This window comes from Mytilus edulis, chromosome 14, assembly GCF_963676685.1.
Source record: "Mytilus edulis chromosome 14, xbMytEdul2.2, whole genome shotgun sequence".
Taxonomy (NCBI): Eukaryota; Metazoa; Mollusca; class Bivalvia; order Mytilida; family Mytilidae; genus Mytilus; species Mytilus edulis.
Window position 1 is genome coordinate 1,610,487 of NC_092357.1, and position 144,179 is coordinate 1,754,665.

At 33.1% G+C, this 144,179-nt stretch overlaps 7 protein-coding genes across 13 annotated transcripts in view; 2 read left to right on the forward strand and 5 right to left on the reverse strand.

Annotated features, from left to right (window-relative positions):
* Nucleotides 1-2,220: 2,220 nt before the first annotated feature.
* On the reverse strand, nucleotides 2,221-64,177 carry LOC139504461 (flagellum-associated coiled-coil domain-containing protein 1-like). Of its 6 annotated transcripts, XM_071294556.1 has the most exons (17): nucleotides 64,081-64,177; nucleotides 54,609-54,760; nucleotides 37,965-38,066; nucleotides 31,267-31,375; nucleotides 30,302-30,417; nucleotides 28,140-28,151; nucleotides 25,445-25,465; nucleotides 24,526-24,619; nucleotides 23,122-23,183; nucleotides 21,548-21,645; nucleotides 19,866-20,018; nucleotides 19,073-19,176; nucleotides 18,243-18,314; nucleotides 16,695-16,784; nucleotides 7,332-7,441; nucleotides 5,719-5,818; nucleotides 2,221-3,546 (listed from the first exon to the last, which is right to left on the reverse strand). In XM_071294556.1, the coding sequence occupies exons 2-17, from the start codon at nucleotides 54,728-54,730 to the stop codon at nucleotides 3,238-3,240; spliced, it is 1,674 nt and encodes a 557-aa protein (XP_071150657.1). In that variant the 5' UTR covers nucleotides 54,731-54,760; nucleotides 64,081-64,177; the 3' UTR covers nucleotides 2,221-3,237. The 6 variants fall into 6 exon arrangements, with proteins under 6 accessions (XP_071150657.1, XP_071150659.1, XP_071150661.1 ...); XM_071294558.1 differs by lacking the exon at nucleotides 28,140-28,151; XM_071294560.1 differs by lacking the exons at nucleotides 54,609-54,760; nucleotides 64,081-64,177 and adding an exon at nucleotides 49,462-49,569.
* Nucleotides 64,178-64,183: 6 nt separating this feature from the next.
* Nucleotides 64,184-68,008, forward strand: LOC139504462 (N(6)-adenine-specific methyltransferase METTL4-like). Its single transcript, XM_071294562.1, has 2 exons — nucleotides 64,184-64,285; nucleotides 66,135-68,008. The coding sequence occupies exon 2, from the start codon at nucleotides 66,266-66,268 to the stop codon at nucleotides 67,841-67,843; it is 1,578 nt and encodes a 525-aa protein (XP_071150663.1). The 5' UTR covers nucleotides 64,184-64,285; nucleotides 66,135-66,265; the 3' UTR covers nucleotides 67,844-68,008.
* Nucleotides 68,009-71,563: 3,555 nt separating this feature from the next.
* Nucleotides 71,564-93,434, forward strand: LOC139504463 (uncharacterized). Of its 2 annotated transcripts, none has more exons than XM_071294564.1 (4): nucleotides 71,564-71,704; nucleotides 86,618-86,698; nucleotides 89,636-90,534; nucleotides 93,150-93,434. In XM_071294564.1, the coding sequence occupies exons 2-4, from the start codon at nucleotides 86,673-86,675 to the stop codon at nucleotides 93,329-93,331; spliced, it is 1,107 nt and encodes a 368-aa protein (XP_071150665.1). In that variant the 5' UTR covers nucleotides 71,564-71,704; nucleotides 86,618-86,672; the 3' UTR covers nucleotides 93,332-93,434. The 2 variants fall into 2 exon arrangements, with proteins under 2 accessions (XP_071150665.1, XP_071150664.1); XM_071294563.1 differs by lacking the exon at nucleotides 71,564-71,704 and adding an exon at nucleotides 81,612-81,703.
* LOC139503400 (uncharacterized) lies at nucleotides 74,671-79,090 on the reverse strand. The gene is made up of 2 exons (XM_071293179.1): nucleotides 78,782-79,090; nucleotides 74,671-76,032 (listed from the first exon to the last, which is right to left on the reverse strand). Exons 1-2 carry the CDS (start codon nucleotides 79,056-79,058, stop codon nucleotides 75,041-75,043), a joined length of 1,269 nt encoding a protein of 422 aa, XP_071149280.1. The 5' UTR covers nucleotides 79,059-79,090; the 3' UTR covers nucleotides 74,671-75,040.
* A 16,262-nt stretch (nucleotides 93,435-109,696) lies between the features above and the next one.
* On the reverse strand, nucleotides 109,697-126,249 carry LOC139503358 (uncharacterized). Its single transcript, XM_071293128.1, has 9 exons — nucleotides 126,234-126,249; nucleotides 124,470-124,727; nucleotides 122,815-123,762; nucleotides 115,592-115,698; nucleotides 113,608-114,852; nucleotides 112,876-112,906; nucleotides 111,321-111,589; nucleotides 110,619-110,646; nucleotides 109,697-110,007 (listed from the first exon to the last, which is right to left on the reverse strand). Exons 1-9 carry the CDS (start codon nucleotides 126,247-126,249, stop codon nucleotides 109,697-109,699), a joined length of 3,213 nt encoding a protein of 1,070 aa, XP_071149229.1.
* A 1,265-nt stretch (nucleotides 126,250-127,514) lies between these two features.
* On the reverse strand, nucleotides 127,515-131,335 carry LOC139503571 (acyl-CoA-binding domain-containing protein 6-like). The gene is made up of 4 exons (XM_071293371.1): nucleotides 131,278-131,335; nucleotides 129,961-130,059; nucleotides 127,898-127,951; nucleotides 127,515-127,622 (listed from the first exon to the last, which is right to left on the reverse strand). The coding sequence occupies exons 1-4, from the start codon at nucleotides 131,326-131,328 to the stop codon at nucleotides 127,590-127,592; spliced, it is 237 nt and encodes a 78-aa protein (XP_071149472.1). The 5' UTR covers nucleotides 131,329-131,335; the 3' UTR covers nucleotides 127,515-127,589.
* A 3,194-nt stretch (nucleotides 131,336-134,529) lies between these two features.
* Nucleotides 134,530-144,179, reverse strand: part of LOC139503360 (putative ankyrin repeat protein RF_0381) — a 23,219-nt gene continuing 13,569 nt past the window's right edge. Inside the window, exons 7-14 of the mRNA XM_071293130.1 lie at nucleotides 143,918-144,016; nucleotides 142,568-142,666; nucleotides 141,225-141,323; nucleotides 139,870-139,968; nucleotides 138,534-138,632; nucleotides 137,187-137,285; nucleotides 136,174-136,272; nucleotides 134,530-134,535 (exon numbers count right to left, since the gene is read on the reverse strand). Coding sequence (XP_071149231.1) covers nucleotides 134,530-134,535; nucleotides 136,174-136,272; nucleotides 137,187-137,285; nucleotides 138,534-138,632; nucleotides 139,870-139,968; nucleotides 141,225-141,323; nucleotides 142,568-142,666; nucleotides 143,918-144,016 — 699 coding nt within the window. The remainder of the gene's footprint in view (nucleotides 134,536-136,173; nucleotides 136,273-137,186; nucleotides 137,286-138,533; nucleotides 138,633-139,869; nucleotides 139,969-141,224; nucleotides 141,324-142,567; nucleotides 142,667-143,917; nucleotides 144,017-144,179) is intronic.

Below are 144,179 nucleotides of genomic sequence, written 5' to 3' on the forward strand. Positions count from 1 at the left end.
CTAGACATATACACCAAACTTAGATCCACCTTCCAAGACATATACACCAAACTTAGGTCGACATTTCTAGACATATATACCAAACTTAGATCCACATTTCTAGACATATACACCAAACTTAGGTCAACATTTCTAGACATACAGTCCAAACTTAGGTCGACATTTCTAGACATATACACCAAACTTAGACCGACATTTCTAGACATATAAACACCAAACTTAAGTCGCCACTTATAGACATATACACCAAACTTAGGTCGCCACTTCTAGACATATACACCAAACTTAGGTCAACATTTCTAGACATACAGTCCAAACTTAGGTCGACATTTCTAGACATATACACCAAACTCAGTTCGACATTTCTAGACATATAAACACCAAACTTAAGTCGCCATTTCTAGACATATACACCAAAGTTAGATCCACATTTATAGACATATAAACACCAAACTTAAGTCGCCACTTATAGACATATACACCAAACTGAGGTCGCCACTTCTAGACATATATACCAAACTTAGACCGACATTTCTAGACATATAAACACCAAACTTAAGTCGCCACTTATAGACATATACACCAAACTTAGGTCGCCACTTCTAGACATATACACCAAACTTAGGTCAACATTTCTAGACATACAGTCCAAACTTAGGTCGACATTTCTAGACATATACACCAAACTCAGTTCGACATTTCTAGACATAAACACCAAACTTAAGTCGCCATTTCTAGACATATACACCAAACTTAGGTCGACATTTCTAGACATACAGTCCAAACTTAGGTCGACATTTATAGACATATACACCAAAGTTAGATCCACACTCCTAGACATATACACCAAACTTAGATCCACATTTTTAGACATACACCAAACTAAGGTCAACATTTCTAGACATATATACACCAAACTTAGGTCAACATTTCTAGACATATATACACCAAACTTAGGTCAACATTTCTAGATATACAATCCAAACTTAGGTCGACATTTCTAGACATATTCACTAAACTCAGGTCGACATTTCTAGACATATACACCAAACTTAGGTCGCCACTTCTAGACATAAACACCAAACATATATCGACATTTTAGACATATACACCAAACTTATATCGACATTCCTAGACATATACACCAAACTTATATCGACATTCCTAGACATATACACTCAATTTAGATCCACATTCCTAGACACATACACTCAACTTAGATCCACATTCCTAGACATGTAAACCAAACTTGACAGTGGTCAACTCAGTCACAGAATTGATTACAGAAAAGACAATTTTGAAAAATAAAAAATAAATATTGTGTCTTCTTCTTAAACAATACAAGATGGGCTAACTATGTTGTACAGGCTTTGCTCATTGTTGAAGGCCATATGGTGACTTATAGATTTTAATTTCTGTGTCATTTTGTTGAGAGTTGTCTGATTGGTAATCATACCACATCTTCTTTTTAATATTAATTAAGTTATAGATTCTAAGTGCTGAACATTTGTATTTTTTTAGTTTTGCTTTTATTAGTGTTTGTGCTATGATGTTCCTTTTGATCGTACGACTCTTGACTCAGTATTTACACACATGTTTTTGGCTTTGGGTCTTCCTCAGGTACAAATTCAAACACATCAGGTTTTTACAGTATTGTTTTCATTTCCTTTACCCTTTTATTTATATGTATTTTACTTGTACTTTACAGAAAATATATACTGTACACTGTATCTACTATCAAATACAACAATTTTTTTTTGCATCTTTGTCGGATTTTTTTGTATGATGTTTTAATTTTGAAGTTTTATGTCTGTGATGTATATTACATGTATTTGGCTGCTGAATCTAAACAACTGTCGCAATAATTACTTATGTCTATTTAGGTTACTCACCCAATCTTGTCAATATAACAAAACTATAAACTACTGTCACAATAATTACTTATGTCTGTTTGGGTTACTCATCCAATCTTGTCAATATAACAAAACTATAAACTATTGTCATAAAAGTGGGAGGTTTTGTTTGATATAAAACCAGAATTTACCTGCTATTTTCTACCATAAAATCCCTGTACAAAGCCAGGAATAATTTGTTCTGACAGTTGATTATTTAAAGTCCAACATTTAATTTTGATAGTTTTTATGTACTTTCATTTTCTTTAATATACCTTGGAGTTCTATTCTTTTGTAAACATTTTTTATAATTAAAAAAGAACAAATATAAGTTTCATATTCTTTTATATTAAGACATAAAATGACATATAAAAATAAAATTGTCTAAAATTATTATCACAGTTGAATTACAATAAATCTATAATGCAAAAAAATCTATGTAAAACTGATTCCTTAAATAAAATCTATAAAAAAAATGGAATATTAATGTTAAATCAGAAGGGTTTCAAAGTTAATTGCCATGACAGTTTCTAAGGTAACCAGTACATGTATTACTGTTACTATCACAACTTTAATAACTGTTACTAAGGCAACTGCAATAACTGTTACTAAGGCAACAATGATAACTGTTACTAAGGCAACACTGATAACTGTTACTAAGGCAACACAGATCACTCTTATTGTAATATTTTTCTTAATAACAACATAAATTAGAACAGTAAGTGAATTAGAATGTCTAAATGATAAAACCATTAGGCACAAACAAATATTATTCAATACATTTATCATTATTTCAAATACTGTGGATTCATTAATATTCGTTGCCATTGGAAACCAATTTTCCATGGATTTCGTGGGTACAGGAGAACCAAATATTTAAATGTTCAACGAATTACAAATTTTCTAAAGGAACGAGTGTAGACTTTGCCAAAACCACAAAATTAAATATTCAATAAGTTTTCCTCAAACCACAAAAATTGGTATCCACGAAGATAAATGAATCCACAGTAAAGAAAACTACGCCAATTTGGAAAGACTAGTATATCATAGATACTCTTCAAACATTTCACCCAAATGCCATAAAACAGACAAATTTCTGTATCACTTTGTTCAAGATGTGGTATGATTGCAAATTCGACAACTCTCCACAAGTTACCAAATGACAAAGAAATTAACAACTATAGGTCACCTTACAGCCTTCAACAATGAGCAAAGCCCATACCGCATAGTCAGCTATAAGAGCCCCTTAAGAGACACTTATAAACATTACATCTAAACCACATTGTTTCAATTAACAAGACAGCTAAACCGCATTGTATTCAATAAACAAACATTAAAAACTTTACTAAAACAATTCGTCTTCGTCGTTTCCATCTAACACTGTCTGTTCTATTTCTCCTAACAGTTCTTTTCTCATTTCTTCTATTTCCTGTCTTGACTCTGGAATTATGGGATCAGCGAGAATAAAATCGTCCTCATCATCGACATGATAATCTAGTTTCCCCGACCCTTGATATGCCAGTTCTGCTTCTTCTTGAGTGATTGGTGCACTAGAACGTCTATATTTTAATGTCTTGATTGATTTTTCTTCAGGTGTCAGAATTTCTCCAGGTGTAAAACTGACGTCAGCTTTATGCTTAGATTTTAACATGCTCTGTAAAATGTTTAAAAGTAAGATATAGACATACTGTTATATTCTCTTAAATCAGAAGAGGTGGAACATAAGCCAAAGACAAACCAAACACACCATGGCAAAAAAAAAAATTGCATGGAATAAAACTAAATAATTTTTAGAAAACACTACATAGAAAACTGAAGACTGAGCAACACAAACCCCATTAATCAGTGATCTATGGTAAACAGATCTAGCTCCACATGTGACACCAATAAATTGGCTAATGGTAGGTTTAACATTGGGTTCAGTAATATTGTCAAGGTAGTGACATAACTAGACATTGACCTTCAGATGTCTTGTGGACTTGTTTTGTGTATTTAGTTTCCTGTTTTTGACCTTCAGTCATTGTTTGAAATTAATATTTAACCAAGGGAGAAAACTGCTTATTTTGTATAATCTAAAAGTCTCTTGCTTTTTATAAGATATTAATGCATTTATAATAAATAATTATACTCTCTTCAATCATTCCACATCTTCTTATTTTTATATAATAAAACATTTACTCATTTCATAATAATGTTTGTTGATTTCATGGGTAAATTTTAAAAGGCTTGTTTATGTTCCGGACCATATGAGTATTTGGACCATACGCGTATGGTCATGATATACTCATATGGTCCGACCATACGCGTATGGTCCGACCGTACGCGTATGGTCGGGGTAATTAATAACTTTAAATACGTCTCAGCTCTTCATATGGTATGACTGTTCATTAAAAAGACGCTATCATATATACGGGTAATTTTATATTGATTTATATAATCGTAACAAAAAGATTAGCTAAAAAATTTAGAAGTTTTAAATAGTTAATTTCATTTACTTGTCAAAACTATAATTAACACATTTTATACCAATGGTCATTGCCAATGGTCATTATCGATGGTAATTACCGATTTGTTATAACGAGTGAATGGCAATATGTCGACTTAAAAAAATATTTCAAAAAATTTCTTAATGAACTGTTACACATGAAGTCAATTGAAAGTAACACATTTTATGGTGTATTGCAGTCGTGTTACCATATTTGAGATCTAGACCTTCTTAAAACATCGTAGATATATCGGAATGGCACAAGACCTCAGTATCACTGTACGCAGCTGCAAAAAGGCTAACTTTTCATTTGCAAACAAAAGATGTAAATGCAAAGGATCGTGCACAACAAAGACTAGTAAATGCAAAAAAGCTATGATACCGTGTGGAAGTAACTATCACCTCAAGCCTAAATGCAAGAATGTAATTAGCGATGAAAACTAACTAGGGCATCAATATTTAAGTTTTACGTAGTCTTTGAATTATAAAAATTAATACATTTCATGTAACCATCATTGCTATTTTAGATAGTTTTTGTATTGATACGTTTATAATGTAATTTGAAAAAAAATACCTATATGGTCCAAATACTCATATGGTCCGGCCCGTTAATAATCAAACGAGTATTATACTCATATGGTCCGACCATACGCGTACGGTCGGACCATATGAGTATACGCATATGGTCATGACCATACGCGTATGGTCCAAATACTCATATGGTCCGGAACATTTACAAATCACTGTAAAACCACAAGATCAAATTTCAAGGAAAAATACAATTTTTCCTCTACACTTGAAATTTAGTACCCATAAAAATAAATGAATCCAATGTAATCCATAGACTTTACTTACATGCATGACTTCTTTAGCAGACGAGACCCTGACAACTCTCTAGACTTTACTTACATGCATGACTTCTTTAGCAGACGACACTCTGACAACTCTCTAGACTTTACTTACATGCATGACTTCTTTAGCAGACGACACTCTGACAACTCTCTAGACTTTACTTACATGCATGACTTCTTTAGCAAATGACACTCTGACAACTCTCTAGACTTTACTTACATGCATGACTTCTTTAGCAGACGACACTCTGACAACTCTCTAGACTTTACTTACATGCATGACTTCTTTAGCAGACGACACTCTGACAACTCTCTAGACTTTACTTACATGCATGACTTCTTTAGCAGATGACACTCTGACAACTCTCTACACTTTACTTACATGCATGACTTCTTTAGCAGATGACACCCTGACAACTCTCTAGACTTTACTTACATGCATGACTTCTTTAGCAGACATGACTCTGACAACTTTCTAGACTTTACTTACATGCATGACTTCTTTAGCAGATGACACTCTGACAACTCTCTCCTCATCAGCTGATACTTTCTCGTCGTATAATTCTCCACATTTCTTAACATATAATCTCCTGTAAAACATTGTAAATCAATTATACATATATGGCTAACGATACATTTTTATCTGCAAAAAAGAATGTGTCCATAGTACACGGATGCCCTACTCACACTATTATTTTCTATGTTCAGTGGACCGTGAAATTTAGGTCAAAAATAAATCTAATTTGACATTAAAATTAGAAATATCATATCATAGGGAACATTTGTATTAAGTTTCAAATTGATTGAATTTCAACTTCATAAAAAAATAACTTGACTATAAACTTTAACCTGAAGCGGGATAGACAGACAAATGGACAAACAAACAAACGAATAAACGCACGAATAATACAAGAAAAATACAATCCCCTCTACATCTATCAACCTAAAAAATGTTTTCTTCAAATGACAATACACTCATTTTATCTATGTAATCATCCAATCTATCTAATCCATGTATAAATAAACTTAAACTGACAACATGCTGCTGTTAGGACTCATCCAGGAAGTGATTACCAGGTGTCTTGATTGAATGTTTAACACTATTTTCAGGTCTATTGGCTATCTCGTGTGCTGTTAGGACTCGTCCAGAAAGGGATTACCAGGTGCCTGACAACATGCTGTTAGGACTGGTCCAGAAAGTGATTACCAGGTGTCTTGATTGAATGTTTAACACTATTTTCAGGTCTATTGGCTATCTCGTGTGCTGTTAGGACTCGTCCAGAAAGGGATTACCAGGTGCCTGACAACATGCTGTTAGGACTGGTCCAGAAAGTGATTACCAGGTGTCTTGATTGAATGTTTAACACTATTTTCAGGCCTATTGGCTATCTCGTGGCAGTCAGTTTTTATTAGTAGATGATACTGTAGTGCCAAACACCTTCTTCGAACAAACTGACAATCATATTCGATTAAGATCAGACTCAAACACACCTGCCATGTGTGGAGTTTGAACTCGCAACCTTACTGTAGACAGGCTACAAATATACTGTGAAAGTACTATTATTCGTGGGGTACCAATTTTCGTGGATTTCGTGGTTGATGAAAACCACGAATTTAAGTATCCAACGAAATGCTTTTTTCACTCTTGATTCATTATGTAAATTCTAAAACCACGAATTCAAAAATCCACGAACCAGTAAATTTCTCACAAACCACGAAAATTGGTACCCACGAAAATAAGTACCATCACAGTAGTAGGTCAACTACTTAGACCACTCTGCCAACAGGGCCCCAGGTGCCTTTAAATGCCATTCTATAAAAATGTCTAATAGTTATTGGTCTGTGTTATCTTTTAAGTTATTTGGTTATTATTCTGATTAACGTCAGTAGTTTCAACATTAATAGTTAAGATTAGTTATAAGATCACCTAATAGAATCTATAAATTGTAAGCCATTTTCAGTCATAAATATAATACAGACATGAATATGTGACATTGGTGCACTTATATGTGATTCCATTTCCTAATATTTTTTAACAGGGCCTGTCAATGATAAAAATTGCAGATTATTTTATTGATTGGTACAGCCTTAAATATAGCCTACCGTAATTCCACATTCTTAGTCATTAGACTGTTGATTTGATCTTTATATTTGTCGTCGACTTGTTGAACTTTTTCTTCAAATTGTTCTTCAAAAGACATTAGTTTAACTTTCTGAAATTAAACAAAACCAAAAGGTTACGTGAAAGTTATGTGCCCTTGATGTGCCAAGTCCAGGTTTTCAGAGCTCTGAGTAAAAAATTGAATTTCCATTAATTTACTCATCTTGTGGCAGATATTTGTGGATTATAATAATGGTAATGACTTTGTCTCTAGAATCCATAGATTTATTTGCTGGAACCTTATAACTTGAGAAGATATATTGTGTTTTTGTGAGTAACCCGTGAGTTGTTTACATGTTTTCATAATGGCGGTAGACGCTCATAAAGCTCAAATCAAACGACACTTATCTATTCACTTCGGTATTAGTTTCACCAAGGGTATTACACATACTGATGTATTAAATGAACTAAAAACTCTGGTAGACCAAAACGAAATACAAACCATACAAATTACGGAGAAAGAATGTATAGTTACAGTACACGATCAGAACACAAAACATACATTACTCACTCGAGGGATAAACTTGAAAAACCGTTACATCAGAATGGTAGACGTAGAACAGCAAGTTACTAATGTGACTATAAAAGATGCCCCGTGTGAAATGAGTGACGTAACAATATGTGGCCATCTTTCAAAATTTGGTGATGTTGTGCAGGGGTCCCTCCGCAGAGGTCTAATTAAAGATACAAATATCGAGACCGGCACACGCTATGTGCAATTAACAAACTGTATCCCAATTATTCCAACCGCAACCAAATTCGGGAGATTTAGTGTAAGGATGTTCGCAGACAATAACAGGACAGAGTGTCCGTACTGTACGAGAACAGATCATCCTTCTTATCGATGTACAAACAAACCCTCCCGTCAAAATCAAGCGGCACGCAAATGCTATAGATGTAATAGTACCACACACACAATAAAAGATTGTCCCCACTCCGAAAAACTATGTTATCGGTGCGGGAAAGAAGGCCATATACAAAGGGATTGTCAGACTGATGACCAAGAAATGTATGGCGACTATGTACATGACATTCAGGAAGGCAGAGACGCCAATAAAAACGACTCGTTTACCGAGGATAACAACTCAGAAGAATTAATTGTTGAATTAAACAAAACAACTGAAACTGTGTTTGAACAAACAAACGCTACCCTCCCAACCTCTGAAACAGTAATATTTGGTGCATCAAATTGCAGTCGCATTAGAATTGAGGACCCAAGTATTAATAATATAGCGGTATCAGGCACCACCCTTGATCAAATAGATAAACTTGTTTGTCAATCTGACAATATAGTAAATTCTGACTATTTTGCTAATGTGATTTTATCATTAGGGACAAATGACATCAGTAAGCACAGAAGTGACACCGAGCAAATAACAGCAAACCTTACGACATGCATAGATACACTAAAAACCAAATACCCAAATGCACGCATTGGTATCTGTAGCATTCTACCCAGACGAGGTAAGGGCAGCTCTATACAAGCATTAAATACAGCAGCGAGGTCTGTCAATAGCTTTACACAAAAACTTTGTGTAAAAAGTCAAGTGCTAAAATATATTGATCTATGGGACGAATTTGCTCCAAACAAAACATCGTTCTGTGCACTGTTTGATTTGAATGACCCAAGTGGGGTTCATATCAGCAAATCCGGTATAGAATTGATGGAAAATATTTTTGAGGACTTTATAAATTCAAAGTGTGAAGGTGAATATGAAACCCCGAGTAAAAAACGTAATCGAAGTTCAAGTTCCACTCCAGGCTCAAGCGAGAAGCAAGTTACCAAGATGCCAAAATCATGTTAACTAACTGTTCACAATATATATAGTACATGATTTTTTTATTGTAGCCAAAATCTAAATTGCTATAATGCATCTGTATAATTCACGTTTGTCAACAATTTTCAAATCAATGCTATTTTTAAACAGTTTGTAAAATTCCTATGTTTATCTTTATTTACATGGACACACGTGGGCTATGTCATGAACTACGACCCTATAATGTAAAATTGATTAATATTTCAATGAATTGTTGTAACTTGTGTATGTTCACTAACGTTACTTACACGATGAAACTGCAAATGTGTTGTCAAAAACATGAAAAAGTAAAGTATACAACATGTTTACTTTCAGTTTTGATCGAAGAAAACAAAATTTCAATGATTATTTTTAGTAACCCATGTGGGTTTCGGCCTAGTTCACAAGTTGGAAAAATGAATAAAGTGGTTTACTTAATTATAGTTGAAATAACGGTTACGGGTGTATGCTCGATCACCCCAGTCAACTGTGACGGTGTCATATCTAAGAAGAGAATTTTACGATTGTAAATTTGTTGAGACTTTCTATTCATATATTTGTGTATAAATATTTTTTATATATATATTATATAGCACGTAAAATGAATGAACAAAAGAAAGCATTATTTCACTATATAACTTTGTATTATGTCTATATCTATTGTTAGTTTAAATGTCAATGGTATGGTAGACAATAAAAAACGAAATGCCGTTTTTTATTGGTGTAAAAAGAAAAACATTGATGTAATATGCTTACAAGAAACACATAGCTCTAGCAATGTCGAAACGAAATGGAAAAATGAATGGAAGGGGGAGAGTTTTTGGAATCATGGATCAAGTAATTCAAAAGGGGTAGCTATTCTTTTTTCTTTAAAATTTAAATTTGAAATTACTGAAACCGGACGGGATAGTATTGGTAGAACAATTTCGGTGCAGGTTAAAACCCCAGGTAATAACGGGATTTTTATTTACAATATTTATGCTCCTAATCTGGCGGGTGACAGAAAATCATTTTTTGAAAAAGACATACTTATTGATAACAATAATAGAAATATCGTTCTTGGAGATTTTAATTGTGCTCTTATTAAAAATTTAGATCGAAAACCAGTGCCTTTACGAGACGACATAGGATCACATGAATTAAAAACTTTTGTTGAACATAATGAGTTAATAGACATGTGGAGAAAACGATACCCTAACGAAAAACAATATACTTTTTGCCGGGGTAATTCAAGGTCACGAATTGATTATATATTTATTAGTAGTGAGCTTCAATATAAATCACAACAGGTAAAATTAGTTTATTTTCCGTTCAGTGACCATGACGGTGTGTTCATGAAATTAAAAACGAATGAACCAGAACGCGGTCCCGGAACGTGGAAAATGAACTCATCAGTTATTCAATCGGATTTATTTAGAAATACGTTCGAAAGCTTTTGGGGGAACTGGAAATTAAAAAAAAATCATTTCGAAAATAATCTAGAATGGTGGGAGGAAACTAAGATAAAGATAAAAAGTATAACTATAGAAGTTGCAAAGCAATTAAACATAACAGAAAAACAAATAAGGGAGTGGGAAAAAAGGTTAGATAATAATACGGGAACCCATCCTATCAATAATGAAAACGAATTAAATAATTTGAAAGTAAAAATTAAAGATTATTATGCCCAAAAAGCCGAGGCAGTCAGAATTAGGTCTAAGGTTAACTGGTACGAGAAAGGCGAAAAATCAACAGGGTACTTCTTTAAACTCGAAAAAAAGAGGGGTGCTGAAAAATTATGGACTAGAATAAAAGGTTCAGACGGAAGGTATAAGGACGATATAGAATCTATTTTAGAAGAACAAGTGTCTTTTTACAAACAATTATTTACATCCGAGGGTTGGGATAGGGATGCTGCAGAAAATCTATTACAAAATATAGATCATAAACTAAGTGAGGAAAATAAAAAAAATATGTGAAATGGAAATATCTTTAGATGAAATATTAGTAAGGCCGTTAAAATTTTGAAACTTGATAAATCTCCTGGGGAAGACGGAATTGTGAATGAATTTTACAAAACGTATTGGTATTTGATAAGTGACGACTTCGGGGCGGTTATTAAGGAAATTTTTGACAACAATTTGCTCTGTGAATCTCAATACAGAGGTATGATAACGCTTATGTTTAAGTCTGGGTAGAGAGAAGACATAAAAAATTGGCGTCCTATAACGCTCTTGAACACGGACTATAAAATTATTTCCAAAGTACTCGCGGAAAGGTTAAAAAATGTATTACCGCAAATAATTGATTTCGATCAAAAAGGGTTTGTCAAAGGGCGCAACATTTTTCAAGGCAATAGATTATTACAAGATGTTATAGATTTTTGTGAATTAGAAGATGAGGAGGGTGCGATATTATTTTTAGATCAACAAAAAGCATTTGATAGGGCGGAATGGGAATGGATCGATTTTTGCTTATTAAAATTTGGGTTTGGGGAAAAATTCAGGAGTTGGGTAAAAATGCTTTTCATTAACGCTAAGACGTGCATTCATACGAATGGGTTTACTTCTAGATTCGTAGGCATAACCCGTTCAATTCGTCAAGGATGCCCAATAGCCCCGATGTTATATATCCTGCAAGCAGAACCACTTGCAGCATCAATTAGAAACAATCCTAATATAAAAGGAATAAAACTTCCTACTAGAACTGGGGACTTTATTGAAACAAAGCTAAATATGTTTGCTGACGATACTCAACTCTTTAATAAAAGCGAGGAGTCTATCGAAGAAACATTTAAAACTTTAAAACTGTACGAAAATGCTTCGGGGGCTAAAATGAATATGGATAAGACTGTTGGCATGTATTTAGGCAAGTGGCGAAATAAAAAACCAAAATTTAACAAAATTAAATGGTCTAAGCGTCCTGTGAAAGCATTAGGGGTACTACATGGATACGGGGTGGACTTAGATCAAATTTGGTTAGAAAAAATAAATAAAATAAAAAGCTGTATGGAAGTTTGGAAATCAAGAGATCTCACATTTACGGGAAAAGTCTTAATTATTAAATCCTTTGTACTGTCCGTCATTGGATACGAAATTGAAATGAGAGGTACCCCGGATATATACGAAAAACAAATAAATAATATTATATGGTCCTTTATATGGGATGGGAAAACAAACCAAGTCGCTAGAACAGTGTGCTGTTTACCGAAAGAAAAAGGGGGGATAGGAATGATAAACTTAAGGGACTTTATTAAATCAAAACAAGTGAAAAGTATGTACAGTATTGTCAACTCAAAAACACAAAAATGGAATGCAATAGGAAAATATTGGTTAACGTCACTAGACGAAAAATATGATACAGACTTTTTTATATGTTCTTGTTCGGACACTACATGTTTTAAGCAAATACAAATGTCCAAATATTATAAAGAACTTTTAATTTCCTGGACTGACTTACAGAAAATCCAAAAATCGGTCACGAAAGAGGACCTTTTAGAAGAAAATATTTTCGGCAATTGTAAATTGAAGTTCAAGGGACATGCATTATATTATGCAAATTTTGCCTCCAGTGGAATAAAAAAAATTAAAGATATATGGGACTTAAACAATAAATCCTTTAAAACATCCCTTGATATTTTTAACAGTCTTAAAGATAAAAGGAATTGGATTGCACAATATAGCCGCATTAAATCTTCGTTAACACCTCAACAAATTGACGTTTTAAAAACAGACTCTAGTATACATAGTCATTCTGATGGACCTATAAAAATAATAAATTCTTGTCAATTTATAAAAAATGGAGTTGTCGTTGATGCCAAAAAATTATGCCTTAAAGATATTAGATACTTTTATGAGAATAAAACAGCTCCAAATAGTCAGTTGAAGTGGAATTTACATTTTGGGAATGAACTACCATGCATGGGATTACATTTGGGAAACTTTGAATAAGAATTTAGCTAACAGGAAAATTAAACAATTTCAATGGAAGTTACTACATAATATAATTTACACTGAAGAAAAGTTACAAAAAATGAATCGCTCAAACGGGAAGTGTCACTTTTGCAATGAAAAAGAATCACTATTTCATCTTTTTATTTATTGTAAACTGGTGGAAGACGTTTGGCGGGAAATTTTTGAGAAAATAAGGGAATTTTGTTCAAAATTAAATATCCAAAAATTACAAAAATCGGAAACAAGTATAATTTTTGGGGTCATTAATGCAGATGCATCTTATACCCAAATTTTAGATACGGTTCTTTTAATCACGAAATGGGTTATCTGGAAAACTAGAAATATCGCAAAATATCAAAAGAAAGGGATAAGTAAATTGGTGATTTTAAATATGATAAAACATGAAATGCAATTTCTGCTCAAATATTTTAAACCGAATACGAAAATCGAAGCCTATTCTACTATGTGTGACATTTTTTGTATATAAATATATATTTTGCATGGTCAGGTCAGTTCAATGACCTCTTTGATACTGATTGAATAATAATATGTACACTGCTCGCAACTCCCTACATGTAATTTCTGTTGTGTATATATTCATGTATATCATCTAATTGTAACAAGACATGTTGTATCAACAGGTTCATATTATAAACAAATATTTACTCACCATATCTTTGATATTAATCCTTATTGGGAATCAAAATCATTAATCCATTTTTTTTATGAATGAACTACACATCCCTTTAACAAATCGCACGTGGTAAATGATCACTCGACCAGAAATTTAATGTAATCGAAATTAACATAACAAAAGACTTGATGTACGATAAAATTGAAACTGTTTAATAAATACAGGTAGCCTTTGTGAGAAATAAATGACGATAAAAAACAAACTTTATTCAAATAATTATATATGGTGAGATGTATAGATATATAGATCGATATTGATTGCAGGTACATGTACATTTGTACAAGGATAGATAATATTTATAAAGGTTGATGTTAATAATTTATAGTGGGAGTTTTTTTCTCATTTGCTTTTCCCCGACAAATGAGACTGTAAAAATTGGGGCCCCCTTAGTTGCTTCCCTGGGCAACTGAGGGTTGATGTAACAGGTGATTGTTAATAAAATATGTTTAATATTAAAAAAAAAAAAAAAAAAAAAAAAAAAAAAAAAAAAAAAAAAAAAAACCCAAAAGGTTATGTTTGCATTATTGTGAAGAAAAACAAATATATTAAATCTTTAAATGATACAAAACAACATTCTGGCCTTTGTTAGTCTTGTATTATTTTAATTTTAGTTTCTTGTGTACAATTTGGAAATTAGTTTGGCGTTCATTATCACTGAACTAGTGTATATTTGTTTAGGTGCCAGTTGAAGGACGCCTCCAGGTGCGGGAATTTCTCCCTACATTGAAGACTTGTTGGTGACCTTTTGCTGTTGTTTTTTTCTATGGTCGGGTTGTTGTCTCTTTGGCACATTCCCCATTTCCATTCTCAATTTTATTCTGATTCTTCTCTTATTTTCTAACTTTAACATTTGTGTAATTCCTTTGTTTAAAAATTTGTAAGGGTTCCGCGGAACCCAGTGTCTCGCCTATTTTTGCTGTAAATCGCAGACTCAACAACAATGAGGAAAAAAATCAATAAAATATTCCTCTTGTTACTATTTTATGATTGTAAGAAAATCTAAGTCCATTTAAAAGTAAATTACAGAAAAAACGGAGTAATCTTTTTACAAACTTTACTTCTGGATACAATCTTATGATCATAAATAAGCTTCTGTCCAAGTTTGGTACAAACCCAGGATAGTTTAAGAAAGTTATTAAAATTTTAAAAACTTTAAACACAGAGTGAATGTAATGGTTCCCCGCAGAAAATCTAAGTCCATTTAAAAGTAAAATATGGAAAAAATGGATTTATTTATTTACAAAATTTACTTCTGGATACTATCTTATGATCATAAACAAGCTTCTGTCCAAGTTTGGTACAAACCCAGGAGAGTTTAAGAAAGTTATTAAAATTCTAAAAACTTTAACCACAGAGTGAATGTAATGTTTCCCCGCAGAAAAAACTAAGTCCATTTATAGTAAAATACGGAAAAAATGGAATTTTATTTTTACAAAATTTACTTCTGGATACTATCTTATGATCATAAACAAGCTTCTGTCAAAGTTTGGTAGAAATCCAGTATAGTTTAAGAAAGTTATTAAAATTTCAAAAACTTTAACCACAGAGTGAATATTTGTTGACGCCGCCGACGACGCCGACGACGACGGAATGTAGGATCGCTTAGTCTCGCTTTTTCGACTAAAGTCGAAGGCTCGACAATAAGGAGATATTTGTTTATAAAGTAAAGCAACAAGATTTTATAGATTAAGAAGGTAAGATTTAAGATAACAAACAAAACTGAGGGAATTTAACAATCCCCTGAGGGAGCCAAATCTTCCATACCAAACTCTATATATATTTTTTCTGGTCACATGTACAACATAAAATGCTTAACCTTCCTCATCCTAATTGTTCTTTAGTTTTCTAATCAGCATTTTTTAGAATGTTTTTTTTAAATTATTTTTCTACCAAGTTATTGATAGCTTTCCTTTGACTTATGATTTTAATGCCCAATTCGTTGGGACCTTCCACCTTTTTGTTTATAATTATAATATCATTAATTATTTCGCTCATTTATTATTGTGAATTTTTAAAACTGTGCAAAATGTGAGATTAAAAATTTGTAAGGGTTCCACGGAACCCAGTGTCTCGCCTACTTTTGCTGTAAATCGCAGGCTCAACAAAAGTGAGGAAAAAAATCAATAAAAATATTCCTCTTTATACTATCTTTTGATTGTAAGAAGCTTCTGTCCAAGTTTGGTAAAAATCCAGGATATTTTTTGAATCTAATAAACGTTTTAAAAACTTTAACTGCAGACTGTAAGTAATGTTAACTGGAAGAAGTCCATTTATAAGTTAAATACGGAAAAAGTGGATTTATTTTTTTACAAAATTTACTTCTGGATACTATCTTATGATCATAAACAAGCTTCTGTCCAAGTTTGGTACAAACCAAGGATAGTTTAAGAAAGTTATTAAGATTTTAAAAACTTTAACCACAGAGTGAATGTAATGTTTCCCCGCAGAAAAACTAAGTCCATTTAAAAGTAAAATACGGAAAAAATGGAATTTAATTTTTACAAAATTTACTTCTGGATACTATCCTATGATCATAAACAAGCTTCTTTCCAAGCTTGGTAGAAATCCAGTATAGTTTAAGAAAATATTAAAATTTCAAAAACTTTACCACAGAGTGAATATTTGTGGACACCGCTGCCGCCGACGGAATGTAGGATCGCTTAGTCTCGCTTTTTCGACTAAAGTCGAAGGCTGGACAATAAATGCAATTTTAGGAGAATCTGCATACAAAAAAATGTATCAGATGTCAAATAAACTCATCATAGATACCAGGACTAAATTTAAATGTGAGTTCTCATTATTGCAACTTTCATCCAGTTGCATTATTGGTGTACATAAAAACCTGACAATAATTTTTGAATTTACAGTTACATAACAACTTACTGTATCTGCTAAATCTCTAGTTGTTGTTGCTAATAATTTACAGGTCTCATTATAACTGTTCTTAACTTCTTCCAATTCGCTTTTTACTTCCTGAATAAAATGAAAGGTGAATTATTGATTTTAGAGTCAACAGTTTTAAAATTGTGATTTTATGTATTTATACAAGGTTAAGGCTACATATACCATGTCATAAAATAAGATGAATGTGAATAAATAAAATGTTCTAAACATAATTGAGGTAAAATTGTAAAAAGAGATTGTGTCCCCAGTACACTGATGCTCCATCTGCACTATCATTTTCTATGTTCAGTGGACCATGAAAATGTGGTAATCTCTTTAATTTGGTATTAAAATTAGAAAGATCATCTAATAGAGAATATGTAGACTAAGTTTCAAGTTGATTGAACTTAAACTTCATCAAAAACTCAACCAAAAACTTTAACCTAAAGCAGGACAGACGGACGAACGGAAGAATGGACAGATGAACAGACGAACAGACGGATGCACAGACAAGAAAACATAATGCCCATAAATGGGGCATAAAAAAATGTATTGAACCATAAAATGTGTTTTTCTGTTTGAATTGTTTCAACTTCTTCATATATCATGGCCTTTTAAAGCTGACTGTTGGTATATTTTCCCACATTGTTGAAGGCTGTTAGGTTGCCTATAATTACCTACAAAGACTTCATTTAAACCTGTTTATTGCTTGACTTTTTATATTTATGAATTTGGTGTTGATAGTCTGACAACTGTTAACTTTTCTGGTCTTTTTATTGGATTGTTGTTTCACTGACCTTTATCCTTCATCTATTTTTATTTTTATAGCTAACTAGAACACACTCGTGATATCGCGGGTCCGTGACTAAATTAAGGTATATAACTATGCGTAAGCCTTATTTCAGTATTGGTATTGTCATCTGATAAAGTCATGCCGATTATAAAGCTGAATTATTTGATTCGCTGTTTAACGTCATGCCCGCTAACAAATTGAAAACTGTTCCTATACGCCTTATTTTAAGTCCAGATTTTTAGTCTTCGTATAGATGTTATCTTAGAAAGTCTTACTGATTAAAATACTACAATAGGGAACAATTTGACAATGATTGAATTTAGTAGTCTCAACCCTGTGATTATGAACCGTGTATATAGCAAAATCCTAAATACACCGTTTGGTGGTGCGCCTGTCAGATATGGAACGTACAGATAAGGTAATAGGTAACAGGTGAATATACTATTGGTATCGGTATCGGATTCGACCCGGAACTTGATAATTATTGGCAATATTAATTATGTGGAAAACAAATGGGTCTGGAGAGTTGTAATTTTTAATCTACACCATTGTCCTATATAAGCTATATATAAAGTTAAATTCTTTGATTTGTCGTTTTTACCCGATGACGGCTGACAAATTGGACATCGTTATTTTAGTATTATAGATATGGCTTCATTTTTCTGACCCATTTTTCTTAACCTCGACTGAAAAATTCTTTCAGTTAAGCCATTTTTCTTTAACCTATAATCTTCAAGATTAGAAGAAAAACTTACCTTTAACTCTGCTGTTGTCCTTTTTAACCTTTCTAGATCAGCAGCAACATTAGAAAATCTTCTGACTAGTGCCTGTAAAGATACCAATCTTACATCAATATTCTATACACATGTGTTTCTAAGTATAACATTCACAGAGCCCGTCTTATTCAAAAAGAGAGGGGAAAGATATCAAAAAGGGGAGGTGGGGGTGGGGGTTAAATTCATAAGTCAAAAACAAACTGATTTAATGGGACAATTCTAGTATATAATCTCAGTAAATTTCAGCAGTAAGTTCTGATATAAAAGTTAATAACAGAGTACTGTTCCCCCTTTTTCTTGATTATCAAAATTTATTCTGAGATTTGGTAGAGGACTGACAGCCTTGTTGGAGATTTGTAGGGGTCTAGGGACAAGTAAGCACAGTCCTTAAAGAAAACATGGAAATTGTAAATTACATGACAGATAAACCATACATCATTTGGGGGAATGAAGGAGGATGTTGAGGGTTTAGTGAAGAGGAGAAAAAAAGATTATGATAAGGATTTAATCATTGAACTTATAATCTGATTGGAGTCATCCTTTGGTGGTTATGTCTATTTGTTTGATACTTTTCATACTTTAATCTAAGTGAAAATGCTATATTTTATTATCTAATCATACTTCTGAGTTTTGTTGCATGCGTAAACACCTATTGATTTTGTGACAGATTGATAATTTTTGTATAAAAATAAGACAAAAATAAATTATGTAGATTCACAGCCTAGATTGTCTATATTCATTATTATAGTTATAATTATTGATTTTGTGACGACTGTTTTTATCTAATTATAATAAATTATGTTACATACATCAAGTTCTTTTTTATGATCTTTGCGTAGATTGTCTATATTTTTCTGATGGTCTTTCTGGACATTTATCCTCTCAGAATTTTTCTCTTGTATAAACTTAGTTCCTGAAAAAATACAATTACATAAATAGTTATTGAAAACAAATATGATAATATTTTGTAAGTTAGGTTTATGTATTTTACTAAAACATCAAAGAATCTTCAAAAATAAAGGGGAGAATGTGTCCATGGGACATAGATGATGCCCCTGCTTGCATGTTATAAAGGGAAATAATGTCAATATATATAAACAATTCACCAAAGTTTCAGGTAAATTGTTCAAAGGTATTTTGAGTTATCATATCATAGTCATAAAACTGGAAAATCACCTATTTGTTAGGAATAAAATCTCAATTTCTGGAAACATCAAATCCAAAATTTATAAAACTCAAAATAGCTTACGTCAACAGATTTGAACTTGTCATCAAAGATTCATGAAAATTTAAGAAGCTTTTTTTTCTCGAGATATTGTCCAAAGTATGGACAATGAATGGATGTACAATAGTATACAATAAAACGTCCTTCAAACTTTTCCTTTTTTTTGCAGGTAGAACAAAATCACCAAAATAAATTCTGCCAAATTAAAAGTTTACATGCAAAGGTATTGATAAAAGTTTTGAATTCTTCAAAATAATATCCCACCAACATATTTCGTATACATTAACCAATGAAAATCGCGAAATTTTACACCCGCGAAAATAACCATCTATACAATAGCCCACAGTTTTAGCGTTGAGGTATAAAAGTATTCTTACTCAGTTCGTGCATTGCTGTCTGTTTATTCTCCTCCATTAACATAGTCATGTCATGTTCCCGTTTTTTCCATTTCTCATCCTGGTCAAGATGGACGGTGGTTTTATATGAGGCAAATGAACCTTGCAAAAATTCTATTTCTTTTCTCATTTTTTCTGAAATAAAAACAAACTAAAAATAAAAAGTTTTATCTAGATAATAAAATAGTGCCGCCCGATTCAAGTAAAATAAAAATAAAAACGGCAATATATTATATATAGATATTAGAAGATTTATTAGTATGTTAAACTTTTTAAGATATAGGAAGATGTGGTATGAGTGCCAATGAGACAACTCTACATCAGAGTCACAATATGTAAAAATAAACCATTATAGATCAAAGTACAGCTTTCAACAAGAAGTTGTTTGCTCACACCAAACAACAGCAAGCTATAAAGGCCTTAAAATGACTAGTGTAAAACTATTCAAACAGGAAAATATGTAAATAGTTCTGTATTCATTGATTTCTTTTTAAACTCCACAATCACAGATTGGAATATGGAATGCCAAATATGGAGCAGTAAAAGTTTTTATTTGCATATATATGATTGTATTTTAATTTTGTCTTTCTTTTTGTCCTGAAATTGTCAGTTATTTTGACAACTGCATTAAAAATGACAAATTAATATCATCCTTTTCATGTTTTATAAACTTCAGGAGTAAAGGTGGCACTGAACCAAAAGGGATATATAGGGATCCACCTGGGAAAAATTGACAATTGACTGTTATTTGTTCAAAAAATAAAATCAGTCTACAAATTTCCTTGTCTTTCTATTTTCCATTTCTAAAAGTCATTCCCTTATTGCAATGACTTTCCCACTATTTTTGCATGTGTTTACCTACAGTTATCTCCCCTTTCACAATACAATTTATTTTCTTTAGGTAGCAGGTACCAGTTTTGGTGTACCAGAACATGTGTACCAGGCAGAAATTTTGTTATAGCTAAGCATTATGGTATATAATTGCATCAAGTGGACTCAAAAAATAAATGAATGTAAATTCTAGGCTATTGTACTACTCAAGTTAGCAATGTATGGGTCCAATCGGAAGTCAAAATTGTGGTCTCCTCACTTGAAGGCATCCAATCAAAGTGGCGGAAAAATTAAGTTTTATGTACACAAAAATATCTTGAGATTTTGATGGTAAGGATAGGTTCTGACAAGGCTCTAATTCAATGAATATCATTTATCTCTTAAATTTTGCCTAAAATTCTTGTCGGCTTATAGCAGGATTCTGCAGGTGAGGATAAAATTGGTATCAGAGCATCACATTTCTTGCCTTATTTGCAATGCATTAAAACAATTTTTTAATCTCCATGCTGGACAGACACCCAAATTTAAAGGTTTTCTATATATTTACTTAAGCACGCACACATTTTAGTTACTTGAAACCATACATTTTGAATGAATTTTGGAGAAAATAAATCATAAATCCATGAAATTCTAAAAATTTATTGTAAATAACAGGTTTCTGCCATCTTTAATACCTTTATGCAGATCACATTTTTTTATATCTCCCTTTTTACAAAATTTTTTATTTTCTTTATGATTATGCAGATCCCATTTTTTTCTGTTTTCCTACAACAACGGTTCAGTTTACTGGTTTTTAATTTAACAATTTTCTTCCCCTATTATTAAAACTTTACCTATATCTTTATCTTTAGCAGTTTGCATTTGAGTTTTGTCAGCTTCCAGCTGATTTCTTAGTTTGTCCATCTCGTCTTCATGATCTTCCTCTAAATCTCTGAAAGGAGAAAATAGTTTACAAATTATTTCAGGAAAAAAACCCAAATAATATACTGTATTTTTTTTTCTTTTCCATTGTTGAAGGTTTCTTTGGAAACCAAAAATCTATCTTGCTTCTGATTTTGGATGCTCATATTTCAGTGAAACTTTCATTACCGAACAAATAACAATCATTAGAAAAATAACTAATGAATTGTGTCAGCAGCTATGTATTAAGAGAGTGATGGAAGTAGTCTCCTTTTTTATTCTATAGACTTTGAGACCAGTTTAAGATTTGAAAGAACAGTATTGATCAAATTTGGAAATGTGTGTGTGTGTCTCTTGGATCATGTATACATGTACATATTTTCCTGAGAGGATGAATGGAGAACCTATAAATGGTATATATACTTTTATTGAAACAAGAAATTTCTTGGTTTTTCTTAAATGGAAGGTTTTACAGACAACATAAGAAGAAGTACCCTTACCAATAATAGCTAACTTCTACGTTATTTAGATGTATTATGATTATTAATATGAACGCTGCCAGACTGACATAAGTGTTGGATATTAAATGTGACATTCTGACACAAGGCCAACTATTGCTCTCTCTTTAATGATGTTCAGTGGGTGGCTCTTACAGGAACCTGATGTTCAGTGGGTGTCTCTTACAGGAACCTGATGTTCAGTGGGTGTCTCTTACAGGAACCTGATGTTCAGTGGGTGTCTCTTACAGGATCCTGATGTTCAGTGGGTGTCTCTTACAGGAACATGATGTTCAGTGGGTGTCTCTTACAGGAACCTGATGTTCAGTGGGTGTCTCTTACAGGAACCTGATGTTCAGTGGTTGTCTCTTACAGGAACCTGATGTTCAGTGGGTGTCTCTTACAGGAACCTGATGTTCAGTGGGTGTCTCTTACAGGAACCTGATGTTCAGTGGGTGTCTCTTACAGGAACCTGATGTTCAGTGGGTGTCTCTTAAAGGAACCTGATGTTCAGTGGGTGTCTCTTACAGGAACCTGTTGTTCAGTGGGTGTCTCCTACAGGAACCAGATGTTCAGTGGGTGTCTCTTACAGGAACTTGATGTTCAGTGGGTGTCTCTTACAGGAACCTGATGTTCAGTGGTTGTCGTCTGTTTATGTGGTTCATAAGTGTTTCTCGTTTCTTGTTTTTTATATAGATTAGATTGTTAGTTTTCACGTTTGAATGGTTTTACACAAGTAATTTTTGGGGCCTTTTACAGCTTGCTATTAGGCATGAGCCAAGGCTCCGTGTTGAAGGCTGTACCATGACATATAGTGGTTTACTTTTATATTTTGTTACTTGGATGGAGAGTTTTCTCATTGGCACTCAAACCACATCTTCCTATATCTACTAAAGAGTAAAGGCAACCATTAAAGCTACAACAAGACCACCATTTGTTTTAATGAACTTGCTTCATTTTGCTATTGACTCTATATTTTGTAGAACCTTGAGACGTAAGCTGGTTCCCACCTTGTTTGTTCTCTTTGTCTCTTGTGTAATTCATCAATCTGGTCCCTTAAAAATTCTTCTGCCTACAAAATCAGTTAGAATAATGGATAAAATAAAGTTACACCTTAAATATAAGAAATGAAAGCGCAATTTTATTGCATCTGCATTTACATATATTGCAATAGACTTGAGCTAACAAAGCCTAAGAAAATTAATGTCAAAGACTTTAAGTTACCGGTAAGTAAACAAATATATATAAATATAGTATGTTCAAGTCAAGGCTTACGTTAAAATAATAACTTCATTTTCAGTACTATGTAACTGTAAGGTTTAATATTTGTTGCTGAATCTGTGTTTCATTCAGGATGTGTTTGTACCTTTGGCAGCACAGTAGATAAAGGAAAAGATGACTTTTGTAGAGTAACTATATATCTTTTCCCTAATCCATTAAATAATTAAAGAACCTTAGAGAGCGTGCTCACATACCCCACTTCCCCACATTGTCATTGGAGAAATTAAATAAGTGTAAGAAAAGAAAATTGTATAAGAAAAAAAAATTGAATCATAATTTCCTGTCAATATGCACATCTACGTAGTATGTCCTTATTATCTACAAAGTTTCATGAAATTCTGTTGTATGTTTTCAGAGAAGTTGTGATGACGAACTGTTGCAGTAGTACATTAAAGCAAATAAGTTCAAAGGGGTGTAACTCCTGGAAAAAAATTGAATCGTAATTTCCTGTCGATATGCACATCTACGTAGTATGTCCTTATTATCTACAAAGTTTCATGAAATTCTGTTGTGTTGTTTCAGAGGAGTTGGGATGACAAGAAACAGGACTGACGGACGGACTGACGGACAGACTGGCAGACGGACGGACGGGTCAAAAACATTATACCTTAATCTCTTACTGTAGATACATTTCAATCACTATATTATACTGTAAACATGTATTTGTATTTTTTGTGTATTTCCCTATATCATAAAATGTGATAAAAAATCTACAAATAAAATTGAGAAAGGGAATGTGTCAAAGCGACAACAACCCGACCATAGAGCAGTCAACAGTCAAAGGCCACCAATGAATTGCTTTTAATACTTTTGAAGTGGAGTGCGAACAAACTTATACCACATAAAAAGTTAATTGTAAAATAAGAACTTCACAAACATATTTACTGATTTATTTTTTGTTCATTCTGAATGATTGATCCAAGATTTGTAATTGTAAAATAACTGCATGGGAATAACCCATTTTCCATCTAGGTGGCTTACCTGTCACAATATGAAAGATTTATATAAGCGCTTTGGAATATTTTAGCTAAATATCAAATGCCCAGTCAAAAATTAAGTAGTCTTGGCAACAGTGTGTTTATGCTTCCCTCCATTTTGAAATGATTTCCTAGGTGAAAGAGAGTTATCCATACCCTTTGTTTTGTCTGTTTATGGTTGAGTCTCTCCTCCTCTAAGTACAATGTCAGATCCGAAATCTGTTGCTGTAACTGTGATATCAAAGAATCTCTGAAAATAATTGAACAGTAAAATTAATAAAATTCATCTTGCAAACATTTCTCAATATGATGGTGAAATTGTATTGACCATATGTCATAACTGATTACTGTATTATTTGGCAGCCACTCTGTTCTAACAGGTCTCCGCAGTAAGTGAGGAACTCAAGAGTCTAGGTTATTTTGTAATGGTTGGATTGCTTTCTCATTGACACATACTGTGGATTCATTTATTTTTCGTGGGTACCAATTTTTGTGGATTCTGGAAAACTTGCATTTTTGATGGATATGAGATTTGGTGGTTTAGCCATATTCTGCATACACTCTGATGGTAAATTTGTACATCGTTGAAAAAATGAATTGTAGTTCACCTGTTTCCATGAAAACCACAAAAAGTGTTATTCAACGAATATTATTTAATCCACAGTACCCAACATTTCTTTTATTTCCAAAATTATGACCTTGGGATAGAAGTTTCTTCAGATTTGGAAGGAAATTGTTATATACAGCTCTGATAGCACCAACAGGTTAGCAAAGTATAGTGGTTTCATCTAACATAAAACATTTAGAGCTCTTTCAGATAAACTGGCCCTGGATTTAAGGCTGGGGAAACAGTTTATTTCATCTTTACAGTTTTTGTATAAACACGACTTTGTTAAGGTAATAATTTCTTTTAAATAACTGTATAACAAAAAGGTACAAAAAATGTATCATGGTATATTAGTTTCAGAATAATTGTTTGATAATTTTATAAGAAAACCTATGACAGACAGAGTTTAGTATGAGGTCCATTATCACTGAACTAGAAAACCTATAACAGACATTGTAATATAATTACCTTTCATTGTCAAGCTTCTTTCTGAAAAAAAGAGAAAGAGTCACGTTTAGTAACCAGTATAAATAATGTACTGCATTAAATAAAGTCCTGAAATTTTGCTTGTCAAATAAGTCATTTCTATAAAATGTATCAAAAATGTTTAAAAGTTGAGGTGGCTTGGATTACTTCTGTCATTAGATTGTAGTCTCATTGATATATACCCAATATTTCTACCCCCTCTTTATATTCATATTTAATTGAAGACAAAATCCCATCTAACTTCTTATGGCTTTGTGTGTGTAAGAAGGCACCAGGACTCCACTAACTAGTTCATTGATTAAATGATGTTTAACGTCCAGTGGCAAATATTTCATGCAAAAAAATTGTTCAGGATGTTTCAACATAAATTGAAGAATGAAATACATGTTTTATCAGATCTTAGGATTTTAAACATATATCATTTTAAAATCTTTTATGTTGTCAACATTTTTTTACAAAATGTGAAAATTGGGAAGCAGAAAAATAAATAGAGCTTTATTGGATTATACACATTAATTGGTCTAGTGTTGAGGATTATACGCTAACCTCTGGGTGACTTTTGAATGTTTTTGTTACAGGGCTGCTGTCTCATTGAATTATTTTTAAACATAACACTTATATCTTCATTTCTGTATAACAGTGTTCATGCAAATTTTTTTATGTGTATTAATATGATACCAAAGGCAATTCATGGTTCAATTTTTAGAAATGATGTTTGAGAACAATCTTAAAAAAAAAAGATTTCATAAAGATCGGCATGCAAAGAGAGAGAATATGAAAAAAAAAGCTCATGTGAATTAACTTGGTTAAAATTGTCTGTGAAAATAAAACAAAGCAAAGCAGTTTAAGATTTAGCTTTCATAAAAAGCTGACAAATTAAAAAACACAATTTTAATAAGAAACCTTATCAGTCCTTTCATAAAATAAAATTTGTTTGCTGTTTACTAAAAAGTTACAGTACAATATTTCCAATATATATGGACAATATAAGTCCATTTTCATTAATTTATGTGTTTATCAATTATGTGTCTGTACAATACAAGACCATGTGCTATTCATTGTTGGTTTTTTAGGAGTTGGGTGTTGATGAATGAAGTAGTCTCTTGTACTGTGCAATATTTATTTTTAGATTCTGTTTCTTACTCTTAATGCTATGTGCTTGTTTGTAATTGCAGAAAATAATTTCACTAGTTGGAACTAGGGAAGCTAAAACTTCTAACTCTTCCAAAGCTCTGAGTCTATACCGGTTTTGTAACCACTTAAACTTCACTTTTCTTTTACTTTTCTTGTGATGTGTTTTGAGCTGTGCATTCCTTATGATATGGTTACTTATTCAGACTGTACTTTTCTGTGATGTGTTTTAAGCGATGTGTTTTCCTTTTGATATGGTTACTATTCAGACTGTACTTTTCTGTGTCGTGTTTTGAGAGCTTCGTTTTCCTTTTGATATGGTTACTACTCAAACATTACTTTTCTGTGATGGGTTTTGTGAGCTGTTTTCCTATAAATATGGTTCTTTGATTTTTTCTTTTTCTAATCTTCTTAAAAATTTTGATGATTTAAAACCAAAATAAAATTTGTATAATCCAAGACATCTATACAATAATAAACAAAAATACAGCAAACAAAGAATATTTTACACTTGGCCTTAGATATTTCATATATTATATATTTATTATACACACTAACTAAATCACCTTTCAGATTAACAACAGCAGGCTATAAGCAAAATTGTTTTCTGATTAAATAAGACTCATAAAAAAGAAAGTTTCCATTTTAAAAGTATATATATAGATTTATAAATAGAAATATATTTAACAGCTCTACATTTTACTCAGTTGTTAAAGTCATAACCACACATCAGGGTTTGTCTTATTGTTGAAGGCTGGACGGCTGTCTATAATCGTTTACATCCACTTCGTTTGTACTTTGGTGGATAGATGTCTCATCGGCAATCATTATAATGATAATACTATATCTATTTTATATAATATGCCAGATTAAACTGGGACTGGTTGAGTATGTGTGGCAAAATTTTCCAAGAAAGATGCTAAGAAATGTAAAAATATACAATGATCACTTTAATTTAAATCAAGTACCAAGTAAGGAATATGACATTTGTTTACCATTTGTTTCGATTAGTTTGAGATTTTAATTTTGCCATTTAACATGTTTAATAAAGTACCTTCTGTTTTAAATTTTCCTTGGAGTTTTTTTGTTTGTTTTACTTTTCACTAATCTACTAAAATAGTTTACTAAAGAATGATGTTCTTTACCATATATGCTTTAGGCTTTAGGATTATTTTCATGTTTCTTTTCTTTGCTCTTTAATTGTATTTATTTGAAAATAAACTCATGATAGATACCAGGATAAAATTTTGTACGCTGATGCACATGTGGTAAAAAAAGACGCATCATTGACGCGAAAATCAAAAGAGTTGAAAAGACGAAACAAAGTATGTATTTGAAGAACATTAAGGACGAAACAGGCATACATCCTTGTAACTCATATAAATGTTTTCTTAAACAATATAATACATAATATAAAGTAATAGAGAATAGTATACTTTATATATCTATATGTCATATAGTATACACTGGTGCGAGGGCATGTGTTATCATCGTTTGTGAAGAATTTGTTAAAGTAAAAGAAAACATCAACATTTCTATAACTTACCTGGGCCCTGAACTGCATTAAAGGAAAATTATTCATTAAAAATAATTAAACATATCAAAGGGTAGATAACTCTTCCTCATAAATAATGTCTATGATGTTGTTAGTGTCTGCTTTTGACAAATATTATCTGGTAAGTATATGAGATCTAAAACAGGCAGGGTAATTCAGAGTTTGAAAAATCTTATGCATTCTGGGTAATATTATAAAAAGCATTCACAAAAAACCTTGTGAAAATTTTCAATGCCTAAATTTCATTTTAGGGTAAAAACCATAGGATTTTAACTAAAGTTGTATTGCCTTGTATTTTAAGCTTTGCACCACTAAATACATGTAAACTGTCACTAATTTAATAAATTTCCTAGCAGTGATTTTCTAAAGTAATAAAGATGATAAATAAGTTTGTAAGTTATTTAACATATAATATGCATAACAGACACTCAAAAAAATAGAATCGTTTCTTCGATGATTTACATAAGACAATTGAGAAAATTACTTAACAAACAACAACACCTATAAATCACTGTGTAGTTCATTTATGTTAACATGTTAGCAATCTTTGGTGGCATCTTAAGGAACATAATTTCTAAAGAAACTGGGCTCTCGGTTATAAAACTTTACTCAGTATTCCGAGTACAAAATAAGTGCTCGAAACACAAAATCCAGTATTTTGATTGGTTGATTCTTGAGTCCGAGTACAAAAATCGTGCTCGAAAGTTTTATGACCGCAAGGCCTGGAGTTAAATAGTATAGTAAAAATAACAAACTCTGAACTGGTACTGTATCATATATATAACACACGTATAGACAAATACAGCTGGAGCTTGTTAATACCCATGAAAAAGTCACACACCTTATCAGACTGGCCGTCAACATATTTTTCCACTGAAACATTATTGGAATTTTTGTTTGTTTGATTGTTTAGTAAAACTACAAAACTATAAAAACTAATAATTTATCAAATCATTTTTGTTAATTCTAAAGTAAATGTTTTTTTTTCTATTTTCTAAAGAATCTAATCTTTAATTTTAATAAACTAAAGAGCCTGTGTCACACACCCAGGTCTTAGCTAAATTTGGACCAGTAGTTTCAGAGTATAAGTTATTGGACAAGATAACTAAAGACAATGACAGACAACAGACGCCAAGTATTGAGAATTGCTCACACGGCCAGGTGAGCTAAGAAAGGAGAAACACTAAGAATCAAAGGTCAAATTCAAGGACAATACAATTACAATATGATAACTCACCGAACAAGTGTTTTACGCTTAGTACCAATATACGTGTATCTACTATGTAAAATAAAATACTGGTCTAGTAGGTAGGCTGAAGCTGATTATCTATTGATATATTCTTTATAGCTTAATAAAAATATTTTTTATTTTTCTGGGATGCAAAAATACACTTTGTAAAAATATGTTGTTTGTGGTCAAGAAGTAGTGGTAAGAATAGAGTGGTGGATCCAGAAAAGTGGTGGCCCACTGACTGCCTGCTCCAGACATGCTTCAGTGATTCCTCATATAATTAACCAAATTAATCCCAAGAAAAGGGAAGACCAGGCCCCTGGACCCCACTCTAAATCATCTCTTGTATATGCCAAAAATTACAACATCCACTTATTTTTTTTTATTATGAACTGATCAAAATTCTTTAGACATTAAACAAGGACAAATTGTCAGTGTTAAAGCTGAGTATATAAGTCTGGGTAAAGTATGTGTGCTATTTATCTACTGATAATGATAACTTCAATCATTATAATCCCCACACATACAGCTATAATCCCCACACATCCAACTATAATCCCCACACATACCACTGTAATCCCCACACATACCATTATAACCCCCACACATACCATTATAATCCCCACACATACCATTATAATCCCCACACATACCACTATAATCCCCACACATACCACTATAATCCCCACACATACCATTATAATCCCCACACATACCACTATAATCCCCACACATACCACTATAATCCCCACACATACCATTATAATCCCCACACATACAATGTGATCTGAAGTGCTCCTAATCTCATTGATGAAATTTATCAAAATACAAAATCTGATAAATTGAACAGTCAATATTTGATACTAAAGCTTAACAAAAGGTAAATAATACAAGATGGCATTAAACCTGTTGTTATGGTTACCTGGCATTTTCTTCTTCCGGAGGTTCAAAGAACTCATCTTTGATTGTCATGGCAAATTTAGATTTACTTCTGGACAAGATATAACCAGGTCCACAAACAAATGGTACCATGGGTGGCTACAAGTATAAAATAAGGAATATAATATGACATACTTCTAGACAAGATATATCCTGGACCACAAACAAATGGTTCCAAAATAAGGAATATAATCAGCCAATTTTAGAACTATAGGGTATTAAGATCATAAATAACCCTATGATAGTTTATAAGAGTTGGATGTTATTACGTCTGTCCCTTATACAGATTTCTGTGGTTTTCCTCCCCTGAATTCATGAATAATTAAGGAACCAATGAAAATAAATGAATCTACAGTATCTATACTTCTCTGTTTTTTCTGTCTGTCTGTTTGATGAAAAGGTATGATATACTAAATGCATTTGACATACAAAATTATAAGCCTTGGGTCTTGAATGAGTCTTATAAACAACTTGGTTATTTTACCGGTAGGTGTTTTTGCTTGAGCACACATTAAATACAATGTATCATTAAGGCTGGGTATTGATCCTTTTTTTTCTATGATGTTGTTATGTATTTTAATGTACATCAATATGTGACACTTTAATAAACTATTATTTATCTTATCTTATTAATACTGTATAATTCTCTGTTAATTCATAAAATGTTTAGAACTATCGAAATACATAAGTTTTTCTACCCAAAGACTTTGATGGCCTATAAGCCAGATGCAACACAACTTTTTTCTATCTCGCTGATAAGTCTTAATAATGTTAATATAAATGCATGTTTGTAGATTCAAGTTTTAAAGCTGGTTTTCTTTCTGAGATAATTGGTCATGTCTCGGATAATCATTTTATCAAATTTCAAAATTATTAATCTCAATACAAAGATATTTTTAGCTGGAAATGTTTGTGTTTTTTGGTTGTAGAGTGAAATATTATACCCACATCTAAGTTTTTCTGCCATGGGGGAGGTCTTGCTCTCTTGAGAGGCATGTGGTTCTCTAGGTTGTGTCTTCTGGTAGGTTCATGTTCTACCTGGGAAACTCTGTCACACCTGAAACACAATTAAATCTTTGTACAATGTTTGTTAATACTTATCATTTGTAAAAATAAATGTGAGAGAATGTGTCCATGAGACACAGATGATGCCCCTGTTTGCATATCATATAAAGTTATATAAAGGGACGTAACTGAAGAACAGTAAAACTGATGCTACCCAAATTTGTACTTGATCTGTTTTTGTGGTAATACGTATTGTGTATTAATTCTATAACATTTTGTTGAAGCAAACTTGATTTGGAGAACAGAAACGAAAAAGTTTAGCAATTTTTCCATTTATAAAAGAGCATAACTTTAGAACATTTAAAGTGACACCATAAAAATTCAAACTTCATCTGTGTTTTGTGGTAATAAGCATTTTGTATAAGTTTCATAACATTTGTTTGAGACAAACTAAATTTATAATTAGAGAACAGAAACAAAAATTTAGCAATTTTTTCCATTGTAAAGGGGCATATCTCTAAAATGGTTAAAGAGAGGCTAACAAAATTCAAATTTGATTTGTGTTTTGTGGTAATAAGCTTTGTGCATAAAGTTTTATAATACTGTAAATTAATAAACTATTGTGAAAAATGCGACAGGGTTATAATCGCAATAATTCAAACTCGCATTTTGAAATTTGTTATATGAATTAAAAAAGTTTTTTCTCAATATCGCAAAAATTTAAATCACATTTTAGTCGTAAATGACAAAATTGCAATAATGAATGCATTTTTTCTGTATTTTATTGAGGCAATTAGCTTAAAAGAATGGAAACAAAATTTCAGCATTTTTTCATTTATAAAACTATACAACAGTTTAAGTTACGCTACCAAAATTAAAACTTGTGGTTTAAAATACGCATTATGTATAAGTTTATAAAAGATGGTTAGAGCAAACTTAAGTCAGATAACACAAACCAACTATGTACAGAATGACAAAGGTTAAACTGAATGCCCCCTCCACTGTGGTGGGGGCATAAAAATTTAAGAGCAGTTGTTGGATAACAAATATACAGAACACAACTTTTGTAATGGTTCCATGAAAAACCAATGTCTCCCATGTAATTGATACTAGATTAGTGTAAAAGTATAATATCAACTGCCAAAACCTAGATGTCAAGTATTCAACTATAATTAAAATTTTACTCCAAATAATCATTTGTTGATCACAGTGAGGGAGTGAAACTTCTGTTCAAGTTTTAAATAAATCTTTGAAATTTTATTTTATGATTTCATCCATATCTTGTAAACATGTGGATTCTCAAATGAACTCAGGTACCTTTTTTTAATATCTTAAATTTATTTGCATTGAAACTTAAACATTTTCTTTCAGCTATGTTTTAATATCCTTAAGCTTTGTACATACATATCTACTTCTTAAATCAGATTTTTTAATAGCAATAAACAGTAATATTCTAGTCTGCTATGAATCAAAATATTTATTCATGAAAATACATCAAATAATGAAATCCAATCCGTTCAAATATGTAAAATTATAAAAGTTTTATATTAGCTTATAAATCTCTTCTTTTATACAAAATCAGTGTTCCAACTCATTGGGTAGTAAAATGAACTGCCATTTTTTGAATTTATATTGAAGATTAAACTTTAAAAGACTGTTTAACAGAGAGTTTAATGAGGAAGAGATATAATCATATCATGCATTGTCATGTGTGTAAATATAGAGATAAACTTGATTGAAAAATTACATACATTTGAGTGAACAATAAGTATGTTATTCCTTTTAACTGTCATTTGATATATTCATTGACTGATTCTAGTTAACCAGTATATAATCTAAAATGGGGCTTTCCTCCCCTTTCCTTTTTCTCTCAATTTAATGTTATATAATTAAAATGGGGCTTTCCTCCCCTTTCCTTTTTCTCTCAATTTAATGTTATATAATTAAAATGGGGCTTTCCTCCCCTTTCCTTTTTCTCTCAATTTAATGTTATATAATTAAAATGAGGCTTTCCTTCCATCTTCCTTTTTCTCTCTCTTTTTCCACCACTTATTAATAATATTATAAGTTATAACTTATTATGAATAAAATTAGAGGTGGGGTATACGTCAATGACAAAATAAAATTAGAGGTGGGTATATGTCAATGACAAAATAAAATTAGAGGTGGGTATATGTCAATGACAAAATAAAATTAGAGGTGGGTATATGTCAATGACAAAATAAAATTAGAGGTGGGTATATGTCAATGACAAAATAAAATTAGAGGTGGGTATATGTCAATGACAAAATAAAATTAGAGGTGGGTATATGTCAATGACAAAATAAAATTAGAGGTGGGTATATGTCAATGACAAAATAAAATTAGAGGTGGGTATACGTCAATGACAAAATAAAATTAGAGGTGGGGTATATGTCAATGACAAAATAAAATTAGAGGTGGGTATATGTCAATGAGAAAACAATCAACAAAACATCATATAGGGTGTTTATTCTTTTTGTAGTTTAATAAATTCTGACATCATCAAAATGATAATATGAATAAGAATACTCTATAGCTGTTCAGTGTGAGCAAAGGCTGTGTTGAAGGTGTACCTTCACCTATAATGGTTTACTTTCATAAATTTTAACTTTGATGGAGAGTTGTCTCATTCACACTCATGCCACATCTTCCTTTATCTGCATGTATATTGTTTGTGAGAAACAAAATCAATGACACAGCCTATACACTGTATCTGTTTATATTAGGGGCCAGGCTAATTTTCTCGTTATGTTGAAGTCAGGGTTTCCGCTGGCGGTCGCCATTTTCGCAATTTGCGAAAAAATAATAATTGTGGCGATAAAAATTCGTCATTGGCGAAAGAATTTGGCGACAGAAATATATATATAACGATTTATTTTCCTCCATCTTGTATATTTACTTTTTTTCGAGTTTCGCGGACTTTACCCGATCAGACAATACTCGGAATTCACCTTGACCTCATTAAGATTTGGACAGAAAATTAATAATCAGCTGATTGCATTTTATACCTATCGATAACAAAGGACTAATTAATAAAGGTGTTGATAGAATTGTTTGACAAAATGATATGGTTAAATAGCTTCCGCTAAATGTCACATACATAATATATTTACCACTTTGCGACGCACATGTTTGAAGCAAACTTTTGACGTCTCCTTCCTCTCCTTTTAAAGATAGTTTAGAAAAGAAAGCTGTTGTTGTTACGAAAAATTTTCAAAAGCAAGAAAAATCTCTGATCTAAAACTTAAATTATCCTTTGACTTTAATATAGGTTATTGATTAGGGAGACTACTTTAAAGTCGTTTTAGTGACACACGTGTTTCAAGCATAGTTTTTCGTCTCAACTTTTTCATTTACGATGGTCAAGAAAAGAAAACTGTCGTTATGAAGATACCTATCCAAAAGGTTAAGAACAACCCCTCGAAGGAGAGTAACCCTTCAATGTAATGACTACACATGAAATGAGGGATCAAGCTTTTGTTTTGTTGTAGAAAAAAAAGCTAAATTTTAAACGAAAAATATATTTATGTGACTTGGCGAAAAAAATAATAAATTGGCGAAAAATATATTGTTTTGGCGAAAGAGGTGGCGAAAAAAATAATTGACCCAGGGGAAACCCTGGTTGAAGTCCAATCAGCCTGGCCCCTAATAATTGGTTGCCTTGGGCAGTTTTCTACTCTATGGTAGGGTTGTTGCATTGTCTCTTTGCCACTTTCCCATTTCCATTCTGAATTTATCTTATATATTCAAGTATTGATACACATCTAAATGGCTTCATTTTTTTCTATTTTAAATTCATTTTACTACATCAGGCCTAACAACCTGACCGAAAAAGATATACAATAAAATATTGAGAAATTTTCAAATGCAATTTTCACTTTTTTTACTGGTAATGATTTACGGTCAAAGGAGTAGGTTCAGTAAGACCCCTTTTTGGCCCCAAAATATAGCAGTTTTAGAAAATTGTGAAAATGTAATCTTTAAGCTATATTTTGGAAAGCAAAATGCTTCTGCTACATAAATATGAGCTGTTTTTGACAATACAATGCGCAAATATCCCGTTCTAGCATCATTAAGTTGTGCTAAATTACTGAAATCTTCAAAATTTTAACATTTTGGTTAATTTTTAGACGGTTTCTGTCTAAAATGAAAGTGGCGCATTCGTGTTCATTTATAATATTGAAATGTAAGTTGTATTTGATGATAATACACAGCATATATAAAGGTTGAGGATGAACACGGATGCGGCCCCTTTCATTTTTGACAAAAACAATCTGAAAAGTGACGTATTTTGGCATATTTGATAGATTTTTCATATTTACGCTTGAATTAGAGTGTTTTCGGCCTAAATCAGTTAAAATCTTTCACATTAACTAATCGAATCGATTGAAATAGACACTTAAGTGTTTAAAAAGTGGCCGAAAACTTTCGTTAGATGAACCTGAAATTTGAGGCCAAAATTGGTCCTTACCGGACCTACTCCTTTACCCTATAGCAAAACATTTCATTATTAGTTTAAAAGAAATGTACTGGTACTGTACAAAGCCATGATACACAGAGCTGGTTTGGACAACATACGGACTGTGTCGAATCCAGAAATTTTCAAAACGGGGGTTGGGGGACACTGACTTCCCTTAGAAGGAAAACAAGGCCCTCCCTAGATCAGGTTATGAAGGACTGAACCATGAAAACATCTGACACAAAATAATTCAATATACTTAAGTACATGTACAAATGTACTAGATTTATATGAATAACTGTAAAGAATCAGATTTACACAATGCCATGAATACTAAAAGAAATGTAGGACAAGTGATTTAGATCATCTAGTTTAATCTGTTACCCTTGTCCTGTTAATTTTTTAATCGGATAAAACTGGTTACAATAACTCTCTCACAGATTTAACTCTGCTATAAAAATTAATAGGTATAACCGTATAATCCATATTAACTTTTAATCTTGTAGACATAATGTTACTGGTAAAAAAAATGGGTCAAAAGTCTCTCCAGATAATAATCATAATATAAAGCAGTAGTATTAAACTTTAGAATTTCAGGCAGTGAGTTTTTACTGATTAGTGTGAATTCTGCTGAGAACAAATTTTCATGTAGTAATATGCTACTGGCTATAATCATATTTTGATATCAAATACATAATCTGATATTCAGAAATTGTTGTTTGTTGATGTAGTTCAATCTCGTTTCTCAGTTCTTTATCATATTAAACCGTTGGTTTTCCTGTTTGAATGGTTTTACACTAGTAATTTTTGGGGCCCTTAATTTATATAGCTTGCTGTTCGGTGTGAGACAAGGCACTTCACATTGACCTATAATGATTTAGTTTATAAATTGTGATTTTGATGGAGAGTTGTCTCATTGGCAGTCATACCACATCTTCCTATATCTATATTTTATAACTCTATACAGAATTTCCTAAATTCACAATAAGCAATCTTGCACTAATGATTTAGGATTCATTCTGTTCATTTAATAAGAGTAAAGTTTAGTGACAAAAACATTTTTTTTCAGGGGAGCAGACTGATAAATGGATGGACATTGAGATTGTACAATATAGCCCTTACTTCAAGAGTTGGAGTATACTATTGTTTATCCCCGGGTTAGTATATATCTAGGATTTTGATTGGTTAACGCACGTCGTAACAAAACCCATAGCCCCTGGGTGTTGCTAACCCATATCCCCAGATGTTACTAACCATTATTCCGGGGAACTTCACGCAAGTTTTCCTTAGTTCCATGATTGCTAATTGTGAAATATTGAATTCTGTAGATTATCCATAATGTTTGTAATAAAATATGTAATTCATTAACGATTTTGTCATATAATGCTGATCATTTACAGTCATTTCATCACTTGACTGCCACATTTTCAAGGAATGGGACTACTGACCTAGCTATGCAAATTACCCATGTTGACATTTCACCATCTATGACGTAACTCTCACAACATTGAGCGCCAAATTTGACTCAATCCAGTTTCTCTGTCTCCGTATTGAAAACGTCTTATATTTGACTACCTGTAGGGTTCTACCAAAGGTAGTAAGTACCCTACACCCCGTAAAAAATATGTAAAATTTCCAAATTTCAATAAAACTTTTTTAGATAATGAAAAAAATGTTGTTTTCACATTACTCTTTGTACCCGAATTTCCATAAAACTCGCCTGATTCGGACTAAGACCGGGGATAAATTCGTTATCTACGTTCATATCCGTAGATATGGATATTTTAACACCCTTCAGTACCCTGTACACCCTTCGGCTACGCCTCACGGTGTACAGGGGTACTTCAGGGTGTTAAAATATCCATATCTACCCCTGAAGTATCCCTGTACACCGTGAGGCGTAGCCGAAAGATGTACAGGGTACTGAAGGGTGTTAAAATATCCATATCTACGGATATGAACGTAGATAACTTATAATATCACCCCTAGTTTTTGGTAGGCTTCAAGTTGCTCAATGTTCAGTTTTTATGTGGTATTGTGTGTACAGCTGCATGTTTTGTTTGCCTTTTTTAAGCTGTGGTGATGTCAGTTTATTTTCCACTTTGAATGACCCTATGGTATCCTATACCCCTCTTTTAGTAACATCTATTCTACAACATACTCATTATTAGTTAAAACTGCAGCTGCTGTTCTTGGTCTGTTAATTCTTGATGAGGCCCCTAAACTACTACGGGAAGATCTGTTGTAACTTGATGGCGTGGATCTGAAATAAAGAACAAAAAGTTATATCGGATCTGAAATGATAAAAGGGAGGTAATCTAGTGATTCTCATTTGACAAAAAAAGCTTTTACCATTCCTGTTGCAGTTGAATTAGATCTGAAATGATAAAAGGGGAGGTAATCTACTATACTGATTCTCATTTGTCATTTTACCATTTCTCTTGCACATGTTGCAGTTGAATTGGATTTGAAATGATAACCAGATGCTCCGCAGGGCGTAGCTTTATACGACCGCAGAGGTTGAACCCTGAACAGTTGGGGCAAGTATGGACACAACATTCAAGCTGGATTCAGCTCTAAATTTGGATTGTGATTAAATAGTTGACACAGCATAGGTTTCTGACACAGAATGAATGTGTTCTAATGAACTTAAAATTTTTGTTTTCTCTTAGAGCAATTCACTATGCTGTTGAATATTAATCCTCTCAAAAAAATGTTTGAAGAAATTTTCTTTTTTATTTATGAAATTTCAAATGAGAAAAATTGAACCCAATTTTTTTAATGACATTCCCCTTTCCCTTATTCCAAAACTAATCTCAATTAAAATTTTTAATGGAGTTTGCAACAATAACTACTCATTTAAATACATCATTATCACTGAATGGTAAAGATTATTTTAATTTATCAGTTGGTAGTAAAAAGTGAATATACATTGTATATTGTATATAACAAAGATTTAAGTTGATTCTGGACAAAGAAAGATAACTCCAATTAAAAAAAATCTTGCTATTGCACAATATTTTGCAATTAGATATTTCTTGCTTACTATTCTGGACAAAGAAAGATAACTCTAATTAAAAAAAATTTTGCTATTTCACAATATTGTGCAATTAGATATTTCTTGCCATTGCGCAATACTGTGCAATTGAAAAGACTTGCTATTGCACAATACTTAATATAATAATTTTGGATCCTGATTTGGACCAACTTGAAAACTGGGCCCATAATAAAAAATCTAAGTACATTTTTGGATTCAGCATATCAAAGAACCCCAAGATTTCATTTTTTGTTAAAATCAGACTAAGTTTAATTTTGGACCCTTTGGATTTTAGTGTAGACCAATTTGAAAACAGGACCAAAAATGAAGAATCTACATACACAGTTAGATTTGGTATATCAAAGAACCCCATTTATTCAATTTTTGATGAAATCAAACAAAGTTTAATTTTGGACCCCGATTTGGACCAACTTGAAAACTGGGCCAATAATCAAGAATCTAAGTACATTTTTAGATTCAGCATATCAAAGAACCTAACTGATTCATTTTTTGTCAAAATCAAACTAAGTTTAATTTTGGACCCTTTGGACCTTAATGTAGACCAATTTGAAAACGGGACCAAAGGTTAAGAATCTACATACACAGTCATGACAGTTAGATTCGGCATATCAAAGAACCCCAATTATTCAATTTTGATGAAATCAAACAAAGTTTAATTTTGGACCCTTTGGGCCCCTTATTCTGTTGGGACCAAAACTCCCAAAATCATTACCAACCTTCCTTTTATGGTCATAAACCTTGTGTTTAAATTTCATAGATTTCTATTTACTTATACTAACGTTATGGTGCGAAAACCAAGAAAAATACTTATTTGGGGCCCTTTTTGGCCCCTAATTCCTAAACTGTTGGGACCTAAACTCCCAAAATCAATACCAACCTTCCTTTTGTAGTCATTAACATTGTGTTTAAATTTCATTGATTTCTATTTACTTAAACTAAAGTTATTGTGCGAAAACCAAGAATAATGCTTATTTGGGCCCTTTTTTGGCCCCTAATTCCTAAACTGTTGAAACCAAAACTCCCAAAATCAATCCCAACCGTTCTTTTGTGATCATAAACCTTGTGTCAAAATTTCATAGATTTCTATTAACTTAAACTAAAGTTATAGTGCGAAAACCAAGAAAATGCTTATTTGGGCCCTTTTTGGCCCCTAATTCCTAAAATGTTGGGACCAAAACTCCCAAAATCAATACCAACCTTCCTTTTGTGGTCATAAACCTTGTGTTAAAATTTCATAGATTTCCATTCACTTTTACTAAAGTTAGAGTGCGAAAACTAAAAGTATTCGGACGCAGGACGACGACGACGCCAACGTGATAGCAATATACTACGAAAAATTTTTCAAATTTTGCGGTCGTATAAAAAGGGAGGTAATCTAGTGATTCTCATTGGTCCAAAATTGCTTCTACCATTTATCTTGTCACGATTGTAGTTGTCTCACATTGGTAATCAATTACCACCTCTCATTATTTTATACTGTTAAAAGTTATAAATACTCTACATATTTAACTTATACTTTAACAAGCATTCTGAGAGTGTTGCATGGCCATACAGCTACCAGTTCGAGAATAATTGTCCTCGAAACAATATACTGACTTGATCAGTATAACTTGTCATGGTGCAAACTATATAACAAATATCTCTTATAAGCATGGTGAAAAGTGTGGTAAACTGATTAGTTTAGTGAATTTTCTTAGTCCAATTAAGGAACATATTTCTGCACAAAATTATCAGACCGAAACAAAATTCAAATATCCTCTGTGACTTATCATAATAAAACTACATGTATATACCAATTATCAAATCAATATCTTCAATTATGACACAAATAAATGTGGAAAACTAATTATGTGAGTGAATTTTCGAAGACCAAGGACCATAACTTTGGACAAAATAGTCAGACCAGAACAAAATTTAGACTTGATCTATAACTTTTTGTGATAGAACAATATACCAATTATTAAATCAATCTCTTTAAGCACAAAGGAATAAGTATGGAAAACTGAATATGGAAAACTGAATATTTGAATGAATTTTCGAAGACCAAGGACCATAACTCTGCACAAAAAAGTCAGACTGGAACAAACTTTAAATTTGACCTGTAACTTGTTGTAATAGAACTATACACCAATTATCAAATCAATATATTAAGCGCAACGAAATAAGTGTGAAAAACTGAATGAATTTCAGTGATTTTTCTAGGTCCAATTAAGAACAATGTACTAAATATCAAATCAATATCTTCAAAAACAAAGAAAAAAGTGTGGATAACTGATAAGACAGACTGAACCTACGTAATACATAGTAATTGGCACATCCTTAAATTATGGAGGTGACTAGTAGGTGGGTGCACTCAGGGTCCGTCATGATACTTACATATGAACTCCAGTAACGTATTGTAATACTGTATGTCTGTTACTGCTCTCATACATAGTATGGGACCTCCCTAAATTATGGAGGTGAATAGATGGCAGCACTGCAGCTGAAGTCATTTTTACAATTAACAGGCTATTATTTGAACTTGGAATTATTTTTAATTATGGAATTTGCATAATTTCTTGTGTTTAAATTTTTTTGATAAATTCTATGTTTATTTGGTATTATAATCTTTTGAGTGGTTAATAACACTTTCCATACAATGTATTTTGGTTAGATAGTGTTGTGCGCGGCACAGGACATTCTATTGAAAATATACTATTTTCTTTGTAATAGAAAGTGTTGTGCGCAGCACAGAACATTTCAGTACAGAATAAACATGGAATTTATTAAAAAATTCAATAACAAGAAATCAAGCAAATTCCATAATTAAAAATAATTCCAAATTCAAATAATAGCCTGTTTATTGCACTTTAACTTAGAAATACTGCTATATTCCAGTTTATAAATGTTAAACTTTGTAACATCTGATGTCAGACTTCATTATAAAGTGGTACGTATTACAGAGTTTATTTGAGTTAACAACAGAACATATTGCAGGGGTAACACTGAGCTTTCTTTCCTTAAAGGACTAGCTCTATCAAAATCTCATTCAGAATAAGAACAGTCAAGAAATTCTATTATGATACAGAAAAAGTTATTTGCTTTTCAACATGAAAAAAATTATTTGCTTCCCAACATGAAAAAATTAATAAGTTATCTCATTTAAAATAGTTTCACATCCTATGAATTCCTTTTAACACACCATTATAAATTTTAACAACGATCAACTTAACATCCTTCAAATCCTTGAATAGAATTTTAAACTTATTTTTTTCCCTTCCTATAAATCATAACATATTTGACTTCTAATGGTTTAATCCTTGAACCAACTGTCAAAACATAAATATTTATGTCTATAAATCTACAAGTAGTATTTGAATTCAAAACTTATATCCATAAAAAACTTGTAGAGTATAACACTTCAACATGTTCAATGTACTAAATGCAGTTTTTTGTGTAAACATCATTCATGCATTTTATACATGATATAAACACTTTTTTTAAATATTTATGCCAATCAAATTACAAGTATCATTTGAATTCAAAACTTATATCCACTTGTAAAAACTTGTAGAGTATAACACTTAAATTCAACATGTTCAATGTTCACTATAAATGCAGTATTTTGTGTAAACATCATTCATGTGCATTTCATACATGACATCAAAACACTTGTAGTTGATACAATATATTTCTGATTTGAATATTTAACATATTGATCATGATCACAGTTGACGGTTTTAAGTCTCTCTATGTCTCAGATATTATCTTAAATATTGTTTCCAAAACTTAAATATCCATGAAAACTGGTACAGTTCTGTGTAGATCACTTAAATGTTACAATATAAATGCAATGTTTCTTGTAAACATCATCCATGCATTTTATACATGATATATAAACACTTTTAGTTAATACAATGTTTGTGATTTAAATATGTAATGTATTGATCTCATTTGACGTCTCTCTATGTCACAGATATAATCTAAAATATTGTTTCCAATCTATATTGACACAATCGTGTAAAATTGTTCTTAAAGGGCAATTACTCTTGAAGGGGTCAATTGACAATTTTGGTCATATTAACTTATTTGTATATCTTTCTTTACTGAACATATTTGCTGTTTACAGTTTATCTTTATCATGAATAATATTCAAGATAATAACCAAAAACTGCAAAATTTCCTTAAAATTACCAATTTATTGGCAGCAACCCAAAAATGGGTTATCACATTCATATGAAAATTTAAAGGCTGATAGAATGTAACCTTATGAACACAAACTATATTCTAAATACCCTAAGGATCATTCAGCTTAAGTTTGGTTGGAATTGGTACAGTAGTTTCAGAGGAGAAGATGTTTGAAATAGTTTACACCAGACGGACGACGACAACAACAACGGATGCCAAGTCAGCTAAAAAGTGACCTCAATCGATGAAAAACAAATCTGAACCAAAATTAGGATACCCCTATACAGGTATCTAACTACAGTAAAACCTGGCTGAACCGAATACTGCATAAACCAAATACCTGTAGCAACCAAACACTTAAGGGGGCTCGCGGGTCTAAATCAAATTTTTTATTTAATATAAGATTTCGCCAATTTTTTCTATAAATGAACTTTATCTTATACCTAATAGAAAAATAAAATAAAAAAGGGGGGTCACCGATCATTTACGCTCACAATCTGACTTCGAAAGAAGCATACATTTATGTAAAGGTACTTTTTTTCTGTTGAACTAATAGGAGAAAAAGAGGTAATATCGAAATAAAAAACGAATTTAATTACAGAAATCGCTTAAATTTTACAATTATTTAGTTAATGTATAGCTTATTTGAAAACAATAATAAAAAATATAGGTCACCGATGAGTAAAAAAAGATATTTCAATTTTAATGACAAAAAATAGCATTTTTGCACCAAAGGGAGATAATTTGGAGCTTTTTTCATGATATAAACATTTTCAAAGTCACCTGGGGCCAACACGAATTGATTGTTTGGAATAATTTTTGTACCACATGATAAAGTAACAACTACTAAAGGTAATAAATAAAATTTGTAATGAAAAATAAAAGTTTATTTTTTTTCTGAAAATCTTATATCCGCGAGCCTGACCTTAAGCACCGTCATATTAAATTGTATGCATTGTGAACCTGATAAAACCCAACATTGGCAAAAACCGAACAAAATCTTAAGTCCAAAAGAGGTTCAGTTTAGCCTGGTTTCACTGTATTTCTGTAAGAATTTTCACTTTGGAAATCAGATTCTTAAATAACAAATTATGGTTACCAGTTAAATAGCATAACAGTTTATATCTATTATAACAGTCTCATTTAAAACTCTTTATGAAAAGCAATTTGTGAATTGTTATTATAAATTCATTAAAATCAAAATGATCTTTAAAAACGCTCCATCAACAACGTAGCAATTACAAATATAAAATGTATAATGATTTTGATAATGTTCAAACTTGAACAATCTGAAATCTAAACTTCAAATAACTATAATCATCTTTAATACAATCAATTACTTCTTTGAAAATTTTTTTTATCACTAATATTTCATATAATATAAATATTATATCCATAATTATAATCTCATTTTTTTTTTAAAACATTAATTCTTTGGACTATTATTTTGACTGATTATTAAATCAAAATTTTAATATTTTTAATTTATTAAAAAGCACTTGTAAATGTTTCTAGTTCTTTATTATTTGTTAAAAGCATTATAATACAGTCTATAACATTGAATAAGTGTGAGTTATGGTTGACGTATTGTTCGTACTTGTCACTAAGCTGAAACTTAATCTCTTACTGTCAATTGCATGAGAGTTTATGATTTTTAACAAAATAATAATTTCATAACTTTAATTAAATAAATCATTTATATCATATCATTTAAAAAACTTCTAAAATCAATATTCTTCTGATTCAATGTCTACATGTTACACATACTTGTACAAGTATTTCGTTAGACAACTATGACTAATAAAACTTCAACTCTGAAAGAGATTTAACTTTTTCAGAATGCATGTTATAGATACTTATCAAGAGTAGATAACTCTTCTGTTTTTATAAGGGGAGATAACTCTTCTTTTTATGCCCCACCTACGATATTATGCCCCACCTACAATAGTAGAGGGGCATTATGTTTTCTGGTCTTTGCCTCCGTCTGTGCGTCCGTTCATCCGTCTTTGCGTCCGTTCGCTTCAGGTTAAAGTTTTTGGTCAAGGTAGTTTTTGAAGAAGTTGAAGTCCAATCAACTTGAAACTTAGTACACATGTTCCCCATGATATGATCTTTCTAATTTTAAGGCCAAATTATAGTTTTGACCCCAATTTCATGGTCCACTGAACATAGAAAATGATAGTGCGAGTGGGGCATCCGTGTACTATGGACACATTCTTGTTTTAATAGGGGAGATAACTCTCTTTATTTTATTAGTCATATTTTACATAAAGACTATTATCACTCTTTTCTGAGAATTAAATTAATTAAAAGCTGTGGAATGATTTCCAATAATACGACTCTCCACAAGAGACCATGGCCAAATGACACAGAAACAGCTATAGGTCACTGAACAGCCTTCAACACTGAGCAAATCCTGTATATTTGCCTATAATATATATGCAGCAGATATATTCATTTATAAAAAAAACCTTTAAAATGCAAATGTTATTTTTATTTCATTTAAGGCATAGTATGTACATTCATTTAAACATTGTTTAAGTTTCTGGTATTTCAATGTCATGGATTTTGTGTTTAGAAGAAACCACAAATTCAAATATTTTAAAGAATACAAATTTTAGTACCCATGTGCACCAGAGCTCTGCATGTGAACATCAAATTGCAATCTTAGCTACAAAATGATACATGTATATTTCACAATGTCTTTAGATATAAAACTTTAATATAAATCAATACACTTTCAATCTCAGAGATTTTTAATGAGGTTTTCTATTAAGTTTCATTATTTTTAGCATGTTTAGTAAATTGTTTAAATCAATGCTATTCTTCTTCACCATCTTTAATGATCTTATAGAGAATTTTAAATATTTGCTACAAAGAGGTCTTATACATGCAATTGTGTAATGAATAATAAAATTGGTAAATTTGAAAACGGTGATTAATAAAATTAATAGTATAATGGGCACTGTGGGTGCTTGTCTACATAAAATAAACTGTTAAACAGAGATATCTCTCCCCCAGCATGTAATTTCGATAGTATATAATAACAAGAATGTGTCCATAGTACAACCATTTTCTATGTTACCTTCAAATTGGGTCATAACTATAATTGGGCTTTAAAATTAGAAAGATAATAGCATAGGAAACATGTGTACTAAGGTTCAAGTTGATTGGGCTTCAACTTCAACTGAAACTACCTGGACCAAAAACTTTAACCTGAAGTGGGACAGACAGACAAATGGACGAATTGAGCCACAGACCAAGAAACATAATGCCCCTTAGTATGGCATAAACATAGCAATTCTTTAGCCAAAAATATTTAAACTATCAGTTTGTAGAAAATTCACTCAAACCAGGTAATTTAAATGGGGCTGCAGTAATGTTTTTCTTCATGTTGAAGACCTCACATAGACTTTGAAATGAAGAACAGCAATACAAGCATTGTTGATCTGCTATTTGTGTTTTCTGTTGTGAATTTACTGATTTTGTGCCATGGAGCAAATATAAATGAAAATCAAAACCTTGACCACATGCACCACCTTTTTATGCTCATGAGGCGTAAAGCAAACACCAATCATTCATTCAATATATGTACAACCTGCCAACAAAGTGAAAACTTTCTAGCATTCAAAATGTACTAGGGAAGTTATTTGGAATTTGGCTATATTCCCTAATGAGACAGACAAATTGACGGACAGACAGGGGTAAATCAATATTTCAGTTGTATGGGCATGGGGGGCATAAAAATCAAAATTTTCATTATCTGAAACAAAATTTCTTTAAATAAGACATCAAACATTATCAATACTTTTTTTTACATTTTCAGAATTCAATTTCTTTAGACTATTAATATTAAAATTGAGAATGGAAATGGGGAATGTGTCAAAGAGACAACACATAACAGACAACACTGAGCAGAAGGTCACCAACAGGTCTTCAATGCAGCAAGAAATTCCCGCACCAGGAGGCGTCCTTCAGCTGGCCCCTAAACAAATATATATACTAGTTAAGTGATAATGAAAGCCATACTAAACTCCAAATTGTACACAAGAAACTAAAATTAAAAATAATACAAGACTAACAAAACCAGACTCACACGTACTCACTTACTGGCTTCTGACTTGGGACAGGCGTAAAAATGCGGCGCGGTTAAACATGTTTATGAGATCTCAACCCTCCCCCTATAGCTCTATATATTACATGTATATCAAACAAACATAATCTAATGTTTTCCTTAGATTTAACATAAATTTCAACATTTATGAGAATAAGTAAATATCATCAATGAGGGTGGTAAAGGGTTATTTTCGTGCAACGTGATCGCCGTTTTTTATTTCACGTTCAACGTGTTTTTACTTTTTTATTTGACGTTCAGTCGTGCAAGACGGGTGCCTCGTTCAACATGTTCTGCTTATTTAATTTTACGTGCATCGTGATTTTCAAAGTCTTATTTTGCGTGCTCGGTATTTTTCAAATAAAATTCAAACACTTGGCAGGGATCGTCAAGAAATACTTTTTTAAAAGCCGTAAACCAATTATATCATAAATGTGTATACTAAATCGGGAATATCAAGTAAAACAAAGAGTTAATATTATACAAAAAGGTCACAAAAGGTTCAAATAAAAGTATTTATTTTTCGTGCAACGTTCATTACAGAAATTATTTCACGTTCAACGTGAAATTATGTCTTATTTCACGTTTTTTTCGTGCAAGCACCCCCCCTTTACCACCCTCATCAATATATATATATACTTCTAGATTTCAATTCTATAAAGAACCTGGCAGAAGCAACTTTTTTGTTGACTATAAAAAAGATGTGGTATGATTGCAAATGGGACAACTCTCCACAAGAGACCAAAATGACACATACTATTGAAAAAAATATATAACCAAGATTTTCTCCAAATTTAATAAATTATTACACTTACCTAGAGAATGTTTTAAATGAAAAACATGCAGCTGCACTGTCAGATTTTTGAAGGATTAAAATCAATACTCTGTATTTAATATACCTTTACCAAGATAAAAATCTTCTAACAACAAACTAAACAAACATATATTGTTCTTACTACAGTTATATAAACTGAAGAAAACTAAGAATGCTTTGTTTGAAATGAAAGTCAATTAAACTGTGAAAAACTTCCAACTTTTACAGAAAAAATAATCAATTAGTCATGTTTAAGGGGAAAACTTTATACAAGTTTGACCTAAAATATTATGTAATTATAATCATTTTATTTAGGGCAAGGAATGTTAAAAACAGAAACTAATTATATGTCCTTAATAGTGGCGCCAAATCAAGTTTAAGATGGAAGGAGTTCGTCAATGGCCTATGGTTCCCGGAGGAGCCAAGGGCCTGAATAAGTAAGTAAAATTTTGGCTGAAACATGACTTTTGATTGATTGGTCTTGGACTTGAATGCCATTTAAATCAGGACCTATAATGTCTGTTTCTTTTGTACACACATCATTGTCAATATAATGAATTGTGTGCAGTTATCATACAAGAATGAGTTTAATCTAGCTATAAACCAGGTTTAATCCAACATTTTCTACATAAGAAAATATCTTTATAAGAAAATGCCTGTACCAAGTCAGGAATATGACAGTTGTTATCCATTTGTTTGCCCTTTTGATTTTTCCATTTGATAAGGGACTTTCCATTTTGATTTTTTCCTCTGAGTTCAGTATTTTTGTGATTTTACTGTTTTCTTTACCACTGTAGCAATTTTTTTATATTGATTGATGAAGTCTCAGGGAGGGTATCTATACAAAACAATGTATATACCTTCTAGAGGAAAATTAGACATCATAGTTAATATAGAAAAAAGTTGAAAAAATTATAAAAATAAAATTGAGAATGCAAATGGGGAATGTGTCAAAGAGACAACAGCAGAAGGTCACCAACAGGTCTTCAATGCAGTGAGAAACTTCCGCACCTTGAGGCGTCCTTCAGCTGGCCCCTTAACAAATATATATATATATATACATACTAGTTCAGTGATAATGGACGTCATAAATTGGTTTTGAATTCAAAACCTCAGCATTGACAGCTGATTACTTATATTAGACCATTCAAAATTTTCACCAGATTCAAAATACTCCTACATAATAAGAATATGCACATCTACATTGTAATTTTGTCCTCATTAACTACACAGTTTCATGAAATTCTGTTTTGTATATGGGGTTGCAATAACAAAATTTTGCATACTTTATTTTAAGGCCATTATTCTAAATTCAAAGGAGCATAACTCCTAGAAAAAAAATTGAATCATAATTTCCTGTCTCTATTTTCATGCACATCAACATTATACTAGCTAGTGTATCATTATTATTAATATGTTCCATGAAATTCTGATGTGTTGTTTATATATAAATTTTCCCCATATTTATCTTAAACACAAAATAAATGATACTAGTATATACTTACAAATAATTCATTTTGGCAAGATTAGTATAAATAATTCCTCTTTTATTGTGAATTTTATATAGAATTCATCTTGGTTAGAATTTTAAAACAAGTATCAATATTTCTATCTGAAATCTAGGTATACTAATCAATTTACTTCAGGTAAAATCCAGGTGAACTTAATTGTTGGTATGTTTACATGCAGAGATACTTTGATTAAACTGACAAAAAATGTTCCACACTTGGGTCCACAAACTTGTATCGTGTCAGAAAGTGTAAGCTTGTGTGAGAACTAATCTCAAATTGTCAAAGCACGAGTGATAATGCCAAGCTCATTGTCAAAGCCTGAGTGAGATCCAAGCTCTTTTTTTGAGAGAAACATATTCAATTTTTTTTTTAAATGAAAAAAATATTCCGCAAAATGTGCTGTCAATTACATTTTAAATTCTTGTTCTTTTAAATTGTGAAATTATTTGAATCTCAAATATGCCCAGTTATAAATTCAATAGATTTCTACAATGAATTAAATCAGAATAATATATAAAACATCAAAGCATTTACACTCAAGGTCATTTGTTTACAGTATAATCAAATCATAAAAACTAAACAAATTTCAGCAATTATTAAACTGAGATATTCATTTCCTTACAAAATTCACATAATAATAAATGTCAATATATGTCATTAAATGTGTATAATTGTAGGTGTCAAAAGATTACATGAGTCATTTAAAGTCATTTCATTGACTGATATTGTTCAACCTCTTTATGAAAAATAATTAATTTCCAATTACAGATTTTGCAATATAAAGTTGTGTAGTTAGAGAGGTTTAATTTCCTGCTAACCTCTTCCACCGGATTACTAACAAGGGTCTATACTTTTTAGATTTATAGATTATCGTTGATCATCTCAACGAGATTGATTTTGGAAATTTCTCACTTGAGTCCTTATAGCGAAAGTGAGAACAGCAATCGAGTAGAAATGACCAATGATCATGATGATAAACTGTTTATCGCTATATTTTACCTATGTGACCAATGATAATCTGTTTATCGCTATATTTTACCTATGTGACCAATGATAATCTGTTTATCGCTATATTTTACCTATGTGACCAATGATAATCTGCTTATCGCTATATTTTACCTCTGTGACCAATGATAATCTGTTTATCGCTATATTTTACCTATGTGACCAATGATAATCTGTTTATCGCTTTATTTTACCTATGTGACCAATGATAATCTGTTTATCGCTATATTTTACCTATGTGACCAATGATAATCTGTTTGAGACATCGCTTTATTTTACCTATGTGACCAACGATAATCTGTTTATCGCTTTATTTTACCTATGTGACCAACGATAATCTGTTTATCGCTTTATTTTACCTATGACGGCATTGTCAATAACGCCATGTGTCCCTTAGTTTCTAGCCATAATTTTATATCACTCGTAAAATAGCGATAATAGTAAATATCAGATTTAAACCAACTAAGTTTCGCTGCTGATAATTATATCTGATGTATATAAAGTATTGTAGTTAACAACTTTTTTTTTTATTATTAATTTTCTATTATAGCAGAATAAAATGTGTACCAATTTTGTTATGAATAAGTATGCCAGAATGGTATTTCAAATTCAATACATCACTTAAAAAAATAGTCAACCTTAAGTTTATAAGTTATAAGGTATAAATTGTAACACACCTAACTTAATAAGGATCGAGATGCGGTATGACTACCAAAAAGACCTAACTTAATAAAGAAATGCAGTACGAATACCAAAAAGACAACTTACCCACAAGTCCAAATGAGGTGGCTTTAAGCAACTATAGGTTACTGTACAACTTAATTATGAGCAAAACTTTGAGTACCAACAATTATGAAATTCCCTTTTTTTAAATAGGAAATTTATTGTAGAAATATTAAATGTTTCCATTGCTAAATGACTGAGCTTTTTATACAATATTACAAAATAAGATTCTCTTGGATGTATTTCAAAGGTAAAGAATTTAAAAGAAGAGATAATACCAAGAAAGAATGATCAAGGTATACAAATATGGCTTACACGAAAACTTACAATAAATTGTCAAAAAATATTGATTTGTGCAGAGTAAGCATACAATTTATAATTCCAGCAGAAAATACTGTTTAAATAAATGCATTAAAACAGAAAGGTTTATAGATTACCTGTTATAAAAAGATATATCAGGGGAGATTAAATATTGACTGAAACTTTCACACATTGTAAATATTGGCGGAGGTTATCTTATTCCAAACCTTTAGAACATTTGATAAAGATTGATTACGTACAGAAGAATATTTATCATAGCATTCAACTTAAATAACTGTGCAAAGCATGTTTGATATTAAAGTGTTTTAAAGGTACCAGTTGGATACAAACTGTACCCGAGTTCAATACAAACTGGAAACAAATCTGTTGTCAAAATAAGTAAACCTTCTGCCTGTCTTGAAATGAGATTTTTACTGGTTTGAATGGCTGATAAATATTTCATATATTTTTTTTAAATCATAATTAGTTCAAAGAAATTTTGTTCCAACTTGTTTATACAGTTTATTGTCCAAATAATAAACTTTCTCTAATTTTTGTGATATTTTCACATTTCCTGACCAGTGTGAGAAAAATATTTCTCCTCACTAAAGAAAAATCTGTTCTCGGCAAATGATTTGTTGAACTTTAATTGTGACGTTCAATTTTCTTGTTTTCTTCTGAATTTTCTTATTGTGACGTCATGGAAAAAGGCGACCATGTCTGATGACGTAACATCAAAAGTACACAACTTTCCTCAAATCTTTTTAAAGGAAGGATAAAAATCATTAGAGACACAGATTCCACCACTGTAACTCTTGTATTAAGATAATTCTTTACTCTCAACAGTTAAATTATAATTATTTAAAAAGCTTGGCAAGTATGGCGCATTAAATATTAAAATTTAACTGTCTCGAGTGGAGAAATATTGTAATACACTTGTTGCAGTACTGCAATGTAGTTGTGGAATCTATGTATTCAGCATTCTTGCCAGATCTCTTAATTATTAAGGGTTGCAAGGAAATTGTTGGGGGAAAAAAATCTCTAACTTGAAATGTGTAACAAATTCTACCTATAAATCTATTAAAGCATTTGCAATGATAGACAAAAAAAACAAACCATAGTCCAAGTTTTTATTTCAATTTTCGTTTATAATAATTATAGTATAACTAATCGCCGTATTTGAATATCAAAAATAAGACAACGCGTGACCGAACGACGCATGGATTAAACGAGTGCGCAGCACGAGTTTAACCCATAGCGGCGTTCGGTCACAAGTTGTCTTATTTTTGATATTCAAATACGGCGATTAGTTATTCTTTTTATTACATTGGCAAATGGCTTTTTTTTTATGAAATTCATGAAGAAAATGTAAGGAACTATATCTTTTTCCTACGCATTGACAATTTGTTTTGATCCGACGTTATCGACGTCTTGACAACGCCTATTGTTGTATGACGTCAGAGAGTGAAATAACCACGGTTATTTCACATGTGAAATTATCAGTTTTTATCTAACTGGGAAATCAATGTAATTCATTGCAACCAATGTAATAATTAATTAATACTTGTTTTAGATCTTGTATTTTTGATCATTTTTGCTGTATAAGTTTCTTAGCCTTTCTATTTTATTTTTTTGAGAAAATATGCAAGAACTGGTAAACTACCAAGAATCATCCAATGGTTCAGCCTTTATGACTTTTTTGTAGATCTTGTGGTGTTGATCATTTTCATGTTTAAAATGCCTTATCACCCATCTATCATATGTCTATTAAAGTTTTCACGATAATTAATCAATATTCCATATTAAAATAATAATCAAAAGACACGACCTCCCCTTCTCATGTACACAAATGTACGTCTGCTACTCTCTTCTACTTTGTCAAGGTTTCCCCTAAAAATGGCAGAAAAAAAATCAAACAAATTTACCCTCCACAGTCAATGAAAAAGGATAAAAATGTACATTTAGTGGTTAAAAACATCAATTGATTAAACTTCAAATACTCTCTTACAATACTGCCAATGACTATATTGGAATATGCTATACATAAAATCTTTGCAGGAAAGGGGGACAACTCAATCACAAACTCTCGCTTTGTATTGATCAGCCAACTATTGACAGAGTTAAATGTAAAACTGTATTTACTCATCATTTTTGATCACACCAGACATTAGATAGAAACATGAGAGCATCTATTGATCTTCTTCATTTAAGAATCAAATCAGATTATGCTATAGCTGTTGTATAATATATACAAGTAATAAGCTTATCAATATATGGCTCATTTTTTTTTAGAATTCTATCATTATAATAATGTAGCTTAGTCAGACAACAAATCATTTAGACATGAGGAATAAAATTGAGAATGGAAATGGGGAATGTGCCAAAGAGACAACAATCCGACCATAGAAAAAAAACAACAGCAGAAGGTCACCAACAGGTCTTCAATGTAGCGAGAAATTACCGCGGTATTTATGTCAAAAATGGCTAAATATAAATGTGGACATTTTTTGTTCCATACTATTTTTCTCTGATATAATTTGACCTGAATGTTATCACAGCCATGTCAACCTGTATTTTATATAGTCTGAAGATGCTGTTCTGTTATATATCTCAGTCATATTTTAGTAATATTTTATTGCCAAGGCAAAATTGAGCATAAAAAATACCAGAACTTTAATAAGTTGGACTGGCATGACTAGTCTTCATCATCAAAACACCTGCCACTATAAGGAATATCTAAAACATTACAGTAACTATGGTTACCAGTCTTTCAATAAAAATAGTGTATCATTTTAAATATGATTGAAATATTTGCTGCTGAACAACAACCTATCTAAAATATATATATCAAGTGCATAAAGATTTCTGATAAAGATTGAAATTAAGTTTTTTATACTTATAATAATGAGTATAATGCTTACGCTTACTTTGGTCTAGGCCTCTTCATGATCTATATTACTATGACCCCAGTCTTTCATTTAGTGTACGGTATATATATGTATCATCCTAAATATGAATGAAATATTTGCCACTGAACAACAATTTATTCACAATGGCATGAAGGTTTTCTTAAAAAGGTTAAAATTCATTTTTTTTTATAAAATAATGCTTACTTTGGTCTTGGCCTAGAAGGTCTAAAACCATGGTTACTATCCTCCATTTGGTCTGTAGAAGCAGATTTAGGTCTCATATCTGACCACACAACTGATCTCTGTTGTAATATAGCTGTTGTCATGGTAGCATGGTAGACTTCAGCTTAAAATTTCTGAAACATAAAAATAAATCAGTCTTTGAAATTATCTGCTAAAATTGAAAGGAGAAGTCCTTTTCGTTTGAAATATTGGATTTCCCCTGTGTTTAATATAGCTACATACATGTATTTACGATTTATTTGTTTTAAAAAAGAAATTATAGTTGATCTGTCTGCAGTTCATCAAAGGTGTTCACATACAGTAACTACAACTTACAGTTTGCAGTTTATTGTCATATTTACAAATTTATATGGATCATATGGATTTATATACAGTTTATTAAAAAAATAAAGGACATGTTGTATGATTGCCAATGAGTCAACTATCCACCATCATCAAATAAACTGGATGTAAGCAATTATTATGCAACAGTACCACCATTAACAATGAGAAAACCCCATACTGTATAGTCAGCTATACGTTCTTTTACACATACTATTGTGTTGGACAATTTGTTACAACTATGAAAATATCAATTTGAATATATTGCAATTGATCATGAATTATACATGTATTAGATTATCATGTTATTATAAATTGTTTGCAAGAGAACAGAACAAGTTACTTTGGGCAACCAAATCTATGTTAGAATTTTGTCCTATTCTTACTCAGGATTTTAGTTTTAAGACATACCTAATTTCTACATGTTCTATTGGGCATGACCAGTAAGAATATAAAGGAAACAAGAATGTGTCCAAAGTACAAAATGTACACGGATGCCCCACTCGCACTATCCTTTTCCATGTTCCATGGACTGTGAAATTGTGTAATAATTTAATTTGTCATTAAAATTAGAAAGATTATACTATAGGGAACATATGTACTAAGTTTCAAGTTGATTGGACTTCATTTTCATCAAAAACTACCTTGACCAAAAACTTTAACCTGAAACTCCCACTTTCATTTTCTATGTTTAGTGAACTGTGAAATTGGGGTCAAAAGTCTAATTTGGCTTTAAAATTGGAAAAATCATATCATAAGCAACAAGTGTACTAAGGTTCAAGTTGAATGGACTTCAGCTTCATCAAAAACTACCTTGACCAAATCTTTAACCTGAAACTCCCCCTTTCATTTTCTATGTTCAGTGGACCGTGAAATTGGGGTCAAAAGTCTAATTTGGCTTTAAAATTAGAAATATCATATCATAAGCAATAAGTGTACTAAGTTTCAAGTTGAATGGACTTCAGCTTCATAAAAAACTACCTTGACCAAATCTTTAACCTGAAACTCCAAATTTCACTTTCTATGTTCAGTGGACCGTGAAATTGGGATCAAAAGTCTAATTTGGCTTTAAAATTAGAAAGAGCATATCATAAGCAACAAGTGTACTAAGTTTCAAGTTGATTGGAATTCAGCTTCATCAAAAACTACCTTGACCAAATCTTTAACCTGAAACTCCCCCTTTCATTTTCTATGTTCAGTGGACCGTGAAATTGGGGTCAAAAGTCTAATTTGGCTTTAAAATTAGAAATATCATATCATAAGCAACAAGTGTACTAAGTTTCAAGTTGAATGGACTTCAGCTTCATAAAAAACTACCTTGACCAAATCTTTAACCTGAAACTCCAAATTTCACTTTCTATGTTCAGTGGACTGTGAAATTGGGATCAAAAGTCTAATTTGGCTTTAAAATTAGAAAGAGCATATCATAAGCAACAAGTGTACTAAGTTTCAAGTTGATTGGAATTCAGCTTCATCAAAAACTACCTTGACCAAAAACTTTAACCTGAAACTCCCACTTTCATTTTCTATGTTCAGTGGACTGTGAAATTGGGGTCAAAAGTCTAATTTGGCTTTAAAATTAGAAAGATCATATCATAAGCAATAAGTGTACTAAGTTTCAAGTTGATTAGACTTCAGCTTCATCAAAAACTACCTTGACCAAAAACTTTAACCTGAACGGACACACAGACGAAACGAACGGATGGACGGACGAACGAACGAACAAATGCACGAACGGAAGCACAGACCAGAAAACATAATGCCCCTCTACTATCGTAGGTGGGGCTTTAAAATAAGTTAGAAATACAGCTAAAGAGAGACAACTCTGATTCAGATGTAATTATAATAAAGTATGAAGGCAACAATACACCATTAGATTGTATGGGCGCAGCCATTTTATGAGCATAACATGGTATTCAGAATTAAGAGTTAAGAGTATGGCTAATCCTGATTGGTTGATAAGTGCGCCCGTAATTTTGTATTATAAGGGACTTCGTGCATTCTGCATGATATCATAGGCCAAACAAATTATTTTCTTTAGCCCTAATGGAAATGAGACGTCTTTTCAACGCTAGGACGAGACACATATTTTTAAGTGCAAAATTGATAGGCATGGGAGATAAGTACAAAACACTCTAAGAAAAGCAACGGGAACATAAAAAGTTTTTGGACCCAAAAATCCTGTCCGAATAACTTTTCTGTAATTTTAGCAAGGTTTCGTTAAAAAATCGACTTTCTAAAGTCTGTATCTCAAAAAGGCTATCATTGTAGCTATGGGAAAATTAATTGTTTTTTTTTCATCCTGAAAATTCATGAAACATGAAAAACCATGTCAGTGGTGGTTGCATATAATCAATTGTAGGTCACAGAAAATCCCTTATCATTATATAGTCAGCTATAAGAAGCCCTACAACGAAAATGCAGAATAATTACAACAAGAAAATTGATGTCCGAAAAAAATAAAATGAAGTAATTCAATCTTATTAAAATTCAATCCTTTAATCAAATTAATTGCTCCCATTCTGATATGTCGGGCAACAAGGTGATACTTTCCTTCATCACTATATAGCTATCATGGCTATATTTCTTTGTTTTATGTACAGTTATATAATTACTATCCATATCTGTATACTATATATAGCTAACTAACATGTAACCCTCTTAAAATAAAGTATTGTTGTTGTTGTTATACTGAAAATTAGGATTTTTCAGTATACGGATATGGATAGTAAACTGCACATTGCTAGAAAAAGAAAAAGTGATGTGAACGTCAAATACAATAATAAAGTAATACAAATAGACAGGAAATACTAAATTAGAATTAAAAAACATTGATTAACAAAATTTTAATCTGCTAAACAAGTCCCTGTGGCCTCGTTATCCCATATATATCCCATACAGAAAAAATGATCACTAGGCCAACTGCATTGCTCAACTGGCCGCCAGTTGAGCTATCAGTTGAGGGCCAGTTGAGGGCTAACTGGCCATCAGTTGAGCAAATAGTTGAGGGCCAGTTGAGGATTAGCTAGATTTTTGCCATGCAAATTAGGTAGCCCTCAACTATCAATGCTCAACTTTATGCAAATTAGTTGAGCAACGTTGAGAAAATATCATAGTTGAGGGCTAGGTGTCCAACAGTTGAGCAATTAGAGTTGAGGGCTACCTGGCCAATAGTTGAGGACCAGGTAATTAAAAGTTGAGGGCTAGGTGGCCAATAGATGAGGGCCAGGTCATTAAAAGTTGAGGGCTAGGTCTTTAAAAGTTGAGCATTGTGTGGTAATTGCACACTGATGACTACACCATGTATATTGTGTATTTTTATAGCCAAAATACTGCTGAAAAACTTCAACTCACAGCAGACTACATGAATGCTTTATCCTTGCTTTTTAGAAGTTATCTAGCAAATAGGAATAGATCTCTAGTTTTATACCAAATTCATTATATTAGAATATTCTTATTTTATTAGTAATACTTTCTTAAACAAATTGTCTTAATAATAAGATAAACATTTCTCCTGTCTTACACATTTTGACAATACATAAATTAATGCATAAATACATTGTCTCATTTTTTTCTTCACTCTTTAAAGTTTATAAAGAAAACACTTTACATATCACTATTTTGAACTAAAAGAGCATAATCATACACTTATTCAAAATGGTGGAAATCAAATCTAATCCAACATTTTGTCCAATGTACATGTACCAGGGATGGGGTCGATTACTTTAAAATGTAATCGATTAAATTACAATTACTTTGGTAATAAAATGTAATCGATTACATTACAATTACACCCTATTTCATATGTAATCGATTACATTAGATTACTTTTCTTTATTGTAATCATGATTACTTTAGATTACTTATGATTACATTGTATATTGCTATATCAAAGTTTTTGTATAACTTTTATCCGCTTATTTTGGTGATTTTTTTTAAAAGCCTTAATTTATTCATCTTTTAAAAGAATTTATAGACAAGATAGTTACAGTTACAGTGTAACATGTGTAATTTGATAAAATAGCTATAGACAAGTGTCCTTTCTCTATGTAAAAGATGTAGTTTTATTTTTAACTACAAATTGTAACCAACTGCCTAATTAACAAAAAAACTAAAAATAAGGAAAAATTAATTAAGTATAGTTTTATTGTCTGTTGGGACATAATTGACACATCCACTAATGTTTTTACAGGTGTTAATCACTACTTCCATTTTTTTAAACAAACAATGGGTGGGCTTGGGTATTAAAATTTTATTGTCTTAATAACAATATCAGTAAAGTTAAAAGTGGTTGATTGTCATTATTTGTTTGAAAAGTTTTAATACTTGATCTGATTGAAATTAATAGAATTATTGTCAGGTGAAAACACAAAACAGTTTTGTAACTAAGGAAAAATTATTCATTTCTCTTTATATTAAGCAACAGTTTATTGTATTAATGAAACTTCTGATGTCACCTATTGTTTACTATGCATATTGTTTGCAATATTTATGCCATATGTATACACTGTACATGTACAAAATGTACTTGTTTATACTGGTGAGCCTTAAGGCTAATAAAGTTAATAAAGAATAAAAATAAGAAAGCACATATTATACACAAATTTATAGAAAATAAAATTCATTCAATTTTGTCAAAAAACGAAACCTGGTTTTAACTTCCGTTTTGAATTAAGTGGGCTTATATATATTTATGCTGACAATCAAAGTCAAATAGGAACTAAATGTTTTCTGCATTTGAATTTCAATGTATTTTGGTAAAAATATTGGGTAAACTAATATGAAATTGGAGTTAATATCAGAAGTTTTCAATCCAGGAAAACAAATGCCTTCAAGGCATATTCTTGTATCAAAAGAGCTAAATTTCACAAAGAAATGTTGGACAGTAAATTTCTTTTCGTAAACTGTTAAAACAAAATAAAACACTAGGTGAAACAAATTTGTTATATAGATGATCACATTAAACAAGGTCCCATCATTGTGATTACTAGTTTCATGATTTTTCATTCAAGCTTTACATTTTCTTATTTTCATCTTGTCTGTCGAAAACTATTGTCATATTTATACAAGATTTGTAATCATCAAGTAATCTTATGAATGTAATCTTAACGTAATCTAAAAGTAATCATGATTACACCTGTTTTTTGCCATGTAATCGATTACATTATGATTACTTGTAATCAGAAATGGCATGATTACTGATTACATAGGATTACACTGCAAAATGTAATCGATTACAGCTGATTACGATTACTGATTACGATTACCCCATGCCTGACATGTACTTACCAAAAGATGTTTCCAGAAATTTGTGTTAAAACATCAATCTTCCTAATTCCAAGAGTCATGTCATCAGAAGAATACACTGCACTTATCAATGTCAATACAGTTATTTGTAACTTTTTTTATCTACATTCATTGTAAAATTCATATTTTATTCATGATAGCTAGAAGACATCTTTGCTTGCCATGTGCATGCTCAAACCCAGTTCAATTTTAAATGTTTGAGGTTCTTTTGGGTATTGTGACAGTGTGATCACTTTGAGATTTGCCCCTAATAATAACTGTTAATTACCTCAATCTTGAATATTTGATATATCTTATAATAAAAGAAATACTGTTTGTTTTTTATATTTATGTCAAAGATTTAGTTAAGTTAAAATACAGAAAAATGTATAAAAACATATGTGCTTCCCTTAATTTTGCCTCAAACTTTGTGTACATTTATAATAATACTTCCTGTCCATTTGCACTAAAGACAGATAAAACAGATGGCACATAACATTTATATCACCAGGTCATATTTCTAATTGCTCAACTTTTGTTCAACTATAAAAAAAAAATCAAAGTCTGAACGCTCAACTTTTCCTCAACTACAAAAATTTCAAAGTCTGAATGCTCAACTTTTCCTCAACTACAAAAATTTCAAAGTCTGAATGCTCAACTTTTGCTCAACTACAAAAATTTCAAAGTCTGAATGCTCAACTTTTGCTCAACTATATGAAAACCAAAGATCAATTGCTCAACTTTTCCTCAACTTAATGGCCAGCTTAAGTTGAGGGCCAGTTGAGCGACATCTATCCAACATACATGTACACTGCTTGGCCAGGTTTGAGTTGAGCTAAGATGCTCAACACCTAGCCCTCAACTATTTTGCTTAAAACAGCTAGCCCTCAACTGTCCGCCACATGGCCATCAACTGGCCCTCAACTTTTTTTTCTGTAGGGGATAATCTTCCTTACAAATTTCTTCATCTATCAATATAATAACACAAAAAAAATAATCAATTTATTTATGCCCTTATATTAAAAAAAAAATTAAATGCATGTTTTTTTATATTTATTTGGAATAATTATAAGTGAGGCAAAGAGCCTATTTTTGAAACATCATTACTTCCCTTGAAAATGGACTGTGTGAAATTAACATTTCAATGTTACCATGGTTACTGTTGATATAAATTATTGATAAAAATGATTGTTTTACATGTCATAATATACACCATGTACATGATATATATATTTACTTTATTGTGCTTTAGCCTTAAATTCATTGAATATATTCACAGATTTCAATAAATTTGCAACTGATCATTTACTTCATGTACTTATATAGCTTTTCTATTCATTTTGCTATTGTTAAATAAGATCTGAGACTAGTATTTGTTAAATTAAGACTAAGCCAGTCAAGGTCTTTAAAAACTTCCATTTGTTAAATTGCTTAATCATTTTAATTTAGAGAGCCACAGTCTTCCTAAAGAGACTATTTAAGGTATGTGCATTTTTATAAATGAGACCCAATACTGTTTTATAACAGTTTACTACATAGCTTTTAATGTAGACCAAACCTTACAACTTACAATGACATATAGAACAAAATGTCAATCTTCAGTCTTGCTGGTCTTGCACAAACCTCACCATACTTTGTCACTTTTATGTGAGTTTTAACTTATTTACATTTGAATAATTTTATCTTAACAAATACTGTTGATATAATTTGCTAAACTATAATTTATTAATAAACTATGAAAACTTGCTAGTGTTAAGTTCTACAATGCCACAATTTTATGAAGGATCATAACAGAACGTTTTTTTTTAATTATATTAATCATATTAATTAAACCATCAAAAGGCAACAATGGACAAGTATAACCTGTTGATACTGTTTATAATGCTTTTTTGTCATTTTTTATTTATACGGATCTTGTCTGTACACCAGCTTTGATTATTTGTAATATCTTCACTTATTCTTACAACATTTGTATAAACTTCAAGATTATAAAAAAACCGGTTTTTTTCTAAAGTGAACATTGATTGGTTAAATATTTCTCAGTCATGTCCTGTTTTTGAATTTGTTTGTTAGCTTTTTGGTCATGAATGTTTGTCTCTAATATTTAATTAACTGTGCATTTGTATTCAGATATCGCAGATCAAATTTATTCGTTCATTGTTTAATCATACGTTTTTTGATTGAGTTAAGTCTGCCAATTGATATTTTATCGTATGTTTTTCTTTGTTGTGATGTTATGCTATTGTTTCAGAAAAAGGGAGAAGGTTTGGATCCATTAAAACGTTTAATCCCGCTGCAAATGTTTGCACCTGTCCTAAGTCAGGAATCTGATGTACAGTAGTTGTCGTTTGTTTATGTAATATATAAGTGTTTCTCGTTTCTCGTTTTGTTTATATAGATTAGACCGTTGGTTTTCCCGTTTTAATGGTTTTACACTAGTAATTTTGGGGCCCTTTATAGCTTGTTGTTCGGTGTGAGCTAAGGCTCCGTGTTGAAGGCCGTACTTTAACCTATAATGGTTTACTTTTTAAATTGTTATTTGTATGGAGAGTTGTCTCATTGGCACTCACACCACATCTTCCTATATCTATAACAACAATTATGTCAAAGAACAATTAATGATCCGTAACAAGTTTTAAACATTTCAATGTTTTCATAATTTTCAAGAATATATACATGTACCATATAAATATCTGAATAACATGAATAAGTTTATTCAACTTCCATGCCATGAACATTAATATATATTTTTAAAAGTAGTGCGATCGGACCCAGGGCGAACATGTTATTAGGACAATCAGCGACTGTAACAACCTACCAACAACAGTAACAGCGACCAACACTGTTGAGGGATTCAGAGCTGCCCTGAAGGCATGCTCTAAAAGGAAGTAGGAAAAACCCGCTGTAAAAATTTCTAATTGTATATTTTTACAAACGCTTTAAATGTAATTTGTAGGGTACCCCATATGACCGAATAACACAGTTATTATCCGAATAACACTTGTAAAGACCGAATAACACTTAAAATTTTAATATTAGCACGTATTGGTGACTTTTAAACATAATAATATATAACAAAAATCAGATAAGTTCATAAAAAAACTTTTTAAATTTAGTGTGTACATCCAATATGGTGACCACAGATATCACAAAAGCCGCCATGTACGATGTACTCACTAAATTTAAAAAGTTTTTACATGTATGAACTTCTCTGCTTTTTGTAAATCATTTTTAACTTATAAAATACATCGATAATATATTATTATTTAATAATGAATGTTTAAAAGTCACCAATAGTTGTTAATATTATTAAAATTAAAAGTGTTATTCGGATAATAACAATGTTATTCAGTCATTTGTGTTACCCTAATTTGTAAATAGCGAAGAGAAATCTTTCTGTGTAGCCCAAAACTCGAGTGGAACTAGTCCAAATAATTATGACGTCTTGAAAGGCTATTATAATTTTTTTCTTTGACGCCTTACTTCGACGTAAGGTGTCAAAGAAAAAAATTATAATAGCCTTTCAAGACCTCATAATTATTTGGACTAGAGTGGAACCAATAATATTCAGCATTGAATCTGGAAAAAGAAGAACAAGTAGGACAAACGGACCCGATACCTTGATAGTGGGGCTTCCCATGGTTAGAAAAAAGTGCCTGTGGCTCGAAATATTTGTCCAGTTCAGATTGCAATATTAAAACAAATAATAAATTATATTTTATAACAAATACATTTTGTCCTTCCTTAGTGTGTGATAAAGAACTTATCTCAAATTAACTTAAGAACAAAATAATTGCCAGTTTAATACATAAACTCATTTTCTTACGGTGGGGTCTTCTAATCGTAGAGAAATCTTAGTCCGCCATATTGTTTCTATGAACGCAAAACATCATGGTCACAACTGGGTTTGAATAAAGCCGCTGTATAGTAAGGGTAAAAACCTTTAAAGACTCGGACTAACAGGTGCCCTACGAGGTACGAGCTCCACCAGCTGTCCACGGCATACTGACCCTCATAATTTCAAAATGCTTGTATGTTTCGTATAGTTCTCATAATTTATATAACCACTGTCTTACTCTAAGTTGTCGACTCTTGTCAATGAGTTAACTCCCTGAAGTCTAAAATGTACGTCATTCAGAGTTGGGGGCGAGACACCTTAAACTTTCGCACGCTACACGTTCGCCCTTTAAACACTTTTGCACTTGAACGTTCGCCCCATTGGTCCGTTCGCCCCTATTTTAATCCAAATTCAATTTATATTAATTTATAGATATTTTTTATGTGTATAGATATATATATATATATTATGTATTCCTGAATAAAAATTTGGCGATTAAAAATCAGTATTATATGATTTATTTTTTTATTTTTAATGATTAGCTATTAAATGTTAATTGGCATGTGTTTGAAAATCATAATTGATGTTATAACTAATTTGATCAGTGGCGGATCCAGAGGGGGGGTTCCAGGGGTTGGAACCCCCCCATTTTTTTGGCCGATCAATACATTTGAATGGGGACATATAGTTGGAACCCCCTCTTTATCTGGGTTGGGACCTCCCCTTTTTAAAATGGCTGGATCCGCCCCTGTTTGATGATCATGTATATCATGCATGTAGTTGGCTTGGTACATGTGCTGTGAGTAAACATTGGTGAAGACAGTAAAGACTGTAAATGAAAAACATGAAAGATTTATTGATTCAAACAAAAATGTTTTCAGAATTCCAACAAACATGTTTTTTTTGCAAACAGACCTGGATTCCTAGACAAATCACCCCAAAGAAAACTCAGGCCGTCTTAAACATGTTAATGTTAAAAGACAATTTGGACTATCTAATTGATATTCAGTGGTTGTCGTTTGTTGATGTGGTTCATAAGTGTTTATTGTTTATTGTTGGATTTTTTTTTTTTTTTTATAAATTATAGCCTTGGTTTTCCTGTTTGAATGGTTTTAAGCTAGTCATTTTTGGGGTTCATTATAGCTTGCTGTTTGGTGTGAGCCAAGGCTCTGTGTTGATGGCCTTACTTTGACCTATAATGGTTTATTTGTACAAATTGTCTTGGATGGAGAGTTGTCTAATTGAATCAGAATTTTTCATAAGTGGGGGCCCACTGACTGCCTAAGAGGGGGCCTGCTCCAGTCATGCTTCAGTGATTCCCTATATAAGCAACCAAAATTTTCACAGAAAAGGGGGCCCCCTCTAAATCCCCCTCTGCATACCACTTCTTCTTATATCTAATTAGTAAACAGATTTTACTTTTAAGACTGGAAAACACAACAATACATATTCTGAGTTTTGAATCAGATAGACATTCTTTCAATTAGCTTGTACTGTGAAAATGTGAAGTGATCAGCGACCATTAGCCCTTGGCAGCGTATTCAATGGTATTCTTATTAGCAGGGCCCTCAGGATTGTTCTAAATCCCAATTTTTTTTGTTTAGGACAAATAGCTTTCAGTTTAGGACTTCACTGACAAATGATTGTGACTGTTTTGGACCCTTGCTTAATATGTGTTTATCATGTTTACAACCAAGTACATATGTACTTTATTTGTCTATCAAGTCAACCAAAATGAGAAGAATAATTACAATTATAATTTTCAAACATAGATATTAAAAAATAAATAAGAAAATAATGCACTAATTTTTTTATTCTGAATTTACAATAATCTTCATATCTAACATTATCAGACAGACACTATGACATAAAATTGAGAATGGAAATGGGGAATGTGTCAAAGAGACAACAACCCGACCATAGAGCAGAGAACAGCCGAAGGTCACCAACAGGTCTTCAATGCAGCGAGAAACTCCCATGTATGACAGAGCTGCTAACTAATTAGATTTTAACTCTTATTATTTTGTTTTATTTATTTCCAGATATGGTTGTCATTCTGATGTTAAAACACATGAAATGACTTTCCTGTGCACAATTTGATAAAGAAACCTGATATGGAAGTGAAGTTTCAGAAATCAATGTAAAGGACTCACAAGTTGTAATAGTTCAAAAGATGGCCATTATGTACCAGAATATGTATGGCTGGATACTTGATCATTGGCAACTGACTGCAGACTCTTTTAAAGATGTTGATTCTGAAGACAGCACTGTGACAAATTTCTCATACAAAAAGGACATGTTTGAAATAAATAGCCAATTTATCATGGATAGCCAGTTTGAAAGTAAAATCTGTGTACAAGAAAGGGTTGAAGATACAATTGTCAATCGTAAAAAGAGAAAGAGAAAAAGAAAATCTGTTTTAAATGACGGTGAAATTAAAGCTAAAATATATCATGATAAAATTATAGAAGTTATTTTACATGCCTATAAAACTTTACTCGATGGTTCCAAAGATATGAAGCTTTTTAGAGATCTTGGTAAATCATTAGATAATAATGTTGCTGCAAGGAAGATTGCTACCAACTCTGGACCAGGAGACAAACTGAGGGAATTGTGTTATACTGATATCAACGACCTTGACATTGAAACTGTGACTTTGAAACCTCAAGGTGTTTATGATAATTTGTGTAATAAACTAGTAAAAAATTGTAGCAATTCTTCCATAAAAGTTAAAATGAAGGATGACTTTTACCTTTTACCTGCTGAATGTTCTTTCATTATGGGTGACACTGTTAATTTAAAATATTTTTCTACAATTTTAGGCAGAAATAAATTTGACTTTATTTTACTTGATCCACCATGGGAGAATAAGTCTGTTAAAAGAAAGAAACAATATTGGACATTGGATAATGAAGAATTATTTAAAATCCCAGTTCCTGAGTTATCTGCCCCTGGTTGTGTTATTGGTATGTGGGTTACAAACAAAATGAAACATAAGGATTTTGTTATACAAGAGTTATTCCCCTTTTGGAATGTAGATTTTATAACAACATGGTATTGGATTAAAGTCACAAAGACTGGCAGTACAGTATTAGATATAATGTCCGAACATAAAAAACCATATGAAATTCTTATATTAGGAAAATGTAAACACACAGAAATGAAGGATGTATCTGATGAAAAGATAGACTCTAACACAGAAGAAGAACATACGAAAAATGACATTTGTAAAAATATGAAATGCAAAGAAAACTTAAGTGAAAAGATAAGTTCTAAATCTTTAGATGGTATTTGTAATGAGAGCACTATCTTACCTGCTTCGTTAAACAATGACATTTGTAATGAGAGCACTATCTTACCTGCTTCGTTAAACAATGACATTTGTAATGAGAGAACTATCTTACCTGCTTCGTTAAACAATGACAACCTACCGTTAGAGATGACAATGATGAGTGTGCCTAGTAGTATTCATGAGAGAACTATCTTACCTGCTCCGTTAAACAATGACAATCTACCGTTAGAGATGACAATGATGAGCGTGCCTAGTAGTATTCATTCTATGAAAATTCCATTACAAGATATCATGAAACCTTATCTTCCAGAAACTCCCAATTGTTTGGAAATATTTGCCAGGAACTTGACGCCAGGTTGGTGTTGCTATGGTAATGAGGTGTTTAAACATCAGCATATGGATTATTTTGAAGTTTTTACCAAAGATACAAGAATTCCATTAGACTGTGATGTGAAATAAATAAATGTTAAGCATGCACCAGACTCGTTTAAATATTTTATGTGCATTGTTCATGCGTTTGTGCACACATTTTAGTACCAATTCCAAAAATATTTTTACACATTATGTAACCATCATTGTTGTTATATTATATTACTACTACTAGAAATATATATTGATAATATTTGTCTGTCATTGAAACCAGTTGAAACTGTGATATATGATGTTCAGTAGTTTTTCAGGAATCTAATGTTTAGTAGTTGTCGTTTGTTGATGTAGTTTTTCAGGAATCTAATGTTTAGTAGTTGTCGTTTGTTGTTGTGGTTCAAAAGTGTTTCTCCTTTCTTGTTATTATATATAGATAGATTTTTTTTTTTCATTTGAATTGTTTAACAACAGTCATTTTTAGCTCACCTTTCCAAAAGGAAATGTGAGCTTTTGCCATCACTTGGCGTCCCTTGTCGTCCGTCCGTAGTCGTCCGTCCGTCCGTCATAAACTATTTCAAAGATCTTCTCCTCTGAAACTACTGAACCAATTCAAATCAAACTTCATCTGATTGATTCCTAGGGTATCTAGAATAAAGTTTGTGTTTTAATTCCCATTTCATCAAAAAACATGGCCGCCATGGCTAAAAATAGAACATAGGGGTAAAATGCAGTTTTTAGCTTATAACTCAAAAACCAAAGCATTTAGAGCAAATCTGACATGGGGTAAATTTGTTTATCAGGTCAAGATCTATCTGCCCTGAAATTTTCAGATGAACCAGTTGTTAGGTTGCTGCCCTTGAATTGGTAATTTTAAGGAAATTTTGCTGTTTTTGGTTATTATGCATATTATTATAGATAGAGATAAACTGTAAACAGCAAAAATGTTCAGCAAATTAAGATTTACAAATAAGTCAACATGACCGAAATGGTCAGTTGACCCCTTTAGGAGTTATGGCCCTTTATAGTCAATTTTTAACCATTTTCCGTAAATCTTAGTTATCTTTTACAAAAATCTTCTCCTCTGAAACTACTGGGCCAAATTTAACCAAACATGGCCAAAATCATTATTAGGGTATTTAGTTTAAAAATTGTAGTCTGGTGACCCGGCTAACCAACCAAGATGGCCGCCATGGCTAAAAATAGAACATAGGGGTAAAATGCAGTTTTTAGCTTATAACTCAAAAACCAAAGCATTTAGAGAAAATCTGACATGGGGTAAAATTGTTTATCAGGTCAAGATCTATCTGCCCTGAAATTTTCAGATGAATCGGACAACCCGTTGTTGGGTTGCCGCTCCTGAATTGGTAATTCTAATGCAACAATGTTTGTAACGTTTATTTTGATTGGATAACGTCACTTTCTTACATGGCATCAATTGACAATTGATGCTATCCGACGTACGCGCAAGCGCAGACAGCATATGACAGATTTTAAATACATGTTTTAACGTTGTTTTCTGTCAGTTTCATTAGAAAGGAGATAACAATATTGTATTTTAAGCTCTGACGGCATCAATTTGGGATTTGATGGTCGCAAATACCCGTTTACTGTCTCCGCTAACGCGTCGCCAGTAAACTTAATTTGCGACCATCAAATCCCCAATTGATGCCGTCGGAGCTTAAAATACAATACAGTTATATCCTAATTTTATGGAAATTTTGCTGTTTTTGGTTATTATCTTGAATATTATTATAGATGTAGATAAACTGTAAACAGCAATAATGTAATACAATTTTTTTTTATACTTTCATCATAAATTATATTATGAACATGAGACAAACGAGACATTTTAGTGTGTCCACTCTTGTTTTTGCTTTTGAAGAAGATATGACAGAATCGAAGAACCATTTATATAAATTGAAAACCCAAAATAATCATTGATGGAAGATTTAAGCAAAAAATTTAAGGTGAGCGATTCAAGCTCTTGAAAGCCTCTTGTTAGGGTTCTTTATAGCTTACTGTTGTGAGCTAAGGCTCTGTGTTAAAGGCTGCAGTTTGACCTATAATGGTTTACTTTTACAAATTGTGACTTGGATGGAGTGTTGTCTCATTCGCACTCATATCATATCTTCTTATATCTATAAATTGTGAGTTCAGTTGTATTTTATGTATATATATAGAGATGAGTAAAAGAATACTTCGTGTATTGTATCAGAGATCCTTGTAAAAAAGTTGTTTAATTCCTACGGCAAGGTAACACCTCCTGAAACGAAAGCTTATTTTTATAAGCTATAGTTAGAGGAGGGGATAAGGTCTCTGCGCAATGCTAGGTGGTGTTGTCGTAGAAGTTAGAAATAAATAGTACAGGTTCCAGCCCCAGCGCCAGGGAGGAAGTTACGAATCAAATCTAACATCGTTAGGTTGATTTTCTAGGCACTTTATATATATATATATATGAATTCATTTTCTCTTGTTCTACAGACAGTTTATAGCATGAATAGTGCATTTACATAATATGTTAGAAACTGTAAGCTTTGTAATATTTTTGTTCTTTGTGAGGGCATCAAGGTAGATCAGTGAAAGCTAATTGAGTCACCCTCTTTTAGTAAAGTCATTACTTACTTACTTACTTACCTATAGGTACATTTTGTCCTGATGCTTTTTAAACCCCTACTTGACAGAAGAAATATAAAGGAATAACTTTATTGTAAATAATATTCTATATCATATGTGAAGTGATAAGAGGCTGTTAAATGACAGCAAAATTGATTTTTTTGTTCGAACTCTTTGAACAGTTGAGCAAAGATGGACACAACATTTTAGCCTAAAACAGCTCTTGCTCTTAATTTGATTTGTGATTGAATATTTGATACAGCATAGATTTGTTACCCAAAATGAATGTGGTCAAAGGACAGAAAACATTGAAATTTTACATTTACCTATTATGGTCCAATATCCAAAATCTTTTTAAGTACATTGTTAGAATCAGCATGTCAAAGAACCCCCAATTTGTTTTTTTAAATTTAATTAACTATTTCTGTTCAAAGGGAAATAACTCAAACTTATTTACCTGAACCAGTTATGTGATAAAACCACTTCTCTAAATATTAGATAATTATGATATTTACAAATTATAATCAAATAAAATTAACAGTTCACAATATTTTTCTTTCAATTATCACAAACTAGTTTAGATCTGCAACTTATCTATCAATGTCAACAACTTTATCTACGCAATGTACTGTTATGAAATATATATCCTTTAATTAAAATAGAAAAATAGATTATTATCTTATGAAAATGATATTTGCAAATCTGAACCCACAAACAGGATCAAGTAAAAATGAATGTCAACACACACAATATAAATACATTACAAAATAACAACTATGACACCATCATCAAAACGCATATGACGATTTAGTTTCTTGGCTGCAGTTAAAAAATGGAAACATATTTTTTAATTTTTTTTCTCTGTATTTTAGACCGACGGACAGTGTGCACTAGACCTTAATTTACACTTTTACACTAACAACGAGTTGTCGCAGCGAGACACAGGACTTCGCGGAACTCAAATATCTTTGTTAAAGAGTAAATTTATGGATTTTAATACAAAATTGAACCTACTAACACATGCAGCCTCAAAATTCACTCTCAAAAATATGTCGCAACTTAAAAAAAAAATATCGGATTTTTTTTAAGAGAGATAAAAACTTAAAATAGGATGTGAAACTCAGTATATATAAGATATTTAATAAATATCGGAAACATCAATAATTGTGTTAACATCCTTGTTTTGTAGGATTAAATATTTTAAATCATTTTACAACTGACTGCGCTCAAGTAACTTTACAAACTAATAGTTAAAATCAATACATAGATATCTTCTATTCAATAACATTAAATATCGAGATAATTCATACGTAACAGACCAATAGTGACGTACTAAAGAAGGTAACAAGATTTATTTTGTTTGGATTTGACAATAGATCGAGTTTCGTGTCTAGACATGGCCACCATTCTCAGGTCGTACTTTTACAATGACTTTCCCTCTACAATAAAACGAGTGTCGCGTATAGGCATGGCCACCATTTTCAAGTCGTACTTTTACAGAGTATATTTTAAGACATATTCGTCAGTCTTTTTAGACCGTACTTAGCATAATCTGGTCAATACTCTTAGACCGTACTTATACGCTGTCTGTAGGGACGGATCAAGCCATTCTTAGGCAGCAACCATTTGATTTTCTGGGGGGGGGGGGGGGGGTATGTTTTTTTTTGGAAAAAAAGTTTGTTTCCATTTTTTGGAGAAAAAAATAATTTTGTTTTTGATTCTGAGAAAAAAAAATATGTTTGTTTCACCCTCAGCTGCCACTATATGTAATGCTAAAATTGAAAGAAAAAAATAGTTTTCGACTTGTCGCGAAAAAAACGGGGAAAAAAATTTGTCCAGAAAAAAAAAAACATAGCCCCCCCCCCCCCCCCCCCCAGAAAATCAAATGGTTGCTGCCTTACTCTTAGGTATCCGGTCGTTCCGGCCCCAAGTCAATCCGGCCCCAAGTTAATCCGGCCCCAAGTCGTTCCGGCCCACGTCGATCCGGCCCCATAATAAAATATGAATAGACTATATTCACTATATGGAGGAATTTGTGACAAATTTGAACTGTATAAACGGAATTTGCAAAAAGTGTCGATGATGGATCACAACAGGTAAGCGAAGTATTGAAGTACCAGTTAAAGAACTATTTTAAATCGATACAAAACTGAGTGTTAGTTTAGTCTTAGATGCATGATTTTTTTATTAGTTGTTAGTGGCTTTGAACTATAGTTATTGTGTCTATTTGTACAGCAGCTCCAATGATATTTTAAAATGTGAAGATATTTTCAAAGTTGACTTTGAATGTCATGGCGATTTTTTTTTATTTACTTCTCACACAGAGTAGCTAAATAAATATTTACAGTCCAATGGAACCGTAAAAATTTAACTCATCATTAATGTCTTGTTTAGCCAAATCATTAGTCTATAATTGGTTTATTTATTCAATAACTGTCTGATGATTGTGAACTAAGGTAATGCCAATCGTAATCACTTAATTCAATCAAATCCTGATTAATTAAAGTTACGTTATCAACAAGGTCTTTGTAGTTTGATCTTTTGTTTGGTGTTTATATAATTATAATTAATTGTATTTTTTTCAGGTAACATCAGAGGCTTCTATAACACATGTTACACTTGTTTTTCTTTTGTAATATCGAATATAGTCAATTTATTTTTCTTAAAATTGACAATACTTTGAATAGTTGTGTGTAGATAAAAAAAACCAATTAATATGAGTATCCATTATTCTTTATTGCAAGAAAATAACAAACCAATGACACTAAATGCACATGTTGGTCCCATAACACACAAGGAAAAGCCATTGTGATATAAAAACAAACGCATTCTGTCTTCTCTTTTATAGAAAGGACTAGGCAAATCAAACAACATTTCTCAATTTGAGAATTTTAAGAACTTAAAGGAAAAACAAAATTTGTATGTATCAGCTTGGGGCTCGGCCTGTACCGTTGTATATGTAGCTATTTGTTACAACACACGATAAGACGTATTGGATCACAGTCGGCGTTTTACGTTTCCGCAAAAAAAGTCTATGTTTTCGGAAATAAATACCTTACTTTTCCGCGAAAATAGTAACCATTCCGGAAAAAATGTATTAAAGATAATTAATCTGAGTTCCTTGAACCGTTGATTGTAGGAGCATGAAATTTTTGTAAAAGCAGTATGCATTGCGCATTTAAAGTCAATTTATCTACCTCGGGCTGGAGATTTAGTCTTCGGGTTGTGCACAAATCAATAAGCAGATCTCACATTTTGATAAAAAGTGGAAGTAACACAAACACAAGAGGAATGAAGTTGCCATTTTACACCCATGTATCGAATAGTTAACCGTGCCATCCATGCAAATATCACTTGAGTTATTTCATTACATAGACAATCATAGACATTTCAAGTTGGCGAAACACAAAAATATAACGATTCCGACATCATCATCTTTCACTAAGGTGAAACTTTCATATTTTTTTTACTTCAATTAATTCAGAAGAAAATACCGTTTAAATAAAAACTTTTATTTAGGCTTAGCAGGTAGTCATAATCATATATATACATATGTCAAGAATATAATACAAATGAAATACAAAGTGATCATAGATTATAACTGACAAATAAACTGAATTAAAGAACTACTAAGTAGTATCTTCATAAATTTAAAGAATGAAGCATAACAAATTAAAAATTCTATGAAATACAAATGAAATATAAATTTCATACCCGCCAAACCGAAGGTCCGCCAAAAAAATAACCAAATCACAGAAACTGCAAATTGCAACTTTTATAATAATTCTAAAATAATAAGAGAGTGAGTCTACACCATCTTCTATAATCCAAGTCGAGGACTCGAACCTCGATCCCCCATCACAAGGACAGGTGTACTAACCATTGTACTAACAAGGATGCATGATAGAGTCAACAGTGTAAACCTTCTAGAATAATAGAAAAAACAGGATCAAAAGTCTACTCTCTCTCGTGCGGAGATTAAGAGTAAACCTTCTCCTAAAATTAAGCTGCAATTTACCAGTAAATTTGAATTTTAAATTCTTAATTAAGTTTCAAACACAAATAAAATTCATTCTACCTTAAAGGATTTAAACATGTGCAAGAGTATTAGCTATAAAGCTAAAAACCTTATTAAGACCAGTGGTGGACAAATGTAATTTGTCAACTGTAAACAAAGTGTTAATTGGCTTTCTCACTCTACTATAAAAAGTCTTCTCACATTGCATGTATTTGACATCAGTTAGAGAGGAAGCCAACTGTTTTAGTACATTGTTAAAATTAATAACGAACAATTCAGACTGATTAAAATCACATGGTCTGGGTAATACAGAAGATAAAATAATAACACAATCTGGATTACAAATTCTCAATTCATGTATAATATCACGAATGTATTTTTCAAATAAATTAGCATTTATATTAAATACATCATTTGTACCAACATGTACAATTATATTATTAAAATGGTACCAGGTGAATACCCTGTTTTTTAATTTCCTTAAAAGCATTTCACAACTCAGCCCCCCAAAGGCATGAAGTTGCGTATTCCTCATCTCTGGAAGATACTTTAAAATTGAATCTGAAATAACTAAACTGGGTTTACCCCATGCCTTCAAACCTACAATATAATTTAAATTATTAACTAATAAAATTATAACACCAAATAAAAAACATATATCACAGTCGACACATCATTTTTGACGAGACTTGCATCTTATCATTTAAACCATATCTAAGATACAATTTATAGGCGTCACTCTTCCAATCCCCTTGTAATTGAATGAGTTCAGAAGATACACCACATTGGAATGCCCAAGTTGCACCTCCTCTTCTGAAGCTATGAGAAGAATATTGTGTTGGATCTAACCCAATTTTCTCCACAATGTTTTTCAAAAAATTCTGTAACATATTGTAGGACACTGGCTTAGTTTTTCTACCAGATAAAACAAGAAAAGCTGGGGAAGATGCTAAAGCAGGAAATTTTGCGCACATGGCCTTAAATGCACTAAAAGCACACAACGGAGAGGATAAATTTTTAACAATTGGTATTTCTAAAACTCTCTCCCCAAATTGTATAGTCTTAGACCAACGAAACTGAACTAGTAAATAATCTTCAAAAACTGAAATATTTTCTCTATGCAAACATTTAGAGCTATCATCTACTGTCCCAACCAAATTGGATTTTCTACAAATCAAATAGAAAGCAAAAAGAAAAATGCACCAATAAGTGTAACTATTGATATCATCAAAATTTAATTCCTCCCTTATTTTTAATAAAATACTAGGTGTGATTGGAAGAGCTGCCCGAACTGTGTGAGGATTGCATCGTTTTAATCCCTTCATAAACAATCTAAAATAGAATGACTCAAAATGAATAAAAGGTAGATCAAAAAGTAGATGTAACACCTTAACTCCATTCAGATAATTTCTGATTGAGTCTACACTTTTGAATGATCTACTTAAAAATTGTGCAAACAAGCAAAGTGTATTTAACTCGCAAGGCAATGTCTTTAAATTATAAAAATGACAAAACAGGAAAAAGGCTTTCCACTGTATCTTTAAATTTTTTCTAGTTCCTGAAGCGTGTGCAGATTTCAAAGATTCTTGTGCTTGTGTTTTAAGCATGTGAAGATCTACAGATAAACTAAGTTCACCAATTGTGACAGAATCTGAAAAAATTTGAATCTACATTAACATGTTGAAAATTTCTACCTTCAATTGCTTCATAAAACTGCACAGAGTAACTATCTGACAAACTCCATCTGGACAACATATCTGGTAACCTATTCTCAATACCGTCTATATGAATAGCTCTTAATTCACATTCTTTAATTGCACAAATAAAACATATTTCTCTAAGACAAGCTTGTAAAAAACGACTCCTTGATTTCCCTTGATTGATAACTTGGACTGAAACCATATTGTCACACTGAATACATATCTTTCTGCCTCTCTGTCCCCACAATTTCAAACACACAATAACTGACAATAATTCCAAAGCATTTATATGTAAGCTTTGCTGTACAATGAAATCTGGAAACACACAGTGAAAAAACTGTCCATTCGAAACTCCTCCACAACCTACCAAACATGCATCTGAAGCCATATACTCGTCTGGTTCTGTCCACTCTTGAAGATTTAACAGTGAAACACCATTATATATCTCCAAGAATTCTGACCACCAGAGAAGATCATGCTTCAATTCCACGGAAACCTCTAAAATACAATCCTCATTTTTAAACTCCCTAAGAAAATTTAAAATTCTTGATATAAAAATACGACCTGGTCGAACACAACTAGCAATAAAATTCAGTTTTCCTATTAAGGACTGTACTTCTTTTAAAGATGCTGTGTCTTTGTTTAACCAAAATGAAACTAAGTCGAAAATCTCCAATAATCTATCAGGAGTGACTTCCATAGTCATTTTCTCCGTATCAAACCAGACACCTAAAAAACTCATTCTGTAAGAAGGACTACTAGCTTTCTCTACAGATTCTTCCAAACCACAGCTATCTAAAACCCATTTCAATTTTGTATATGAAATATCTGCTTTTTCACTAATTTCAGCACCAGCAAAATCATCTAAATAATTTATCAAAGATATATCATGCTTTTTGGCTATAAATCTGACAGCATTAGTCACTGACTGACAAATAAAAGCACTAGATTTTAAACCCATAGGTAAAACTCTATCCACAAAAAAATGACCTTTCCAGGTAAAACCAATTAAATTATAATCTTTTGGATCTACTGGAATTTGTCTATACGCTCTGCGCAAGTCCCTTTTAAAAATTTTACAGAATTTCCCTTTTTCTGTAATAATTTCAATAAAATTATCCACATTAGGATAATGTAGTTCTATATGTTTACCTAAATAAACATTTTTATCAATTCCATCATTGACAGATTTACCCTTCGGAAAATTCAAATCCATGATAACTCTCCTTTCTTCCGAGTTTGCTTTTGGCACAGAATTCAAAGGAGATACTACCAAAAGATCATTAAATGGGTTTGATGCAAACGGACCTAGTACAGCACCATAGCCTACCTCCTTTTTAATATATTTATCAATCTCTTTGGCAAAATTTCTTGCCCCAGTATGATTTTTGACAATTTTACTGTTTCCAAATTCTTCAAATTTTCTATCAAAACCTAAAGGCCAACCAAATTCTAACATATCACAGATTTTTTGATCGTTATAATCAAATAATTCTTGTCTCCAAAACTTAATACATAATTTAGAATAAACTGGAACTTTAAATAAATCAAAATTATATCCTGGAACGCCAATGAAGGAATTGTGCAAATTCAAAAGAAAATTTTGTTCTGGTAAAATAACTTCAAAAACTGCAATACACAATTTACAATGATCTTTCTTATGTAAACATGCGTTTAGTAGTCAGGCTTTTTTATTTGGGCAATTGTCTGAACACTCCGGGTGTGTTTTTTGGATATGTTCTTTTTGCCAACATGAAGCACATATGTGATGCACGGTTCTAGTTATACCTCTAATAACTGTAGTGCGAGTTGAGTTGCTGTGCTCACATTTATTGCGTTGATACTTAACACAAAACCAAATTTGCTCTTTACCATTCTGGTTTTTGGACACTGATCTAAAATTGGCTTGCCTCACTTCTTTTGGCAAACTTTGTCCACTTAACATAACATTTTCCAAAATCTGTGAGTCATCAGACCATGTTTTTCTACCTAATTCAATTAATCTTAACCAAGCGGCGTAAAATTCTAAAACCGATGCCCAGTTATAAATGGAGCTAAAGTATGCGATTTTCTGTAATAATTTTAAACGTCCTTCTTTTTCCAATTTATTTTTGCAGAAATTATTTATAATTTCAAGTTCACCTGCAACAAGCATTTTAAAATTCAATTGCTTAAACTCCAAATCCTTACTCACATACTCATATTGTAAAAAATTATGTGGAAAAGACTGTGGATTTATAACTTTATCTGCAGATTTTATTTTAAGTCCTGACTTTAACTTTTTACTCTTTTTCCTTGATGATAATTTCGCTGACAATTCATAATCAGATGAATCCTCAGAGCTGGAATTTGAACTTGTTTCAGATTCAGACTCGGTACTACTGTTCCCTCTCAATACAGATTCAGGCAACTGTACTACCTTCTGATCATGAGATTTAGAATCGAAATGTTTTTTCTTATGTTGAGTAGTTTTAGAAATAGAACCCTTAGCTAAATTCATCTTTTTTAATTGCTGCAATAACTCTTGTTCATTTGTTACTTTTTCGCTTTTAACTTTCACGTTTTTCTCTTTTGAAGTTTCAGCGAGATCGGACTTTCCACTAAATTTAGTGTCAAAATCCAAACCTAACCTCTTCAATTCATCATTAACCTCTTTATTTAATTTATCATTAGCTCTTAAATTTGTTAAAGTGATCTCACCCTTTGATTTCTTTGATTTCTTTTTGGGCTTTTCTTCTGATTTTGACAGCCCATCCACTTCCGCCTCCAATTCTTTGATACGTTGGTTGAGCTGCTCCCTCTTGAGTCTTTGTTTCTTTTCTTCTAATAGCTTGACTCTTAATTCCAGCTCTTCATCGGACTCCCGAGGTTTCAACTCTTCACTCTCTTTGCTATTTTTCTTGAGGGGCGTGGTGAAGATCAATGCTGCGGCTTCATTTATCTTGTTATTCTCATCATCTGACATAAGATCAAGCATGTCATCTTCCTCTGCATGCAGTTCTAATTCATCCCGATCTTGAGTTATTATCGGCCATTTTCTGAAATACATACTCATAAGCCATGTCATCTATACCAGAAGTTCCAAAATTATTAAATTTTTTATAGTCTATTATCGCCACTTTTCTCTTAGGACGATCCATAACTAACGAAAATATTAAATACAAGTAACAAAAGCTGTACAATTCTCAACGACGACGATAAGCGTTGATAAAAATTGAACAAACGACGAAATGCTCAAGTTGAATAAATACTATATATAATTCGTTACATAAACGATGATTCTTTCTGAAGAAATGAACAAACGACGAAAAGCTCAAATCAAATCAAGAATAACTTTTTGAAAAAAGAACAAACGACGAAACACAATGTTCTTTAACAAATTAGCTACGCTGATAGAAGTTTCAACGACAAACTAAGACATATTTAAACATAAAAATTCTAAATTATTAAAAATGTTGACTACCTGTTTTCTGGTGTTTCTGAAAAGTGAAAATCAATAGTGAGTTCTACTTTTAAATTGAAATTTTTATCCAATATAAATTACTGTACTGCTTGACCAATAAAAAACGTGTTTAATTTAATTTAGAAAGCAGAGCAACTAAACCTTGACCAGATATGTGCTCACTGTTAAATGAAGTGAGACCAATTGTCCATTTACCAGTTCACTAAATTGTTTTTCTGATTCTTCATTAATTAATCATTTTTAATCAAAAATTTACATATTATATTGTAGACCCTTTTTGTATGCTCATCTAAAGAAAATATTTTTCAAAGGCCTTTTTTTTTTACTGTACACCATACACCTTTTACATTATAATAAAAAAAAATCAGAAACATTTATGAATTACAATTAATATATATCTTTATTCTTATTCCTTATAAATATATTTTTTATTGGGGCCGGATCGACTTTACATATGGGCCGGATCGACGTGGGACGGATCGACCCGAAAGACCGTACTTATACGCTGTCTTCAGGGACGGATCCAGTCATTCTTACTCAGACAGTAGTTATACGCTGTCTGCAGGGACGAATCCAGTCATTCTTACTCTTCGACCGTACTTATACGCTGTCTGCAGGGACGGATCCAGCCATTCTTACTCTGAGACCGTACTTATACGCTGTCTACAGGGATAGATCCAGTCATTCTTACTTTTAGCCCGTACTTATACGCTGTCCGCAGGGACGGATCCAGTCGTTCTTACTCTTAAACCGTACTTATACGCTGTCTGCAGGGACTGAACCAGCCGTTCTTACTCTGAGACCGTACTTATACGTTGTCTGTAGGGACGGATCCAGCCATTCTTACTCTGAGACCGTAGTTATACGTTGTCTGCAGGGACGGATCCAGCCATTCTTAAGAAGGGGTCCAAACCCAGGAGAAAGAGGGGTTTCCAACAACCGTACCCGCCCCCCCCCCCCCCCCCCAACAAAAAACAAACCTGGACCCACCACTTTAGAAATCCGGCCAGTATTATCAAACCATACTTGTAAGATCTTGTAAACACTCTGTTAGAAATCTGACCAGTATTCTCAAACTGTACTTATACACCAGTCTGTAAAAGATCTTGTCAGTATTATCAAACTGTACTTATACACCAGTCTGTAAAAGATCTTGTTAGTATTCTCAGACCGTACTTATACAACAGTGTGTTAAAGATCTTGTCCGTATTCTCAGACTCTGAGTTCTCAGACCGTACCGTTATACACCAGTCTGTTCAAAATGGGACCAATACTCTTAAACCGTACCTATATATGCTGTCTATTAGAAATCTTACCAGTATTTTATTCTAATACAAGTCTTTAACCGTATGTATTCATAGTATGTTCGAAATATGGTCTGTATTAGTCTGTTCAAAATCTGGTCATTAGTTTCAGACCGTATACTTACTACAGTCTGTTTGAAATCTTGCCAGTCCGTGTTTTCAGGCCGTGTTTAAATCTATAAGTCGTGAATATTGCAAGTTGTTGTCATCGATCCCCCTTTTTTATGTCTTTCCATCCCTTCCTCTCTCTTTCATTAGCAAATATCTGTATATAACATTTTGTCAATTCACATGACATGCTTTTTGTTGTTTCATAAGCATGTTAGATTAACCGAAAGTCTATTTTAATACCGGATACACACTACTATGGCCAGGTAACACCTCTCATGGGTTTGTAGATGAACTTTTACAACGCAAATTTCTGTCCCTATCATACACTAATTTTTACAGTGACAGTTTTATCATTCGAATGGTTTTAAAATGTAACAGCACACACGTATAGTTTTATCATTCGAATGGTTTTAAAATGTAACAGCACACACGTATAGACAACTCAACATATTTCTATTTAATAGAGTCTAAAAAACGAACAGACTTCGATTAATTGGATCTGCCCCTTATATAGATATCATATTAGATATTTAAAATAAATTAAAAAAAAAGATTTAAACAACAGATTTCGATCGATTGATTTTTTCTTTAAAGACGATCGTCAAATCTTTTATAAATAAATCATCACGACAATCACGTGACATAGATTGACGTCTTCATCATCTGTTACAGTGACATCAAATAATATTTCACGATCATTTGTGTTTGTCATGGATAAATACGTGTAAGATTCGATTATAACATGTGAGTAATTTTAAATTACTGTTGTCCTTAATTAAGGCACCGTCCAGCTATTTATCTTTATTTTATTGGTCTTGTCCTTTATTGAAATTTTTTGTTTTATTATTTTTGTTAAAGATAAAAATTTTGTTTTGTTCCGAGAAAATATTTCATGCTTCCCCCCTCTGCATCCCACAACAAATGAATGCTCGGTGCATCTTAAGCGTCCCCCCTCCCAATCCCACAACAAATGAATGCTCGGTGCATCTTTAGCGTCTCCCCCTCCCATCCCACAACAAATGAATTGTCGGTGCATCTTTAGCGTCTCCCCCTCCCAATCCCACAACAAATGAATGCTCGGTGCATCTTTAGCGTCTCCCCCTCCCATCCCACAACAAATGAATTGTCGGTGCATCTTTAGCGTCTCCCCCTGCCCATCCCACAACAAATGAATGGTCGGTGCATCGTAAGCGTCTCCCCATCCCACAACAAATGAATGGTCGGTGCATCTTAAGCGTCTCCCCCTGCCCATCCCACAACAAATGAATGGTCGGTGCATCTTTAGCGTCTCCCCCTCCCAATCCCACAACAAATGAATGGTCGGTGAATCTTAAGCGTCTCCTCCCCCCATCCCACAACAAATGAATGCTCGGTGCATCTTAAGCCTCTCCCCCTGCCAATCCCACAACAAATGAATGGTCGGTGCATCTTAAGCGTCTCCCCTCCCCATCCCACAACAAATGAATGGTCGGTGCATCTTTAGCGTCTCCCCTGCCATCCCACAACAAATGAATGGTCGGTGCATCGTAAGCGTCTCCCCATCCCACAACAAATGAATGATCGATGCATCTTAAGCGTCTCCCCCTGCCCATCCCACAACAAATGAATGGTCGGTGCATCTTAAGCGTCTCCCCCTCCCATCCCACAACAAATGAATGTTCGGTGCATCGTAAGCGTCTCCCCCTCCCTATCCCACAACAAATGAATGGTCGGTGCATCTTAAGCGTCTCCCCCTCCCCATCCCACAACAAATGAATGATCGGTGCATCTTAAGCGTCTCCCCCTGCCCATCCCACAACAAATGAATGATCGGTGCATCGTAAGCGTCTCCCCCTCCCCATCCCACAACAAATGAATGATCGGTGCATCTTAAGCGTCTCCCCCTCCCCATCCCACAACAAATGAATGTTCGGTGCATCGTAAGCGTCTCCCCCTCCCTATCCCACAACAAATGAATGGTCGGTGCATCTTAAGCGTCTCCCCTGCCCATCCAACAACAAATGAATGTTCGGTGCATCTTAAGCGTCTCCCCCTCCCTATCCCACAACAAATGAATGATCGGTGCATCTTAAGCGTCTCCCCCTGCCCATCCCACAACAAATGAATGATCGGTGCATCGTAAGCGTCTCCCCCTCCCCATCCCACAACAAATGAATGATCGGTGCATCTTAAGCGTCTCCCCCCCCATCCCACAACAAATGAATGATCGGTGCATCTTTAGCGTCTCCCCCTGCCAATCCCACAACAAATGAATGGTCGGTGCATCGTAAGCGTCTCCACCTCCCATCCCACAACAAATGAATGGTCGGTGCATCGTAAGCGTCTCCACCTCCCATCCCACAACAAATGAATGGTCGGTGCATCTTAAGCGTCTCCCCTGCCCATCCAACAACAAATGAATGTTCGGTGCATCGTAAGCGTCTCCCCCTCCCCATCCCACAACAAATGAATTGTCGGCGCATCTTAAGCGTCTCCCCCTCCCTATCCCACAACAAATGAATGGTCGGTGCATCTTAAGCGTCTCCCCTGCCCATCCAACAACAAATGAATGGTCGGTGCATCTTTAGCGTCTCCCCTGCCAATCCCACAACAAATGAATGGTCGGTGCATCTTAAGCGTCTCCCCCTCCCCATCCCACAACAAATGAATGGTCGGTGCATCTTAAGCGTCTCCCCCTGCCCATCCCACAACAAATGAATGGTCGGTGCATCTTAAGCGTCTCCCCCTGCCCATCCCAAAACAAATGAATGGTCGGTGCATCTTAAGCGTCTCCCCCCATCCCACAACAAATGAATGGTCGGCGCATCTTAAGCGTCTCCCCCTCCCCATCCCACAACAAATGAATGGTCGGTGCATCGTTAGCGTCTCCCCCTGCCCATCCCACAACAAATGAATGGTCGGTGCATCTTAAGCATCTCCCCTCCCCATCCCACAACAAATGAATGGTCGGTGCATCGTTAGCGTCTCCCCCTCCCCATCCCACAACAAATGAATTGTCGGTGCATCTTTAGCGTCTCCCCCTCCCCATCCCACAACAAATGGATGGTCGGTGCATCTTAAGCGTCTCCCCCTCCCCATCCCACAACAAATGAATTGTCGGTGCATCTTAAGCGTCTCCCCCTCCCCATCCCACAACAAATGAATTGTCGGTGCATCTTAAGCGTCTCCCCCTCCCCATCCCACAACAAATGAATTGTCGGTGCATCTTAAGCGTCTCCCCCTCCCCATCCCACAACAAATGAATGGTCGGTGCATCTTAAGCGTCTCCCCCTGCCCATCCCACAACAAATGAATGGTCGGTGCATCTTAAGCGTCTCCCCCTCCCCATCCCAAAACAAATGAATGGTCGGCGCATCTTAAGCGTCTGGACGAATGAGATCGACGTGAAAAACGAGTTGAACCCCTGGCTTATCCCGTAAGAATACTGTATTTAGTACGAGGCTTCAGACGAGATCGTCTAACTTGTTGAAACACGAAAGTTCTTCATTTGCTTTTTTTTTTGTAAGAGCGCTGCTTTCAGACCGAAGATTTGGTCTGGACCGTACTATCCATGTTTTTTTCACAATAAAACGGTGTCATATGAAGCTACTCTCCATGCACCTGAAAATACATGATTTATTTGCAACAAATTTGATATTCCTAAATACCATGTGTCAAGGCAAATCCCCCCCCCCCCCTATAACATGCATGCACCTTCATTTTTCAGTAGCAGTCCTTACTTCCTAACCTTCCTTTATCTCTGTCCCTGTGCAACCTTACTTATGCAAGGGAAGTTAAGTTAATGTGTTCTTGTCCTATACTATATATATTATAATGTAATATTTGCTACTGGACGTTGTGCAACAAACGTTCAATAAATCTTTTAAACGTTCTACCTGGGTTCTGTTGTTCATCTTGTCATTATTTAAACGATTGATTCAGTGTCAATATCAATCAACCACTATCGCAGTTACGATTATCTTCTCAGTTTCTACTACCGAAATTACGATAATCACTTTTTCTGAATTACGATTATCTTCTCAGTTTCTACTACCGAAATTACGATAATCACTTTTTGGAATTACGATTATCATCCCGAATTTTTCGACGGGAATATTTAGGCGCTTAGACAATTATAGTGCACCGTTACGATTCAAATATGATGTAATGGTATAGAAAAACCTTGCAACTGAGTACCTATGGACCAAAAACATGCTACATTTGAGAAAAATGACTGAAATATAATATCTATTTCTGCTGTCGCCATATTGGGATCGTCGTAATTCCAGTTACGGTTATCAGTTTAACACCAGTGATTATCATGTTGTTCAACTTGTAAAATATTGTTGAACAACAGAAAATGAACGACTCGTTATGTCATTAAGATAATCGTAACTGCGATAGTGGTTGATTGATATTGACACTGAACACTGTCTATCTATATATATATGTAACACTCCCAAACGTGTCCTTTCCCCCAAACGTGTCCGATTCCCCCAAACGTGTCTATTCTCCCCAAACGTGTCTATAATATTCAATGTTCCCCAGTTGCAAGTGTTTCATGCATATTTAGAGAGAACATAGGCTACAAGTTTTTTTTTAAAGTTTTTACATTTGTACTATATAAATTAACTTTAGACTGTTGATTGCGTATTGTCCAGATGCAAGTGTTTCATGCATACTATGACAGAACGTAAAAGTTTTAATGCGTAGAGAAAGGGACATTATTACCCGGTACCTATACAGTTTAACTGAACATGTGTGCTTACAATTTACATACGACATAGCCGGAATGACGCCCCCACTTTTACACAGTTTATACTGCTTGTTTATAAAAGTACTTTTAAAAATTACGTACCTTATCTATATTTTTAATGACATAGTAAAATTAGTATACGTTAATGAAATTGCAATAACCAAATAACGCTTGACATGGACACGTTTTGGGGATCGGACACGTTTGTGGGTTAGTTGAAAATGGACACGTTTGGGCGTCTATATAAATGCCACCCTTTGGCGCCCTTTTGCAACTATACATGTTTTACAGTTCAGTGACGTTACGTGGACACGTTTGGGGGAATCGGACACGTTTCGGGGGAAAGACACGTTTCTGAGTGTTACATATATAATACATGTAATAGCATATGTTGAAAATATGGTGATGAATTAATCACGGAAACGTTTTAACATCTTATAACATTTCTTTTTGTGCATATGATATGATTAATAGTTCTAATGTAAACAGCTACATACTAGTATATCATAAAATTGGAATGGGAAAGTGGGGACAAGCTTCAAGATATTTGGAAATGGGGAAACACAAACTATGTTAGAATACAGAAAACTCCAGGAACTAGGAATGATACAAAATATGGGAATGAGCGAAACTTTTAAAGATTTGTATCCGTAATTTTGTTGATACTTGTAAAATACCATAAGAGTTTTATTTGGTTAATGTATGGTATAAAAAGATGTTAATATGTATAAATCAAGTTTAAATCCTTGAACATTTTACAAAGTGAATCCATTAAATACATTACATGTAAATCTGTTGTAATGTTTAAATAAAATAAAATAAAATATTTAAAGCCTTGTTTTACCAAAGGCATTGATCTTTATTATAATATCCACGATTTTGTTGATAGCTATACGTCAATGTATGTATTTTATTTATTGTAGACATATGAGATCAATGGGTTTAAGCATTCATTTTTGTGGAAAATAAGGGAACGGTATGAAACAAGAACCAACGTTTATCATGTAAGTATTAAATTATAAACGATATCGTATTCATTTGTGGTTTTAGATAAATGTATGGAGGGCTGTTATAAAGTAACTATATTTGATGCCCGGATGAAAATATCAAACTATAAACGATAGCGTATACATTCGAGAATTAAATTTGTATACAGAGGGCTGATATTGGTCAACAATATGATAGTGGTGCAAGTATTAATTGATTATAGTGGATTTGAAGGTTGACTATTTTGCACACTTTTACAAATTCGTGATATGAGAATGATTCATTTGGTACCATAACCATTTCGTACCATTGCCATTTCGTACCTGAAAATAACAATTTCGCACCAGGAACTTGTCATTTCCTTCCATGACCATAGATTATTTCGTAGCGTAAGAAACTATTTCGTACCATAATGACCAATTTCATACCGTATGGAAAAAATGGCTGTAGCATTTCGTACCAACAAGTATAACTAATTTCAAAAATAGCTTACAATGCATTTTGGTATGAAATGTTCAGCATTATTATCTTACATATGCAACGAAATGATATACCTTACATTCTCAAAAATGACATTATAATTCTTCCATTTGGCACAAAATGGTATAATGTTCCATATGCATAGTACGCAATGGTTTACATTTTAATTCTTTTATATGGTACGAAATGGTTTACATTTTAATTCTTTTATATGGTACGAAATGGTTTACATTTTAATTCTTTTATATGGTACGCAATGGTTTACATTTTAATTCTTTTATATGGTACGAAATGGTTTACATTTTAATTCTTCCATATGGTACGAAATGGTATACATTTTGATTCTTATATATGGTACGAAATGGTATACATTTTAATTCTTTTATATGGTACGAAATGGTTTACATTTTAATTCTTCCATATGGTACGAAATGGTATACATTTTAATTCTTCCATACGGTACGAAATGGTTTTGGTACGAAATGACTAAGATTCACTGTACAACAATCCACTTTGATGATTTTTTGACTTCTCGAAAAATAGAAATAAAGCATGCTTTTAAAATTAACAAACATGTAATTGTATTTGAAAAAAAAAAACAATTACCGGTTTTAGACAGGGCAGAATTAATGTTCTAGTATATAATGGAGATACTTTCTGATTTTATAAAATTTAAAAATTGAATGTTTATCGTTTAATAATTCCCGAAATGTTTTTAACTTAAATTGCATGTTAAACAAAACCCCACTACATGTCCTTTACTTTATGTACATCTGGTTTTGTTTGGTAGTCGCATGTCAGAGTTTACATTAATCAGCGTGTCTATCCATCCGTCCATGTGTCCGTTAAGGAATCCGTCCGTCCGTCTGTCAGTGTTTACATTAATCAGCGTGTCTATCCATCCGTCCATGTGTCCGTTAAGGAATCCGTCCGTCCGTCTGTCAGTGTTTACATTAATCAGCGTGTCTATCCATCCGTCCATGTGTCTTTTAATGAATCCGCCCGACCGTCTGTCAGTGTTTACATTAATCAGTGTCTATCCATCCGTCCATGTGTCCGTTAAGGAATCCGTCCGTCCGTCTGTCAGTGTTTACATTAATCAGCGTGTCTATCCATCCGTCCATGTGTCTTTTAATGAATCCGCCCGACCGTCTGTCAGTGTTTACATTAATCAGTGTCTATCCATCCGTCTATGTGTCTGTTAAGGAATCCGTCCGTCCGTCTGTCAAGGAATCCGTCCATGTGTCTGTTAAGGAATCCGTCCGTCCGTCTGTCAGTGTTTACATTAATCAGTGTCTATCCATCCGTCCATGTGTCTGTTAAGGAATCCGTCCGTCTGTCTGTGAGTGTTTACATTAATCAGCGTGTCTATCCATCCGTCCATGTGTCTGTTAAGGAATCCGTCCGTCCGTTTGTCAGTGTTTACATTAATCAGCGTGTCTATCCATCCGTCCATGTGTCCATTAAGGAATCCGTCCGTCCGTCTGTCAGTGTTTACATTAATCAGCGTGTCTATCCATCCGGTCATATGTCCGTTAAGGAATCCGTCCGTCCGTCTGTCAGTGTTTACATTAATCAGCGTGTCTATCCATCCGTCCATGTCTCCGTTAAGACATCCGTCCGTCCGTCTGTCAGTGTTTACAGTAATCAGCGTGTCTATTCATCCGCCCATGTCTCCGTTAAGGAATCCGTCCGTCCATCTGTCAGTCAATCCGTCAAAACATGTGTTTTCTACCTTTAAACACCTTGGAGTTCGAAAATGAAACTTGATAATTATGAATTAAGAATGGAAATAGTGAATATGTCAAAGAGACAACAACCCGACAAAAGAGTAGATGTATGTTGGTATGAATATTCGTCACTGTTACATGTGTTAGAGGCAGGGTATATCGCAAACACTTTGTTTAACTTAGTCACCATTTTTCAAACATTGTTTCTGTACCCTTACTGTTAAACTAATTTTGGTTTGGTAATAACACTTTACATGTTTATTTACTAAATCGGACATTACTACAATTTGTGCACACGACGAAAAAAACCCGTACAGTGGCAGTAAAAGTAAAAACTTGATTCAACTAGAAAATATAAATCACCACAAAAAAAAAACGTATAGCTTGCTGTTTGGTATGAGCCAAGGCTCCATGTTCAAAGCCGTACTTTATACTATAATGGTTAACTTTAACAGGTCGTGACTTCGATGGAGAGTTGCATACTAAATCTTCCTTATGTTTATATACATTGAAAGTCATGGTCAATTTTGAGTTAAACTTACTACACTAATTAATCCTGTGCATAAATTGTCCAAACCCGCTTGTCAGGATGAGTTGGGGCTCGTGTAGTTACACATTCTTAAGTTTCTTATGTATATAGGGTTTAGGTGACTTGTTTGTTTTTTGAACACATGTTTTGCCGATGCATTACAAGGGTTAGTTTTCCAAATTAATGAATCTATATTCTTTACAATTGTTTTTCAGGAAGTTGGAACCGAAATTGAAACAACTTGCAATAGTCGGACTAATATTTGGGAGTTTATTTTTACAATGGAACGGTACTAAATGTTTGATAGAAGGAGAGGATCTGTTTGAGGACAAATGGACCATAAAAAGTCTCCTGGCTTCAGCAGCCATTGAACTGGTATTCATTCTAGTTGCGTTCAAAACAGAGGAGTTCCGAATGATTGTTGATAATTCCGAAGCGATTACAATTTTCTTTTTCCTCCATGTACTATCAAGTGGTCTGTTGAAATATTACGACAATGTACCTCTTGTAGACAGAGGGACGGACATATATCCACCTTTTATACCAATCATTGTACTGATCTGTCTTGTTATTTGTAAAGGAGCTCGAATACAACATATCACCATGGTTACCACTGGTCTGCTGTCTTTAGGCGCATTTTTTGTATCGCTTGGTGTCAATAAAGATTTCACCATGAATAGAATAGATTACTTATCGTTTTCCTCTGTTTTTGCAACTGTGTTGAAGCTGATATGCCTTAAACATTTTAAAGATCAAAACATCAAGGTCACACTACGTCTGAGAGCTATTGGTATATTCTTTGCCGGAACTATTGTTGTGATTGTACCCGTTTTAGAATTTACGAACAAATCTAACTTGGGGACGTTTATGCTAGTGTCATCTATGTCTGGTTTAGCTTCTGTGACAGTGTTATACTTATTATATAATCACGTGATGTGTACAAAACCAGTTTTAGAGACATCCGGGTATCTTATGATGGGATACCTATTGCATCAAATACTAGAAAGTGAATCTATAAACATTCTTCCTGTTTTATTTGGTACTTGTGTTTTGATTGCTGCATATATCTGGCACGTGCAGAAGCAACACGACGATTCCAAAGCACCATTTATAGGTAAGAAACGGCACTTGTCCTGCCACAATAAAAATTAAAAAAAAACTTTTAATTTCAAATTGATTGTCCTGCCAAGATAAAGAAATCGAAAATATTTCGATGTAAATTAAAATTCCAAGAAATCGTTTGCTAACGTCTATAATATACAAAATAAACCACAAATTATTGATGCTGCAGAATTTAGAAACAAAACTATTCAAATGTTGTATTCTTGCTAGTTTTTGTATGCTTGTTTATTGAAGTTTTTGGTTTTTTAATTTTCAGCTACAACCCAAAAAACTAAAAAAATCTTTTATAAAGCACAGTACGCAATATTTAGAGAACTACAATTCAGGTTTGTCACCGTTAATAGGAAAACACGATCAACACATTTCCTTGACTGAAACATTATTCTTATGTAGTACTTTCCGTACTTTGACTTCCCTTTAATATCAGTCTGATATGATTTATGTAAACCCCATATATCATTTGTATCATTTTTCTTATGGAATACAAATGAACAGGCTGCTTCTTATTTTGTCATTCTTATTATCGCCATTCGGCCTTAGAGAATATTATCAGTGAATATATAATAACGACTGTCATACAAGTGAGAGGTTTAGGAAGTTATAAAACCAAGTTCAATCCACCATTTTCTACATCTATATCAAGTCAGTAATATGACAGTTGTTATCCATTCGTTTTATGTGTTTGAGTTTTTGATTTTGTCATTTGATTAGGGACTTTCCGTTTTCAATTTTCCTCGGAGTTCAGTATTTTTGTGATTTTACTTTTGACATTGACAATTACATAAAAAATTAAGCTTGCAATTCTTATTATTAAAGTTATGTTATATCATTGAAAATAAACTTATTATAGATACCAGGATTGAAATTCTGTATTTGCATCAGACGCGCGTTTTGTTTACAAAATACTCACCAGTGACGCTTGAATAAAAAAAAGTTGAAAAAGCCTAAATACAGTACGAAGTCGAAGAGTATTGAGAACCAAAACATCCTAGGAGTGTTGCCAAATAAATTGTGACTAAAATCAAACATTGTGTATTTTTGTTTTTCTTTGGCTCTTATAATGTTGCCATGGTCCTTGAAGAGCACATGCAGTCATATTATTTTGTTTTTATTGGCAAAATTTTGTCTGCTCTTTGGTCGGGTTGTTGTTTCTTTGACATATATATTCCCCATGTCCATAATCAATTTTATCATAGAACAAAAAAACTGACAACGCCATGGCTTAAAAGAAAAGATAAACAAAAGTACACACAACATAACATAGAAAAATTGAAGACTTATAGAAACATGAACTCCACCAAAACTAGGGGTGATCTCAAAATATGTAATTGACATTGGTTTAACTGTTTTCGCTAATTCGTAGAACCTCACGAACTTATCCTCCATGCCATGCCTAAATATACCTAGAGTATAAATATTTTATGTTCTAATTTTAGATATATCGTATCCGTGGGTGCATTTTTTTCTAACCAAAATTTTGAAATCGTTGTGTGGCGTTTGTTGTTGTTTTCTAAACGCTACAAAAGTAGAAATCTTTGTTTACTAACCCTGTTTGAACTTTCAATAATGCATGCACATCTTGTTGGTAAACAGACGATTGACAAACGTATTAGCAAATACCTCGTTTAATCCGGTTGAATTTAGAAACAAATGTAGCGTTTGTTCTAACAAACGACGAACGACAAACTGTAGACGCATTTTTAGTGTTTGCATAGTTTGTCAAAGTTTATGTAAACTTTGCAAACGTATGTTAGAAAGAAATGATCAAAATATATATATAGAGTGCATTTCTTTCTAACCAAAATTTTGTAAATGTTGTGTCGCGTTTTTAATTGTTTTCTAAACGCTACAAAATTAGAAACAAATACATCGTTTAATAAGTCTTTACTGACCCTGTTTGAACTTTCAATAATGCATGCACATGTTGTTGGTAAACATACTTTTTACATACGTAGAAACAGATACATCGTTTAATCAGGTTGAAGTTAGAAATAAATGAAGCGTTTGTACTAACAAACGACAAACTGTAGACGCATTTTTAGCTTGTGCATAGTTTGTCAAAGTTTATGTTAACTTTGCAAACGTATGTTTGAAAGTAATGCGCGCTCAGCCATTTGCATCGTTAGTGTTAGAAAGAAATGCACTCATAGATTCTACCACTGCATCGAATGTGAACGATATTTATCCATTCGAGACAGTTATATTTTTAAATTTAAAACACGAATCTCGCCGAGCGTTTTACATATTTAAAATTTAACTGTCGAGATTGGATAAATATCGGATTTCACGAGGTTTTGTGGTGAAATCTGTTTCTCAAATGATTTTCTAACAATATGCAAGCAAACTTATTCCTACTTTTCGATAGATCTGTTCTTTCTATGTGACGTCAATAGGCATGGTCGCCTTTTTTCATGCCGTCACAATAGGAAATTCAGAGGAAAGCAAGAAAACTCGACGTCATAGTCGGATGTTGACCATGCAATGAAGAACTGAGATCAGACGAACAACACCTTGATATTTTTTTTAATATACAATGGGTTCAGATAGTGATAAACTGATGCAGAATAAGAGAAACTTTAATATACATATTTAATATTCTAATTTCAGATATATCGTCCACGAGTCATGAGATGTTCACCCGGATGGAGTTTATAATATTCATGGGAGGTGTATTAGCCGTGTTGTTTTACGTGTTACAACCACGTGTTAGTAGTAGGGATATAAATAATCTTAGTTATGTTGGACTGGACAAGATTGTAAGAAAACTATTACAGAACAAAGCCAGTTGATAAATGTATAAAGCGTAGTGCGTTGATGTAAACGGTTCAGTAAAGGTATTTTGAGGGAGATTTTATCAATTAAACATAATTTATTTAGTTTTATGAATTATTTCATATATGAGTTGATTTTGATTTTGTTTACTGTCAAGTGGCAAATATTTCACATATATTTAGGAGGAGAGCAAACTTAGTTAGAATTGTCATTGTGAGCAATAGCGGACGTCACCTGGTCTACCAATTGCCACTTAACGACAGCCATTTTGAAATCTGTGTATATTGAATGAAAATAATATGATATGCATCAAAACAAATTTAAAGCATTTTCACATTCTATCTGTTTCAATGACAATGGCAGCCATCTTGGAAATGCAAAACCCCGATTACACATTTATACATGGGGGTTAACATTACGGTAAAGTTCAATCATCATTGGTTCATACAATTCCGAGAAATATTCTGGACAAAAAACTGTGAAACAATAAGAAAGATTACTAGATTTGCGATTGCAAGCAATAGCAGATGGCACCCAAACCACATTGTCACTAAACTTCAACCATTTTGAGAAGTTTTAAACAGTCAAAACACAAAATAACATCTCAACCTATCTGCCTGTAAATTTCCTGAAGTTTGGGGTATTTTTCAATGTTTCACATTTTTGAAGTTTTCATGGCAACGGCGGCCATTTTTGGAAATTCCAAGTTCAAAAGTCCAATCGTTACTTGCCTGTTTAAATTTAAATCAAATTTCAATAAGTTTTGAGCATTTTAAAATTTTTGATATTTTTGCTGTTTCCGTGGTAACAGTGTCAATTTCGAAAATTCCAATAACAGTTTCAACATTGAGTTATGCCATGTCACATATTCATGAATTTTCTTTGAGTTTTATCTTATATTCCTTAAAAAAATGCTGCTTTGATGTTTTCTCCCAATGTTTACATTTTCTTCAGTGTCCATGGCAATGGCAGCCATATTTCAATTGCTAAGTACTGTTAGTAGCTCAGGGCACTACTTCCAACATTTGTATAAACTTTCATTAGGTTGGCTCTTATAATAAAAGATTTAGAATTTAATTTTTTATATACTTTCTCAGTTTCCATGGTCACAGAAGCCATTTTTAACCATTCCATTCCATTGCACAACTTCACTAAGTGGTCTGTATTATGGTCCCTAAAATTTTCTTACCGGAACTAGGATCGAACCTGGAACCTTTGTGTTAGTAGTCCGATGCGCTAACCATTACACCACGGCTCTAATTAAAAACAAACTGGAATAGAGTACAGCACATTTAAAATGCCAGTGGAAAAAGAAGTAATGTTGAATAGAGGCAAACCATTAACATAACTTAGGTTTCGATGAACACCAATAAAATATATGCCGAGTATTATAATTGTTATTTTGTTACGGTGGAAAGCAAACACAAACAGTCCTACATAAAATATTTTCTGAGCTATTTGTCAAATACAAAAGACAATAGAAGGAATTATGATGTATATAGCTGATGATAACAATAATAATAATTGTAATTAGAACATGATATGAATTATATTGAAAACACAGCAATAAAACAACTCGCGGTTTTAGCATCATCTATGTTAACACGACGGGTGCCACAGTTTGAGCAAGATCTGATAAGCATCTGAGATCGCTCTGTTTTTATGGGTTTTGTGCTGCTCAGTGTTTAGTTTTCTTTGTTATGTTTTGTGAACTATTGTTTGTCTTTCTCTTTCTAGCCATTGGGTTGTCAGTTTGAATTCCTCTGATGTATTTTGTTTTTTTTTCTTTTTGACTAAGTTTTGCTATACATGAATTAGCGTACATTAATTAACAAATCAGTACTGCATTAAAGAGATCCAAAATGACAGTTGTAAAACAATTGATGGAGAACACCAGACAGTGGAAGGTTGCACATTATACCAATATCTGATAAAATGTTCCACCTTTGCGGCTAAGTTCAGATCGGTGACGAATACCATTATATTATACCATGTAAATATTTCAAATATGATAGAAACAATAATTTACCACAATATTGTAAATCTGATGTAAATGTTATAAAATTCGAACAAGTATATTCAACCCGAAATTGTATTGATCTGAGAAATTCTGAAGACTTATTAATTGTACCTCTGTCAAAGTCTTTCCTCCTGATTAAACAACTATTATATATGTGTGTATTTATCTTTTGCCAAAATGTTTGAGGAATTACTTTTATAATTATAATAAAACTGAGAATGGAAACGGGGAATGCGCTCAAGAGAAAACAGCCCGACCATAACGCAGACAACAGCCGATGGGAACCTATGGGTCTTTAATGCAGCGGGAAAAACCCACACCTTGAGGTGTCCTTCAGCTTGACCCTACGCAAAAATGTATACCAGTTCAGTGATAATGGACGTCATGATAACGTCTGGTCTACTGTGACGTTGTGTTTCCGTTGTGTCGTTTGTTTTCTCTTATATTTGAGTGTGAATTCACGTTACTATAAGACGTGTCACGGTACTTTTCTATCCCGAATTCATGTATTTGGTTTTGATGTTATATTTGTTTTCTCATCGGATTTTGTCTTATGCTTAGTCCGTTTCTGTGTGTGTTACATTTTAATGTTGTGTCGTTGTTCTCCTCTTATATCTAATGCGTTTCCGTCAGTTTTAGTTTGTTATCCGAATTTTGGTTTTTGTCCATAGATTTACGAGTTTTGAACAGCGGTATACTACTCTAGCCTTTATCTATACACAAGAAACTAGAATTTAAAATGATGCAAGACTAACAAAGGACAAAGGCTCCTGACTTGGAACAGGCGCATAAATGCGGCGGGGTTAAACATAGTAAAACTCAGCTTAAGAGAAGTCCGAGTCCAATGTCAGAATAGGAAATAAAAGAAATAAACGAAATAACAATCCTACATGAATAACAACAGACTACTAGCAGTAACTGACATGCCAGCTCCAGACCTCATTTAAACTGATTGAAAGATAAACATATATCAAGTATAATCCTTGAATATATTAAAAATATATTATTTCAAAACCGAGTTACATTGAATCATTTGTGTGTGTGTGTGTGTGTGTGTGTACACATCCATTTGAATCATGCGTTCATTTATTACGTGGTATTATTAACAATATTAAAATTTCGTGTATATATAAATTGTTACAGTTCTTTTTCGGTTGATATCCTTTTCGGCTCTTTTTATTGTTGATTCTTTTCTCTTTGCAAATTGTCGCTATCTTATGTTCAACCGTCAAAAAAGTGGTTCACACGTGTTATTAAAAAGTTGTTTAATTAGTTATCAAAGGTACCAAGATTATAATTTAGTACGCCAGACGCGCGTTTCGTCTACACAAGACTCATTAGTGGCGCTCATATCAAAATATTTATAAAGCCAAACAAGTAAGTCTGTCCTTCTTATTTAATTTGACAAAGGAGTAAATAATGATACAAACGTTGATGACGTCGAGGTCCCATGACAACCATATGTCAATGGGCTGATAGACAGAACACGTTTAGCCAATCAGAAAGGGTGTTTTGTAAATGTACTGCAAAAGTAAGAATTATCCTAAATACTAAGGATTTTTTTATCCTAGGCATAGTTAACCTTAGCACAACTTTTTGGAAATTTGGGTCATCAATGTACTTCGACTTTGTACTTTTTTACTTTTGTTTAATTACTGTTTTGATCACAGCGTCACTGGTGAGTCTTATGTAGACGAAAAACACGTATTTGGTTTTGATGTTATATATATATGTTATATTTGTTATTCTCGTGGGATTTTGTCTATATGTGTTACATTTTAGTGTTATGTCGTTGTTCTCCTCTTATATTTAATGCGTTTCCCTCGGTTTTAGTTTGTTATCCCGATTTTGTTTTTTGTCCATGGATTTATGAGTTTTGAACAGCGGTATACTACTGTTGCCTTTATGGTGTATTAAATTATAAGCCTATTACCTTTGATAACTATCCGCATATGGAGATATCCTATTGTAATGTGTATTTGTTTATTTCTTTGTCCTTAAGTTCTTGCATTTATTTGTACTGTAGTCCTGTCATGTAAAGTTGTCATTTTAGTGTTATATTTAAAATTAGTTTGTAAACCGGATTTGTTTTTTCTCTATCGATTTATGAATTTCGAACAGCGGTATACTACGGTTGCCTTTATTAATATTTAACATTGCCATAAAAGCGCGAGGTTTGGCTAGCTACAAAACCAGGTTTAACGCATAAGTTTTTCTTTACATGTCCTGTACCAAGTCAAAATGGCAGTTGGTATCTTATAGTTCGTTTCTGTTTGTGTTGCTAAATCTGAAAATAGTTGCTTTTTTTATAAAATAATATCATGTGGCAGTCAAAAACTACTGGCTACTGTTCAAATCGAAACATACAAGGCTCCTTAACTGGAATACGCTTGTATTACGCTACACTCGAATAACCGGTAAGGCCTAATATTGTAGGGCAAAAATTTATCCTGCAGATTTAAACGAGATTGAACGTTACTTTGTTACATAGCAACGTACAATATCAGAACATGTTAACAAACAGAACAGTGTGTCCCTATGCATAGAAAAGCATTTATTTAATTAATGCTTAAAATAAATTCCTATTCTAAATTCAAATAATATATTAATTACTAAAAGGAAAAACTATCGAAAAACGTATCAATTAGACATAACATAAATTCCGCTAAACTTATGAATGATATTGGTACATAAACGTGACGTCATACAAAATGGAAACTTTTGAACTGATCGTTATGGTTTCGACAATACATTTCAACCTGTAAAAAAAATTGTCTCATAAAATTGCTTGGAGGAAAAAGTATATTCCTTCTGATTTGCGATAACATTTCATGGATTGTTGCATTAAATAAAACTTCATGTTTACAATGTGAAGTACGGTATAATACAAGTAATTTGATTGGACGACTAATCAGATTGTACAATCAATCGGATCTCACCGGCAGTCTATATACAAAGTGTAGTAGTCAACCGCGGACCAGCTTAACAAGGCTCCGTGTTGAAGGCTGTTCTTTAACCTATAATAGTTTACTTTTACAAATTGTGACTTGGATAGAGAGTTGTTTCATTTGCACTCATACCACATCTTCGTATATCTAAATAGAAATCTCAAATTGAACGTACTACTATTATTGTAATAAAACAATTATTGTATTGCTTTGGATATTTTCTGATTTTCAAGATGTTATATTTATCTTTGATTTTGTATGCTTTCTTAAAATAAAAATGGTTGAAGATCACAAAGGGACATGTGAACGACAAACTAACCTTATAACTTATAAAAATCTAGATTTATAAAACCTGAAATTTTCGTACTTCCAAACGAAGTAAAGGTGATAATATCTATTAAATCAACTGTGTTGCAAATACTGAAATGCCTGTATGAAAGCATCAACATGACATTTGTTTTTTATTCGTTTGATGTGTTGGATCTTTTGCCTTTGTTAATTGATAAGTGAGTTTCAGTTTAGAATTTTTGTTATTCGACTTTTTACGAAAGTTAGTATTTGGTTTATTGATTAGTAAAAGACCATTCAAGGTCCGTTCTTTTAATTAACAAACAGGGAAATATCATCAGCAGGACTACTGGTTGTGTCGGTGTTTCTTGCTATGCATGTATCATCAGGAGGAATACTGGTTGTGTCGGTGTTTCTTACTATGCATGTATCATCAGCAGGAATACTGGTTGTGTCGGTGTTTCTTACTATGCATGTACCATCAACAGGAATGCTGGTTGTGTCGGTGTTTCTTACTATGCATGTACTATCAGCAAGAATACTGGTTGTGTCGGTGTTTCTTACTATGCATGTATCATCAGCAGGAATACTGGTTGTGTCGGTGTTTCTTACTATGCATGTACTATCAGCAAGAATACTGGTTGTGTCGGTGTTTCTTACTATGCATGTATCATCAACAGGAATACTGGTGGTGTCGGTGTTTCTTACTATGCATGTGTCATCAGCAGGACTACTGGTTGTGTCGGTGTTTCTTACTATGCATGTACCATCAACAGGAATACTGGTTGTGTCGGTGTTTCTTACTATGCATATACCATCAGCAGGAATACTGGTTGTGTCGGTATATCATCAGCAGGAATACTGGTTGTGTCGGTGTTTCTTACTATGCATGTACTATCAGCAAGAATACTGGTTGTGTCGGTGTTTCTTACTATGCATGTATCATCAGCAGGAATACTGGTTGTGTCGGTGTTTCTTACTATGCATGTACCATCAGCAGGAATACTGGTTGTGTCGGTGTTTCTTACTATGCATGTACTATCAGCAAGAATACTGGTTGTGTCGGTGTTTCTTACTATGCATGTATCATCAGCAGGAATACTGGTTGTGTCGGTGTTTCTTACTATGCATGTACTATCAGCAAGAATACTGGTTGTGTCGGTGTTTCTTACTATGCATGTATCATCAGCAGGAATACTGGTTGTGTCGGTGTTTCTTACTATGCATGTACTATTAGCAAGAATACTGGTTGTGTCGGTGTTTCTTGCTATGCATGTGTCATCAGCAGGACTACTGGTTGTGTCGGTGTTTCTTGCTATGCATGTATCATCAGCAGGAATACTGGTTGTGTTGGTGTTTCTTACTATGCATGTATCATCAGCAGGAATACTGGTTGTGTCGGTGTTTCTTACTATGCATGTACTATCAGCAAGAATACTGGTTGTGTCGGTGTTTCTTGCTATGCATGTATCATCAGCAGGAATACTGGTTGTGTTGGTGTTTCTTACTATGCATGTACCATCAGCAAGAATACTGGTTGTGTCGGTGTTTCTTACTATGCATGTATCATCAGCAGGAATACTGGTTGTGTCGGTGTTTCTTGCTATGCATGTATCATCAGCAGGAATACTGCTTGTGTCGGTGTTTCTTACTATGCATGTACTATCAGCAAGAATACTGGTTGTGTCGGTGTTTCTTGCTATGCATGTATCATCAGCAGGAATACTGGTTGTGTCGGTGTTTCTTACTATGCATGTATCATCAGCAGGAATACTGGTTGTGTCGGTGTTTCTTACTATGCATGTATCATCAGCAGGAATACTGGTTGTGTCGGTGTTTCTTACTATGCATGTATCATCAGCAGGAATACTGGTTGTGTCGGTGTTACTTACTATGCATGTATCATCAGCAGGAATACTGGTTGTGTCGGTGTTTTTTGCCATGCATGTATCATCAACAGGAATACTGGTTGTGTTGGTGTTTCTTACTATGCATGTACTATCAGCAAAAATACTGTCTGTGTCGGCATATCATCAGCAGGAATACTGGTTGTGTCGGTGTTTCTTGCTATGCATGTACCATCAACAGGAATACTGGTTGTGTCGGTGTTTCTTACTATGCATGTACTATCAGCAAAAATACTGTCTGTGTCGGCATATCATCAGCAGGAATACTGGTTGTGTCGGTGTTTCTTGCTATGCATGTATCATCAGCAGGAATACTGGTTGTGTCGGTGTTTCTCGCTATGCATGTACCATCAGCAGGAATACTGGTTGTGTCGGTGTTTCTTACTATGCATGTACCATCAGCAGGAATACTGGTTGTGTCGGTGTTTCTTACTATGCATGTATCATCAGCAGGAATACTGGTTGTGTCGGTGTTTCTTACTATGCATGTATCATCAGCAGGAATACTGGTTGTGTCGGTCTATCATCAGCAGGAATACTGGTTGTGTCGGTGTTTCTTACTATGCATGTACCATCAGCAGGAATACTGGTTGTGTCGGTGTTTCTTACTATGCATGTACCATCAGCAGGAATACTGGTTGTGTCGGTGTTTCTTACTATGCATGTATCATCAGCAGGAATACTGGTTGTGTCGGTGTTTCTTGCTATGCATGTATCATCAGCAGGAATACTGGTTGTGTCGGTGTTTCTCGCTATGCATGTATCATCAGCAGGAATACTGGTTGTGTCGGTGTTTCTTACTATGCATGTATCATCAGCAGGAATACTGGTTGTGTCGGTATATCATCAGCAGGAATACTGGTTGTGTCGGTGTTTCTTACTATGCATGTACCATCAGCAGGAATACTGGTTGTGTCGGTGTTTCTTACTATGCATGTACTATCAGCAAGAATACTGGTTGTGTCGGTGTTTCTTAATATGCATGTATCATCAGCAGGAATACTGGTTGTGTCGGTGTTTCTTACTATGCATGTACTATCAGCACGAATACTGGTTGTGTCGGTGTTTCTTACTATGCATGTATCATCAGCAGGAATACTGGTTGTGTCGGTGTTTCTTACTATGCATGTACTATCAGCAAGAATACTGGTTGTGTCGGTGTTTCTCGCTATGCATGTATCATCAGCAGGAATACTGGTTGTGTCGGTGTTTCTTACTATGCATGTACTATCAGCACGAATACTGGTTGTGTCGGTGTTTCTTACTATGCATGTATCATCAGCAGGAATACTGGTTGTGTCGGTGTTTCTTACTATGCATGTACTATCAGCAAGAATACTGGTTGTGTCGGTGTTTCTCGCTATGCATGTATCATCAGCAGGAATACTGGTTGTGTCGGTGTTTCTTACTATGCATGTATCATCAGCAGGAATACTGGTTGTGTCGGTGTTTCTTACTATGCATGTACCATCAGCAGGAATACTGGTTGTGTCGGTGTTTCTCGCTATGCATGTATCATCAGCAGGAATACTGGTTGTGTCGGTGTTTCTTACTATGCATGTACTATCAGCAAGAAAACTGGTTGTGTTGGTGTTTCTTGCTATGCATGTATCATCAGCAGGAATACTGGTTGTGTCGGTGTTTCTTACTATGCATGTACTATCAGCAAGACTACTGGTTGTGTCGGTGTTTCTTACTATGCATGTATCATCAGCAGGAATACTGGTTGTGTCGGTGTTTCTCGCTATGCATGTATCATCAGCAGGAATACTGGTTGTGTCGGTGTTTCTTACTATGCATGTATCATCAGCAGGAATACTGGTTGTGTCGGTGTTTCTTACTATGCATGTACCATCAGCAGGAATACTGGTTGTGTCGGTGTTTCTCGCTATGCATGTATCATCAGCAGGAATACTGGTTGTGTCGGTGTTTCTTACTATGCATGTATCATCAGCAGGAATACTGGTTGTGTCGGTGTTTCTTACTATGCATGTACCATCAGCAGGAATACTGGTTGTGTCGGTGTTTCTCGCTATGCATGTATCATCAGCAGGAATACTGGTTGTGTCGGTGTTTCTTACTATGCATGTACTATCAGCAAGAATACTGGTTGTGTCGGTGTTTCTTACTATGCATGTATCATCAGCAGGAATACTGGTTGTGTCGGTGTTTCTTACTATGCATGTACTATCAGCAAGAATACTGGTTGTGTCGGTGTTTCTTGCTATGCATGTATCATCAGCAGGAATAATGGTTGTGTCGGTGTTTCTTGCCATGCATGTACCATCAGCAGGAATACTGTATGTGTCGGTGTTTCTTGCTATGCATGTACCATCAGCAGGAATACTGTATGTGTCGGTGTTTCTTGCTATGCATGTACCATCAGCAGGAATACTGTATGTGTTGGTGTTTCTTGCCATGCATGTACCATCAGCAGGAATACTGGCTTTGTCGGTGTTTCATGCTATGCATGTATCATCAGCAGTAATACTGTATGTGTCGGTGTTTCTTGCTATGCATGTACCATCAGCAGGAATACTGTATGTGTTGGTGTTTCTTGCTATGCATGTATCATCAGCAGGAATAATGGTTGTGTCGGTGTTTCTTGCTATGCATGTACCATCAGCAGGAATACTGTATGTGTCGGCATATCATCAGCAGGAATACTGTATGTGTCGGTGTATCATCAGCAGGAATACTGGATGTGTCGGTCTATCATCAACAGGAATACTGGATGTGTCGGTCTATCATCAACAGGAATACTGGATGTGTCGGTCTATCATCAGCAGGAATACTGGTTGTGTCGGTGTTTCTTACTATGCATGTACTATCAGCAAAAATACTGTCTGTTAGCATCAGCAGGAATACTGGTTGTGTCGGTGTATCATCAGCAGAAATACTGGTTGTGTCGGTGTATCATCAGCAGGAATACTGGTTGTGTCGGTGTATCATCAGCAGGAATACTTGTTGTGTCGGTGTATCATCAGCAGGAATACTGGTTGTGTCGGTGTATCATCAGCAGGAATACTGGTTGTGTCGGTGTATCATCAGCAGGAATACTGGTTGTGTCGGTGTATCATCAGCAGGAATACTGGTTGTGTCGGTGTATCATCAGCAGGAATACTGGTTGTGTCGATGTATCATCAGCAGGAATACTGGTTGTGTCAGTGGAAAAAAATTAACAGCAGGAATACTAGTTGTGTCGGTGTTTATATCATCAGCAGGAATACTGGTGGTGTCGGCGTATCATCAGCAGGAATACTGATTGTGTCGGTGTATCATCAGCAGGAATACTGATTGTGTCGGTGTATCATCAGCAGGAATACTGGTTGTGTCGGTGTATCATCAGCAGGAATACTGGTTGTGTCGGTGTATCATCAGCAGGAATACTGGTTGTGTCGGTGTATCATCAGCAGGAATACTGGTTGTGTCGGTGTATCATCAGCAGGAATACTGGTTGTGTCGGTACATCATCAGCAGGAATACTGGTTGTGTCGGTGTTTATATCATCAGCAGGAATACTGGTGGTGTTTGTGTATCATCAGAAGGAATACTGGTTGTGTTGGTGTATCCTCAGCAGGTATACTGGTTGTGTTGGTGTATCATCAGCAGGAATACTGGTTGTGTTGGTGTATCATCAGCAGGAATACTGGTTGTGTCGGTGTATCATCAGCAGGAATACTGGTTGTGTCGGTGTATCATCAGCAGGAATACTGGTTGTGTCGGTGTATCATCAACAGGAATACTGGTTGTGTCGGTGTATCATCAGCAGGAATACTGGTTGTGTCGGTGTATCATCAGCAGGAATACTGGTTGTGTCGGTACATCATCAGCAGGAATACTGGTGGTGTCGGCGTATCATCAGCAGGAATACTGATTGTGTCGGTGTATCATCAGCAGGAATACTGATTGTGTCGGTGTATCATCAGCAGGAATACTGGTTGTGTCGGTGTATCATCAGCAGGAATACTGGTTGTGTCGGTGTATCATCAGCAGGAATACTGGTTGTGTCGGTGTATCATCAGCAGGAATACTGGTTGTGTCGGTGTATCATCAGCAGGAATACTGGTTGTGTCGGTACATCATCAGCAGGAATACTGGTTGTGTCGGTGTTTATATCATCAGCAGGAATACTGGTTGTGTCGGTGTATCATCAGCAGGAATACTGGTTGTGTCGGTGTATCATCAGCAGGAATACTGGTTGTGTCGGTGTATCATCAGCAGGAATACTGGTTGTGTCGGTACATCATCAGCAGGAATACTGGTTGTGTCGGTGTTTATATCATCAGCAGGAATACTGGTTGTGTCGGTGTTTATATCATCAGCAGGAATACTGGTGGTGTTGGTGTATCATCAGCAGGAATACTGGTTGTGTCGGTGTTTATATCATCAGCAGGAATACTGATTGTGTCGGTGTATCATCAGCAGGAATACTGGTTGTGTCGGTGTATCATCAGCAGGAATACTGGTTGTGTCGGTGTATCATCAGCAGGAATACTGGTTGTGTCGGTGTATCATCAGCAGGAATACTGGTTGTGTCGGTGTATCATCAGCAGGAATACTGGTTGTGTCGGTACATCATCAGCAGGAATACTGGTTGTGTCGGTGTTTATATCATCAGCAGGAATACTGGTGGTGTTGGTGTATCATCAGAAGGAATACTGGTTGTGTTGGTGTATCCTCAGCAGGTATACTGGTTGTGTTGGTGTATCATCAGCAGGAATACAGGTTGTGTTGGTGTATCATCAGCAGGAATACTGGTTGTGTCGGTGTATCATCAGCAGGAATACTGGTTGTGTCGGTGTATCATCAGCAGGAATACTGGTTGTGTCGGTGTATCATCAGCAGGAATACTGGTTGTGTCGGTGTATCATCAGCAGGAATACTGGTTGTGTCGGTGTTTATATCATCAGCAGGAATACTGGTTGTGTCGGTGTTGATATCATCAGCAGGAATACTGGTGGTGTTGGTGTATCATCAGCAGGAATACTGGTGGTGTCGGCGTATCATCTGCAGGAATACTGATTGTGTCGGTGTATCATCAGCAGGAATACTGATTGTGTCGGTGTATCATCAGCAGGAATACTGGTTGTGTCGGTGTATCATCAGCAGGAATACTGGTTGTGTCGGTGTATCATCAGCAGGAATACTGGTTGTGTCGGTGTATCATCAGCAGGAATACTGGTTGTGTCGGTGTATCATCAGCAGGAATACTGGTTGTGTCGGTACATCATCAGCAGGAATACTGGTTGTGTCGGTGTTTATATCATCAGCAGGAATACTGGTGGTGTTGGTGTATCATCAGAAGGAATACTGGTTGTGTTGGTGTATCCTCAGCAGGAATACTGGTTGTGTCGGTGTATCATCAGCAGGAATACTGGTTGTGTCGGTACATCATCAGCAGGAATACTGGTTGTGTCGGTGTTTATATCATCAGCAGGAATACTGGTGGTGTTGGTGTATCATCAGCAGGAATACTGGTTGTGTTGGTGTATCATCAGCAGGAATACTGGTTGTGTCGGTGTATCATCAGCAGGAATACTGGTTGTGTCGGTGTATCATCAGCAGGAATACTGGTTGTGTCGGTGTATCATCAGCAGGAATACTGGTTGTGTCGGTGTATCATCAGCAAGGATACTGGTTGTGTCGGTGTATCATCAGCAGGAATACTGGTTGTGTCGGTGTATCATCAGCAGGAATACTGGTTGTGTCGGTACATCATCAGCAGGAATACTGGTTGTGTCGGTGTATCATCAGCAGGAATACTGGTTGTGTCGGTGTATCATCAGCAGGAATACTGGTTGTGTCGGTACATCATCAGCAGGAATACTGGTTGTGTCGGTGTATCATCAGCAGGAATACTGGTTGTGTCGGTGTATCATCAGCAGGAATACTGGTTGTGTCGGTGTATCATCAGCAGGAATACTGGTTGTGTCGGTGTATCATCAGCAGGAATACTGGTTGTGTCGGTGTATCACCAGAAGGAATACTGATGGTGTCGGTATATCATCAGCAGGAATACTGGTTGTGTCGGTGTATCATCAGCAGCAATACTGATTGTGTCGGTATTTCTATCATCAGCAGGAATACTGGTTGTTTTGGTGTTTTCTGCTTTGCTAGTACATGTATTACCAGCCATGGAAAATTGATTTTAAAGGCCAATTACTCCTGGAGGGATCAATTGACATTTTTGATCATTTTGATTTATTTGTAGATCTTACTTTGCCTAGCATTTGCTGTTTATATTGTATCTTTGATCTATTATAATATTCAAGATGACAACGAAAAACTGCAAACGATTCATAAAATTACCAATTTAGGGGCAACAAACCCTATATATTTGGGATTTGAATTTATACTGTTTTAGTTATTTCTATTAAGAGCTTTCATTGGCAGTTATTGCTCGTAGATATTTAAGATAACCCTTTTTATCATCTTCAACAGCTATAACAAAACAAAATTACTCATTAAAGGGTGGTCCATTTACCATAATGAAATGATTTGTTCTCAATTCAAGACAATATGTGTCAGCCAAGCAATGCTTCCCTCAATAACCATCATTGCATAATAAACGCTAATGTTAGGATAGATATACCGCAATATGAGAACAACCATAAAACAACACAACAAGCGAAAGAGATCTCGATGTAGTAATAACATTTAAACGAAAACCAAGGGTATCTGCACTTTCCTCTTTTTTTTATTGCCTTTGTCCTGTTATCACTTTTGGGCGGCCCACATCTTTTTAACAAATCATGAAAACCCAAAAGCTAGAATTAAAAAAAACACCAACAATTACTTCAAAGTGTTTATTATAAAGCAAATGGGTACATATGATATTAATAAAAGCTATTTTAACATAATAAGTAAAATAATATATTTCTACATGACATGGTTTATATTTCTCGACAGAATCAACAAAAAAAAACAAAAAAACTGTGTAAATAAATTTAAAAAAACCCATATCATTGGGTCTGTTACAACACCATGGGGTCTATTGCAATGACAACAATATGTTTTACATGTTTTCATGTTTACCTTTAAACTTTTTATTTGTTCGGCTTTCTAACTATTTTGATGTGTGCGTTACTGATGAGTTCAATGTAGACGAAAGGCGCGTCTGGCGTATCAAATTTTTAGCCTGGTACCTATGCTAACTATTTACACATCAAATCTACAAAAAGAAGAAATACCAGGATCATTTCCCTCAGTTCATATCGTACCCTTCGGAACTGTGTTCTGTTATCATAGTCCGTCAGCTCTTTTCGTGTACGAAAACTCCATTGAAAATTCACAACAGAAATTTAATGCAGCCTTGTAGTTAAAAATGAAATACTTTTTCTATGCATATATCTGTTTATTTATTTTCATTTATGAATTATGAGTCTTTGCAGATAATAAGTACGTACACGAAGACGCTTGTAAAAATTAATATCCCGAAATAACTGAGGGATCAGTTGTCTCTGCTAGGAGTTATAAGTCCTTGAAATTAGGAATCTTGTGAAATGTTGTTTGCCAGGTGAGGAACATGGGACGTTCGGTACTCCTTCGGTTTGTTATCTTCAACATTTCATGATACTTTGAACATTAGCATATTGATGTCACCAGCTTGAGACCAGCAGTCTATCTTTTGTTTAGGACTTTCCCTAGTGTAAAACATATTCCAGAAAAAAATAAAGTAATAAACATATGAATCCCATAAAAACGATACATGGATTGTTTTATGCCTGGTCAAACAATGAAACATACATTTCCGTAACAAACTTAGAGCTTATTGATAAGAAGATAAAACAAAGATATACGGATCTAACACTACATAATGAAAACAAGAGCTACTACATGAACAAAAATAATTGACTAATTAACTAACAAAATACAAAGCAAAATATAAAAAAAAACTGTACACAGCATTTTATATTCCTTTGTAATAAGAACACCTCAATATGTATGTACATTTACGTTGCTGTATTATTGTTTTCTGTTATTTAAGTATTTCATAATTCTAATAATAAGCAAAACAAATAAAAAATAACCAACAACAGATCACTAAAAACACATACGGATGTCTTTAATTTATGTTTTTAAGCTTGTTTTGATAAATTATTGTGGAGTCACTTTGTACATATAAGGATGAAAGAACACGAACAGTGAAACACAAATAACTTGGTTATTATAAAAAAGTGCTGGTTATAATTCCGTCTCAAATCTTAGGTACCTGCATGCTCATGACACGTATATTTTTTTATAAACTAAATCCACGTTAACTTGAACGTTTTCTTCTGCGTTAAGACTGACAATGTGCGTTTGATTTTTAACTTTTTGATAAATACACGTTTAGTATCAGTAATGAACGCATACCAATCCACTGTGTCATTGTATCTAGGCCACACTCATTCGCAAATCACATGAACACTGCACTACTAATGGTTATAATTAACTTTAGTTTAGTCATAAAGAATTAAATTGCATATATAATACAATATGTCTATAATAATACACAAATTGATATTTCAAAAGTCAAAAAATAAATAAAAAGGCATTAAGTTTCAAATAAGTATTATATGATCTTGAATAAAATGTGTAAAATAAAAAAAAAAACATTATATACATGTATCTTCAGTGTGTATGAAAACAATAAAAAGATAAGCAGAACAAATTGTAAGACACGTCCAATTCAGAAAGCCGAAGTCAATTTTAATTGTTTATTTAAAAAACCTTTTATGTAAATAAAAATAAATCTGTATTATAGATTTGAAATAAAATACAATAAAGCTTTTATAATATACGTTAAGAAATTAAATGAAAAACATGGTGCTACCGAACTTGTTTTTTTCTAGAAGGCAAAAAAAACCAGAGAATTTTCTTAACATTTATTTATAAACAAAATACGGTTTGTGTTATCTCCCCTGAAATGCTAGAGTTGAAAAATTGATTCGAACAAACAGAAATATTTGATAATTGTATAAACAGTCTAAATAATAAAAACTTCACTGAGGTGTCTTACAATAATTTACAGATTTAAACACAGAAATTGATCGTTTGCGTACTGCTTTTATTTTATAATCCAATAAGAAGATTTCTCCATTCAGAATTCATATAAGTGTGTGCAACAATACATTAATATTTCAAAGAATTTTCTATACGTTTTTCCTGTCTTTTGATCAGTTTTCAATAGATGCGTACAAGAGAAAATCATTCTTGAATTAAAATATAAAAAAGTTAAAATAAATCTGACAATGTGTTTTCAACGAGTTTTATATTTTTGCCAATGTTACTGAATGCACGTGCAATTTTCCTCAAAGTTGGTTTCAGATTGTGCATCCTACAAAACTTGAATCTCCATTCTTCTAAGATATCCTGGTTCAGTCTAAACAAATCTCTATCATTTTGTCTGTGGCTGATCTGTTCCCAGGTATTAAAATCCATTCCAAGTTCGATAAGGAACGGGAGGGAGTATTTCCCTACTAATGGAGCCAATCTGTCAATGTGTTCTGCTGTGGGTACCAGATCCCACTTCTCAGGTTCCATGTCTGCGTTGTTAAAATATAGGGAAATGATTGCAACATAATTTAAATGACAAGTAGAATATTACAAAAGAAATATGCAATTGAATGTAGAAAATATATCAAATATTGGTCTTATTTTGTGAAATGCAATACTTATATCATGCGAATGTTATGTGTGTTTCTATTTCATACCCGATAACAATCTAAATGGAAGCTGACATAATGTATATATTTTTAATTCCTATTGATGAAAGGACATATATTTTACATTACATTGTATGTTATAGGCATGATTGGAGTAGTTTGCATTTTTATCTGTATAATCGTGAAAAATACCAGCAGATATATCATAAAGAGGTAATTTGACAATAATCAGAACGTTGTATTAATGTCTGACCCTATTGCACTTACTTGCTGTACGTTTAATATTGCTGAATGTATGCACTATTCCCTTTTTAACTAAGTTTTATAGAACCTTGTTGACTGCCTACGTAGCATTGTCATAGAAGTCAATACTATGTAATAGAACACATTCATATCTTTATAATACTTCTTAATTTTACAGACAATCAGTTTCCACGTTCATATTACTACATGTTTTGGAAAATAATTGATTCACGTATATTTGTACTTACTATAATTAATATTTTCGCTTTTCACAAGCTGCAAAAAAGAAAAACCTATTATTGTCACCACTGTCATAATTGAAAGCATTTGTATTGATGTACAATACAGTTAAATTGTATTTGATATCATAAATATAAGAAGATGTGGTATTAAGTGCTAATGAAACAAGTCTCTATCCAAGTCACAATTTGTTAGTGAATTTACTTTTAACTATCATTGTTATTCTCAGTGTCTTTATGTAAATATATATATGTTCACCAATATCATCATAAACAGTTTGCATACGTTTGTTTCATTCGTTATATTTTTTTAGAGAACTTAGTAGGAATTGTATTGTATTTCATAATGATCAATCTTTTCATTTTCTTCATTTGTGTTATAAAGACATATATCAATAGAAATGTATATTTCGACTGCTAAACACCATCGATATTCAAACAGATTATCATAAGGACTTTTTTCTTTTACTAAAATTAAGTTTTGTCTTTCATGTTATGGCTTTTTGATTGTGTTTTCTTTGTACATTCATAGTTATCCTATTTACATGATAAACATCATGATATACATAATCAGTTATTGGATGTGTTTGTTAATATGAGTATATGTTGTAGTAAACATTGTTATACAAACATATAGCATTAAATTAAACTAACTACAATTACAGGCAAAACAAGGTTACTTTATTTGATGATTCATTAATATATATTCACCTTGCAAAGTATATGAATACTTTCTTTACCAATACTTTCTATCGCCTCTTTGATGTCGTTATATGTCACCATCCTGCTATCTCGACATCGTAGAAAAATTGCAAAGCTTGATGTTAAGGGATCTTCAGTTTCCAGTATGACATTAACTTCCCTGTTCGAAAATCCTAAATGTATTGCCAGTTCTGTGGCCTCAAATGGACTGTACAATAACGAGAGACGTCGTAAATGTATGTCTGATGGTGTCGCTTTCAGAAATTCATCTTTGGTAACTGTATCAGAAATATTGCATATTATTTAAAATACCAAAAAGTAAAATCATAAAAATACTTATCTCCGAGTAAAATTCAAAACGAGAAGTCCCTTATCAAATGTAAAAATCAAAAGCTCAACCATATGATACGAATGGATAACAATTGTATTAATAATGACTTGATACATACATTTTCTTATGTAAAAAATGGTGGATTGAACATGGTTTTAGAGCTAGCTTAACCTCTCATTTGTATGACAGTCGAATCAATACCATTTTATTGACAACGATGAGTGAGCAAAATCAAACAGACATAATAGGTAAAATTGTCAAACATACAACAGTCAAACTTTTTGTATAATCTTTATCATCAAAGAAACAAACAAATATGTAACAAATAAGCACACAGTGGTATAAAGACCAAAAATATAAGCACAAAATAAAGACATGAATACACACATTTGCAATTATACAATAACACAATGATAAGATGTATAAGTTCAAAGCCACGGTATATATGTTACAAAGAAACATAAAAAGGCATATAGCCAAAGCACAAAAGCAAAAAGGAATACAAATGTACACACAAAGCACATCAGCAAAATGTTTTTTTTTTATTAACACAAAATAGCCATTAAAATATTAGAAGAGATACGTCCTAATAAAACGATGTTGCTCAAGTATATACTACTGTGATATAAACAACACTATACAAAATAAGGACGAGCGCATTTTGTGTAAAAACAAAATAAAACAAGGAAAATTATACGCACAACACTATTGCAAACTAAAACTTATATTTAGAAATATCTTCAAACCGGGCGAAACCATAACGCCGGGAAATGTTCAGATATTCTTAACATTCAACTAAACCAGTGAGAAGTCAGTCCCTATCAGATGGAAAGAAGGTCAAGCAGCAAATGCCTACGGTATTATTCTAGACACTGTTCAGGTAACGGGTCATATGTTTATGATTCGAAAACGTTATTATACAATGCATTTCTTCACATGTCAGCCGTTTGCCTTGAGAAAAACAAATATTAACTTTAGGAATGATTTGTTAAAGGATAATCATGTTATTAAACGAAACATTACGAATTTACGTATTTTAATTGAACAAGGATTATGTTAATAAATAAATACAAGAGTCATATGAAATTAGTTTTTTGTTTATTTTAACTATTGCAATGTACAAAGTTGAGAGGTTCCTGTTGTATTAAAGTAAGTAGTTCTCCACAAGATGCGATCAAAAACATAATACTTAAAATTGAAATAACACAATATTCAACATTTGTTATACATTACCTGTGCACCCTGGTTTACACTTTTCGTCTTCCTGAGAATAAAAAGGAAATTATAAACTAATTGAAAGTTACTAATTTTATTTTGTAAATCAATTTGTTATACATTATTAGTAGATATGTCATCAAACTGATTGGGTTAAAATTTAAAACCGTTTGTAAAAGTCAGAAACTGTCTTTTTCTATTAGCGTATATCATGTATATACAAGCTTTGATGGGCTTTGTTAATGGTTAAAGACCGTACAGTGACCTATAGGTGTTAATTTGTGTGTCCCTTGGTCTCTTGCTTATGGAGAGTTGTATCATTGGAAATCATACCACAACTTCTTTTTTTTGTATTTGAATACAGAATTATCAATATGTGAACTTTAATTCATTGTCAGAGTATATATTTGAATAGTAATTTCCATTTTTAAATGTGTATTCATTTAAAAGACAGCTGATTAACAAGGAAAACACAATTCCTTGCATTTCATAAAAGGAAGGGTATTTAGTTTGATCTTTATTTTTATCGTTTATTTATTATAACATTTTGGTTAACTAAAAAACAAAGCATTGCATCTTTGGCAGTTCATATTTTGTTCGGATCTTATTGGTAAATTTGATACAATTCAAAATGATAAGCGAGTTTATCGATAACAAATTAAAATGTCGAATCGAACTTAATGTGTGTTTATTTTAGCATTTTCCCTGCCATCCCCTCTTAAGGAATCAATTCATAACATAAACTACTACCTTTTCTTCAATCCACGATGTAATTGTGTGTATGCTGTGTTCAATACCATGTGAAGGACATATCCATATTTGGTCTGTGTGAGCTAGATCGTTGTCAGAAAGAACACATGCGTTATTTGGTGAGTTACAACATATCCTGGTCATAAAGGATGCATCGCTGGTTTGAGCCTGATCACTACTTGTTCTGATATACAGCTGACTTATTTTCTCCAAGGCTGATATAAGGCATTCATAGATGCTGGAAGCTACATCCCTCATTATAAGTGTGCTTGATGTGGCATGAACAAGACGGACAACAATCCTTTCATCTTCGCAGGCAATGTACATATCTAAAGACGAATCAATGGTAAAGACCCCTGACCTATGGAACAGCATGTCCTTGTTTGAATCTCCGTACGTTTTTACCGCCCATACATATAGACAGTAACTAATAAATCTAAAGGATAATGCAGGCGGTATCATCAATGATGACGATTGAAAGGCTATGGCAAGACTCCTCTTTGTGAAGCCAGCTGATTGGAGGTATCCAGAATCATCGTGAGCTCGTACCATACTTGCAACATAGTAGAAGTCAGCAGGTATACGGTGGCGATCTAGGTCGTATCTTTTTGGTTCCACCAATATATCCAGGTGGGTCATGACATCCAGTAAATAATCTTTATCTTTGTAGAATTTCTTATATTTCTTTTTCTTCCAAATTTGTTGGATTACTTCTTTTGAGACTACTCCTGTTTTGCCCATTACATCCCACAACTCTTCTCTTTCTTTGTCTCCTTCACAGAACCTTTTATCAGTTACAATAGATTTAAAGGCATCGATTAAATGGGTTGGAGACAAAATAACATGACGGTCTAATCTGTGTTCATCAAAGTATAACACCTTGCCTATGGCATGTTGAAATTTCAGGAATACTTTTAACTCAGATTCTGTCAAGGATCGTATAGGTTGTAGTGAGTTGATTTTCTGCAAATACTGTAGTGTAATCAGTGGAATATCGCGTTTGATTAGCGATGCAAATTCTAGTTCTAAAGGAATAAAGCATTTTGGAAGAGGTTCACCCCATGTTGGCTGCATCTTCGATTGGCTGATTATGATATTCTTTAATGTTGTCAACTCTGGATCACGTTTGTCTTGAGCGTTTACAAATATCTGATCTTCAATAACCAAGTGCTGCATAAATGGTGTTTGTAAAAACATGTGTTTGATTTCTGCGAATAGCTCCGTTCGTCTCTGTTCAATTTCCTCCTTAAATATATCAAAACGAATATGTTTTCTTCACAAAAGTATATGTATATCGTATATATCAACTATAAATTACTTGATGTGTAAATGGGGAATATTTCATAATATATCATACCATGTAACATTCACATTATTCCAATGGACGCACTATTGGTTAAAGCAAACCGAAAATATCAAATATAATTGATTAGATAAAAAGGAGTAAATAAGAACGAAAACGAACAAACATCTTTCGATTCAGTGTTATACTGCTAATATCAATCTATTACAAACAACTCAGGAAAATGTTTTCTATTACCGGAGCTGTAATGTTCTTAATCCGAGACAAATTGTATAGGAAACTTATACAAACGCATATCTTACAAGAGACAAAGTATATATAATAAAGCCCTTTATAGCTTGCTGTATGGTGTGAACCAAGGGTCAGTGTTGGAGACCTGTAATAATATTTACCTTTATTAATCGTTACTTGGATGGAGAGTTGTGTCATTGGCACTCATAAGCCCATCTTTCTTTATCTATATAGTTTAAAAGCAAAAAGAACTTGGAATACTGATAATCTACGGGCAGTGGTAATATAATTCATAAGTAACGATGGCTCTTTAATTAAACTTTTATACCAAATTTATTGACTTATGTTTTGTTTTGTTTTTCAATGGTGTTGATTTGAGCGTAACCTATACACACTTATGCATTGACATATCGAACACAATCAAACCATTATATCATTTAATATACTTACAGGTTTTAACTTGTCCTTGTGGGTCAGAACAATGATAATTCTAGGAAAACCTTCAACACTTCCTTTACAGTATGTTACAATTGTGTTGATCCAAAATAGCAGATAATCTTCAAAATAAACAGAATTAAGTGTGTGTGTATATTTTCCAGACCATATGAGTATTTGGACCGTACGCGTACGGTCCGGTCTGTATACGTATATTCGTATGGTCCGACCATACGCGTACGATCGGACCGTATGAATATACCCGTATGGTCCAGTACGACAGGTGACACTTGCTACAACAAGTAACGTTATATTTTTTACATTTAAAAATGTACATGTTTGCAGTGCATGCATGTTCCTTTGCATTTGTATTTTTGTTGTAAAGTCATGTTGCTAATTTCTTAAACAACTGTCCTCTCATAGTATATTTACTTCAGATATCTTCAATTTTAGTGATCTTAATTCAATTAATGTGTAACTGATCGACATGCTAAATACAAGAGATTAACAGGGTTGATCAGCGTGTTTTTTTCAAATATTTAGAAAATATACAATTGAACTTTTTTATATTAATTTGAGAGTTGAGTTATGTTGATCTGTAATATGCATTTGTATCTAATAAACTTGACCAACTTCTTAATATTATTCAGACCGTACGCGGAGGTTCCCACCGTATGAGTATTTTGAAAAAGTACGCATACGGTTCAGACCGTACGCGTACGGTCCAAATACTCATACGGTCATGAATATATACACTACTTATACCTATCTTCTGTCAACATACAACGCCAATGTTGATTATTGTATAATGGACCAAATTAAAAGGATTTGACAGCATAGTAGACCTTTTCAACACTTGTCTACACCTTAAGTTGAGCACGACTACGACAGGTAAGATGTGAGGGGTCGTCGCAAAGTAAAAATTGAAAATAATACTTTACATCACTAAGAGATGTAATGCTTGAAATTTATTTGATTGACAATGATATAACTTTCCAAAAGAGTAAAATGGCATGGATTGTTCTCTGCGATGACAAAAAACCAACAGATTTTTTTTCCTTTCTGATCGACAAAAAACGAATCAAAAATGAAGGCACAGTATCAACATTTTTAGAACTTGGTTCAGGCGCTCAAAATATGCGACGGGGTTTTACTTATCTAATTAGATAAAAAAAAAAAAAAAACCTTCCTTATGCTGGTCATAGACGAAATTTTAAAAAGAATCGTTAGTACGAAAAAAAAATAAAAGATTATAAAGCCGGCAAAGATTTTTCAAGGAAAAAAGAAACAGCGAAACAATGTCGAAACAAAATATCAATATATAACCAACGATCCTTGATCAACACGGACCCCATTAAACTCTACTGCTAAGCAATTCCCGCTTCTTGCAAGAACCTCAGATCTCATTTTCGAGAACAAGGGAATGGGTCTACGATAAAAAGGACAGCGTCTGTTGTTTTTTTTCGGAACACGGGCAATTATATGGGACAATCAGTTCGTGGGGACGACCATATAATTAAATAACGAGTTTTAAAAATGACGACCGGGTGAGTAGTAATTAGCCAATGTTTATATATAGATTACACATAAAGTGAACTTTCATGATCGCAGAAATAGTTTAAATCGTCACATAAAATATTTCTCAAATACAACAACAAATAAACAGCTTTATTTCTACCGCTAAAGTCGATAAACTGTCAGCCAAAAACACAAATATTGCTGAGGAATCAGCATTTACAGAGAAAACTGGAGATAAACAAAATATCTTAATCCAGCAAAACGTCTCCACTCTTGTCTCTCTAGTTCTTCGGACCATAGTATTTGTATTGAAAACGAACTTGAACCCTGAAAAATGTGCCGAAAAATCTGACCTTACAGAGATAAATTTTGATAGTTTTGACTGATCAATGTTTTTAACATTAATCTGTAAAGTTGTAAACTATATCATTATTCATAACATAATCCTCCCTATAATCATAAAAAAATGTTTTTATCCTAAGGCTTTTCTACCTCAGTCATAGATTACCTTAGCTGTATTTGGCACTTTTAGGAATTTTGGATCTCAATGCTCTTCAACTTCGTACTTTATTTGGCTTTTTACAACTTTTTTTGATTCGAGCGTCACTGATGAGTCTTTTGTAGACGAAACGCGCGTCTTACGTATATATAAAAATTTAGTCCTAGAATCTATGATGTGTTTATTTACAACCACTGGGTCGTGCCACTGCTGGTGGAGATTTATTTCCCCGAGGGTATCACAAGCCCAGTAGTCAGCACTTTTTGTGCTGACATGAATTATCATTGAAATTGTTATATTTATAAATTAACTGTTTACAAAATATTGAATTTTTAGAAATACTAAGGCTTTTCTACCTCATGCATAGATTACCTTAGCTGTATTTGGCAACACTTATAGAAATTTTGGATCTCAATGCTCTTTAAGTTCGTACTTTATTTGGCTTTTTTCAACTTTTTTGGATTCGAGCGTCACTGATGAGTCTTTTGTAGACGAAACGCGCTTCTGGCGTTTATATAAAATTTAGTCATGGAATCTATGATGAGTTTATTTATCATCAGTAGTATAATACAGTTTTTATTACTGGTTGCTGGAATTGAGCAAAATCCAGGTCCAGATCAGAGTAATAAAAATAATTTGAAAATAGTACAGAATAATGTGTGTAGTTTACTTCCTAAGTTAGATCTCATTAACAATGAAATACACGAGTATGACATTATTTGTATATCAGAATCTCATCTTGACAGGTCAATTACTGATGAACAAATTAAATTAAATGGGTTTCATAAACATTTGACATATCTGTAAGCAATCTTGAATTACTTTGGGTTGAAGTGAGGAATTGTAGTAAAGAAAAATTTTTAGTTGGTGTTTTATACCGTCCTCCAAACTCAAATTCCAATATATGGGACTTATTTAGTGAGTCAGTAGACAAAGCACTTGATTGTAATTTGCCAATTTTCCTTTGTGGTGATTTCAATTGTGATATGATGTCAAACTCAAGTAACTCTTTTAAAAAGTTACTTAACCGGTTAAACTTGGAAAATGTTGTTTGGGAGTCTACCAATTTTACATCCCAAACTGGAACTTGTATTGATTTATGTGTGACAAATCGCAAAAACTTTTAAGCAACATTCGTTTAAAAGACAAATTCGAGATTTTAAGCGCGCAGATTACGAAGGTCTTAAAAACCAGTTGAATAATACTGACTGGGATGATGTTATTTTTAAATCAAATAATATAAATGATGTTTATATGAACTTTGTCAAAACAGTCGAAAGTACTGTCAATAGATATATACCTACTAAAACTATTACAGTTAGACCAAATGATAAACCATTTATGAACAACTTGATAAGAAACAAGATAAGACATGGTAATAGAATTCACCACAAAGCGAAAACCTGAAATAATCCACTGGAAAAAATTTAGAGAAATTCGTAATGAAATTATCAGTTTAGTTAGAAAGGCAAAAGATGAATATAAGTGCAAACTGACATCATAACTTATTGACAAAAATATTCCTTCTGGTTAATGGTGGCGCATTGCCAAGTCTGTATCAAATTTTACTAAAAACAGAGATTCCCCCCTTTTTTTGGAACATGATGGCCAAATTTTTATACAGAGATCCTGAACAATCATTTCGCTGATATAGCTAATATTGATATAGAACCATAAATTCCTGATAATAATGAGCCTCCTCCATGTCAATTAAACAAATTTGTCATCACTGCGAAAGAAATTTTAGACCAGTAAAAAATTTTGAATGTTAATAAACCAGCTGAACCTGATGGTATCAGTCCTAGAATTTTAAAAGAGGTTGCTAGCTTTATTTCTAAACCATTAACTAAGTTATTTAATATGTCTCTATCAGTTAAACAGGTTCCACTGTTATGGAAAATTGCACATGTGAATCCTATTTTTAAAGGGAAAGGTAGTCCACATTCAGCTCTAAACTATCGTCCAATATCTGTTACTTGTATTGTTTGTAAGACTATGGAAAAAGTTTTATTTAAACATTTGTATAATTATATGAGGAGTAATAACCTTTTGTCAAAGTTTCAATCTGGATTCCAACCAGGTCATTCTACTGTTAATCAGTTAATCGAAATATATCATAAAATTATTAGTAATATGGATAGTGGTAGTAATGTAAGGTTTGTATTTTGTGATGTATCTAGAGCTTTCGATAAAGTTTGGCATAAAGGACTTTTATTTAAACTTAAACAATCTGGCTTAAATGATCAGCTCTTATCTTGGATAGAAAGTTATCTTTCGGATCCTTAACAAAAGGTAGTTTCAGAAGGCTTTTCGTCAACTCTAAGAAGTAAACATGCAGGTAACCCCCAGGGATCAGTTTTGGGGCCCTTTCTGTTTCTTATTTATATAAAAAAGTAAAATCACAAAAATACTGAACTTAGAGGAAGATCAATTGGGAAAGTCCTTAATCACATGGCAAAATCAAATAACAAAACGCATCAAAAACGAATGGACAAGAACTGTCATATTCCTGACTTGGTACAGGCATTTTCAAATGTAGAAAATGGTGGATTAAACCTGGTTCTATAGCGCTAACCCTCTCACTTTAATGACAGTCTCATCAATGATATAGTAAATGACTTTGCTAAAGATATAAGATTTTTTGCAGATGACACCTCTTTATTTGTCATAGTAGATGATGATCATGATGTAGCGGCTGCTTCTTTGACTGATGACTTGGATGTTATCTAAAATTGGGCAAAATCATGGGCTGTTCAATTTAACTCTAAGAAAACTAAAATTATTGTATTTCCTAGCAGGAAAAGGGAGCATCCACCTGTATTTTTTGGGATAAATGGCGAAGAGGTTGAGAAAATAAATATTCACTGTCATCTTGGGATAACATTTCATTCATTAGCTTCATGGCACACGCATATTGATATTATTTATAAAAAAGCATGCTCTCGTCTTTCTGTGCTTCGTGAAGTTAAACACTTATTAGATAGGAGTTCACTTATACGTATTTAGTATGCTTTTATTAGACCTATATTAGAATATGGTGATGTTATTTGGGGCAATTGCACCTAGCATGAGACTGAGCTTCTTGAAAATATTCAGATAGAAGCGGCTAGAATTATTACAGGATTACGACGTAATTCCGCCAGACAAAAACTTTATATTGAATAAGGTTTAGAATCTCCGGAGAATAGACGTAATAAACATAAGTTTATACTATTCTACAAAATATTAAATGGGATGACACCTGCATACTTATATGAGTTAGTCCAGCCATATCTTCCCGGACAAAACCATTATACTTTGAGGAATGAAAATAACACTTTTCACCCGCCTCTTGCTAGAACTAGCTCCTATTTTAATAGTTTCATTCCTTCCACTATAAGACTTTGGAATAGTCTTCCTTTGAGTTTACAAAAATCACCAAGTTTGGGTATATTTAGAAGTGGACTGGATAAGTTTTATAGACTGATGATATATTTAAACCTTTCAACTATGGGATACGGAAACTTAATATAAGTCATTGTCAACTCAGAAATAATGCTAGCAACATTAAATCTCATTTGTTTAATCAGTCCTTATCCGAGAACACTTTTTGCACAAACTGTAACCATACTGTTGAGGATAACCAACATTTTTTTTTTATTTGCCATAAGTATAATGATGTAAGACATATCTTTCTTGATCCCATTTACTCCATTGTTGATAATGTTGACATGAATATTGAATTACTACTTTTTGGAAACAGATTATTTTCATATGATATGAATATTGCTATTTTTAAATCTGTTCAGAAATATATCAGTTACACTCAACGTTTTGTTTTTGTTTCATCTAGTTTTATTTTTTTACTACTCCAACATTAATTCATTTATTCCACTAAGCAAGCTTAGTGTCTCTTTCAAGCCATATATATATATTTCTAATTACTTATAAAGGATATTTAAAATTGAGAATGGAAATGGGGAATGTGTCAAAGAGACAACAACCCGACCAAATAAAAAACAACAGCAGAGGGTCACCAACAGGTCTTCAATGTAGCGAGAAATTCCCGCACCCGGAGGCGTCCTTCAGCTGGCCCCTAAACAAATATATACTAGTCCAGTGATAATGAACGCCATACTAATTTCCAAATTGTACACAAGAAACTAAAATTAAAATAATACAAGACTAACAAAGGCAAGAGGCTCCTTGCATGTTTCAAGGTACTTTAAATAACTGATGATTAATTGCCTATATATTTAAATATATTTTGCATTTAGTAAGTAACACTGTTAACATATATTTGCTCGTGTGTGCTCACAAGTAGCATACATGTTCCACTATATTGCATTATTTTAAATACAGTTGTTGTAATTGAATTATACCTTGTACATGTATTATGGAGAGAGCTTTTATAGGCCGTGCCTGTTGCTCAATCCTTTTCATATCTTAATGAATAAAATATGTTTAAAATCAACCCCTACTTAGCACTATCCACAAAGAATTTACAATGACAAAGCTCTATAGTAACTAATATGTTAAATAAATTCCATACGCAGGTATGTACTGCTTAAATGTTGATACATCTCCGCTTATTCAAAAAGTAAAGACACCAACTGTAATACAGTATCTTGATCTTTTCCTTCGACCTTTGACATCAATATGTTTTTACCCCTCCCAAAATTGAATATGTACATCTGGTAAGGTTTAGATCGTTTTAAAAAAAGTCTCGACCGTGTTGACAAGTGTTATAACAGACGGACAGACAGTCCAGTCATAATGTTTCAAAAATTTTGAAAATATTTTACAGATACACATTTATTCTTATTCATGTTATTGACATGCGGCATAAAGTTGAAGAGAAACCTAAACAGGATGTGGAATGATTGCAATATTTTTTTAATCAATTCAACGAGAAATGTCTTGTAAATACATGTAATAAGAATATTGTATAATAGAGAATTATTTGTATTTACTGTTTATATTTTTTATATCTTCTGTAGCCATTGTAACCGCCAAACCGAATTTATATATCGTAATGATAATCAGACGTTTTTGTCTTTGAGACGACCCCTCCAATATATCTGTAAACTGTAGGTGTCATTAGTCGGTGTCGGGAGTTGTTGAAAAGGTATATTAAGAATCACATTTGGGAATCACGTATGAATACTATTTTTCCCTATATTTGGCACTTATTCTAAGTAAAGCCTATTTGAATTAATGTTAATTATTTTTTTATTAGTACCTTTTGCTGTTTTCTGCCCACTCTTCCCAGGGAGATATTGTTCAGGTGGACAAGGATCCTCTAGTTTTCTACTTCCATCCAATACAATTATGTAAATCGCTCTGTATGTCAGAAATGTCTGATGAGTTGAATAGAAAACATCCTGCCCTCCAAAATCCCAGATAATTATAGGTGCTATGTTTTTATTGTGTAACAGCTTTTTCCCAACCTTAACAGACTTCTCAAAGAATTTTTCTTTTGTGATCGACACTTTGACCTCTTTAACTTTCTTGGAAATACCAAAAAAGTGTTTAAGCTTTCTGATTATTACAGGTTCAGTAACAGTTTCTATGTGCACATCTCCAGTAAAACCCGACTTCGAATGAAGATAATCTGGGACGCTCGTCGAAGTATTTTTATCAGATAGAACTTCATGGGTGTATTTGTCATCAAAAGTGTCAATGGGTTCCTGTGTGGCAGGTAGATCATATTTGTTTGGTTCATCCACATTTATAAGGTAGTCTGATAAATTACTGTTTTCGACTGATCTACTTGACGGGCTTACTGAACAGGCATGACTACTATCATGCATACCTGCTCTATAACTGATATCTCTGTTTTCTTCTATCTCTTTGTGTTCAGGCTGGTCATCCGATAGTTGTTTGAGTTCATCGTCAGGATTGAAATGCTTGTTTAGAAGGTGATGATTTGGCTGGAATGTATCATTTAGACTTTCTGTTTTGGAAGTCGTATTTGACAATTGACCTCCAAAATCCGACCATTTAGCTGTTGCATCAGACGTATGTGAATCATGCGTTGCATGTGTTTTTGCTGGACCTCCAGATGCAGGCAAGGGAGTGTCTTCTTTATCTAATGTATTTTGACTGATTCCCTTTTTAAATGTTCCTTTCTTTAGTGTTTCGTCTTGTATAAGAGATCTGGTAATGGTTAATTCTTCCATTGTAAAGTCTAAATAAAGAATAAATGTTAATACATTGAATGATACAAATAGGATTGGTCGAAAATAAAATAATCCCTCTGTCTAATAGGGATACACAAAACTGAATAATAAACAACATTGTTTCTCACGATATTGATTTTTATTAGAGTAATTCCTTTTCCCCCAAAATGCCCTAGATATCAATTATCTGTGACATATATATGTTAAGCTATACAGAGATGTCTTATGACTGAAAACACATAATAAAATTGAGAATGGAAATGGGAACTGTGTCAAAGAGACAACAACTCGACCAAATCAGCAGACAACAACCAAAAAGGCCACCTATGAGTCTTCAATGCAACGAGAATCTCCCGAACTCGGAGCCGTGCTAAAGCTGGAGCTGGCCCCTACACATAAACTGCCTACTTGTTCAGTGATAATGGACGTAATACTCCGGTATATACACAACAAACTAAAATTAAAAATCCTACAAGACTAGCAAAGGCTTGGGACAGGCGCAAGAATGAGGCGGTGTTAAATATGTTTTATAATATCTCAACCGTCCTCCTATACCTCTAGCCAATGTATAAAAAAAAACTATACGCTCAGTTAAAGTCAGTTCAAAAGAAGTCCGAGTCCTATGTCAGAATAGGATCAATATGACCAATGAATATATGAAACATGATAATGTTTTTCTAATTTCAGATTTTCTTTTTTCTATTTTTATGTTTACCTTGTTGTCCACCAAGCCAGCAGTTTGTTTCTATGTCCATGAATGATAGACCATTGTACAACTCTATTCCATCAGTTGACATTCTGAATTTTGTTGGTTGTTTACCGACAAGATGTCTGGCGATAGTAGTTTTTCCAGTGCCCTGCTCACCAGCCAACATAACTCTTGACTCAAAATGGCGATAGATTTCTTCTTCTAAAAGACTAGAGAACAGCCTCGCTGATTTCTTATCGAATTTCTTAACTTCAGCTGGAAGTCCTGAATTATTGTTTTATATTAACATTTACTACTTTACAAATTTAATAGACGTGATCATAAAATATCCTTATTTTTTTTTAAAGTAAACAATATATTTTCAAAACGGTTTTGGAAAATATTTCTGCAGTCCTTGACAAGATACCCACACACTGAAGCTGGCCTAGACTACACGAAATTCAAGGCTTTTTTTTTTAACTTTATACCAGACTTTGCAAATCATGCGTTATTACGTGTATATACAAAAACATTGTAATTATTCATTCAATCAAAACCAAATCATCAAAACTATACATTTTCGTAACCAGAATTTTAAGATTTGTTGGCAAAATAGGTTAAAAAATATTCAGTAAGATTGACAAAATTTGTTTTATAAGTACTAAGAACTCAACAATTTCGACTGTGTTATTACCGGTCATAAGTCATTTTGAATATATCCAAGATTCGTCAAACTAATTAGCAAGGCCCCATTTAAAAAAGATAAAACTGATATTCATCATTTTCAAAGTTTCTGACTTCTCGTAATGAAATGGAGAACGGTTACTCACATATATGTATCACCAAATTGTTCAACATGTTTTTGATTTAAGAATAATTCACATATCGTCAAAAAACTTACTATTTAAATGAATTAATGAAAATACGCTTAAGTAATTTAAGTAACTTATAAAAATTAAGACCCGATGTTAAAATGCAGCCAAAAATGTATCAGTGGACTAATAATGTTTTTCTTAATTCTCCTTATGTAGTAGCTCTAGATATGAACGATTGATAAAAATATATATATGAAACTTCGTGTCATCGAAGTACTTACTATATCTCGCAATAATAGCTCAACGACATAATTGAGTTTGTCAAATTAATGTATCCCAAAATTTCACTGTTTCGTTTTGTCTATGTGTTAACTTTTACTGCAATGTATCTTGTAACACGAAAGTGTCGCGTTGAGAACCTTAGTAACATCTTTGATCAGTTAATATACGGCTTGTTTCAATTGTAATTTTCCCTACCTTCATCCCAGAAGGCCTCTATTACATAACCTGCCTATTGTATTTATTGTTCATTTGTTCTCGTCCTGAAAGAGCATGCAATATTTGCCGATGGACATAAACCAAGCAACAATCAATGTATCAACTATATGGTTAATAAACGCATCGGTTGTGTTCTGGTAGCGTGTTCACCCCAAATGTGGGACGTCGTTGGTTCAAACCCCGGCCTGGTCAACCTGTAGACTTATCTATATCTCTAATATATGACCCCCGTAACCATATTATAATAGGAGACCTTAAGATCGTTCGTGAACGAAGGTTAAAATCATCCCGCAGTAAAAGACCTAAATATCGTCCCCCGTCAATCATTATTTGGCATGAATGTCATAATATAATCCCCAATTCATCCCATACTTACTCTTCGAAATGAATAAACTGCGAAAGAGCTGACAGGAAATCCATAGATTATTTTTTAATTCAGTAATGATATACGTATACAACATTTCAAAAGATCATTTACTCATAACAACCACCATAATGTCCATATATCTCGTATAAAACATAGATTAAAAGAACATAGAGGTTTTGCAAAGGGAAATCGCGAAATCACCAACATCGAAATTGATTCCATATTTGAGATAAAAAAAAATCTGTAACTAACAAACTGTGAGCTACATATTTTCAAGCAGCAACGAAAGTTCCTACTATATACTAGCTTCCAAACTTCACAAAATACCTTACAAATATATGTTTATTTCGCCTACAAGTCATTATTTTACTACTCAAATGTCTGCTCTACTTACAGGTACAGTTGGTACAATCGAAAACCGTTTTCGCTGCGAACATAATGTGTGTCTATCTGACAGATATTTCAGTTGCAGAACATGCGTATCAGGAAGCAGAATACAGTTTTTGTTTAAACTAAAGGTATCAATAGCAACTAGGCAAATCATTTTATTTGATGTTTACTGAATGTTGATTGAACCAATGGAGGACTTATAATTCACCAAAAGGTAATCCCTGTTGCATGTGGGATTTATTGATTCCTCATTTGTTTTCGAAACATATTCACAAGACAATTGTAATTTTAGCAAAGATATGATAAACATGTCACACCTACTTTGTCTCTGAATACGGACATTGGTAGATCAACTTTAGAATTGGACGTTCTATCAGAGACATGGGAGCTTCAATCAATTCTGACAAGGAGTCCAGTTCAATTTGATCTTGTTAAGCTAGAAGGACTGCTTCATACTTTGATATTTCCTCAATATTGACACAGATGGACGACATTTAAATATATGACAAACGGAACAATTTCAGCTTCCGAATTATCAATTCCCCATTTCTCAGCAGTAACATACCCTCTGCCCCTTCGTATGGTGTCTACATATCTCAATTGCTACGTTATGCACGTGTATGTTCACACTATACATACGTCATATCAAGGAGTGTGCTCCGTACACAGAAACTGCTACACAAACGTTATTAAAAGGAAAGATTTAAAATAACACTCCGTCAAATTTATGGACACCCACACTAATTGGTTGATCCATACAATGTGTCTGTGTCTAAACCAACTATGGTCATAATTACCACGTCTTAGATTGTAATTTACCATTTTACATCGTCCGGTCTTTTAAATACCGAACATGACCTATTCCCGTATATAACTGTTTTGCTGAGTGTGATGATCAACATAATTAAAAAGCACACTATTATTAGTTCTTGAATGAAATTTATATTGGTATTAATATTGATGTTGTTCAGTAAAAAAATCAAACTGAATAGTATTTGTATACTCATATGCACATTTTTGGCTATAGAATTTGTCGACAACTGTATCGTGGCACATCATAAGATCATGTTAAGAAAACTACTCACCAGGTACAAGTGTCTTTTCATAATCCTGCAAGGAGCGTTAAGACTTAAATATTTGTTTGTATTTTGAAAATATGTATAAAAATTAGAAAACACAGGATAGTGGATATATATTCCATGACACAAAGTCAGTTTTTTTATTTTTTTAAAAGAAAAGAATATATTAAATACTATGTTGATTCAGTAACATTTTCGGTATGACATATCTTTGAGATCATTCTTAAAATTCGTTAGCACGTTTTAAATCTTCACATACTCTATACATATTTTTTTAACGTATTTAAAAAGCGACATAAATCTTACCTTTATCAACCTCACTATGACGTTGCTGTTGGCTACTTCTATTGGCCTTTTCCCCTGAATCAAACAAGTTGTTTTGTATTAAACATTAAAACACATTCATCATGTTCATTATGTGTAACATTTCAATATTGTAATTTTTGAAATACTGGCTCCTGACTCAGGACAGGCACATTCATACATAATGTGGCGGGATTGAAAATGTTAGTGGGCGCTTACCCCCCCCCCCTTATCCTTTAACAGTGGTACAATAAATCAATACAAGAACTGCGGAAAACAATAAACAAGCAAAGCATACGATCAACCGCATCAAATAACAAGCACTCAATTACAGGCTCCTGACTTTGGACAAGCACATATAGAATGTGGCGGGGCTAAGCATGATAGCAAACGCCAAACTCTCTCCTTATCTTGGACCGTGGTGTAGAATCTAAGAGCAAACTATAAAAATCAGTTGACATAGGCTTAACCTATACAAAAAACTCCAAACTCCCCCCTTATTTTGGACCGTGGTGTAAAACATGAGAGCAAACTATAAAAATCTGTTGAGATATGCTTAACTTATCGAAAAAATCGTCCCTTCTATTTTTAATTTTAGTATGAATTTCCATGTGCAAAACTGACATATTTAAATATAGGAAAGGACAGTTATAACGTCTAGAAAGTATTTCCTCATCAAGTAATCCGGCTGTATGTCCTCATAAAGTATGTTGGCAGTATGTCTTCTTCAAGTAATCTGGCAGTATGTCCTCATACAGTAATCCGGTACTACATGTATGTCCTCGTCAAATAATCCGGCAGTGTGTCCTCATGAAATAATTCGGCAGTATTTCCTCATCAAATTATCCGGCAGTATATTCTCATAAAGTTATCCGGCAGTATGTCCTCATCAATTAATCCAGCAGTATGTCCTCATCAAGTAATCCGGCAGTATGTCCTCATCAAGTAATCCGGCAGTATGTCCTCATAAAGTAATCCAGCAGTATGTCCTCATCAAGTAATCTGGCAGTATGTCCTCATCAAGTAATTCGGCAGTATGTCCTTATAACATAATCTGGCAGTATGTCCCCATCAAGTCATCTTGCAGTATGTCCTCATAAAGTAATTCGGCAGTATGTCCTAGTCAAGTAATCTTGCAGTATGTCTTCATCAAGTAATCTGGCAGTATATCCTCAATAAGTAATCCATCAGTATATCCTCTTAAAGTTATAAGGCAGTATATCTTCATCAATTAATCCAGCAGTTTGTCCTCGTCAAGTAATCTTGCAGAATGTCCTCATAAAGTAATCCGGCAGTATGTCCTCATAAAGTAATCCGACAGTATGTCCTCATAAAGAAATATGGCAGTATGTCCTCATAAAGTCATCCGGCAGTGAAATTTGTTTTGATGAACTTAAAAACCATTACTTTCAGAAAAATGGTAAGGTGAGAGGGGTAAAAGAGCACATCAACGCCAAAAGAAGGAAAACATATGTTCTACGTGACCCAGAGAAAATAACAGCAATTAAGACAGCAAAAACAGTTATAATGACGATGGAATAAAAGTATACCTGAGTCACGTTGGCATAACACTAAAAAACTAAAAAATCGTAGTACGAAAACCCTGCTAAGTGAACAATAAATACGATATTTGAATAATAACAAAAAGTTTACCCCCCCCCCCCTTTCCTCATCTCACCAAGTTGTTAAAATTAGGGGATTTGAAGTTCGTCTAAACAAACTTCAAGCATCAGGGAAATTTTTAATATAATAAGCAGCTTTCCAAAACAGAATTTGCAAAATTAGAAAATAGGGGGGTGGGTGGGGGATTGGGGGGGGGGGACAAAAACGGGTCCGGTCGTAAACAAACCTTTGAAATTATCCTCAAATTGTTTTTTTTTGTGTTGTTAATTGCGTTATCTGTGGAACACATGTACATATTCAATACGATCCTTCCTCAATCAATTTTCGAACGAGCCGAAAGACTTAATATAAAGGTTTACCTCATAGACGTTTGGTTTAATTATAGATTTAACTTCTAATATATTCTTAAATCAATAGCAAATGTATATTCTATTTGTACTTACATGATCATTTGGTATATTTGGATCACAATTATTGTTTATCAAAGATTTGACCATCTCCGGATCTTGTTCAGCAGCTACATGAAGCACTGTGTTTCCAGCCTTAAAAATGTTCAGAGCAAAATTGAAATATATGATTTAGGAAGAACGATAGTGTAACGTTATATCTGAAATAGCTATATTTCTCTATTAAGAATCGAATGTCGGATGCTTGTATCATGACTTACACAATTTAGGAACCACTTTTTTTTTTTTGATAAGTGCTGCATAGGTGGCAAAGTATAGTTATGCAAGAGAAACACATTGTGATAACTATAGGCATTGATTAATTGAGAAAATTAAGAATGGAAAAAGAAAATTTGTATAAGAGACAACAACCCGACGAAGGGCAAACAACAACAGAAGGGGCTAGTTAAGTGATGCTGGAGGCCATACTATACTCCAAAGTTATGAACTAAAATTAAAATTCAAATAAGGCTTAAACATGTAAAGGTGGCTCGGGCCTACTCGAAGTTTCTGTCAGAAGTGCCATATTTTTTATTATTTTAATCTTTACAGACAGTGAGTCAAATTGGTTCAAAAAAAGTAGGGGGTCCCAGACCATTTAAGCTAAAAATTTTACTTTTCAAGAGGTATGCAAAAGGGACCTTTTTTCAATGAAAAAAGAGTTGTTGACATATTTTCATCGGAATGTCGAAAAACTGTGTGTGATACTTGGTCCAAAACAATAATATATTAAGCTGAAATATAGCTTAAAAAAAAATAAGCAAAATAAAAGATATAGATCACCAATAAGAAGGAAACAAAAAATGCCTTTAAACCAAAAATTTTGACGGCAAAATGGTGATCTTGGGTGAAATGTCATTTTGAGCCTTCACAGATACACATTATAAGAAAAATATTTTTTTAGTGACAAAAATACATTATTTAACATTTTTAATTAATCAAAATATTCAAAAATAATAGTGAATTTACGACAATAACTTTCTGAACATGAGTCTGCAATACGTTGTTGTAGTGTTTATCATAGGTATCGATGTTATCATAGTTGTACTCGATTAATTAAATGACCCAAAGTTCATATGTAAGCGTTATAAATTTGAAATACAGAACTAGAATGGACCTCTTAATCCGTTCATGGAATTTGGACCTCGTTTGGCATACCCTTCAATAAAATCTTAATAGCTCCTTGTTTTTGTTGCTTTTGTTGCCATGTAAACTATGATACTTGTCACATTAGATATTGATAGATAAACTCCTATTTACATGATTTATGCAGATGCAAATTTTGATTTGCTATATAACATATTTGTACCATACCTTGTCCTGTAAATTAACATCAATACCATTACCAATAAGCAAATTGAACATTTCTGTGTTGCCTTCGCTTGTTGCAAGATGCAGTGCAGTTGAACCATCCTTGACATAAAAGAATGTTACATTCGTAAATAATATATGAAAAAGTTACAACATTAATAGTGAATTGGTTTAGGGTTGCAGTTCTCATCCTCAAATCAGTATGGTTTTACAAAGTTAAATAAGAAATACTTTGAAATTGACGAATAAAACCACTTACTTTCTTTTAATCTGCACAATGCAATTTGAAGTTTTGCCAAATTTTAGAAAATTTTGGAAACGTTATATCTGAAATAGCTATATATTCTCTATTAAGAATCGAATGTCGGATGCTTGTATCATGACTTACACAATTTAGGAACCACTTTTTTTAATTTTGAGAAGTGCTGCATAGGTGGCAATGTATAGTTAAGCAAGAGAAACACATTGTGATAACTATAGGCATTGATTAATTGAGAAAATTAAGAATGGAAAAAGAAAATTTGTATAAGAGACAACAACCCGACGAAGGGCAAACAACAACAGAAGGGGCTAGTTAAGTGATGCTGGAGGCCATACTATACTCCAAAATTTATGAACTAAAATTAAAATTCACATAAGGCTTAAACATGTTAAGGTGACTCGGGCCTACTCGAAGTTTCTGTCAGAAGTGCCATATTTTTTTATTATTTTAATCTTTACAGACAGTGAGTCAAATTGGTTAAAAAAAAGTAGGAGGTCCCAGACCATTTAAGCTCAAAATTTTACTTTTCAACAGGTATGCAAAAGGGACCTTTTTTTCAATGAAAAAAGAGTTGTTGACATACATGTATTTTCATCGGAATGTCGAAAAACTGTGTGTGATACTTGGTCCAAAACAATAATATATTAAGCTGAAATATAGCTTAAAAAAATAAGCAAAATAAAAGATATAGATCACCAATAAGAAGAAAACAAAAATTGCCTTTAAAACCCAAAATTGTGACGGCAAAATGGTGATCTTGGGTGAAATGTCATTTTGAGCCTTCACAGATACACATTATAAGAAAAATATTTTTTTAGTGACAAAAAATACATTATTTAACATTTTTAATTAATCAAAATATACAAAAATAATAGTGAATTTACGACAATAACTTTCTGAACATGAGTCTGCAATACGTTGTTGTAGTGTTTATCATAGGTATCGATGTTATCATAGTTGTACTCGATTAATTAAATGACCCAAAGTTCATATGTAAGCGTTATAAATTTGAAATACAGAACTAGAATGGACCTCTTAATCCTTTCATGGAATTTGGACCTCGTTTGGCATACCCTTCAATAAAATCTTAATAACTCCTTGTTTTAGAAAATTTTGAACAATTTTTTTTTTTAACAAAAAAAAACAAACAAAAAAAACCACCCAATTTATTTCTTGGTAAAAGAGTGATATATGAAGATCATTTTGTTGAACATGTCAGACCTAATCAACCTGACTGTTTAGTGCTTTAAATGTCTATAATTTGTGTATATATCCTTTGATCTCCCTATACTTTAGTGACCAGTTTAAAAAAAATCACGTACATGTATGGTCAATTGTTAAACAATGAAAACAAACTTACATTATTTTATAACTAGCTAGGGATTACAAAAGATGTATATAATAAACGAAAGTACAAAAAGGAACAAAACCTTTAATCATATGAAACAAGTACAACAAACCATTGAACATTACTGAATGATATATCTGATAATCAACATGTTCGAATAATGCTGAACGCTAGCCTAAAATGTTTGGTTTTATTGCTGAATGAGATTCGACTTCAGGGTACAAAAGTGCAGGAAGACAACAAGACAAGTGGATCTGAATTCTTCGTCGTAAACCTTTACTCGATACTTTAAAAACACTATCTGTGCACGAAACACATAATCCATTTTTTGGATTTGGTTGATTTCTAATAAATATAAAATGACGTGGTATCAGTGCTAATGAGACAACCCTCCACTGATTAACAAAAATGTCTTCATCATATTAAAATAAAGAACAAATCTTCCAGTCATCGTCAAATATATAAGAAGGACATAACCCGTATCATGCCAACTACTGGTCTTGGAATAAGTGAGTTTATTTACAATAGAACGACCATATCAATAATTCAATATTAATTCCAAAATATGTACTCTTTAAAGACCTGACGTAAAGATATTATAGTAACTATATCTCTTATTAATAGGTCTAATCGTAACTAAATCCCTTAATAATAAGTCTGTTTGTTAAATATAAAAAAAGAAGATGTGGTATGATTGCCAATTAGATAACTGTCCACAAGAGACCAAATTGACAAAGACATTAACAACTATAGGTCACCGTACGACCTTCAACAATGAACAAAGCCCATACCGCATAGTCAGCTATAAAAGGCCCCGATAAGACAATGTAAAACAATTAAAACGAAAAAACTAACGGCCTTATATATAAAAAAAAATGAACGAAAAACAAATATGTAACACATAAACAAACGACAACCACTGAATTACAGGCTCCTGACTTGGGACAGGCACATACATAGATAATGTGGCGGGGTTAAACATGTAAGTGGGATTCCAACCCTCACCCTAACCTGGGACAGTGGTATAAAAGTACAACATAAGAACGAACTATCAAAATCAGTTGAACTCATCAGATGGACAAAATACAAGTGGACGTGGCTGGGTACTTATACATCCCGAAATAAAAAGACACAATGAACAGATCTGAGAGTACTCGCAGTTACCTGACAGCTAGTTCAAAGCCACTTACAACTAAAAAACAAATCATGCATCTAAGACTAAACTATCAATCCTTACACATCCAACATCCAATGGATTTTGTGTAAAGACGTCATAAACAGCCAGAGAAAAACATGACCTTGTGCAATGCCAAGTTAAAGGTATCGAAAGATTGTAGATCCATGAATATTGATAATATGTATATAACATACTTGTAATATTTAGGTAGCTTTTCATTTACTGATACCACAATCAATATTAATACAATAAAAACAATATTCAATGATCTAATTACAGTGTTGAATAGGTAACCTTTTAGAATAAGTTCATTTAAAGGAGCGACAAGTTTACATAGATCATTTCTAAATTTCCGGGGACGGTTAACAACATTTCCGTAAAAATGAGGATGTGCTATCCCGTTTGAAATAAGTATTCTACAGGTACATCCAAACTTCAAAACCAAATCCAAACTTCAAAAGCAAATCTTTATATCTATGGAAAAATTCAGTAAAGGTTTTAAGTAATTTATGGTAACGATATCCCTGGTTTAATAATTTACCAGTAATACATAGATTGCATTCGTTAAAATCAAAAACGTGAAAACTGCATAGCGAACGAACTGTGAAAAATAAACACCGTAAGATGGTGCCAAGGAACATCACCATCTAAAAATGCAAAATTAACAATAGGAATCGAAAAATCGTCTCTTTTGTCATACATTTTAGTTTGGAGTTTCCGTTTAAAACCGAAATATCTAAATCCAGAAAAGGACAGTTATTACTGAATAATTTTGATTTATTGAAAGTAAGTTCCTTGGGGTAAATTTCAGCAGTATATTGAGAAAATTCTTGATTATTTAACGAAAAAATATCATCAAGATAACGGTAAGTGTTGTTGAATTAACTCCATTACAAACAAGTTCAGTTCAGTTTGTGTGGTATTTTATTTTTTTAATTACTCCAAGTAAATTCGGTTCAACGTAATGCTTCTTGCCATTTGCATTTTTATTGTGACTATACGTCGTAAAACGACATAAAAATTAGCATAGCGGAACGAAACATACACTTGATCTGTAACTCATCATGGTAGTCTCACATATATAAAAAAAAAAAGCACGAAATCTGAAGGCGTATAGAAAAAAATTCCGTAAGATTGTGATTTTTATCAATTTTCAACGTTTAAAAACCTTTATTTTCAGCAAAACGTAGCGGAGAGGAACACAACTTAAACTCGATCTGTAACTTATCATGGTTAACTTACATTCCGAAAATCAGCCCAATATCTGAGGGCGTTTTGAAAAAGTCCGTGTAACTGTGATTTTCAACAATTTTTCAAAGTTCAAAGCCCGTAATTTCGGCAAAAACTAGCAGAGCGGAACGAAACTTTACCATGATTTGTATTTTATTATTGTTAACACACATATTAAAACTCAGCTCATTTTTTGAAGGCGTTTAGAAAACAAGTCTGTATAATGGTTTGTTGTGGAATGAAGGAATGACGGAATGACCGACAAGGGTAAAACTATATCACCCCGACAACTGATAGAATGACTGAATGGCGAAATGACAGAATGACGAAATGACGGACAAAGGTGAAACTATGTGGACCATACAACTTAGTTGCGAGGCCATAAACAAAGGGAAAAATTATGGAAACATTGGTAGAAGACGGAGGCAAAATATAGCAGGCATTTAAAACTATGTTAGAACATTCTGTTAGTATCTGGAACATGCACAACCATAAATGCCAGACTAATACGACTTCCCCGGATGGTGACAACCATGATACAGAAAATAATGAAGTCGATGAAGTTTTCTAGATGTTCCTCCATCCGCAACACTCAGACATAACTTTTAACAAACATTGATGCGTAAATACGGTGTAACGTGTGTTTGTATATGACAAAATAGATGCTCACAATATAGCTCGATTAATTTTGTCAAAGTATATATGTTGCAGTTAATAAATAGTAATAAAATACAGATCTCTAAATCAATATAAAAAGGGTAAAGACAATTCAATTTGAAGAAATCAAACGTTATACTATGTTAACAAACATTGTTATTTGTCGTTGCATATATAAACATGTAGTACATAGTTTTGTGTCAGTTTTGTTTATCATTTACTTACCTTGTTCTGTGCATTTAGATCAATACCAGCATCAATAAGCAACATGGTGATTTCCGGGTTTCTTTCTCGTGCAGCATCGTGAAGTGCAGTTTTACCATCCTATACAGAATGACATACAATAGTCTTAACATATCATTTAATGATAACGATAGCAGATTATGTCAAATAAGAGAATTAAACAACACCGGGTCAATAAAATGTTATCCGTATTTGGCACAACATTTTGGAAGTTTGGATCCTCAATGCTTTTCAACTTTGTAATTGTTTGGCTTTATAAATATTTTGATATGAGCGTCACTGATGAGTCTTGTATAGACTAAACGCGCGTCTGGCGTACTAAATTATAATCCTGGTACCTTTGATAACTATTATTAACAAAATTAACTGCAAAAAAATTATTATCATTTAAACGAATGTGTATCTGTTTGTGTATTATTTGAGTTAACGATTAACGTGCAGTGAAAATTAATTATGTTAATGGCGGTGTTATTGTCGCCGTCATCTTGTTCAAATTGGTTACGAAAAGATGTTCGGTTAACGTTGACTATCAAAACATATCCAACGTCAATATGTAGTTTTGTTGCTCACTCTATGCAATCTGTTATTCTATGTAAACCATATCATATGTTGTGTTAAATTACAAAAAAAGTGCAATTTCTCATATAATTTTTATTTGGTTTAAATTTTCAGTACATGTTAGTTGAATATTGTTTATGTTTTATGTTTTTGTCGTATGATATTATCTCATCACATTTAAATTGTCGTTGATTGTAAGCGTCACCCCTAGAACTGTTACAATTTGCCCTTGTGTTTTCTCGATATATTGTGACCACAACCTTAGGATTTTTTGTTTAAGTCAACAAACTTTTCCAATATTCTGCATTCTACAATGTTTGTTATGGAAGATTATAATTTGTCACTTTTAACTAATTTTGCAACCTTACTTTACTAAATAGTATCCACACACACACTAGAAAGCTAATATCGTTAAGTTTAACTTATAATCCACTGACCCGATCCTTGATATTGAGATCAATACCACCATCAATCAGCAACTTTACGATATCTGTGTATCTGTGTTCTACAGCAATGTGGAGTGCAGTGTTATCAAACTGGACATAACCAACAAAATAACTATATATTAACATAATATGAAATAAAACAGGAAGCAACCTATTGGACTAAAGGAAGTAAAACAGCATAGACTGGCACTTAGCGTAAAGTCAAACTGGTACCCGATATCAAAGTTTTATACGAATTTGTCATTAGTTAATATTGCATGGTGCATGGATGCATTGAAGCTTAATGAATATACATAGATTGATTATTGTTTAGGGATCAGCTTTAGCCCGACTACAGCTGTGGGATCTTTTCTCGCTATGTTGAGGACCCAATGGTGACATTGATATTGTTATTTCACAGTACAGTATAAAAGGAGATTTGGTTTGACTGACATCGAGACCCCTATCCACCTACGTTTAAATGAAGTGGATGTAAACATTTCCTCCTTTAGTTTTGTTGTAGACTTGGTTTAACAATAAGGATTTAAACTGATATAATAAAATAATTGCGCATCCTTTTTTATTGTTTCGTGAATTAAAATTTACAATTGTCATTAGGGCTATTTCTAAATTTATCAGTCGACACCTTCCTCCCTTGTCTTTAAAATTTTTAAAAATGATATACATTGTAATTCAACCTACGTTGTAGCCATATGTCTACCCAACGTACAATGCTCTGACTATTTGTAAATAAAATGTATTCTTTGAATTATTTTTAATAGTATCGACAAAATTGATACTAAAATGTATTCCGTTTTGTTGCTCATTCTATGCAATCGTATTTCCTGTTATTCTATGTAAACCATATCATATGTTGTGTTGAATTACAAAAACAGTGCAATTTCAGTAGTTTCGAGTACTTATATCAGTGTGCGCTCATATAATTTTTATTTGGTCTAAATTTTCAGTACATGTCACTTGAATATTGTTTATGTTTTATGTTTTTGTCGTATGATATTATCTCATCACATTTAAATTGTGGTTGATTGAAGCTTCACCACTAGAACTTTTACAATTTGCCCTTGTGTTTTCTCGATATATATTGTGACCACAGCCTTAGGAAATTTTGTTTAAGTCAACAAACTTTTCCAACGTTCTGCATTCTACAATGTTTGTTATGGAAGATTCTAATTTGTCACTTTTCACTAATTTTGCAACCTTACTTTATTAAAGAGTATGCACACACACACTAGAATGCTAATTGCGTCTAGTTTGACTTCACATAGGATGCAGTAAATGAATGTTTTGGTATTGAAGATAATTCAATATGATTGTAAGTTTAACTTCAAATCCACTGACCCGTGTCTTCATATTGAGATCAATGCCACCATCAATCAGCAACTTGACGATTTCTGTGTAACTGTCCACTACAGCAATCTTAAGTGCAGTGTCACCAAACTGGATTGAAAAAGGTAGAATTTTAACATAATAAGAAATAAAACAGGAAACAACCTATTGGACTAAAGGAAGTAAAACAGCATAGACTGGCGCTTAGCGTAAAGTAAAACTGCTACCCGATATCAGAGTTTTATACGAATTTGTCATTAGTTAATATTACATGGTGCATGGATGCATTTAAGCTTAATTAATATACATAGATTGATTATTGTTTAGGGATCAGCTAAAGCCCAACTCCAGCTGCGAAATTTTTTCTTGCTGTGTTGAGGACCCAATGGTGACATTGATATTGTTATTTCACAGTACAGTGTAAAAGGAGATTTGGTTTGATTGACATCGAAACCCCTATCCACCTACGTTTAAATGAAGTGGATGTAAACATTTCCTCCTTTTAGTTTTGTTCAAGACTTTATTTACCAATAAGGATTTAAACTGACTTAATAAAATAATTGCTCATCTTTTTTATTGTTTCGTGAATTAAAATTGACAAGTGTCAGTATGTCTATTTCTAAATTTATCAGTGACACCTTCCTCCCTTGTCTATAAAATTAAAAGAAAATGATATATAATTCAGCCTACGTCGTAGCCATATGGCTACCCAACGTGCAATGCTCTGACTATTTGTAAATAAAATGTATTCTTTCAATGATTTTTAATAGTATCGAAAAAATTAAGACTAAAAGGTATTCCTGTAGTTTTGTTGCTCACTCTATGCAATCGTGTTTTCTGTTATTCTATGTAAACCATATCATATGTTGTGTTAAATTACAAAAAAGTGTAATCTAGTAGTTTCGAGTACTTATATCAGTGTGCTCTCATATAATTTGTATTTGGTTTAGATTTTCAGTACATGTCAGTAAGTTATTAGTTATATTTAATGTTTTTGTCGTATGATATTATCTCATCACATTTAAATTGTTGTTGATAGTAAGCTTCACCACTAGAACTGTTACAATTTGCCTTTGAGTTTTCTCGATATATTGTGACCACAACCTTAGGAAATTTTGTTTAAGTCAACAAACTTTTCCAATGTTCTGCATTCTACAATGTTTGTTATGGAAGATTATAGTTTGTCACTTTTCACTAATTTTGCAACCTTACTTTACTAAAGAGTATCCACATACACACTAGAAAGCTAGTTGCGTCTTGTTTGACAGCACATATGATGCAGTAAATGAATGTTTTGGTATTGTAGATAATTCAATATGATTGTAAGTTTAACTTATAATCCACTGACCTCATTCTTTATATTGAGATCAATGCCACCATCAATCAGCAACTTGACGATTTCTGTGTATCCGTGTTTTACAGCAATGTGAAATGCAGTGTCACCAAACTGGATTGAAAAAAAAAATACAATTTTAACATTATATGAAATAAAACATGAAGCAACCTATTGGACTAAAGCAAATAAAATAAACAGCATAGACTGGCACTAAGCGTAACTTAAAACTGGTAGCCGATATCAGAGTTTTATACGAATTTGTCATTAGTTAATATTGCATGGTGCATGGATGCATTGAAGCTTAATGAATATACATAGATTGATTATTGTTTAGGGATCAGCTTTAGCCCGACTACAGCTGTGGGATCTTTTCTCGCTATGTTGAGGACCCAATGGTGACATTGATATTGTTATTTCACAGTACAGTATAAAAGGAGATTTGGTTTGACTGACATCGAGACCCCTATCCACCTACGTTTAAATGAAGTGGATGTAAACATTTCCTCCTTTAGTTTTGTTGTAGACTTGGTTTAACAATAAGGATTTAAACTGATATAATAAAATAATTGCGCATCTTTTTTTTATTGTTTCGTGAATTAAAATTTACAATTGTCATTAGGGCTATTTCTAAATTTATCAGTCGACACCTTCCTCCCTTGTCTTTAAAATTTTTAAAAAATGATATATATATTGTAATTCAACCTACGTTGTAGCCATATGTCTACCCAACGTACAATGCTCTGACTATTTGTAAATAAAATGTATTCTTTGAATTATTTTTAATAGTATCGACAAAATTGAAACTAAAATGTATTCCTGTAGTTTTGTTGCTCATTCTATGCAATCGTATTTCCTGTTATTCTATGTAAACCATATCATATGTTGTGTTGAATTACAAAAACAGTGCAATTTCAGTAGTTTCGAGTACTTATATCAGTGTGCGCTCATATAATTTTTATTTGGTCTAAATTGTCAGTACATGTCACTTGAATATTGTTTATGTTTTATGTTTTTGTCGTATGATATTATCTCATCACATTTAAATTGTGGTTGATTGAAGCTTCACCACTAGAACTTTTACAATTTGCCCTTGTGTTTTCTCGATATATATTGTGACCACAGCCTTAGGAAATTTTGTTTAAGTCAACAAACTTTTCCAACGTTCTGCATTCTACAATGTTTGTTATGGAAGATTCTAATTTGTCACTTTTCACTAATTTTGCAACCTTACTTTATTAAAGAGTATGCACATACACACTAGAATGCTAATTGCGTCTAGTTTGACTTCACATATGATGCAGTAAATGAATGTTTTGGTATTGAAGATAATTCAATATGATTGTAAGTTTAACTTCAAATCCACTGACCCGTGTCTCTATATTGAGATCAATGCCACCATCAATCAGCAACTTGACGATTTCTGTGTAACTGTCCACTACAGCAATCTTAAGTGCAGTGTCACCAAACTGGATTGAAAAAGGTAGAATTTTAACATAATAAGAAATAAAACAGGAAACAACCTATTAGACTAAAGGAAGTAAAACAGCATAGACTGGCGCTTAGCGTAAAGTAAAACTGCTACCCGATATCAGAGTTTTATACGAATTTGTCATTAGTTAATATTACATGGTGCATGGATGCATTTAAGCTTAATTAATATACATAGATTGATTATTGTTTAGGGATCAGCTAAAGCCCAACTCCAGCTGCGGGACTTTTTCTTGCTGTGTTGAGGACCCAATGGTGACATTGATATTGTTATTTCACAGTACAGTGTAAAAGGAGATTTGGTTTGATTGACATCGAAACCCATATCCACCTACGTTTAAATGAAGTGGATGTAAACATTTCCTCCTTTTAGTTTTGTTCAAGACTTTATTTACCAATAAGGATTTAAACTGACTTAATAAAATAATTGCTCATCTTTTTTATTGTTTCGTGAATTAAAATTGACAAGTGTCAGTATGTCTATTTCTAAGTTTATCAGTCGACACCTTCCTCCCTTGTCTATAAAATTAAAAGAAAATGATATATAATTCAGCCTACGTCGTAGCCATATGGCTACCCAACGTTCAATGCTCTGACTATTTGTAAATAAAATGTATTCTTTCAATGATTTTTAATAGTATCGAAAAAATTAAGACTAAAAGGTATTCCTGTAGTTTTGTTGCTCACTCTATGCAATCGTGTTTTCTGTTATTCTATGTAAACCATATCATATGTTGTGTTAAATTACAAAAAAGTGTAATCTAGTAGTTTCGAGTACTTATATCAGTGTGCTCTCATATAATTTGTATTTGGTTTAGATTTTCAGTACATGTCAGTAAGTTATTAGTTATATTTAATGTTTTTGTCGTATAATATTATCTCATCACATTTAAATTGTTGTTGATAGTAAGCTTCACCACTAGAACTGTTACAATTTGCCTTTGAGTTTTCTCGATATATTGTGACCACAACCTTAGGAAATTTTGTTTAAGTCAACAAACTTTTCCAATGTTCTGCATTCTACAATGTTTGTTATGGAAGATTATAGTTTGTCACTTTTCACTAATTTTGCAACCTTACTTTACTAAAGAGTATCCACATACACACTAGAAAGCTAGTTGCGTCTTGTTTGACAGCACATACATGTATGATGCAGTAAATGAATGTTTTGGTATTGTAGATAATTCAATATGATTGTAAGTTTAACTTATAATCCACTGACCTCATTCTTTATATTGAGATCAATGCCACCATCAATCAGCAACTTGACGATTTCTGTGTATCCGTGTTTTACAGCAATGTGAAATGCAGTGTCACCAAACTGGATTGAAAAAAAAATACAATTTTAACATTATATGAAATAAAACATGAAGCAACCTATTGGACTAAAGCAAATAAAATAAACAGCATAGACTGGCACTAAGCGTAACTTAAAACTGGTAGCCGATATCAGAGTTTTATACGAATTTGTCATTAGTTAATATTGCATGGTGCATGGATGCATTGAAGCTTAATGAATATACATAGATTGATTATTGTTTAGGGATCAGCTTAAGCCCGACTACAGCTGTGGGAGCTTTTCTCGCTATGTTGAGGACCCAATGGTGACATTGATATTGTTATTTCACAATACAGTATAAAAGGAGATTTGGTTTGACTGACATCGAGACCCCTATCCACCTACGTTTAAATGAAGTGGATGTAAACATTTCCTCCTTTAGTTTTGTTGTAGACTTGGTTTAACAATAAGGATTTAAACTGATATAATAAAATAATTGCGCATCCTTTTTTATTGTTTCGTGAATTAAAATTTACAATTGTCATTAGGGCTATTTCTAAATTTATCAGTCGACACCTTCCTCCCTTGTCTTTAAAATTTTTAAAAATGATATACATTGTAATTCAACCTACGTTGTAGCCATATGTCTACCCAACGTACAATGCTCTGACTATTTGTAAATAAAATGTATTCTTTGAATTATTTTTAATAGTATCGACAAAATTGATACTAAAATGTATTCCTGTAGCTTTGTTGCTCATTCTATGCAATCGTATTTCCTGTTATTCTATGTAAACCATATCACATGTTGTGTTGAATTACAAAAACAGTGCAATTTCAGTAGTTTCGAGTACTTATATCAGTGTGCGCTCATATAATTTTTATTTGGTCTAAATTTTCAGTACATGTCACTTGAATATTGTTTATGTTTTATGTTTTTGTCGTATAATATTATCTCATCACATTTAAATAGTGGTTGATTGAAGCTTCACCACTAGAACTTTTACAATTTGCCCTTGTGTTTTCTCGATATATATTATGACCACAGCCTTAGGAAATTTTGTTTAAGTCAACAAACTTTTCCAACGTTCTGCATTCTACAATGTTTGTTATGGAAGATTCTAATTTGTCACTTTTCACTAATTTTGCAACCTTACTTTACTAAAGAGTATGCACACACACACTAGAATGCTAATTGCGTCTAGTTTGACTTCACATATGATGCAGTAAATGAATGTTTTGGTATTGAAGATAATTCAATATGATTGTAAGTTTAACTTCAAATCCACTGACCCGTGTCTCTATATTGAGATCAATGCCACCATCAATTAGCAACTTGACGATTTCTGTGTAACTGTCCACTACAGCAATCTTAAGTGCAGTGTCACCAAACTGGATTGAAAAAAGGTAGAATTTTAACATAATAAGAAATAAAACAGGAAACAACCTATTGGACTAAAGGAAGTAAAACAGCATAGACTGGCACTAAGCGTAACTTAAAACTGGTAGCCGATATCAGAGTTTTATACGAATTTGTCATTAGTTAATATTGCAT

Bases quoted from the DNA above. Each gene is read 5' to 3' on its own strand.
- LOC139504461 (XM_071294556.1), bottom strand. From the start codon at position 54,730: ATGACAACAGCTATATTACAACAGAGATCAGTTGTGTGGTCAGATATG. The intron at 20,019-21,547 runs GTAAAGTTTTAA...TTTTTATTTCAG, and splicing joins TGCTAAAGATAAAGATATAG to AAAAAATGAGAAAAGAAATA. The intron at 19,177-19,865 runs GTAAGAATACTT...GTATTTTTTCAG, and splicing joins GACAGCAATGCACGAACTGA to GAACTAAGTTTATACAAGAG.
- LOC139504462 (XM_071294562.1), top strand. From the start codon at position 66,266: ATGGCCATTATGTACCAGAATATGTATGGCTGGATACTTGATCATTGG.
- LOC139503400 (XM_071293179.1), bottom strand. From the start codon at position 79,058: ATGCTTGATCTTATGTCAGATGATGAGAATAACAAGATAAATGAAGCC. The intron at 76,033-78,781 runs GTGAGATCACTT...AAATTTTTTCAG, and splicing joins GAAATCAAAGAAATCAAAGG to ATTCTGTCACAATTGGTGAA.
- LOC139504463 (XM_071294564.1), top strand. From the start codon at position 86,673: ATGAAACAAGAACCAACGTTTATCAT. The intron at 86,699-89,635 runs GTAAGTATTAAA...ATTGTTTTTCAG, and splicing joins CAAGAACCAACGTTTATCAT to GAAGTTGGAACCGAAATTGA. The intron at 90,535-93,149 runs GTAAGAAACGGC...TTCTAATTTCAG, and splicing joins TTCCAAAGCACCATTTATAG to ATATATCGTCCACGAGTCAT.
- LOC139503358 (XM_071293128.1), bottom strand. The intron at 112,907-113,607 runs GTAGTAGTTTAT...TTTTATTCTCAG, and splicing joins CATCGTGGATTGAAGAAAAG to GAAGACGAAAAGTGTAAACC. The intron at 110,647-111,320 runs GTGAATATATAT...TCTTTTTTGCAG, and splicing joins GTATTCATATACTTTGCAAG to CTTGTGAAAAGCGAAAATAT.
- LOC139503571 (XM_071293371.1), bottom strand. From the start codon at position 131,328: ATGTTCAATTTGCTTATTGGTAATGGTATTGATGTTAATTTACAGGAC. The intron at 130,060-131,277 runs GTATGGTACAAA...AACATTTTTAAG, and splicing joins ATGTTAATTTACAGGACAAG to GCTGGAAACACAGTGCTTCA. The intron at 127,623-127,897 runs GTAAGATTTATG...CGCTCCTTGCAG, and splicing joins TCATAGTGAGGTTGATAAAG to GATTATGAAAAGACACTTGT.